General features: G+C 42.7%; 1 protein-coding gene across 1 annotated transcript; it reads right to left on the bottom strand.

Annotated features, from left to right (window-relative positions):
* Window positions 1-17,886: 17,886 nt before the first annotated feature.
* On the bottom strand, window positions 17,887-76,838 carry LOC140516293 (uncharacterized). Its single transcript, XM_072627300.1, has 11 exons — window positions 76,763-76,838; window positions 75,356-75,684; window positions 67,206-67,280; window positions 64,875-65,001; window positions 56,328-56,432; window positions 52,902-53,847; window positions 34,829-35,039; window positions 31,299-31,376; window positions 30,806-30,932; window positions 28,750-28,860; window positions 17,887-22,213 (listed from the first exon to the last, which is right to left on the bottom strand). The coding sequence occupies exons 3-11, from the start codon at window positions 67,236-67,238 to the stop codon at window positions 20,673-20,675; spliced, it is 3,279 nt and encodes a 1,092-aa protein (XP_072483401.1). The 5' UTR covers window positions 67,239-67,280; window positions 75,356-75,684; window positions 76,763-76,838; the 3' UTR covers window positions 17,887-20,672.
* Between the last annotated feature and the right edge of the window lie 45,058 nt (window positions 76,839-121,896).

Here is a 121,896-nt window from a genome sequence, read left to right as displayed (position 1 = left end):
AAGGCAAAAAATATTTCTAGCTCTTAAGGAATTCACAGTTTAACAGGAAAGACATCATGCACATAATTATGTAGAAACAAGTCATATATAGTGTGAATTGGAGCCAGTCTCAGAGTTAAGGCACTAGCATTAAGGGAATATGCAAAAGGCTTCTCATAGAAGGTGGGACTTTAGCTGGGACTGAAGGGAAGCCAGAGAAACTAGGAAACAGATTTCCAGATAGGAGGAAAAGACAGTAAAAATTCCTGAAGTTGCAAGATGAAATATCTTACTAATTGCTAGCTGACATGATTTGACCTTTTGGGGAACAGCCAGTGTCACTGGATCATAGAAAATGTGGAGGGGAGTAAAGTGTAAGAAGACTGGAAAGGGGCCAAATTGTGAAGGGCTTTGAATGCCAAATAGATTTTATATTTGATCTTGGAGGCTATAGGATACCACTGAGAATTATCAAATAGGAGACTGACATGATCAGATCTGCACTTGGAAAATCAATTTGATGACTGAGTGAAGGATACACTGGAATGGGGAAAGATTTGAGGCAGAGAGACCAACCAGCAGGCTACTGCTATAGTCCAGATGTAGGTGATAATGGCTCACACTAGGGTGGTGGCAATGTTGGAGGAAAGAAGAGGGTATATATAAGCAGTATTACAAAAGTAGAATTGTCAGAACTTGGCAACAGAATGGATATGGGAGTGGAGAGTATGACGTCAAGGATAACACATGATTATCTTTGTAAGCCTGGGAAGATATCCTTAACAGGAATAGCCAACTTGGGAAGAAGGGAGGCTTTGGAAGAGAAGATAATGAATTCAATTTGGGACGTGCCGAGTTAAAGGTGTACATGGGACATTTACTTTGAGATGTCTAATAGGCAGATGGAAATACCAGAGTGGAGGTCAGCGAAGAGGATGAGGGCAAGACAGGAACATTTGAGAATCATCAGCACAGAGATAATTGAATCCTTGGGAACAGAGAAGACCACTGAGAGAAATAGGACATAAGGAAGAAAAAAGAGGCCCAGGACAAAGGCTTAGGAGAATCCATGGTTAGCAGGCAAGATCTGGACAGAGATCCAGAGAAGGAGACTGAGAAGGTGCAGTCAGATAGATGGGAGAAAGCAGGGAAGAGCAAGAAATATCCAGAAGAAGCTAACTGACTGTAGGAAAGGCTGCAAAGAAGTAGAGATGGATGAGGATGGAGGAAAGGCTGGTAGATTTGGTCATTAAGAGATAATTGATAACTTCAGAGAAAACAGTTATGATGGAATGATGAGAATGGAAGCCAGACTGTTCAGAAGTTCAGAAGACAGAGAGGGGAAAGGAAAGGGATGTACCTATTGTAGATGACCTTCTCAAGGAGCTTAGCTACTGGGGATAGCCAGATTAAGTGAGGATGTTTTGAGGATGAAGGAGACATGGGCATGGTTGTGGGTGACAAGGAATGAGCCAGGAGACAGGGAGAGACTGAAGATAAATGAGAGTGGGGATGCAGAAGGGGGAAAACTGATGAAAGAATCAGGATGGAATGGGATCACTTGTACACACAGAGGGGTTTGCAAGAAGGGTGAAGGAGACAGTAGGAAAGGTATCTGAATGACGTGAAATGAGTGAGAGGGGAGAAAAGGGAGTGCTCAAGGAGTAGACTCCATTTTTCCAGAGAAATAGGAAGAAAGGGTCTTAGTTGAGAGGATGGGGAGAGAGTAAACCATAGGAAAGTTCCCACTTCTTCCAAATCCCCTTTGGGACTTTTAGTTGTCAGACAAGAAGGGCCTTGCTGATGTTCTTTTGTTTAATTGAGTCAACACCTTTGTTGCCTTGATGTTCATACAAACACAGACCTAGAGCCAGAAAGAATATTAGATGTCATCGATTCCAAACCTCTTGTTTTACAGATAAGGAAATTGAGGCCTAGATGGGTGAAATGACTGCCCAGGGTCACACAGCTAGTAAATGTCTGAGGTCATGGCAATAACCACTATGTTGGACTTTTTCTTATCCTGAGTAACACTCATGATAAATTTCCCATGCAACTCTCCCCTCCTTCCCACCATCTTATCAGATGACAATGCATCTACTATTGTTTTGCCAATCCTATATAATATTTACATGGACTCAACCTACATACATTTACTAAGCAGCGACTATATACCAGGAATTGTAGAAATACTAGATGGATCTCTATCTGGTGATTAATTGACTCAGAATGTTACCATTGCTTCATATGTCAAATGTCCTCAACTGGTTTTGTCTCTCCAGAAATAGATCTAGATATGTCAAAAGATGCAAAAATGTGTATGAATATTTTAAAAAAAGATTACAGGATAAAATACAGGCATAGTCTGTCATGTACCCTATAATTTAGGTGACCAGACTTCAAAAGGGGCATAGAAAGGATTGGCTGATCCAAAGACCTAAATGTTGTTGGGCAAAATAGCCCAAAGGGATGAGAAACTCCCAAGGGAATCTGAAGACATAAGTAGAAATGGTTCTGATGGAGAAGGAAAAGGGGGTCTGCCTAAAGTTACTTGATGTGGAACTCATCAATTAGCTCAGTTTTTAAAGCCAAAGAGAAAATGGAAGCAAGGGCATTGATCTCTTAGTTGCCAAATCTGATGGCCTTTTCTTAATCTTGACCTTTTACCTCTTCTCCTTGATAGCTACTTCTCTCTAGGCTTCTGTGACCCTACTCTGGACTGGTGGTTCTTCTGCTACTTGTCTCCTTCTCAGTCTCCTTTGCTGGATCTTTGTCCAAGTCATGCCTGCTAATTGTGGGTATCCTCTAAGGCTCCCCTTCTTCTCTTGTCACTATATCCCACAGGTGTCAAACTCATGGCCCTTGGGCTACAAGCAACCTGCAAAATTAAAATGCACTTGGGAAATGCTTAACAAAATCCATAAAAATAGGATACAATATCATATTAATATGTGGTGTTACAAGATCCCTTTCTATTTGAGTTTGACCCCATTGATCTATTCTGTTTCACTTGGTGATTTATCTCATCTCTCATGAATTCAGTTATCATCTTTATGCTAATGAGTCTCCAATCTACTTGGCTGGTCATATAATCTCTCTACTGACTCCCAGTCTAGCATCTCCAACTGCCTATTAGACATCTCTTACACTGGATATGCTGTAGACATCTTAAATTCAACGTTTCGTTATCTTTCCCCTTAATCTTTTTCCTCTTTGTAAATTCCCTATTCCTGTTGAGGGTAACACCATCCTCCCATTCTCCCAGGCTGACGAGCTAGGTGTTATCGACTCATCACTCTCTCAATCCCCATAGCCAATCTGTTGTCAAAGCTTGTTGGTTTTACCTTCATAATATCTCTTCAATATTCGCCCTTCTCTTTGACACTATCATCACTCTGGTTCAGGCCTTCTTCACTTCAAACTTGGACCATTGCAATAGCCTGCTGGTTGGCCTCCTTGCCTCAAGTCTCTAGCTACTCCGGTCTCTTTTACTCAGCTGTCAAAGTGTTCTTTCTAAAACTTGTCTATTTTACCTGTGCCCTTCCCTCCCCAACACACACACACACACACACACACACACACACACACACACACACACACACACACACACTAAACTTCAGTGGCTCCCTATCATCTCCAGAATCAAGTAGAAAATCTTCTGGCATTCAAAGCCCTTTGTAACTTTCCTTCATTACCTTTCCCATCTTCTTATGCTTTGCATTACCTTCCCCATGTGCTCTGAGATACAGAGACCCTGGCCTCCTGACTCACACAAGATGTTCCATCTCCAGACTCTGGGCATTTTCACTGGCTATTCCCCATGCCCGGGGGGACATGTTCTCCCTCCTCATCTTGACTTCCTACCCTCTCTGTCTTCCTTCAAGTCCTAGTTAAAATCCCACCTTCTACAAGAAGCATTGCCCAATATCCCTTAAATCTAGTGTTTTCCTACTGTTGATTTTCTCTAATTGATCTTGTCTCCATCTTGTCTACATATAGCTGCTTACATGTTGTCTTCCCCATTAGACTGGGAGCTCCTTGAAGCCAGGGACTGTCTTTTGCCTTCTTTCCATTTCCAATGCTTAGCAAAGTCCCTGACACATAGTAGGAAGTGCTAAATAAATGCTTACTGACTGACTAAATGATGAACTGGCAAGTAATCAAGAAGGAATACACACTCTATAAAAATTATGTCAGAGGCATGAAAGCCCAGAATGCAATACAGCTGACATTTATACTAACATCATACATCTACAATGTTCAAGGTACTATGTTAGAGGCTGGAGCTATGAGGCTCAAAACAAAATAGCCCACAATCTCCAAGAGTTTACTAGGAAATGAACTGAGGCTAAGGATCAAATAAAAAGATGTTTTTAGCTCTGTTGAAGGTAAAAAGAAAGCCAAAATGAGGGTTCAAATGACAAGTTCAGGGTAGAGAGAATAATTAAAATGGCAAAAACTCTTATTTTGCTCTAGGGTCAGACTATTGAGCTCAATCCCATCATTTTAAGAAAAGGTAACTGAGGCCCAGAGAGAAGGCCTAAGGAACTAGTGATGGAAAAGACTTTAGGGGCTAGCTATTATTACCCCTTCACTGAAGAATTCAGGGACCAGAGAAATGAAGTGGTTTTGAGTCAAAGTCCTCAGATTCTAGAATCAGTACTCTTTCCACTGTACCACATTGTTTCCTTTCTTTGTCAAGGAGAATGATCTTTAGGGAAAGGTAGGACAAAATGTTTAGTTTAGTAGAAACCCGAGAAAAGTAAGACAGAATCTGACTGGCCTCAAATATCACAAGTCATTGGGTTCATACAGAGCAAATTGCTATGACTGATAAGTCCCTTTCAGTGATGTAGGAAGTGGTGCCTCAGGCCTGAAGAAGGGCACATTTGTTACAATTTTCAAAAAAAGAGAGGAGGGTGAATTCTATAAACTCTAGACTGGTGAGTTGGATTTCTAGTCGTGACAAAATTCGAAGACATATTAGTAAAGGAATATTTTGTGAGTATTTACGAAGCAGCAACCACTGAAATCCAGTTCATTAAGAATAGATTGTGCTGGACTAATGTCATATCTCTTTTTGATGATGGATTGTAAGCAGGAAATATTCAATGAAATAAATAAATAAATAATATAATCAAAGGGAAAAAACCCCTCATATGTCCATTTTGTGCAAGGTATTAGTCTAAGCTTCATTTCTACCAGACAGCTTTCTAGTTTTTCCATCAGTTTTTATCAAATAAGGAATGCTTTCCTGAGTAATTTGTTTTCTGGTTTATTGAATGCTAGATCATGAAGTTCCATCAGCTCTGATTCTCCCTTGTCTAGTTTGCTCCATTGATTTACTTCTCTATTTTAAAAACAATACTAAATGATTCTGACTACTGCTTTATAAAAGAATTTGAGGTCTGAAAGTGTTCTTCTCCCTTTCTCTATATTTGTCCCACAAAAGGAGTCTGATAGAGTTCTTTCTCAATTTTTGAGAATAATTTGTGTGTTACTGGTAACTTTTTTCTCTTTAAAAAAAGTGTCATAGAATTTTCCTGTGAATTCATCAGGACCAAGAAGTTTCTTCCCCTTTCTCTCTCCCTTGCAAGCTCCTTCCCTGTGTAGCTGTAATTCTTATGATACTAGACTGTTCAAGATCTCTTTTTGTTCTTCTGTTAGCTTAGGTATTTTATATTTTTGAAGGTATTCTCTTTTGTCTTTTGTGTTGTCAGTTTTGTCAGCATGTGACTGGGCATCGCAGGTTCAGATAATTTTTAAACTATCTTCTGGATTTATTGTGATTCCACCTTGATTGTTTGCTATTTTGTTGATTTGATTTTCTATCCTTTTCTTTTTAACTCTAAGGAGTTATCAATTTTATTAGTCTTTTCAAAGAACTAGCTTTTAATTTTGTTCATTGTTTCCAAAATCTTTTTGGTTTCCAGCTTAATTATTTCTCCCCTAATTTTTAATATCTCCTCTTTTGTGCTTATTTTAGGTTTATGTATTGGCTTTCTAATTTTTAAAAATACACATTAAGTTCATGCATCTTCTTCTTTTCTATTTTCTTTTTTTTGTTTTGTTTTTGTTTTTTTTATTTTTTAATTTTTATTTATTTTTTTAAATTATTTTTTAATGTTTAACAATCACTGCCATACAATTGAGATTTTATCCCCCCCACACCTACCCCCCACTACCCCCCTCCCTCTCCACGACTGCATACAATTCTGTATGGGTTCTACATATACTTTCCTACTGAGTATATTTTCACTATAGTCATGCTATGTAGTCAGACTAAAATAAATGAAAGAAATCATATAACAAATCAAAACATGATACACAAACACATACACATACACAAACATGATCTGCTACATTTTGCGAATGACTTCCATATTTCTTTCTCTGAGTGTGGAAGGCATTTTGCCTTGAGAACCACCATTGGGATTTTTTTTTTTTAAGAAGTTCTTGCATTATTACGAAATTCCAAGTCTACCAGAAAAAAACTCTCGCACACTGTGGTCGTTGCTGTGCACAAAGTTCTCCTGGTTCTGCTCCTTTCACTCAGCATCAGGTCATATAAGTCCTTCCAGGACTCTCTGAAGTCTTCTTGTTCCTCATTTCTTATGGCACAATAGTACTCCATTACATTCATATACCATAATTTATTCAGCCATTCCCCAATTGATGGACATCCCCTTGACTTCCAGTTTTTGGCAACTACAAAGAGTGCTGCTATAAATATTTTTGTACATGTGGGACCCTTTCCCATTTTTATGATCTCTTGGGGATACAGTCCTAGTAGCAATATTTCTGGGTCAAAGGGTATGCACATTTTTGTAGCCCTTTGGGCATAGTTCCAAATTGCTCTCCAGAATGGTTGGATGCGCTCGCAGCTCCACCAACAATGAATTAGTGTTCCAACTCTCCCACATCCTCTCCAGCATTTATCATTTTCTTGTTCTGTCATGTTTGCCAATCTTATAGGTGTGATGTGGTACCTCAAAGTTGTTTTGATTTGCATCTCTCTAATCAATAGTGATTTAGAGCATTTTTTCATATGATTATAGATATCTTTAATTTCTTCTTCTGAAAATTGCCTGTTCATATCCTTTGACCATTTATCAATTGGGGAATGACTTGTATGATTATACATTTGAGTCAGTTCTCTATATATTCTAGAAATGAGGCCTTTATCTCCAAGCTTAGCTGTAAAAATTCTTTCCCAATTTACTACATCCCTCTGGATTTTGGTTGCATTGGGTTTGGTTGTGCAAAAACTTCTCAGTTTAATGTAATCAAAGTTATCCATTTTGCACTTCATAATGCTTTCTATCTCTTCTTTAGTAAAAAATTCTTCCCTTCTCCATAAATCTGATAAATACTCTATTCCTTGCTTCTCCAGTTTATTCATGGTATCAATCTTTATACCTAAATCATGTACCCATTTGGACTTTATTCTTGTGTACGGTGTCAGGTATGGGTCTATGCCTAATTTCCGCCACACTGTTATCCAGTTTTCCCAGCAATTTTTGTCAAACAGTGAGTTCTTATCCCAGAAGCTGGGGTCCTTGGGTTTATCAAACAGAAGGTTGCTACATTCCTTGCCTACTGTGTCTTGAGTGCCAAGTCTATTCCACTTGTCTACCTCTCTGTTTCTTAGCCAATACCAAGTGGTTTTGATAATAGCTGCTTTATAGTACAGTTTGAGGTCTGGTAGCACTAGGCCACCTTCCCAAGCATTTCTTTTCATTAGTCCCTTTGATATTGTGGACCTTTTGTTTTTCCAAATGAATTTTGATATTATTTTATCCAGCTCTAGAAAATAATTGTCTGATAGTTTAATTGGTATGGCACTAAATAAATAAATTAATTTAGGTAGAATTGTCATTTTTATTATATTAGCACGGCCTACCCATGAGCAACTAATGTTTTTCCACTTACTTAAATCTGACTTTATTTGTGCAAAAAGTGTCTTGTAATTGTGTTCATATAATCCCTGGGTTTGTTTTGGCAGGTAAACTCCTAAGTATTTTATACTGTTTACCCTAGCTTTAAATGGGATTTCTCTTTCTATCTCTTGCTGTTGGACTTTGTTGCTAATACATAGGAATGCAGAAGATTTGTGTGGGTTTATTTTGTAACCTGCAACTTTGCCAAAGTTGTTTATTATTTCAAGTAATTTTGTACTTGAATCTCTGGGATTCTCTAAGTAGATCATCATATCATCTGCAAAGAGTGATGACTTAGTTTCTTCTTTGGCTATTCTTATTCCTTCAATATCTTTATCTTGTCTAATTGCTACAGCTAACATTTCTAGTACCATATTGAATAATAGTGGTGATAATGGACATCCTTGTTTCACCCCTGATCTTATTGGGGATGCATCTAGCTTATCCCCATTGCATATAATGCTTGCTGAAGGTTTTAGATAGATACTGCTTATTACTTTATGGAAAGTTCCCTTTATTCCTACGTTCTCCAGTGTTTTTAGTAGGAATGGGTGTTGTATTTTGTCAAAAGCTTTTTCTGCATCTATTGAGATAATCATGTGGTTTTTGTTAGCTTTGTTGTTGATGTGATCGATAATGCTAATAGTTTTCCTAATATTGAACCAGCCCTGTAATCCTGGTATGAATCCTACCTGATCATAATGTATTAATCTTGTGATAAGATGCCTATTTTCTTAATATATGTTTTTAGGAATAAATTTTTTCCCCTTAGGACTGCTCTGACTGCATCCCAGAAATTTTAGCATTTTGTTTCATCATTATCATTTTCTTTCACAGAATTATTGTTTCTATGATTTGTTTTTTTGATGCACTCGTTATTAAGAATTCCACTGTTAAGTCTCCATTAGGGTCTGTATTTTTTTTTTGTGCTCCCTGAATTGATTACCATTTTATTGTGTGATAGTCTAAAAAGGATGTATTTATTATTTTTGTCTCTTTAAGATTTACTTACAACATCTCTGTGTCCTGACACATGGTCAATTTTTGTAAAAGTTCCATGCAGTGCAGAGAATTATGCATATATTTTTTAGCAGTTTCTCCAGAAATTTGTTCAATTCTAAATTTATCTCCCTGTTAGATCTGTCTAAAATGGAGTAAAGGATATTGAAGTGTCCTGCTATTGCATTACTATTTCTTTGTGTAATTCAGTTAATTTTTCCTTTGTGAATTTAGATACTAAGGCATTTGGTATAACTCTAATTTTGATATTGGTTTGTAGTCTATGTTTCCCTTCAGCACAATATAGTTTCTTTACCTCTTTTTGTGCTGTGAATTTTTGTTTTTGCTTTTCTGATAGCATGGTTGTAATTTGTGCTTTTTGGATTCACCTGATGCTTAGTAAATTTTGCTTTAGCTCTTCAACTTTAGTCTATGTATGCCTTTGCTTTTAGATGTATTTCTTGCAAGCAATATATTGTGAGCTTTTGTTTTCTTTGCCAATCTGCCACTTTAAACATTTTGTTGGATTATTTAGTCCATTCATATTTAAAGTTAATATTTTCCTCCATCCATCTCTAATATTGTTTTCCCCCGAATTAGGAATTTTTTGGTCCCTCTGTAAAGATGGTATTTTTTTTTTCAGTTATTCTTGTTTAATCTACTACAAGGCAATCGTATTCCAAAAGGCTCTCTTCCCTTTCACTTTTAAACCTTCTTCCCTTGCTGTTTATTAGCCTTTCCCCTAGTTCTGATGTTTTGTATAACTTATCAATTCATCTGCCCTTTATCCAGTTATCTAATTCTTCTCTTGTTTTTCTGTTAGATAGTCAAATAAAATCTCCCCCTTCAACTTGTTTTACTAGTGGTTTTTTTTAATGTGCCTTTTTCTAGAAAAGATTCTTTCCCTCATTCTCTTCAATAATTTTCCTTCCTTTTTATTATAGACTTTTATCTTTTAAATTATGGTCCTTATACTTATTCATTCCTTTTGTTTATATTCCTCATGGAACCAAAGCTTCTAAGGTACCTATTTTGAGTTTCCTCTTCTAAATTTATTGCCTTGTAGATTTTGCTCCCATCTGTCTCTCTGTCTCTCTGTCTCTGTCTCTGTCTCTGTCTCTCTCTCTTTTTTACTTCCAAATATCAATTCCCCCCATTTAATGGAATCTCCTCTCTGGGTCCATGCTCCATACTCTTTTGGATGTCACCTGCCCCCAGGAGCTCTGATTCCCCTTCTCCTGAGGTAAGAAGAGTAGTCTATCTAAACATCAAATGCCAGTTAGATTATACCCATTGTAAGTTTCCCATCTCCCATTACAGAACTCCCTCCCATCCTCAAGGGTGCATTTCAGAGAGACCTCCTCATTCTGCTGTAGACCCTTTTCTTCCTGTGAGACTACAGGAGTTATTTTGCCTCCAGTTTACCACTGACTTGATTGGAGTGCGTCACATATTCCCTTCTGTATTATTCTGCCCCTCTCTCTTTTTATACACCTTTCCCTTTTGCAATTTAACCCCATTAAAAAAACAACATTCATTCCCCTGTAGGTAGGGTATCCATGATTTTTCAGGCCTGCTCCTGTACCATCAGTTCTTCCATTTAAGTTCTACTTTCAACCTTTTCTCCTTGTGTATGGTAGAAAGAAATCTCCACGTTCTGTCTGCTACTGTTGTTTTTCTTAACCACATAGGTATCTTTCTCTTTCCAGTTTTTTCTGTTTTTTTTTCTGGAATAATTTAATTATCTGTGCCTTCTTTGGTTGCTTTATTTGTTTACGTTTACAATTCTTATTTCTCTCTTAAACTGTTTGGGAACATCCTGCTGTGGTTCCACACTCTTGACGATCCACAGGGCCCTCTTCCTCTTCAGTGTTGATTAATTTTTCTTTGCTTTGCAATATTTGTTTGGATATTTGGGATTCATTAGGATAAATTGGAGGCCATATTCCTTCTTTCCATTTAGCTGCTTGTGCTCAAGGTTTTTAACTGTTTTTGTATTCCTCCTGAGACCTTTGGTACTTTGGTCTTTTTTCATTATATTTCCCTATTGACTGCTTTCTCATTTCTTGCCCTTTGATGGCTGATCCCCTAAGAGTTAGACCTCAAAATCATCACAACCTCCTCTCATACTGGGTAATTCATTTTTCACTGGCCTCAGTCTCTACCCTAAGTGACTTCTCAGGGGACAGAGTGGGCCTCAGTTGGATACCAATCCCCTTTCCTTCAGGCTCGGTGGAGCTTCTCTCCATCCCCAACACACATATTGGTACCCTGCCCCAGTCCCCTCTGTTCCTTAGTTCTCTCACTGAATACTACTGCAACACAACTGGGACACTACCACTTTAGGCTTTCCATTTCCTGTGTCTCCACCTCCACTGCACAGGTAGGCAGTTGAGCTCTATTGCTTGCTGCCTCAGAATGGTAGAATGAGGGCAGGCCTGGTGGGGCAAGTGCAAAGATGGCACCAGCAGTAGCTGCAGCAAGGAAATTGCTGAATGAATCCCAGTGGATTGGGGAAGGTGGGGACTGCTGGGGAAGGGAGTGCTGAATGAGCAAATTAGGGATTAAAGATTAGCTTTCTATGCTCTTAGTTCAACTATTACCTCATTAGGGTTCTTAATGTTTTAGACCAGAGATATCAAATAAGAGACCCACTGGTCCATGCAGCCAGCAATTCCTGAGTACTGACCAAACCAGAGTAAAATGTCATTGGAAAATATTTAACCAAATAAATAAAAATATAGTAGAACATAGATAATGTTACTATGTGGTTTTCTAAGTCAATGTACACCTGTAGGAATCCTTATTTATAGGATTAGTGGTCCTATTTCTATTTGAGTTTGATACCACTGTCTTAGATTGTGGAGACAACTGAAATTGTTTTACTTCTTGAGCATAATTCTTATTTTGGAGGGGTTTACAAGGTCATGAGGATAGAAGAACATACATATTCCTCCATCTTGTTTTCTTCTATATTCTTTTAAATAAAATAAAATAGAATGGGGTAGTTATGTGGTTTCAGATCTGGTTGAATGGCCAGATCAAAAAAACAGGGAGGTCTCTATTGGAGGGTCATAGGGTCGTTGACTCTGTGCTTGCTTGTCCCAATATTTTATCACTGACTTGGAAGAGAACATAGAAAGCATGCTTATAAAATGTACAAATAGCATGGAACTTGGAGGGGGAACTAAAATGTCAGATGAAAGGATCTGGCTCCAAAAAGATCTTGGCAGACTAGAATGATAGGTCACACTGAGTAAAATGAAATTTAATAGGAACAGATAAAAAGTGCTATATTTTGAGTTTTTTAAAAAACTAAAACTTCACAAGAAAAGATGGGGGAGATATCGTGAGATAAGAGTTCTGTTAAAAACAATCTAGGAATTTTAGTGGATTGCAAACTCAACACGAGTCCACAGCCTGACAGAATAACCAATGGGTAGTGAATGGTCCCCATTAGGTAGGACAACTAGTTGGTGCTGCAGTGGACAGAGAACTGGGCCTGAAGTCAGGCAGACCCTTCCTCCTAAATTCAAATCTGGCCTCAGTCATTTACTAGCTGCTGTGACCCTGGGCAAATCACTGCATGCTGTTTGCCTCAGTTCCTTATCTGTAAAATGAGCTAGAGAAGGAAACGGCAAACCATTCCAGTATATGGGCAAACCAATCCATATCTGAACTTGGGGAGATGAGTCTTCTGGACTTCAGGCCTGACACTCTATCCACTATGCCATCTAGCTGCCTCTTGGATGTCCCATAAGCATCACTAACTCAATATGTCAAAAACGGAATTCATTGTTCACCCCCGTCCCCAACCTACCCTTCATCAGAACTTCTCTGTTTCTAGCAAGGATATCATTATTCCTCCACTTACCTAGATTTACAACTTCAGTTTCATTCTCTCCCCTTAATCATCATTCATCCCACATATCCAATCAGTTGCCAAATCTTGTCTTTTACATAATATCTCTCAGATATGACCTTTTCTCTCTATTCCCATAGCTACAACCCTAGTTCAGGCCCTCACTACCTCTCAGCTGGACTATTGAAATAGCCTTCTAACTGTTCTTCAAGTTTTTCTCCACTGATTTATCCCCCACACAGCTATCAGTGATTTCCCTAAAATTCAGGTCTGAGCATGTCACTCCACACTAAACAGATTCCAATGGTCCCCTATCACCTCTCAGACCAAATAGAAACTCCTTTGCTTGGCATTTAAGGCTCTTCAAAATATGGTCCCTTCCCACCTTTGCAGTCCTCTTCCATTTTATTCTAAATAGTCTATGGTCATCTTTTTTGTGGATCAGTCATTTGCACTGCCTGCCCCCCAGGCCTGGAATGCTCTCTCTACTCATCTCTTCCTCTTGAGATCCCTGGGTTCTTTCAAGACTCAGCTAAAGTTATATATTCTTCATAAGGCCTTCCCTGGTCAGTTCAGCTGCTACTGTCTTTTCTACCTCTAAGGTTATCTTGTATTCAAGTTATGTGTACCTTATACATGTCCACTTTTCTGCTTGGTTTAGAATGTAATATCCTTGAGAGCAGACTATTTCACTTTTGTCTGTATCCCAGCACGTGAAACGGTGTCCTGACATAGTGTGCTTACTGAATTGATATACTTCATACTGAAAGGATCTGTGACTTCATTGTTGTTGCATACTCCTTTTATGAATATAAAGCACAGCCCCAATAAAGAATCTCAGAATTTGAGTAGGAAGGGACTTCAATGGCCATCAATTCCAATCCAAAGGAATCTCCAGCATCAGGTATAACAAATGGTCATCTAGCATCGGCTTGCAGACCTCTGACCAGGAGGATCTTTCCAGGTGGTCCATTCCACTTTGGAACAGCTCTACTTGTTAGGATGCTTTCCTTTGCATCAAACCTAAATCTGCCTGTGGCTTCTCCTTCAATTCCATTTCCTCTCCCACACTATAGCCCTTCAACTACTTGAAGACAGCTACCATGTCCCACTGCTTCCCTCTCACCCTCCTCAAGCTTCCCCTACCTCAGACTTAACATTCAGAGTTCCTTCACCTGATCTTCCTATAACATGAACTCAAAACTGTTCACCACCTTTGCTGATAAGCCACAGTGTCCAGAGGAGAGTCATAGTCTTAAACTATAGTGCCCAGATGTCACTGAACACAATATTCTATATGTCATCTGACCAGGGTAGTCAGAGTACAGACGGATTATTACCTCCTTATTCCTGGCAGTTCTGCCTCTTCTGATGAAACCTAAGATTTAATTAGTCTTTTTGGCAATCACATCACATTGGTGACCCACGCTGAGGTTGTTGTCCACTAAAACTCCCAGACCTTTATTCGATAAATGTCTCTCTCATATTGCCCCTGTGCCGGTGATTTTAAAAGTGGATTTCCAAGTGACAGTTGGCTCAGCAGTCATGCAGGTGCTTGAGTCTTAGAAGCCTAGACATACATAGCCGCACCTTTTCAATTCAATGAGTATTTATTATACATCTGCTCTCTGTAAAGAGCTGTGCTGGCTGCTGGGGAAGCAGAAAAACTGACTTAGGTTCTTAGGTTCTCCCGAGAGTAGGTGGGAGGAGAGATACAGTACAGATGTACCTCAAGTAAATATAATTTGGAGAAGGGTACTGAGCACCACAGGACATCAGGTAAAGCTTCACATATAAGTCTTGGATGATGCATGCAATTCTAAGAGGTGGAGCTAAGGAGGGAGTACATGCCAGGCATGGGGGGATAGTCTAAGGAGTGGAAGTTTTTAAAAGTGGAAGGCAGCATATTAAGTAACTCAGAGCCGTACTGCAAAGGGCTTTAAATGCCAAACTGAGAGCTCTTTTGGTGGTGGCAAAGAATCAGAAAGAGGTGCTGCCCATCAGTTAGAGAATGGCTGCTAAGTTGTGGTACATGAATGTGATTTTAATGTGCTAGAAGAAATGAGGAAGAGGATGATTTCAGAGAAACCTGGGAAAAATCAAAGGATGCAGAAGATAATGAGCAGAACCAGGAGAACAATTTCCAGGTTCTGAATCCAAACTGCACAGAACAAATCCCCTTAATAAAAGGATTTGTTCTGTAAAGCTTGGACTCAGGCAAAAGGGTGCACCCAAGGACCTAGAAGGCCACATGTGGCCTCAAGATTGCAAATTCCCCACCCTGATATAGTTATAAATATAAAGAAAAGCTATTCTGAAAGACTTAGGAACTCTGATCAATACAGCAGCACTGATTCCACAGGACTCAGGATGAAACATGTTACCCAACTGATAGAGAAATAATTAACTCAGAATGCAAATCGAGGATTTTAAAAAAAAATTGGGATATGGCCAATGCAGGAATGTTTTGCTTGACTGTATATTTGTACAGGGGTTTTCTTTTTCTTGCTTTCTCAATTGCTGGTGGGGGAGAGAGAATGCCTATCTGAAAATAATTTTCTTTAAAGAAAACAGCTGAGGCACTTGTATTTTATTTTAGAGGCCATTGAAGATTTTTGGAAGACTGCTTTGCCAGGCATGTGAACAGACTGGGGAAGGGAGAACCTAGAGACAGGAAGATCAATTAGCAGTCTATCACAACAGTCAGGTGAGAGATGGTGAGGGCCCAAACTACACAGAAGCTATGTGAGTGGGGACAGGATGGATACGAGATGCTATAGAGGTAGACTTGCCAAGATGTAACTGTTTGAATATTGGGGTGGGGTGGGGGAGGTGAAAGAGAGGGCTGACTTAAGGATAACTCTAAGGCTACAAACTTGTAGAACCCGATGGTTGCAACCACAAGAAATGACAATTATATTTAATTTTGGGTATTTGAGAATAGAGTGTGCCTGGTTCACTGACTACCTCTCTCATCCTTTGAAGCTGAGGTCATAGGGAGGTCCCATCCCAGGCAATCAAAGTCACTTCTGTCTCTAGGCAGGAGCAATCGAGGGAGCCCTAAATGATTCATTCACTGCTCAGACCCCACTGAGCACTGCTGGTCCCAGGTCACAGGTTTCCTGAGTTTCCCTGACTGGGTTCCGATTTTGCTGTCCTGCGCTTAAGTCCACCCCTTGCAATCTATTTCTTCAGTTCATGTGATCAGGATCCTTCCTTCATGCCTATCCCTTCAGTCCCTTTGAATTTGTCCTTAAACCTGTGTTCCTGAGACTAATTACCTGGTATTTGTGTCCAGTCTCTTCAGTACTGACCATCTTGGCCCCTGAACTTCTGCTGACATCCCTGCTTTGATACACACTGGGGCCTTTCATTTCTACTACTCGCACCCTTCCTGTCTCTCTGCCCTGTAGATCAACAGCCCAGTCTTTTACATTTCTTAGCAGTACTATCTGTGTTCATTCTTAGAGTAACTAGCTCCCAGTCCTGTGAGCCCACTTAGATTTCAAATCCCACCCTGCCTGTCACCAGAGCCCCCATTACCGTATAACTATTAAGACAGCTAATCATAATCATTAAACACACACCATCTGAAAAGATACCAAGATAAAGGACCAGGGATAGGTGGCTCATTGGGGGCCTGGGAGATCCCTGAATGATGGTGGGACCCAAGGGGCAAAAAGAAAATGTGGTACAAGGATAGTACATCAAGAAAGATCAAGAAAATGGCCATCTAAACAGGTTTAGGGTCAGAAAGGTCTATTTATCTTTTTTGTCTCAATTTGGGGTATGTGCTTTTGTGCTCTGGCATGAAAGATTAACCCTACCCTCTATTGCTTTGAAAAAACTTCATCTGTGTGAAACTAGTTACCATCAGTTTCTCACGTGGGAAATGGCAACATCCTGGCAGCAGTAGATGTAATCATGGTTCAGCTACCAAGGGGTCAGAACTGATGGGTCACCATGAAACCAGACTACGCAGGCAACACCTGATTGCTGGTTGTATAGGGAGTATGTGTCTGCTTCAACAACTAGAGTCTTCACCAAAGACCCTGGAACCAGAGTTCAAGTCCCATTCAAGATGCACAGTATCTGTCAAGAACACTGCCCAATGTGTGTTCTGGATTACTTTGTGTCAAGGCCCCTCTCTGGCTATTGGCAGCTCTGTTTTTTCTCATGATCCTTAATACCGTTGGGTAATCAAAGGGAAGCCATTCATTTTCCTTTTGTTTTCTTACACATTCCCCACGAGGTCTGAGAAATGGGAAAAAACTTCGTTACCCTAACAGCAGCACTCATGGTTTCCATTTTCTCATGCCCCTCGTTTTCTAACTCCCTGTAATCTGGCTTTTTATGTCACCACTTAAATGAATTTGCTAGTGCTCTCGATTACTAAACTCAGTGCCTTTTCTCAATCTTTGGCCTTCTTGAACGCTAAAGCTTTTGACACTTGCTCATTCCCTCTTCTTGGATCCTCATCTCTGTGGGTTTCCCTCCCTTCTTAATCCTCCTCCTTTCTGACTGCTCCTTCTCACTCGCCTTGGATAGGGGATCATCCATGTCTAGTCCCTTATGGGAGGGTGTCTCCCAGGGCTCTGTCCCAAGCCTTCGTCTACTCTGTATATACTTTCTTGGTGACCTCACCGGATCGTAGCCTCAAGCTGGAAGGGACCTCGAAATCCACCCAGTCTTAGGGTCCATGATATTATGGTTTTAAAAAAACTATTTTGATAACTCTATTTCAAGATAATTGTTTTCTTTTGTAATCCATTTCATTTTTTTTGCATTTAAAAACATGATTCTGGTAAGAGTTCCACAGGCTTTCCCAGACTATCCCAAGGAGTCCAGGACCCAGAAAACTGAGGCTTAGGAAAAAGAACTGACTTGGTGAAGGGCATTCAGATAGTAAATATCAAAGGTAGGATTCCAACCTAGATTTTTTGAATCTTTGGTCGGCACACTTCCCTTTATATCATGCTGCTCACTGACTCTCACAGGTTCAATTTTCATCCAGTACGAATGCCATCTGGACATTGGTGGTTGTGTGTCTCAGACAAGCAGGCTTTTGAGGGGATGATCTAATGACAAAACTTCTGGCCAACAGCATTGGCATTAAACGTTTATTGTGCATCTGTGTGGGGGGCACAGTGCGACACTCTGGGGATACAGAGCGGGATAAGAGCAGATATTTTTGTACAGTCAAGTTGGAAAGACAATACAAATATCACCTTACATTTGGGTAGCAATTCACAGGTCACAAGATGTTTTTGCACAGATCCTCACAACGACCCAGTGACAGGCAGGGCAGGTAGCATTATCTCCATTTTACAGACAAGTAGATTGAGGATCAGAGAATATTTACCCAAGGTTACATGGCTAGTAAGCGGCAGGGCCAGGGCATATACATTAAAAAATCCAAATACAAGGTAGCATTATGTTAGGTGCCAAATAAATAATACAAACAATAGTAAAAATAGACTCTCACAACTGTAAGAGCCACTTCATACATGAACAGGAACCAACCCTACAACGTCCTTGATGAGCAGTCACCTAGCCTCGACCTGAAGACCTTCAGTGACAAGAGACTTACTGCTTATCTGCAGTAAGTGCCACAGGAGTTCAGAAGGATACTAAGCATGGGAGTAGTTGGGGCAGATTTAATGGAGGATGCACTAGCCCTTGAAGGGTCATATCTTAATAAGCTGAATAAAAGGGAAAAGGCATTTCAGGTAAGAGAAATGGTATGGGCAAAGGCACAGAGGCGGGAATTCAATTAGCTTCCATTTGTAGCGTGCTTTCAAGTTTACAAAGCATTTTCACATGCTCCAAAAAAATTCCTGATTAAGACAGGGCAGGTTCTTCTAATCCCTATTTTACAGATGAGGAAACTGAGGCTGAGAGGTGAAGTGAATTATCTAATGTTACAAAACTGGAAGGTGGATGAGATTTGAAACTAGGCCTTCGCCTCCAAGGCCGGTGCTCTTTCCACCACACCATAATGCAAGAAAGGTTGCTGAGGGAATCAAGTGGAGGCCAGCTTGGCAAAAGTCTACAGGAGTATCCCAGAAACAGGGAACTCAGAAGCCACTAGGCCAAAATGTAAATTGACAAGAATCCCCTCTGAAAAGGACTCCAATGAGGAGAATCCATCACCCGAAGGTGATGCCCTTCCACTGCTGGGAAGCTTTTTCCTTACATTAAGGCTAAATCTGCCTCTGCAATGTCTACCTGTTCCTCCCAGTTCTGTCCTTCAGGGCTGGGCAGAACAAGTGAAATCTCTCTTTCACAAGATAACCCTTCAAATACTTGAAAATAGCTATCCTGTCCCCCTTTAATTCCTCTTTTTCAGGCTAAATACCTGCACTCAGATAACACACTCCCTACTCTTCTCATCATCCTGGTCACCCTTTTCTAGACATACTCCTATGCGTAATAGCAGAAGAAAAGGTTTCAGAGGTAGACAAGGGCCAGATTATCAAAGGCATTTTATGACAGAGTATGATGTGTAGACTTAGTGAGTATGGAACCGAATAGTATCACACTGATCCATAAGTACAAAGACACAAAATTGGACTGGATAAGTGAGGAAATTAGAAGCACGAATTTTATCACAAAGAGCGCTAGCTACATTAATTACAGCCAGTAGCTACTGTAGTTCCAATTACTCAGCAAACCAGACAGGTTCAAATTCCAAGTTTCAGGGAGCACTCAATGGAAAGAATGTGAAAAGAAAAACCCTAGAACCACAGACTTCTCAATTTAGAAGTGGAAGAGGCCTTGGAAGCCATCTAGGCCAAGTAAAGCCCTGGAGCTGAAGGGATTTGTTAACTGCCAGGATTAGAACTCATGCTCCTGGACTTGAAATTCAGCTAAGTTTCCTATGGCACAGCTTAGAGTGGACATACAAGAGGGAAATATCCACCTGAGTCCACAGGCCAGTTTCCTAAACCTTAGTTCCTGTTGGTCCTCCTGGGCAGCCTACCCTCTAGTCTAGAACCCAAAAGAGGTGCTCAAGTCAAGAACTCTTTCAGAGCACAAAAAAGAGACTCAGACTTGACTCTTGCCTGACACTATCTACGTGACCAGAGAAAGTTACAAGTTCTCAGAGTCTGTTTCATTTATAAAACTGAGTTAATACCTCTAGAATCTACCTCACAGGACTGTTGTGAAATTCAAGAGATAATATGTGTAAAAGTGCTCAACGTATTATATCACTGGTGGCTGTTATTACTAGAGGAAAAGCCAGCTGTTGCTTTTCCCATCCTTGGATTTAAGCAAATTCAACATCCTCTTCTTTTCTGGTGCTTGATCTCCACTTTCTCTCAATACATTGTCTGTCTCTAAAAATACTCTTTGTCTCTTTAAAATACCCCTGGGCATCACCAGCTCAATAGACTTAACTAAGGCTTCTGCAGTCAGCCAGAGTGAAGCATCTGTATTTGGAAGTAACCAGAAATAAAGTTGGGTGGGCAGGGTCAGCTAGGTGGTGGCTTAGGCAATTGAGTGACAATGTGGGTTCTAGAAGACATGATCAAAGTGATGATTTAATTCAAAAGCCTTAGGCAGGAGATATTTTTCAAAAAAGAAGAGTACAGCCTAGTGCTTCTCGGAGGATGAGTTAATAGGTAATTGGTTGCAACAGATAGCCTCGGAGGGCCTCAACTATAGCAGGGCAGCAGCAGCAAGGCATGAATTGGAATTGACATGACTGAAGGTCAATCAGCAACGTTAACACTGGTTTTGGTGTAAAACAAAGCAAGTCATAGATCCACAAGCTCACCTTTAATACTTTTATAATACTATATGGAATCTAGCCATAGCGTGAATTTTCTGGGGCTTAAAAAGCTGCAAGAGTGACTGAAGCTTTGCTAACATTTATTAGAGCCAGAGTATTACTCTTTAGTGTGGATTTTCTCATGAGAAATAAGCTCTGAACTCTGTCTGAAGGCTTTCTGTTGTTCATCATATTTATACGGTTTCTCTCCAAAATGAATTCTTTTATGTAAAATGAGCTCGGAGCTCCATCTGAAGGCTTTTCCACATTCATTACATTTACAGGGTTTCTCTCCCCTATGAATCCTCTGATGAACAATTAGATTTGAGGTCTGACTGAAGGCTTTCCCACATTCATTGCATTCATAAGGTTTTTCTCCAGTATGAACTCTCTGATGGGTAATAAAATGTGAGCGCAGTCTGAATGCTTTCCCACATTCATTACACTTGTATGGTTTCTCTCCACTGTGAATTCCCTGATGTATGATAAGGTTTGAGATCTGAGTAAAAGCTTTCCCACATTCATTACATTCATAGGGCTTCTCTCCACTATGAATTCTCTGATGTTGAATAAGTTGGGTAGTACCCTTGAAGATTTTTCCACACTCATTACATTTATAGGGTTTCTCTCCACTATGAATTCTCTGATGAAGAATAAAGGTTGAAATCTTATTGAAGGCTTTGCCACAATCACTACACTTATAAGGTTCCTCTCCACTATGAATTCTCTGATGTCGAATGAGGTGTGAAGCACACCTAAAGTTCTTTTCACATTCATTGCATTTATAAGGTTTCTCTCCAGTATGAATTCTCTGATGCCCAATGAGGGATGAAATCTGACTGAAGGCTTTCCCACAGTCATTACATTTATAGGGTTTCTCTCCACTATGGATTCTCTGGTGCTGAATGAGGTGTGCGGTTTCTTTGAAGGCTTTCCCACATTCATTACATTTGTAGGGTTTCTCTCCACTATGGATTCTCTGGTGTTGCTTCAGGCCTGACCTTGCTGTGAAGGCTCTGCCACATTCGTTACACTCATAAGGTTTCTCTCCACTATGAATCCTCTGATGTACAATAAGGTTCGAGGTCTGACTGAAGGCTTTCCCACATTCGTTACATTTATATGGTTTCTCTCCACTATGAAATCTTTGATGCACAATAAGATATGAGGTCTTACTAAAGGCATTCCCACATTCATTACATTCATAACGCTTTACCCTACTGTGGATTCGCTGTCTTACAGACTCTGGATTCAGGCTAAAGTTGTGATTATATTCATCATGTCTCTGAGCTCTCCCTCCTGTGGGAGCTCCTTCATATGGAACAGGGAAATCCTGCACTGTCAGTCCCATATGTAAAGGGAAGTTCAGACTACAGTTTCTCCTATAATCGCTATATTCATGACCTCTCTGCTCTATAGAGACTTGGTTGGGGCTTATACCCATAATACTGAAACCTCTCTCCTGGGATAGGGTACAACTCCCTGGGTCACCTTGCTGCCTCTCTAACCTGTTTGCACATGTAGAGATATCACCAAAGTCAAACCCCTGAGGAATGGCCCATGGGAATCCTGCCAACAAAGTCCATTGTGATGAAACGTCTTCAGACATTTCCGGCTTTGAAATAGGCTCCTCCTCATTCTCAACCTTAATGCCATCACCTGAAATGATCAACAAAAAAGATAAATAAAAAATAAAGATTAAAAAAATAAAAAAGATAAATACGGAATGAATGCCACCTCTTCTGTATGCTAAAATAAAATTGCTATTCTAATCTCAATCAAAGGGAGAGTACAGGAATTTAAATTTAAAGATAGATGCTTACACAGATTTTAAAATTATTTTAAATACATATTTAAATTAAATATATGTATAATTTAAATTATAGCAAAAATGAAATCTCATTTAAAATGAGAGGAAAGAAGTGAGGGGAAGAAGACTGATTACTAGAAGGGGTAAGGTCCCTCCCACAGGATGGGAGCAGATAGAGAGCCAGACTTTGAATCAGGAAGCCCCTGGTTCAAGACGTGCCTCAGAAGTGTCTGAGCACGCATAAGTCATTTAACTTCGTAGTGCCCCAGGCACCTCTCTAAAATTATAAAATACAAATGAGATCTGCATTGGAGGAGTCCCTGTGCTGAGCTTCACCAACCAGTGAAATCACTGGCCCCCAAAACCAAAAAGGAACAATAAATAGTGAACATGGAGCTCCCATAGAAATGAGGAGAAAGGGTCTGAACTGACAGTGGAGGTGAGGTTAAACCCAAAATAACCAAGGTGTAGGGATCTTTCAGGTAACTGCTGCCTACCGTCTCCCCCTATAGTTTCCCTGCCTCCTACCCCACCCCTCAGGACCTATTTCCTTTTCCCAAGTTCACATATCTTTCCCTCCAATCAACCTGCAAAACAAGAGATTTGACATTTATACTAGCTACCTTACTGGATTATTGTAAGGAAAGCACTGTGTGAATTTTAAAGTGCCACTAAAGTCCTAGTTCGATGCCAGCCACAGGCTAGGTCTGCTGTCCAGAAACTAACTGAGCCAAGTATGGAGAGGTTCATCCTCAGTAAGATGGGTGATGAACTTCCTGGAAACCACCATCACAAATGAAAGCATAAATTGGTCACCACAACTGCGAAGCAGTGACAGTAGAAGAGTGGAAGAAAAGAGGGAAAAAGGTGCTAAGAACCATATTTTGGGGATTATAAACACTAAGTTAGCAGCTGGCACACTAAATGTACTCTAAAGAGAAAGATATTGATTCTGATGATTAGCATTTCCTACAGAAGTTTAAATAATACAAATAAGCTGCTACCAAGAGGCAAATTATCTCCATCAGCCAAGGCCATCACTGGTTTAGAATAAAAATAAAACACACACACGTGCGTGTGTGTGCACAAACATTGTAGAGGAGAATGGTGGAAGATTATGAGCAGTATCACTTCACAAAACAGAAAAAAGCAGAGTACAGTGGCTAATCAGCATGCAAGAATTTGACATGACAGCCAAGTCAGAGTCTTTGTTTCCTTCTATTTAAAACTAGGATGGGACGTGGAGGTGGGAGTTGAGATTTGGCCTCTATGTTCTTTTCTAGTTCTAAGCCTATCTATGATCCTATAAGAGGTATGGTTGCCACAGACACAGAGTTCAATGGAAGAGGGATTCTCTGTGTGTCCAAGTCTTCTGGATGCTCCTGTTTGTAGATGATGCTGTATTGACTCCTCAAAGCTCTAGAACATTTCAGCTTCTCTTAACTCAAGCCATTATCACTCAAAAGGATTCAGGCTTAATTATTAACAAAGGAAAACCCGAATTGATGGGGAATGACTCCTTTTTACTATGATGTGCAGTATGATGGACAGCTCAAAAAGCTAGTCCTGGAATTGAACAAGAGGAGGAAAGCAAGCTATATTGTCTTGGGGAAACAGTGATATTTTTAAGGAAAATCAGTTTCTCCCTAGAACAAAGGTCTATCTTTTTAACAACATTCTCCCAGGGCTACTGTATGGCTGAGTCATAGAACATAACCATCTCTAAAGTTGACCATCACCCACCGAGTGGTAGAGAGAGACATATGATCAGAATGAGTAGATAATAAATGCATTACCAATCAAGAATTATATGAGACGCAGCATAAAGGATGCCATCACAGAAATGCATGATCAGAAAAGGTGGGTTTGCCCTGTGTCAAAAGCAAGGCAACTACTGATTTCTTCTTGGTTTGTTCCATTGGTATCCATAAAATGAAAGGTGTCAGGTGCAGAATTTACAAGAGGGCATGGAGAAGTGGCATGGGATGGGGCACAATCTGCCACATTCATGGAGGAAGTGACTCCATTTTGATCAGCAATCAGATGTTCATCTAGTCAGTGTATCAGAGACCTATTTAAACACTTACGTAACACTGTTGCATTTTATTAAATAATACTTGAGTATTTCTGCTTCTACATTCATTAGGCAAACTGGTCTGTAATCATTCCAATATTACCTTTACCAGGTTTTAAGATCAATACCATATTGGTCTGACCAACAGTGTCAGGACAGCACCTCATCTTTCTCTGTATTTATGATTATTTCTTCTTAGACCATTTGAAACCGATCAGTTATGATTCTATCTGGGCCACGTGATTTTTGGTGAAGCAATTCTCAGACGGCTCCTTTTATTTCTTCTGCAGAAATTAATAATTGAAATGAGTAATTTCCTCTTGTAAGATCAATTTTGATACTGTGTATTTTCACAGATAATGATCTATTGCCTTTGAATTCCCTCATGTCAGAACATAACTACATGCAATATTCCCTAATAAAGTCCTTCATTTCTTTTTGTGTTCTTGCAACATCTCATCTCTTTTTCTTTGAAATTCTGTTTATTTGCATTTTCTCTCACCTTTTAAAAATGTAATTTGCTAATGGTTGCCAATTAAATGCTTTTTTAAAAAACTAACTGCTCAATTCAATCGTTGTTCTTCCTAAACTTCTTCTCAACTTCACAATCTCCTTATCCTCAGGTTTTTCCTGCATAGAAGTACTTGGCATACTGTGAGGCAGGTCAGGCCAATTATAAACACCAGTGGCTCCTCCCTATTGCCTCCAGGAACAAAGACTAAATGTTCTGTGGATCACTCAAAGCCTTTCATAACCCAGCCCCCTCCTACCTTTCCCATCTTCTTATACCTTACTCCCAGACTCTGCCATCCAGTGACACTGGCCTTCTGTCTGTTCTATAAACAAGTCAGACCATCTCTCGACTCCAAGTATTCTCTCTCGATTTCCCACCATACATACTCTCTCTCCTCCATTCCAACTACTGACCTCCCTGGCTTCAAGTCCCAAATAAAATCCCACCTTCTACAGGAAATTTTCTCTAACACCTCTTAATTCCAATGCCTTCTCCCAGTTAATTATCTATTTGGCTTGTCTGTATATATTTGTTTGTATGCTGTCTCTCTCATCAGACTGTAAGCTCCTTGAGAGTAAGGACTGTCTTTTGCCTCTTTTTGTATTCCCAGCACTTAGCACAGTGCCTGCCTGGTATATAGTAGTTGCTCCATCAATGTTTATTGAATTGAAATGAATTGGTTCCCAAACATACAGCAGATCCATGTTGGCTAAGGTATCAGATCCAAACTTGACTGATTGGCTTTCAAGAGTCTGCATGATTGGACACCAAGTGACCTATGCCCCTTCACTTGCCACTAATATCTCCTCAAGCCTATTTGTACTACCAGGCCAGTCTCACTATTGTCATTCCAACATGCCATGCTCATCCTCATTTTCTTTTTGCCTTACTGGACCCTCCCACCTGCAATACCTCATCCTTCTCCTTCCCTCTCCCCAATACAATTCTATCCAACCAAAAAAGTCAAATTCCTATCCCATTTCCTCATGAAGCCTTCTCTATGCTCTCTAGTGTTTTTGTCAAGAACTTTTTCTGTATCTATTGAGATAATCATATGGTTTGTCAGTTTTGTTATTGATATGGTCAGTTACGCTGATAGTTTTCCTAATATTGAACCAGCCCTGCATTCCTGGTATAAATCCTACCTGGTCATAGTGTATTATTCTTGCGATAAGCTGCTGTAATCTTTTTGCTAATATTTTAAAATTTTTGCATCTATATTCATTAGAGAAACTGGTCTATGATTTTCTTTCTCTGTTTTGACTCTTCCCGGTTTAGGTATCAGAATCATATTTGTATCATAAAAAGAATAAGGTAGGATTCCTTATTTGCGTATTTTCCTATAGTCTATATAGAATTGGAATTAATTGTTCTTGTAAATCCATCTGGCCTTGGAGATTTTTTCCTTGGCCTGCCATTAAAGGCCGTCTAAAATTGAGCACCAACCTCTCTTTGCCCCAGTCCACCATGCTGCTTCTCTCCAGGCAGCCCCAACTACGCCTCATGTCCAGGTTTCAAACTTGCTCCCTCCCTTAGCTCTAGTTCCTGAGACATCCCTAAAGGCTGAGCTTAGTGTCAAAAATCACAGAGGTGGGAATGACCATGGGGTGTATGGTTGACCAGGAAGAATGCCTGGACTGGTCGGGACAAACAGTTTAAGGGAAGAGCAGCAGAGAATGGTGGCAGGAAAATAGGGCCAGATCAGTGAGGGTCCTGAAAGGTAGGCCTCCAAGGGCTAAAACAACGTCAGTGATAAGCACAAGGACCACATTCATTAATGTATGCAGAGACCTTTATGGCTTCCAGCAAGCTTTCCAGGTCACACCATTTGCTCCACTCTGTAGTCTTATGAGGGAGGCAGTGCTAAGGAGAAATATGCCCTTTCTCTAGTTAAGGAAACCAAGGCTTGGAGAAGCTGGGTGACTAAGTTCACAAAACTAAGTAGTGACAGCAAGGATTTTGAAACCAGGTTTCCTGATACCATCTCCAGCGCTCTTTCCACTACATCCCAGCTGCCTCACCAAAAGATGTTCAATAAATGTTTGCTGAAATTGCATTTGAATGTACTTGTAATTCCCACCACGTATATGACATTTCATTGTTTTCTAACTCTATTTCATGGGTTCATTTCGGTCCCCTTTTGAGAGTGTTAAGTGCCCAGTGTGTTAGAGCTTATGGTCACAAAGTCAGGGGAATTCAGGACAAGGCCAGAAGAAGAGATTCCTAAGGGGAGCCTGGTCAGCTGCCAGGAGCCACAGGGCCAAAGACAACACTCGTCAATGTAATGACCAATCAGGGTATGCCCTCTTCCCTTGGTAAAGAAGTGGGGGACAAGGTGTGAAAAAGGAGTCATACATTTCTAGACACAACCAATGTGTTCATTTGTTTGGCTTGACCATACCTATTTGTTACAGGGGATGACAGGGTCAATTTTATGGGAAATTCTAGGCTCGGTGGATAGAATACTGCGTCTGGAATCACGAAGAGCCAAAATCAAATGCAACCTCCTCAGACTGCGTAACCTTCAGCAAGTAATGTTACCTGCCTGCCTCAGTTTCATCAACTAGACAATAGGGATAATAATGATACCTACTTCCTAGGATTGCTGTGAGGATCAAATCAGATAATTGTAAAGTGCTTAGCACAGGGACTGGCACAGAGTAAGTACTATTATTACTATGGTTGGCAAACATTTAGCAAGGGAAGCAATGATTTCAAAAAGCTGCCCTGACCTGACTTCATCAAGAACAGGTAATATCACTCTAATCTCATTTCCTTTTTGGACAGGATTATGAAATTAATAGATGAAGGGAATGTTGTGAATGCGGTTTTCCGAGATTTTAGTGAAGGTTTTTTAAAATAAAATATACTATTCTTATGAAGACAGAGAGGAGTGAACTAGACGCTAGCATAGTGAGCTGCATTCAGAAGTGGTTGGATGGCTGCACCCAAAGAAAGTCTGGTCGTTAATGGGTCACTGAAAACGTGGCAGGAGGTCTATTGCAGGGGTCCAGGGATCTATGCGGTTTAATGTTTTACTCAGTGATTAGGAGAAAGGCAATGGAAGGTAGAATCATCAACAGGAGGGACACAGAGCAGGGCTGAATTTAACAAGATGAAATTCAAGAGGGAAAATAAATAGGGCATCTTCTGCTTGGGTACAAAAACCCCAACTCCACCAGTACAAGATGGGGGAGGCATGGTTGGGGAGAATCTTGCCTGCCATCCTTCTGGGGGTAAGCTCAATGTGTCACTAGTGTGTTGGGACAGCCAAAAAAGATAACACCATCTGGGGCTGCCCTGAGAAGCTCAGAGTGTCTAGGAGAAGGGAGGTGATAGTACCTTCATCTGGAGTACTGAAATCTATGCTGGGCACAAGGCTGAAGAAGGTTACTGAGAAGCAGAGGGCAAGGGTGAAAGGCCTTGAGTACACACGGTATTCAATGGTTTGAGTGTTTGTTCAGTGTCTTGTGTCAAAACAAAACATCTCAATAAAAACATTTTTAAAAGTAAAATTCGACTTAATTTTAGAAACCACTTCATCTGAACTGACTGAAGTAATGGGGTAAGACACTATATATAGGTAGGCAATATGCTTTTGAGGAGGAAGGGAAGGATGATTAACAGGGAGAGAAAACTGTTGAGCTCAAGAGTGGAGAGATAACAAGCAGGGCTGGGGAAAAGGTCTCATGCTCTACCACCCAGAGCTGGGCAAGACCAAAGGGGAGAATGGAGAAAGTGCCCACACATGACCACACAGCTGCCTGCCATTCAGCTGGCAATGCTCCCTGACTCACCTGCCCAGGTGACCTGGTCCTCTCCATGATCCACACCTTGAAGGTCCGTGATCCATGGCATTGCCCCTTGTTCCAGCTTGGAGATCACATCAGGCTTGGAGATGGGAATCCCTGCTCAAAGGGAAAGTTAGAAAGACATGACGGTTTGGGCTCAGGACACAAAATTCTCCCTTCCCTCCAAAGAATCCCATGATGGGTAGGAGACAAAAGGGAAATAGCCGCTGACATTACAATGAAGGGCTGGGGAACCATGGCTGTGAGGTGAGAGTGGTAAAACTGAGAAGGAATCAGGACCATATTTGGAGGTTGGGCTGGGCACAGAACACTTATTGCATTTGCCTCTGACCTCCTCAAAGCAGGTAAATGAGCCAAGGATCAGCACTAGGGTACTGGACTGGGAGGTTGGGGACCATAATAGGGATAGTAATGATTTCAGCCCCTGCAAAGACCAGACTTGACACATCCTGTGCTCAACTGAGGTTAACTTGATGACTTTCCAGAGTCAAAAGGGATCAAGGAGAGAGGACAACTTATGCATGGTAAATCATCTTTGTCTGAAAGGTGAACACGGCAGCCCACTATTTCTGTGACACTTCAAAAGATCTGGGATTTTATCTAAATGGACACTCCTTCCACCCACACACAAAGTATCCCTTCCACACCTCAGGTTTTGGGAACTGCTATGGGCAAAACAGATTAACCACGGAGGAGCCAGCTTCCTCCAAATTTAGCTAGGCTGGCCTCCGAATGACAATCTGTCCCTGGGCCTGTACTCTGGTCTTTCCAGAGAACCTGGGTTACTTCTGTTCCATGAGGCAGCACTGGAATCGTGTTTTAATGAAGGCTGAAGAACAATATAATTTAGAAAATGACAAAGGGTACAGAGAACTAATATGGAAGGCTTCATTTTTAGCTGAAATCATAAACTTCCATTAAAAAGTTTAGAGATGGCAGAGTGGATAGAGCTGGACTTTGAGTCAGGAAGACTTGAGTTTGAACCCTAACATGAGCTGGGTGTGAACCTGAGCAAGTCACTTAATCTGACTGCCTCAGTCTTCTCACCTGTAAAATTCCTCCCCATACCTACCATACCTACCAGAGGATTGCTGTATGAGGACCAAAGGAAATACTATCATATAAAACACTTTGCAGACCTAAAAGAGTTATGGAAATATTAAATGCTTTCTTTCTTTTTATTCCAGATGCACTGCCTTTTGTTTTGAAAAAAAAGTTTTAATTTATATAATCAAATCCATCCATTTTTCCTCCTGACAGATTTATTTATTAAACTGCTAAAACTTTTCCTCTCTCTAATGAGTAAAGTAATATTACTTTTAGAATGTCAATGATTTTTGAAACTATTTAGATCACTGATCCATTTGGAAATGATTACAGCATATGGCACGAGAAGTCTGGCCGATGCCATTTGTTGCCACACTGTTTTCAGGTGTCATAGCTTTCAGTTTCTTCCCTGATGTTCTGTAATCTAAGATTTCTTAAACATGGGTTGATTGGACGCTTTAGGTTCTAATTCTGGATGATTCATTCTAAATAATCTTTTGGAAAAGCTCCACTACCAGCCAGCTTGCTAATTACTTCTTTACAGTATAACTGGTGGTAACTGACATTTACATGGTATTTTTTTTTTGCCAAGCACTTTACATATATTATGTCATTTGAGACTTATACCCACCCTAAGAAGTAGATTCTACAAGTATGATCTTCATTCTCTAGATGAGGAGAAGGTTCCAAAACGTCAAGTGATTTGTCCACATAGGGTTACATGGCTGGGGAGTGTCAGAGAAGACCAAATGCTTGCCCTGAGGATGTCCAGCAGTGCAGGGGCCCTACTCCGCTTCCTTTCTCAAGGCCCAGATAATGCCCTGGATACTCTTCCCAGTGGTTGCCTGTCTTTAAAATGCAGACAGTATTGGTCCTGCCAGAGCTTTGTAACATCTGATGGTATGAAAATGTAAACTGCCTACTTGTCTTCACAACTCTTAATCAATCTGGAAGCCCAGGATAGTTTCTGAGTCAGGAAAGAGACCGCCCTTACCGAGTGAGGTGACATTCACATAATTCTCCAGCATCACATCCCGGTAGAGAGTCCTCTGAACAGGATGTAATCGATCCCATTCCTCCTCAGTGAAATACACTGCTACGTCCTCAAATGTCACCACCTCCTAAAACATCAAAGACAACCCCATAGAAAGGGCAAAGGCATTAGCGACCAGAGAGGGACATGCAGCTGAGTGTATGGATTGCAGCATTAAGCCGTGCCAGAAACTGCAACAAAGACAGGAGGCCCCCTAGCCATTCTCTGTCAGGTCTCTACTGCACAGTCTCAGTCAAGCAATTCAACCTGCCTGGATCTCATGTGGAAAATGGGGATAACCACTGGTAAAGGCACATTCCCCAAATAATGGAAATCAATGGTATTACTTTGTCCAAGCTGCTGGGAGAGGGGACTGGGGCTCAGGCCCCTACAAGGGATGAGAGATTGAGGCAAACTGGAAAACTGAGGAAGGCCAGAGGAAGACACAATTCACCTGAGACCTGAGCGCCACGAATGAAGCTGCCATCACCTTTCCTCCAGGGCCCTCTTGGGCAGGGTGAGAAAACGAGAACTATGGGAAGACAAAAGAACCAAGAGTTAGATCAGTCCGGCCCTGTGATTCCCCTGGGGAGCCCTGGGTGCCAAAGGATTCTGGGAAACTAAGGAAGAGCCCCCTGCCAGCACCCCCTTACCTGTTCTGATAGGAGTTACTCCTGAATGCCTGGTGTGCCCATGACATTCTTCTAGTGGGGAACAAGGGAGCAGACAGGTACAGAGGACCACTGGAAGCTACCAGAAAGTGTGTCAAGTGTGCCTTTGCCAGGGGCTCAGGGATTGGCGAAGTTGTCCTTCCTCAACATCCAGCTCTGCAAAAGGAGCAATGGCCAGCCCCTGGCACATGCCTGCTTGTAGTATGTAGCTGAAGCTAACCCAGGGAGGCCTGTGCAACCTCCCTCAGACTTCTCTATGGGTGACGGATGTCAGCAGCAGGCTGGAGGAAGGAAAGAAGACCCAGAGCTGGGTCTTCACCAAACATCAGGTAGCCAGATGTTAGAGTCTCAGAAGAGAAATAATCAGCTGCCCCCATTCCTGGACAGGACAATGGAACAAGCCAGGTCACGGGACTCTGGTCTTTCCAGGCCCCATTTTCTGAAGTGAACAGGGGAAGTGGTAGGACTGGCCTTAGGCAAAAATTTGAGAGTAGCTAAAAAGTGGCCTTTCAGACCCTTCCATCTCTACCTTGTGGAAAGTGACAAGTGGACCCCGTTCCTGGATGGCAGAAACTAGCACTGACCAGAAACTGGGGATCACTGGATTGCAATGGCATTAAGTGCCTACCATGTGTTGGGCACTAGGGCCTGAGTGAGATGAAATAGTCTGTCCTACATTCTTGCAGGAATATGAAGTGTTCCCTGACCTCTGTTATATCCTCACTGGATCCTAGACCCAGAGCTGGAAGAGACCCCAAGGGCACACAGCTCCTTCATTTTATAGGTGAGGCTCAGGGAGGCAAAGGTAACAAAGTATCAGAGGTAGGATTTGAACCTGTGTCTTTTGACTTCTTTCCACTTAAGGTCAAACTAGTTTAATTATGAATAGTAATAGCCATGCACATTTACATGGCATTCGAGACCTACAAAGCACTTTGCAAATATAATCTCATCTGACTCTCACAACCACCATGGGAATCGGGTGCTGTTCCTCTCCACATTTTACACATAAGGAAAGCCAAGGAGACAGACATTAAGTCGCCTGACCAGGGTTGTTCACACAGCAGGTAATAAGTATCTAATACAGGATTTGAACTCAGGGCTTCCTCTCTCCATTTTATGTTCCTGAGAGAATGTAGGCTGAGGGCACATTATTTCATCTCTCTTTCAGTCCCTAGTGCCTAATACATAGTAGGCACTTAATGTCACTTCAATCCAGTCTGTCATCCAATAAAGGGGAGAGGAGACACCTCTCACTTCAGAGGTGAAGATATGATCCCTGTGTTATGCAGCTCTCCAGTGTCTGGTTAGTGCTAATTTCTAACATCCAGGAAATAGGGACACTTGTCAGCTTCTACTGTTGCTGTCTTGAGCAAGGTCTTCTGGGTAACATGGAGAATGAGGGCCCTGGGGGGCCTAAGCAGAAATCAGTTTATTTTGGAACATGCAGAAAGTGAAGAGACCCTCCCTAATAACTTGGCTTGGTGGTCTGGACTTAAGATCTCAGGTTGTTTTGTCAAAATCTAAACTTTTCCTCATTTCCTCAATATGTCAAGGTGGTGCTTACCTCTCTAACACTTGCTTCTTCAGTTCAATGTTATAAAGGGCTATCTGGCTCAACTTGATCAATTCTCTCATTTGGGATCATCTGAGACCAGGCTGAGTGGGCTCTTTTTCCTGTCATGACTATTACCTCCAGAATGTAAGATTTACTCAAAGTTAAAAAGGCTTGGCAAAGTCCCATGGGTCTATTTACCCTTTTTATTAAAAGAAAACTGAAAATGTGTATACAATACTTTCTATACTGTAGGTGGGATAAAGTTACTTTGCTGTAACTTTGATTATTTAAAAGATTGTTTGGTGTGCTTATTCAGACAATTTTAATGTGTTATGGTTTAAAATAGAGCCATAAGGTCAAGCCTTAAGCTATACGTTGGTTTATCTCTTAGTTTTCAGTAGTTCATGAGAACCAGGAACAAACCTGACTAGAAAAGGCTGTTGAGATCACAGCAAAATGTGGAATGCTGTTCCCAGCCCCCATCACCACACCCCAGGAGGGAATGGTTCTGAGTGAGGGAGGAATATAATGGGAGAGAAAAGGAATGTTAAAAAAAAGATTAATTTAAAAAAATTTTTTGAAAGGAAAAAGACTAGAATATTTAGAGTACATAGGGTCAAGATGGAAAAGAAATTGTTCAATTTGAGAAACAAAAAAAGAAGCAATAAGGCTGTAGGGGTGTGGGCAGCACTGGTACCCTGAAAGCTGCCTGACATTTTAATCAGTGGGGTATGTGAACTTGGGGCCCTACAAGGAAAGATAAGTAAATGACTTTGAAATATTAAACCAAACCAAACCAGACCCAACATCTGTTCTTTTAGATTAGGAATAGTTTCCTGTTTTCACAGAGACAAGGAGACTGGTTTCTTCTCTCTTTTCCCTACTTTTCCCTAAATCACCTCTGTTCCCAACCTTCATCAGGGAGCCTCAGGTATGAAAGACTTTTAACAAATACAGAAACATAGACCTTCATAACTGGAAGGGACCTCAGAGATCAGCTTAGTCTAATTCCCTCATTTTACAGAGGGGCAAACTGAGGCCGAGGGAGATTAAATCACTTGCCCAAGGTGACATATAGTATCATAGTTCTGGGGTTAGACAGGGACTATGAGGTCAGCTAGCAACTCCTTTATTTTACACAGGGGGGAAATTGAGGCTTAAGGTGAAGAGGTGACTTGCTCAAGGTCTCTAATGGGGTAACAGATCTAAAGGTGGAAGGGGTGACCTCAGAGACTATCTAGTCTAACCCTCTCATTTTACAGAGAAACAAACTAAGGCCCAGGGAAAGGAAGTGACTTGCCCAAGGTCACACCTAGGATCCTAGATCTAAAACCAGAAAGACCCTCACAGGTCACCTAGTCTAACCCCTTCATTTTACAGAGGGGGAAACTGAGGCCCAGGAAGGAGGAGTGATTTGCTCAAGGTCACACAGGGCATCGCTGGCAGAGTAAGGACTCGCACCCACACCTCGTGCCACCTGAGCCCAGTGCCAGCACACAGTAGGCGCCTGCTGACTGCCTGGGTGCCAGGGTGGGGCCATTACCAAGGCAAGGTATGGGACAAAAGGAGGGGGGCCGCTGGTGACGATTACATGGCCCCCGGCCGGAGAAAAGGAACAGGAAGAGTGGGAGGGAGGGAGGAAAAAAGGAAGGGGCGGGGAAGAGGGAAAGGAAGACGGGGGAGGAAGGAAGGAAGGAAGGAAAGAAAGAAAAAAAGAGGAAGGCAGAGGCAGCGAGCCCGCCCAGCCGCACTCACCTGCGACCGGCCGAGCGGACGGACGATGGCGGGGCCGGAAGTGCGGCCCCACCCCCCAGCGACCGCCCCCGTGGGCTGCGGAGGCCGGCCCGCCACTTCCGCTGCCTCTCTAGGACGCCTCGGAGGTCCCTGAGTCTCGGTCGTCGTTCCCCTCACACACCTGGCTGCCTGGAAGAGGAAGTGGGGGACCAGGGGTGCGGGAGGCTGCGTACTTGGCCGAGCGCGGGACAGCTGTTAGACTTTCTGCTCTGTCTCGGGACAGCCCTTTCTCTCCTGGTTCTCCTCCTACCTCTCTGACTGCTCCTTCTCTGTCTGCTTTGCTGAATCCTCCTCCAAATTGTGCCCTCTAACCCTAGGTTTCCTTCTGGATTCCATCCTGGGTCCTCTTCATTTGGTGATCTCATCAGCTCCTGTGAATTTGAGGAGCATCTCTATGCTGAGTATTCTCACATCTACCTGTTCTGCCCCCCAAACTCTGCTGACCTCCCGTCCCCCATCTCCAACTCCCTTTCAGACATCTCAAACTGGAAGTCCAATGAATATCTTAAACTCAGTATCTCATCATCGCATCCCATAAACCCAGCCCACCCTTCCGTGTTACTATAGAGACCAGCACCATCCTCCCAGTCCTCAGGTTCACAACGTAGGAGTCACCTTGGATTCCTCACTATCTCTCATTCTCCACACCCTCCCCCCTCCCCAAATCTGCTGCCAAAGTCTATCAATTTCACCTTTATAACATTTCTCGAATATTTTCCCTTTTCTCCTCTGACACTGCAATCCCTTGGGGAGGGGGTCAGGTCCTCATCCTGTCACATCTGCATTATCATAATAGCCTGATGGTGGGTCTGTCTGTCTCAAGTATTTTTCTATTCCAATCCATTCTCCAGTAAGCCACCAAAATGATTTTCCTAAAGTGCAGGTCTCATCATGTGATTCCTCTTCACAAAACTCCAGTGGCTTCCTATGGCCTCCAGGAGCAAATACAACATGCTCTGTTTGTTATTCGAAGCCCTTCCTCACCTATCCCCTTCCTACCTCTCCCAACTTCTTACACTCTCTACCATGGACTCTTGAATTGGTGACACTGTTCCCCTTCCTATTGTACAAACAAGACACTCCATCTCTTTCCTCTAGGCATTTTCTCTGGCTGTCCACCATAAGTAGAAAGGTCTCCCTTCTCTGCTTTGACTACTCACCTCCCTGGGATCCTTTAAATCCCAACTAAAATCCTACCTCCCACAGGAAGCCTTCCCCAGCCCCTCTTAATCTCTCTCGTTAATTATTTCCTATTTATCCTGTATATAGCTTGTTTGTATATTGTTTGTTGTCTCTTCCATTAGATTGTGAGCCCTTTGAGGGCAGGGATTGTCTTTTGCCTCTTTTTGTATCCTCAGTGCGTAGCATAGTGCCTGACACATAGTAGACATTTAATAAAAGTTTATTGATTGGTTGATTTTTGCATTTTCCTTTTACATCTTTGTTACAAGGGATGACTCTCTGAGTAGGACAGGAGAGGTATATATACATATATATGTGTATATATATATATATATATATATTTAAAAAAGGAATATGATGTAAAAGAAAAAAACACATTAAAAAAAAAACCAGAAAGAGTAAAAGGTAGGAGATCCTCTTTTTGCAGAGGTGGGAGACTATAGATATGGAATATTGAACACAGCTTTCATTTATTGATGGGCTTTCCCTCTTTCTTTGGTAGAAGGGACAACTTCTGGAAAAACCCAGCAAAGTCAGAGGTTTATCATTGTTAGCAATCTCTGCCAAGTTAATGGGAGTTAGGTGGTATGACAAGTTTCTCCTGTGTTGTATTTCTGATCATCAGATAGTTCAAACAATTTTTCAGGTGATTATTTATGATTCATTTCTTCTTTTGAAAACTGAGCATTCAAATCTTTTGACCTCTAAGGGAGAACTTCTTAGGGCAACATATTTCCCTCCCAGGATTCCTTTCTTTTCTGGGTGCATTAATTTTTGTTGCTCAAACCACTTTTATATTTACTAATCAAATTCATCTGTTTTGTCTCCTATAATTTCTTCTATTTGACAAGTAGATAAGACTTTCAGTTTTTGTGACATCAAAAGCTGTTGTGGTTCCAGTTGATTCATTTGGTATTCATTGTGGCATGTTGTGTGAGATGTCCTACATGCCACTTACTGACTTAAAAGGATGGCTGAAGACAAACTGAATGAGTGAAGAATGCCCAAGGTCCAGAATACAGCACACAGTTGGACCTACTACCCATGTGGTCTCTCCAGCAATACAGTAGATCTCAGATAGATACTACAAACGAACTGGGAGCTGGGCCCAGATTTGAAGAGCAGCACAGGCTGTACTGTCTTTGAGAAAGGGCAGAATGTTTTAATGATGCCAAGATTTGCCCTGCTCAAAGGGCCATCTTAAAAACTGATCAATAAAGTGACTTGTTCAAGGCAGCAAAGCAAAGAAATGCTGAATTTGGGACTTGAACTGGATTGAGAGGTGGAAGGGGCTTCAAAGGTCACCTAGTCCAACTCCCTCATTTTACAAAAAAAGACACTGAAGCCCAAGGAGGGGGAGTGACTGACCCAAGGTCACACAGGCAGGATTTGAACCCAGGCCCTCTGAGACCAGATCCGGCATTTTTTTTACCGTATTGTCCATATGTTTTTATTGTTTGTCTTCTGAGTCCAAGATCAGTGCTCTTTTTCTTCCTTTTTGTAAAAATATTTTATTGATGCTTTCTTTTTTTTTTCTTCCCCACATAGTCATTTCTTAACACCAACCCCCCAGAGTGGTATAGTAAATAGAATGCTGGACTTGGCAGTCAGGGAGTCCTGCATTCAAATCTTGCCTCTGCCATATACTAGCTATGTAAATCCTAGGTAAGTCACTTTGCTGCATTGGGCCTCAGTTTCCTCCTCTGTAAAAATGAAGCACAGTGCTTGGCACATAGTAGTCACTTAATACGTCTTGATGAATGACCTCTAAAGTTCTCTCCAACTTTAGATCTGGGATCCTATTGTGTGACCTTGGGCAAGTAATTTCACTTCCCTGGGCCTGAGTTTCCTCCTTTTTCTTCCTCTCATCCTCTTTTATTTCTTTCCTCCAAAAATTGGAGGATTGGACTAGATGACCTCCAAGGTCCCTTATGGCTGGAAATATTTAGAACAAAGTTGTAAATTAAGTAAAACCAGGCAGAACATTCCCAGCATTCCCTTCACTGCACACTTAGCCTCTGGTCCTTTGAATCAGGAAGTTTATGCATTCTAGGAGTGGTCATGGATGGACAGGTGCCAAAAGAGGGGGCAGGGACCTTCAAGGAAAAGGTGGAAGGTGTAAACCAAGGCACTCTGGTGGATGAGGAGGAATTTGTTCCAAATACCAAGCCAGCTCTGGGGAGTGACAGGGCCAAGCTGGATAAGGGGAAAGGTGAGAGGGGGAAAAAAGATGACTTCCAGGGCAGCCCTTTTGGATGGTGGTGATTGGGGAAGAGATTGAGAAATAAGGCCAGGGAGCAAATCAGCACAGAGTTAATGAAGTGTGTAGAATTAGTCTGAAGGGTTAGTGTTAGAGAAACATTAATCAAGTTTTGCTGGGATGTTCTAGAGCCAGCAACAAATTAGGGCTTGCTTTATTGTTTTGCTGATTGTCTAGATTTAAGAAAGTGATGGAGAAAAGTATGTTGGGAGTACCTTGTTGGGAGGAGAGCTGGTTACCCAACATATCATTGGTTTGATGCCATCATTATAGGGACCAGGTGAATTTACCCCAGGTGTTATAGGTTGGGTAATAAGGTTCCCATTGGGAAGAGGAGGCCTGTCAGATCGTGAGCCAGTGTCCCTGGATAAGGGACAGAAGAACATGGCACAGTGGAAAGAATGGTAGATTTATTAGCAAGAGAATCTGAGTTCAAATTCCTTCTCTGCTTACTTACTACATATATGACCTTGGGCACATAGTCTCTCTAGCCTGTAAAATGGGGAGATTGGACTTAGTCCCTTCTAGCTTTAAATCCGTGATTCTGGGTGCCCAGGCAAAGAATACATCTAAATAAAGTGCTATCAGAAATGTGGGAAGGGAGAGATTACTTTAGGGTGGGATGTAGTTAAGGAGGAGGTCTGCAGAGTCAGGGCCTGGTGGGTTTGGTTATCTTGAATGAAACGAAGGACTTCAGCCAATGAGATGCAGAAGTGAGTTGATTCCAGGCATGGGAGACAGTAAGAAAAAAAGAGGCTAGCAAGGGAACTATAAACAAAGTACAGAAAAGTTTAAAGGGGGAAAAAATCAAGCCTAGGTGACATCTAGGTTTTTATCCTTGAAGGAAAGGAGAGTTGGTGAATGGTACACAACTTCATAGAGAAATTGCATGAAGTATGTAGACAAATGACCAAGGAAAATGGGATCACGAATGCAGAAGCTAACAAAGAAAGGACACATTAAGAGGACAGCACTGAAGGGCAATTCTAAGAGTTTGAAAAAAAAATGGGCAGAACCAGTAATTTACAATTATTTTGCTGAAAAAGGCTCCTCAGATTTAGAAATCATTTGAATTCATGACCTTTGCAACTGTTTGCTCATTGTGAAAAATATCCTGCCCCAAGTGCTTTAAGCAAATCTCACTCTCTGTGGGAATTAGGAACAAGGGAAGCTGTTCCGAATTTCTGTCCCCAAACCACTGGAAAATTTTTATAGCCTGGATCATTCCGTCTACGAATTTTCAAAGAGAAAAGATTTGTTTTAAAGCAGATTAAGATTGTAGAAAGTGGAGGTGATGGCAAGTGGTGTTGATTTCAAGCCACCATCGTAATTCCTCTATCAAAATCTGGAAGTCAGGTTCAAATTTCAAAATCCCCAAGAATGAACTGGTTTCTTCAAAGGTAAGCTCTTTACAGAACTCTTTCCTCCGTTTCCACAAAATAAAAAAGAAAGGAAAGGAAACAAAAGGAAAGGAAAGGAAAGAGGAAAGGAAAGGAGAAAGGAAAGGAAAGAGGGAGAGAAGGAAGGAGGGAGGAAGGAAAGAAAGAAAAGAAAAAAAAAGAAACTGATAGATCAAGTCACTTTCCTTTCTAGACATCAGTTTCCCCATGTGTACTGCATTTCATACTATACATTTATGCATTCTAGGAGTGGTGATTGAGCCAGCCAAAACTGAGTCTAGTATCTGATGAAAGAATTAAGGTTTATTTAAATAAGGTTATGATCATCTTTGAAAATAAGTGCAGATACCGATCCGATTGGCACACATGGCAGAAAAGGAAAATGCCAAATGTTGGAGGGGAGCTGGAAAAATTGGGACACTAATTCACTATTGGTGGAGCTGCAAACTGGCCCAACCATTCTGGAAAACAACTTGTAACTATGCCCAAAGTGCTATAAAACTGTGGATTCCCTTTGACCCAGCAATACCACTACTAGGTCTGTATCCCAAAGAGATCAAAGAAAAGGTAAAAGGACTTATTTGTACAAAAATATTGTAGTAGCTCTTTTTGTGGTGGCAAAGAATTGGAAATTGAGGGGATGCCCAACAATTGGGGAATAGTTGAACAATTTGTGGTATATAAGTGGAATGGAATATGATTGTGCTATACCAAATTATGAGCAGGATGCTTTCAGAAAAACCTGGGAAGACGGTATATGAACTAATGTAAAGTGAAGTGAGGAGAACATTGTACACAGTAACAGCAATATTATATGATAGTCAACTGTGAATGACTTAGCTATTCTCAGCATTGCAATGATCTGACACAATCCCAAAGAACTCCTGATGAAAAATGCCATCCACCTCCAGAGACAGAACTGATTGTCTCTGAATGCAGATTGAAGCATACTATTTTCACTTTCTGTATTTTTTGTGTGTTTTTTTTCCCCTTTGGGTGTGTGTCTTCTTTCATAACATGACTAATATGGAAATGTAGGATCTTCAATTGTGAATAACTGAGCTATTCTCAGCAATCCATTGATCTAAGACAATTCCAAAGGATGCATGATGCAAAATCCTACCAACCTCCAGAGAAAGAAGTGATGAAGTCTGAATGTGCAACGAATCATACTTATTTTTAACTTCATTTTTTTTTGAGGGATGTGCATGTCTAATATGGAAATATGTTTTGTATAGTTTCACATGTATAATGGCTATCATACTGTTTGCTTTCTCAGTAGGAGAAGAGGGAATAAGAGAATTTGGAACTCAATTTTTTAAAAAAGAATGTTATAAATAAATAATAGTGGGGGGGGGTGGAACTACAGGAAAATAAAAAAAAACACCATGGGGCAATGTGGAAAGTGCTGGTTTTGGAATCAGAGGACCTAGTTTCAAATTTCAGTTCAGTTCTACCTTTGTGACCTTAGACAAGTCCCTTTTCCTCTCTGTGCCTCAGTTTCCTTCTCTGTAAAATGGAGTGGGGAATATATGGCCTCTCAGTTCCCTTCCAGCTCTTCATCTAGGATCCTGTGATCTCAGATGATAGCTTCCTGGCAGAAACCCAATCTAGAAACATCAATCATTGCTCCAAGAATTAGTCCAATAGCTTTGTTAGTTCACAATACTTAGTGTGATGACCATAAATATGACATTAAAGAAAACATAGGTGACTTTCAGATTTCTTCCTGTTTATTTTCATATATAAAAGTTAGGAAAACTGATGAAATTCTAAAAAGTTTTTTTTTTGGTTAAGAGCTGATTATGAAAAAAGGCCAAACCAATTGTGCTACATGAATGTAATGGAATGCTAGTGCACCATAAGAAATGATGAAATGGACAGGTTCTGAAGACACTAGCAAGACTCATGGAGAGTTAAGTCATTAGAACTCGGAGAACAATTCAGAGAATGGCATTGTAGAGAAAGTCAATTTTGAAAGACTTTCAAACTCCAAACAATGCAGTGACAAATTAGAACTCTGGAGGCCTGAGGATTAAAATGCAGAATGATAACCTACAATTTTGGACATGGAAAAGTGGGAATTTGATTTGTAAGTCTGCAGTTGTAATGACTTTCTTTTTAATTGTTTAATAGGGGACAGGGGAAAGAAGTAGGAAAGGAGAAAATAAATGCAAGTTTAAAGTAAAATAAATGAGTTAAATCCCCACCCCATGATATAGAATCAAACAACTGCTTATGTGAAATTAGGACTCTATAAAGAAATCCTTTGGTCCCATTCAAACTTAATTATTTGCTCCTAGTGGGGCAGCATACTAGAAAATGAAGTCAACTGGGCTTTAGGAAGCATTGCAAACAATAAGGCTAATGGAGGTGATGGAATTCCAGCTGAGCTATTTAGAACCCTAAAAGATGATGCTGTTAAAGGGCTGCACTCAATATGCCAGCAAGTTCGGAAAACTCAACAGTGGCCACAGCAGTGGAAAAGATCAGTTTACATCCCAATCCTAAAGAAGGGCAATGCCAAGGACTGTTCAAATTGCTTAACAGCTGTGCTCATTTCACACACTCTGCATGAGATTCTGCAAGCTCAGCTTCAGCAATATGTGAACCTAGAATTGCCAGAAGAGCAGTCTGGTTTTGAAGAGTCAGAGGAACTAGAGGCCAAATTGCCAACATTTGCTGGATTATGGAGAAAGCAAAAGAGCTCCAGAAAAACATCTACTTCTGCTTCATTGACTACACTAAAGTCCTTGACTCTGTGGATTACAACAAAATGTGGCAAGTCCTCAAAGAGATGGGAATACCAGATCATCTTACTTGTCTCCTGAGGAACCTGTACGTGGGCCAAGAAGCAACAGTTAGAACCAAACATGGAAGAACTGATTGGTTTAAGATTGGAAAAGGAGTATGACAAGGCTGTATATTGTTACCTTATTTATTTAACTCATCTGCAGAGTACATCATGTGAAATGCCAGGCTGGATGAATCAAAAGCCAAGATTAAGGCTGCTGGGAGAAATATCAACAATTCCAGATATGCAGATGATACCATTCTGATGTCAGAACATGAAAAGGAATTAAGAAACCTCTTGATGAGGGTGAAAGAGGACTGTTTAAAAGCCAGCTTGAAGTTTAACATCAAAAAGAAAAAAAGATCTTGGCAACTGGTCCCTCACTTCCTGGCAAATTGAAGGAGAAGAAACAGAAGCAGTGTCAGATTTTATATTCTTGGGTTCAAAGATCACTGTACACAACAACTGCAGCCATGAAATTAAAAGATACTTGTTCCTTGGAAAGAAAGCTATGGCTAATCTGGATAGCATACTAAAAAGCAGAGATATCATCGCCTTGTTCACAAAAGTCCACATAGTGAAAGCTATGGTTTTTCCAATAGCAGTGTGTGGCTGTGAGGAAAAGCTGAAGAATCGACACTTTCAAATTGTGGTGCTGGAAAAGACTTTTGGGAGTCCCTTGGATAGAAAGAAGGTCAAACCAGTTGATACTTAAATTAATTCAGCCTATTCGTGGGAGGTCAAATACTGAAGCTGAAGCTTAAATACTCTGGCCACATAATGAGAAGCCAGAATTCACTGGAAAAGATCTTGATGTTGGGGAAGATCAAAGGCAAAAGGAGAAGGGGACAGCAGAGGATGAGATGGATACCTAGTGTCATAGTAACAACGAACATGAACTTGGACAGACTTTGAGAGATAGTGGAGGATAGAAGGGCCTGGTATGCTATATGATTCATGGGTCACAAAGAGTTGAACTTGACTCAACCATTACAACAGAGTGGCGCAGCAGCACAAAGGATTAATACCATAGATGAGCAAGGACTTGAAGTTAATAAAGCTGATTTTTGAACAAAACTACTGGGAAGTGACATATCCAAACAAGTTTTGTTCCCTTCAGTAGCTTGGAATCTGATCTTTAGATCTGCTGCTGAAAACATTTTGAAAACTCAAGAGTTCAATGGCTGTGAGCTATTGTTTTGAACTTTCTCAATGGTGGCAAATCTTCATCCACTGAGAATCAAGTCCAGCACATGAGATGTGAAATTAACCTGGTCACTACCATTTATTTTTAAATTTTAAAAACACCTTTCCTTATTTTGTGCTCTCTCTCAAACCAGTTCTGTCAAGTTCCCCTAGAAGGTTTGAGGGGCAAGGCTGGACAAAGTGCATCAATACCTTATGGTGATTACTTTTAAGGGGCCAACCACAGTAGTAGAAATAGTAGTAGTGGTAGCAGTAGTGGTAGTAGTAGTGGCAGTGGTAGTAGTGGTAGTAGTAGTAGTAGTAGTAGTAGTAGTAGTAGTAGTAGTAGTAGTAGTAGTATTGTTACTACTATAGTACTTACTATTACTACTATATTACTATATACTACTAAATAAGAGGAAGAGGAGTAGGAGGAGAAGGGAAAGAGGAAAAAGAAAGAACACTAGTCAAAAAATCCAAGTTCTTGGCCCTGACAATGATTAGTTCTTTGGACCCTATTGGCAGGTAGCTGCTAGAGAACTGACCTCCAAGCCAGGAAGCCCTGGGTCAAAACCCAGCTTCTGAGACATACTACCTGTGTGTCCCTGGGCAAGTTAACTTCAATTGAGGGCTCTAGGCAACTCTATGAGACTCTAGGCTACAGAGAAAGGTCTCAACTTGCATTAGTAAAAGGAGTTTTCTCACCAGGAATTCCCTATATCAATGAAATCCCAAGTTCAATGCCAATCTCTATCTTGATAGATAAATCACTTACTCTCAGTTTACTCATCTATGAAATGGGGAAGATGCTATTTAACTCAGAGTTATTACAAGGAAAGCAATTTAAGACTAAATGTGAGGCATTAATAGATTACATGTTGTCTCTCTAAAAAACACACACATATATAGTTGGCCTTTGAATTTATCATACGGCTTTGTTTTGCAATAGATTTACCTTTCTGTTTATGTTTTTCTTAGGCTCATAATTCTTTCTCGAAACTTTCCGTAACTGTTTCAATTACAGCCTATCTTCTCAAAGTAACAAATAAGGTCAGAATTGTCCCAAAGTAGTTCTAGCTTTTTTTTTTCTAGGTTAAGCGGTTTTCCTATTTTAGCATATGGAGGGGACACATTTCACCATCTCTCCATCTGTTGACATGAACTTCTGGCAGGAAGACCATGGATTCTGTATGTAATACTCAGCATGACATGTATGCTTAACCCAAACAATCCACGAAGTGGTTTGGAGATTCTTTTCCTCTTGCTTTCGTGACTCCCTCTGAGACACATCCCCCAGGGACTGGGAAATGCCCAATATTTTCCAACCAGGAAGGACATAAAGTCCCTCAGGATTCAATTCTCACCTCTCTTATGGTACTTCCTTATTGTTGTCCCTGGCAGAGCTGAGACAGGCCCAGCTGCAAAGGGCCTATAGTGATAGAGGACATTGTTCCATGTAGCTTTCTCATGATGAGCTGAATTACCTGTTCTAGTCTCATTTTTGCCTTTCCTAGGGTTTCCTAAAATGTGCATTATTTGGGGGATGGCAGAAGTGGGTTCCACTGAATTCATATTTATTAAATGCCGAAGCTTTCTAGTTGGGGCTGTCTATTAGTGAAGGTCAGGCCTGGCTGGAAACAAGAGCCTGTGGGTGCCCAGAACTGCTGGTGAGGACTTGGTTTGCTTGAGTGAACTGACATCCTTTCCCCTCCCCCACACAAAACATAGTTAGTCTTTTACACAGATCTCATTTCATCCTCACAATCACCCAGGGAGCTTGGTACTGGGAAGGTATTACCCCTATTTGGAAGAAAACAAGCATATCCACGTCGACTGCCTATGGCCACGCAGGAAGGTGGATATGAACTCAGGCTTTCCTAAGTCTTGCCACTACAATTAGTTCTGACACTATGTTCTAGGTGCTGGAAAAGCAACTGAAACCAATTCTTTCTTGTAATAAGGGATATCTGCTGGTGTTTTCTATGCCAGAAGGGTTAAACTCAGCTATGCTTCATGAACCAGACTCAAAAGTAATTGGGAAATGTTTAACAAAAGAAATAAAATACAATGCAACATAGACAATATTGATTTGTGGTTTTCTAGGTCAATCTGTGGTCTTTGTGGATTGCCACAGCTCTATGCCACTAAAGGGAATCCATGGTGGTTATGATAACAGAGATGCACCCATGCCGATAAAGTCTAGTTCCAAGTTAGAAATTAGAACAAGGATCAAAGGAAGAAAGGTTACTAGACAGGAGGAAGAGATGGTGGAGGGCATTTGGGTTATTAACAAAGAAAAAGAAGTAATATTGCCATATTATATACTACAGACCTCCTAAATAGAAGGAGGACATGAGTGAATTTGGGAAAGAGATCACAAGCCCAGTACAAGGCAAGCTATAGAAGTGTTGTTCAGTCATTTTTTCAGTTGTGTCTGGCTCCTTGTGACCCCCATTTGGAGTTTTCTTGGCAGGGATATTAAAGTGGTTTGCCATTTCCTTCTCCAGCTTATTTTACAGATGAGGAAACTGAGGCAAAAACATTGAAGTGACTTGCCCAGAGTCACACTACTAGTAGATGTCCAAGGCCAGATTTAAACTCAGGAAGAAGAGTCCTGCTGGTTCCAAGTCCAGTGTTCTATCCACCCAGCTGCCATAGTTACAGAAGCAACGGGGGCCAATTTTCCAGACAGGCTGGAATTCTCTCTGAAAAGCAGGGTAAATAATGATTTCTTGACATGCCACAATGCTAATTCCATACCACAAAAGGTAGAAGAATCAACGAGGGAAACATCTCTTTTTGGACACAATTCTCACGGAAGAGTGTCTAGTTGCTAGGATGGGGCAGCGGAGTGGAGAGGGAAAGGTGGAATGACTGTCCTATCCTAGAATTTGTGACAGGCAAGAATTCCAGGCACAGACACGTACCCTACATTGGCACACACTGACATGTCCCTTCCAGGACTGGCTATTTCAGAGTATTCAGAGACAGGTTAAGTGAGATCCTATGACCTAACATGCTATATGGTAAATCAGCTCTCAAGAATGAGATTCTGATGACCCAAACAAAAACAACTGCAGTAAAGAAAAGGGGAACAATCTAAAGAGACCAGTGTGGACGCACAGATAAGCTGATCAACCAACAGATCTGTTAAAAGGTTGGGAAGATGCAAACAAAGGCAAATAGCGGAAGATAAATAAAAAAGCATGTCACCATCCTATAAGAAGAGAGGTCAGGGGTGGTTACTTTGAGGTCATTAAGAATAAAAAGGTTTGAGGCTTCTTTTTGATTTTTAATTTTAATCTTTATTGGGGAAAAGATGAACCAAGAAGGGACCGGAGAGATGCTCAGAGAGGATGGGCTAATGATATACAACAGGAAGAAGTCAGAGCTGCTTCATTCTTCATCTGTTTCTGAATTCTCTGGATTGAGGTCAGACCAAACATGGTTAGCAAGGAGTGCAAAGGAAAGCAAAGGACTGAGATAGTGAGTCTCTAGCTGCTCTTGGTAAGTCAGAAGCACATCCTCCCGGACTGAAAGACGAAATGCCTGAGGCACTGTCAATGACACCTGAATCATGATACAGAACAGGGCGGCTGCTGTAGAATTGAAGGATAAATGTCCTGACAAAAAGGGAAAGAGAACAGTTTGCCAACTGTAAGTCATGCTTGACTTTGACCCTGGGAAAAGGTATCATTATTAAAGGAATACTTCATGATAGAAGTAAGTCATCACAAAGAGCCAGGATGTTTTTCCCAAGAACAGGTCACAGGGCAGCTATGTGGCACAGTGAATAAAGCATTGGCCATGGAGTCAGGAGCAGCTGAGTTCAAATCTGGCCTCAGACACTTGACACTTAGAGCTGTGTGACCTTGGGCAAGTCACTTAACTCCAATTTCCTTGCCTTTCCCCTTCCCCCCAAAAAGAATACGTCATGCCAGACCAACCTCATGTCCTTTTTTTTTTTTTTTGTAAACAGGGTTGCTAGACTGGTTAATCGGGGAATACAATTTTCTGAGATTTTAGTGACTAGAATTCAGTTGATCATTTGACAATGTCTTTTGTGCTAACTGTGGAAAAGTAAGCTAGTTAGGTGCTAGTATAGATGGATCTGTTAACTGTATAGATGAGTCAGAGTAGTCAATTTGGAAAGATGTGTCTAGTGGAATGGCTCAAAGGTCTGTGGTGGGGTTTGGGATGCCTAACATTTTAATCTGTGTGTTCATCCTTCGTTGCCAAGGAAGATCATGCCATTAGAAAAATGATGACATGACTTGCACTTGACTTTGTTTTGAGTGAGGGAGGGCTGTGCAGGTCCCCAGCCTCACTTCTCCTCCAGAGCCATCTGAATCCAGTGACCAGATATTCATCAGGATGACTGAAGATGACCCAGGATGAGGCAATTGGGGCTAAGTGACTTGCCCAAGGTCACACAGCTAGTGAGTGTCAAGTGTCTGAGGTGAGATCTGAACTCAGGTCCTCCTGACTCCTGCACTGCTGCTCTATCCACTGCACCACCTACCTGCCCTAACATTTTGATCAACTATTAAGGAATAGATGGGCATGCTTATCAAATCTGCAAAGAACACAAAGCTGGGAGAAGAAATTAATACAACACAATGAAAGGCAAGTGCTAGGCTCCAATAAGGTCTCAACAGGTTAGATTATTGGGCTAAAATGAGTAAGATGAAACTACAAAGGGAGAAATGCAAAGTCATACTCTTGGATTCAAAAACTCAACATCCTAAGGACAAGATGGGGGAATAGCTAGACAGAGGTTCACCTGAAAGATCTGGGTGTTTAGCAAGCTACGTATGTGCTCAAAAGTATGATGTGGTGGCTGACAAAGCTAATGTGATCTTAAAGAGTGCATTAAGATTCAATAAGCATTATTAAGCTCCTGGTTTACATCAGGCACCAAGCCAAGAGCTAGGGATACAAAGACAGGCAAGGCAACGAAAAAGAAACTTCTATTCCAATGGAGAGCCCCAGTGTGCAGGACTAGGGAGGTCCCACTGTACTCTGTTCCCTGCTCAGACTACATCTGGAGGATTGTGGTTAGTTATGGGCACCACATTTTAGGAAGGACATGGATAAATATCCAAAAGAAGATCACCAAAGTGGTGAAGAGAGTAGAGTTTGTGCCATCTGACTGGCTAAAGGAAAACAAAAGCATGTCATGGCCTCCCTGTGGGTAGGTTAGCTCAAGAGAGCTAATGCACAGAATGGAAATATTTATCTTGAAGACTTAACCTAGATGTAGAGCTGGAAGGGGCCATTTTGGTATAACCTCTTCATTTTACAGAAAAGGAGACTGAGGCCCTCCCCAACTGAGGAAGTGAAAGGGACTCATGCAAGATCACACGTAAGATTCTAAAGATCCTCCCAACCTGGAGATGCTGTGAAACTATGGGACTCCCCCAACTCCAGTTACAGGTAGTTTCGTGGAAATAGGGTTTAGAGATCCAGCAAAGTTCAATCCTGACTAGATGTTTGGTTTGTCCAGGGCTTTTTGGCAAGGGTAACTCTAAAACTGCCTTCTGAACATATACTCTAACTCACTCCCAGGGCATGATTCAATAAGCACCTTATTCCTAAGTTATAATCTTAGTTGCCCTACTCACCTTGTCCCCAAAAATACTGCAATTATTTTTAATTTTCTTGCAGCTATGGTCTGAAAATATTGTGTGTACATGCACTTATATGTACACATCTATTCATACATACATATATAAAATTGTTTTAGACATTTAAACAAGACTTGGTGCCCAAATAAATGATCACTTTGTAAGAGTCTCATTTGAAACTTGAAAAAAATGTGTAAATAAGTAGTTTAGACCTGTGATTTCTTTATTCTAGATATGTGAGAACACATAATGGAGTACCAAAGTTGCCAATTATATCTTTCACTGGATTCTTCTTGTGTTGCTGATAATCTTTAAAAATTGACTTATTATTATTTATTATTTCTGTCTTCACTTTGTCTCTTGGTTCTTTTATATTGAAAAATTTTAAAAACAAATCCAGTTCTCTGATTTGGTAACTATGTTCCTTTCAGTATTACATAACATTCTTGCCTGTCTCAAGGTATTCTAACTGGAATTAAAATTTATTTTATAACCCCTGTTCCTGTTCTTGAACTTAAAGTTGCATAACATATTCTAGACTAAGATTCCAAATTTTAGTCTACTGCCATTTTTTTGCATTGCATTAGCTTGCATTGCAAGCTATGCATTTTTATATCCATTCTATAACGTTATCCCTTTTAATAGAAGTAAGATCTTTAACATTTAACACAATTAAATATTAAATTGAATTTGTCTCTGGCATTATTTTTTCTATTTTTCTTCTCAATGTCATCTAGAAGAAGTGATCTCTACTTATTTCTTTGTAACTACTTCTACTAAAATTCATGAATAAATCAATGTTTGTCTGTTAAACTACTTACTCTGTATAATTCCGTGACTTGATTCTCTTTATATTAAAAAAATGAGTTTTATTTTAAGAAGCACTGGTTCTTCTCCTTTTTCCTTCATTTCTTAGCAATATTAAATGACTTTTTCTTCCCCCCCAAAACAAAAACCCTAAACAGTTTAACTCTTCTCTTTTTCATTACATGTTTAAAAATGTCATATGGTTGCAACCAACTATGTGAAACCACAGATTTAAATTATCCTATACCAACCTATACCAACCACTTGTTTGGATTTTGCAATGGTAAACTTTTGCCACATTCTTTGAAATTATCCTGGTTGCTCAACATTATTTTTATGTCTTCAAATAAAATGTTCAAGTATATAGAGGTAGGAAATGTAATTCAATGCTATATGGTAAGTCAGCTCTCAAGAATGAGATTCTGACAACCCAAACAGAAACAACTGCAGTAAAGAAAAGGGGGACAATCTATTCCAAACCTATTCTTTTAACATTTTGCCATTTTCCCCTTGTCATGGCTGAGGAATTTTGAGATTTTGATCTGTGCTTGAAATATTTTTTTTCTGTGCCATTCTGAAATTTAATACATTACATGTCTTCTGGATGTGAACGTGGGATGTCTTCATGTTGGAGTTCCCATGTTCCACACAATTATACAGTGATGCTTGTGTCTATTCTATTAAGCGTTCTCCAATTATTTCATCACAAATGGAGTCTAGTTTTTCTTTTGTGATACCTTAACTACCTTTTGGACCTGTCCAGTTGTATCGGAAGGAATGTCTTGCAACTGTATTGGAAGACATCATGACCTCTGTATAGGAAAAAACACTTGACGATTTGCAGTTGGAAGACATGGCTTTGAGACCCTGTCACTTACTAGCTGTGCAACCTTAGGCAAGTCATTTGACTTCTAGGATCCTGTTCCTTCCTCTGTAAGATTGGACTAGGATTATATAGCCTATATAGTAAGAATAATGACAGCTAACATTCTTATGTCATTTTAAAGTTTGCAAATGTTATTTCCATAAGGTATCCATGTCATTTCATTTGATCCTCAATAGCATGAGGTAGATACTTGCAGATATTATCATTATATGAGAAGCTGAAACTCTGCAAGATCAGGGGAATTTGTCTGTGATCACTTAGCTAGTTGACTATTAGAAATAAGCTTTAATCGAGGTATCCAAAATTCAGTCCTTTTTACTGACTCATGCTACCTTGAAAGGTCTGTTGAGGATCAAAGGAGATCTGGGATATAAAATACGAGACAAATGTCAGCTATTATTATTCTTTGAACTCTACTCAGATAATTATTTTTGCTTCTATCATCATTTTAATTTTCTGTGTTACAGAGTGGCAGCATGTAGTAGCTGTAGTGGCTCTCAAAGCGTGATGGGGAATCTCTGAGTGTCCCTGAAACCATTTCAGGGTATACATGAGGCCAAAACTAGTTTCATAATAATATTAAGACATTTTAATTCCTAACACTGTCAGATTGGATAAATATAATCCACATAAAAGCTTTTCAGAGGGGAGGAGTCCTCAATAATTTTTAAAAGTGTAAAGGGGTCCTAAGACCAAAAAGTTTGAGAACCACTGGAGATACAGAGAGATGGTCTCAGGGCTCCTGAGATGTAGACTCAAATCCTACCTCTGACATCGAATAGCTCTGTGAGGCTGAACAAGTACTCTAGGCAAGTCTCTAAGACTTGAAGGTTCAGAGAGGGAATTTACCGATCCAACCTGCATTGGTAGAAGGAGTTTCCTGACCTATGCTAACAAAGTCACAAGGCTGGTCCTATCTTTGTTTTATATTTTCCCTCTATCTCTTCCTTGGGTTTTTTTGTGGCCAAATTAGAATCTTCCTTTAATGTGATCATCCAAGTTCTTTTCCCAGTATTTGTAGGACTGATTGTGCTGGCAATTCTGTATTCATTTTGTCCCTTGGTTCTTTTGTTTTGAAAAATTTAAAAATAAATTTGGTAACTATCTATTGGACAGTATTATCTTTCCCTTTGTTTATTTAATATTTTTTCCCACCTTGAATAGCTTGAGACTTAAGGTGACCCTCTTTCCTTCTCCTTCAGTGGGGGTCATTCCTGAAGGTGGGGTCAGAATGGAGGGAAGATCAATAGATTTGGAATAAAAGGACATGGGTTCCAATCCTAGCTTTGAGTAACCTTGGGAAAGTCCTTCAATTTCCTTGGAATCTCAATCTCCTCATCTGTAAAATGAGGGCAATTTTCTACTCCAACTCCAAGGTCTTTTCCAATTCCATCTATGATTATCTAATTCTAGCCCCAGCCCAGAGGTTGGGTACAGTAGTTGCTGTGAGATGCTACCAGCCTGTGATCTGCTGCTGCACAAAAGGGGATGCTTCCTTTCATTTTTCTCTTGCTTCTTGGCCTACCTACATGGCAGACCTGGGCAACAGCTCAATCTCCTTCTCAGACCTCTGGTCCTACTCCCAGGGTAACAGCTCCAGGCCTTGCTCCCTTCTCTACCTCCTTCCGGGTAGTGGTGGTGGCGGCAGTGACTTCAGGATTCCTCTTCTTATTTTGAGGGGTTAATATTGTTATATTCCTACAGCTTTTATTTAAGGAACTTGGGGGGAACCAGTTCCCTGAAAGTCTCTTGTTCAAGACAGTTAGGGTTTCTTTCCATGATGCGTGAGTTCTACCTGAAGGATTTTCAATGACAGACAGCATTTCTCTCCACTGAGAATAATGGGATACACTATAAAGTCTGCCAGCTGAGTGACAACCATCACTCCTGCATCAATCACAATCACAGAATTTCTCTCCACTGTGAACTTTCTGATGTCGAGTAAGATGTGAGTTCCTACTGAAGGCTTTTTCACATTCGTTACATTCATAGGGTTTCTCTCCACTATGGATTCTATGATGCCGAATCAGGTGTGATCTCCCTGCAAAGGCTTTCCCACACTCATTGCATTCATATGGTCTTTCTCCATTATGAATACTATGATGATCATTAAGAGCTGATCTCCACCTGAAAGTTTTCCCACATTCATTACACTCATATGGTTTCTCACCACTATGAATTCTCTGATGTCCGATAAGATATGAGCTCCTGCTGAATGCTTTCCCACATTCAGTACATTCATAGGGTTTCTCTCCACTATGAATTTTTTGATGTTGAATGAGGTGTGAACTCCAGATGAAGGCAATCCCACATTCATTACATTTATAGGGCTTCTCTCCGCTGTGAATTTTTTGATGTCCAATAAGAGATGATCTCTGACTGAAGGCTTTCCCACATTCACTGCACTCATAGGGCTTTTCTGCATTGTGAATACTCTGATGCCGAATGAGGTGTGAGCTCCTGCTGAAGGCTTTCCCACATTCATTACATTTGTAGGGTTTCTCAGTCCTATGATTTCTCCTGTGCCTCATACATTCTGAATTTTGCTTGAGGGTATGGTTATATGAATCATAACTCTGGGGCTGTTCCCTCTTCAGATCTTCCTCGTGGGTAATGGGTTGGTGGTTTAGCTCACAGCTCCACTCTTGTCCATGGGACTCATGGCTCTTCTCCTCTGTGACCCTCTTCCTGGGGGTAACAGTCATGATAAGACTGGTACTTGGGGGCGGCAAAGGGGAGTACCTCAGCCTCTTCTCTGCTGGACGTTGTTGGGGCTCCTCTAACCTGCTGAGATAGGCAGAGGGTTCTACAGGGTTGCTGTCTTGTTCCTTAGGGATCCCTGCCAACAAAATCCACCAAGATTCATTGTTAGGTGTTTCCTGAATATGAAAAGATTCCATGTTACCCTTCTCAGGCCAATCATATGAAATGAAAAGAACACAATACAAACGTCACCTGTTCTCTGTAGTGAGAGGGAGACTGTCTAGGGTTCAACAAGGCATTTGAGGGACTATGCCATGAAACGATCGTGGCCAACATGGAAACCAGGTGATAATGCTGTCAGGTGGATAAGGAGCCGGTGAAGTGACCAGGCCTGGAGGATGGTGACTACTGGACTGCTGCTAAATTGTCACATGATAATCTGGGCAGATGTCTCTATGTAATGCCACAGGGATCTAGCCTCTGCACGAGTCCGTTCAATACTTTTATCAGTGAATCTGATGAAAGTAGCAGATGGCAGGTTTGTGAAACTGGCAAATGACACAAAGCCAGAAGGCACAGCTATGTGGAATGAAAGACCCAGGGGCCAAAAAGCTCGACAGGTTAGAACAGTGAGCTCAATCTAAGATGAAGACTAAATAAGGATAAACGGGAAATACTTAACGTGAATTCAAAAAACTGCATGAGCAGAGGACGTGAGAAGCCTAGCTAGAAACAAATCTTACACAGATTAAATGTGCTGCTTTAGGAGGAGGGACGCATGTTACCGAAGGCCTTCCAGCAGATGGCAGGTGGGGATGCTGGGAGCCCAAAGCCACATTTGGGGTACAGGCCGGATCGGATAACCCTTCCCAAGATTCACTTCTGCTCTTTCTTCAAACCTCAACAAAAGCCTCTCTTCTTAAATTAGCTTTCTAAATATGGAATTATTACTGATCTTAGCAATTTCAAAGGCAAGAAACATTTTAGAGTCAAATTAAAGGACTATGAACACTCAGACAGCTCCACTTAAAAATTCACCAATTTGACTGTCAGCACTGAAGCAAACCTTAGCTTTTCTCACTTAGCCTGCTTTTCTTTTTTCTCCTAAGAAGCCTGCCTCCAGCTTCCTGACTTCTACCTCTGATTGCCCAAGTGAAAACTTCTTAGCTGCGTTCTGTTCATTCCAGGGACCAAACATCCGGGCATGACATTCCTTCAATTTCAAACAAGAAGCAGTTTTCTTCCTCCCCTGGTTTTCTCAAGTACCTTATGTTTTAGCACTTTGCTAGAAGGCAGAGTTTGGGGGGCTGGGGTGGGGTAGAGGGCTGGGGCAGCAAACTTGATGTTCCCTGGTAACAGCTTTAAGAGCCCCTCCTACATCCAGACTGATCAGTGTCTAAGTTATTTTGCATCCAATTCCTTAGGATTCACCACTGGCTCACCCAACACATGCCCTGCCCTCCACTGAAGGTCACTTTGTAAAGGGGCTGTCTCTGACTTTGTTCCAGCAGAACATTAAAAATATATTGGAAGAACACTGAAGCAGAGAACCTCAGTGGTTTTCTCTCAAAGCCGTGGTCTCTCAAGCCAGACAGAGAAGGGGGTGGGGGGGCGCAGCAGCAGAAAAACAGGGAAAGGTGATACAATAAAATAAGGTAATAGGTAAAGCTGGCACAAGCTTTCCTTCCTACCAAATAGTATGGACAGGAAGTCTGCTTAGGGATCGGGGACTGGGAATAAATACTTGGCATTATGAGTGGAAAGAAGAATGTCTACCTATAGGAGATGGGAAAAAACGGACCCTGTACAGTTTGGGAAGAGGTGTCTCTAAGAAAGGAGTTCCAGAGAGTTCCCCCATACCTATGGTCACCCTGCTGGTCTCTTGGGGTCCTAGCAGCTCACAGAGCTAGATTGGAGCCACTCTTTGAGACCCAACTGAAGCCCTATCTCCTCAACAGGCTCCCCTCAGGGGCTCTGGCCCACACACAGCTCTCCTTTTCAAATCCTTCTGGCTTTCATTATCTGTAGCATGTAACACATACCTTTGGACAAACTGTTCTGTTCTCTGACCGATGTTTCTCAACAATTTATATTATGTGATTTTTTTTTTTTTTGGCCCAGACCTATGATTTCCTCAGTGCAGGGAACCAAGTCCTCAGACAGGACAACCTCTTCTACCAGTGCTTGTGGAGAGATGAAAGACTGGCCCAGGGACACACAGCCAGGACAGGGCAGAGGAGGCCCTCAGACCCAGACCTTCCTGATTCTGACATCAGCTCTCCAGCCACTACATTAATGGTGCTTCTTATTATGGAAGTGAGAGAGAAATGATACTGTCTCAGACACTATTAGGGCCAAAAGCAACATGAGAAATCTGGTCCAACTGCCTTATTCTAAAGATGAAAAGAATGAGGCCCAGATTGGAAATGATTTCCCCAAGGTCACAGAGCTCCGTCCACCCACCACTCAATTTCACTTTCTTAATTAGATCTCAAAGCTCTCTGCTAGCTTGGGGCAAGTCTTAAGCTACCTTGATTTGTATGCCACACCACCTAGGACTGGCAAGCCTACGGGCACTCAATAATGGTAGGGGTGATTTATCACTTCGTCACTCACCAGGCCAGGTGGTCTGACCATCTTTTGTTCCCTGCAGATCTCGGACCCAGGGCATCTTTCCTTGCTCCAGCTGGGAGATCATTTCAGGCTTGCAAACAGAAAGACCTGCTCGTGTGGAAAGGAGAGAGCCATGAAAGCCTTCACCACCCACTTAAATGATCACCCTAGATCCTTCCTTCTATCACAGGGAAATTTCTGGAAAAGTAATGAAACATGTATTTCTTAAACACTTACTATGTCCTAGGCACCGTGTTAAGGGTGGGGGACACCAAGAAAGACAATCCCTCCCCACAATATCCTAATGGGAGAAGATCAGCCACCCACGGCCATATCCTGCCTAGATTTATGACATCCTCTTTCTCACCTCTCACTCATTTCTACCTCCTGCATTTTGGCTTACATTCCTACCACTCAAGCGAAATTGATCTCTCGAAGTCCCCGGTGTTGGTGGCTTTTATTGATAAGTCGAATGGCCTTTTCTTGAACCTCAACCTTCTTGGCCCTCTGACACTCTTGACTTCTCCATCCTGGATCCTCTATTCTCCCTGGGTCTGCATGGCATCGTATTGCTTACCTAGCAAATCAATCCTCAATCTTCTTTGCTGGCCCACCAACTGTAGTCTACTCTCTAGACGTGGGTGGACTCCAGGGCTCTGTCCTGGGCTTTTCCTCTTCTCTCTTGGAAATCTCATCAGCTCCCAAGGTTTCAATTATCATTTCTATGAAACTGACTCCCATACTCACACATCTAGCCCTAACCTGACTCCTGAGCCCTAGTTCTACATCTCCAATTGCCTGCTGGTCCCACATTCCCTTGTGCATCCAGAGGCGTCTCAAACCTAACATGTCCAGTACAGAACCCATGATCTTTCTTCTTAAAGCCACCCCTCCACTCCTGATTTCCCTATTTCTGTCAAAGGCATCATATTCTTCAAGTTGACAAGGCTCCCAGCCCCAGTGTGACCCTTGACTCTTCACTTGATCTTGCCCTCCTCCATCCCTATTCCCTGTCCCCCCGTCAATCAGTCGCTAAGTCTTATAGACTATACCTCACCATCTCTTGTGTCTATGCCCTTCTCTTTACTCATTACACAAGCATGTTCATTAGGGTCTCCATCACCTCTTGCCTGGACTATTGCCAACAGCATCCTAAGGCGCAGCCCCACATCTAGTCTCTCCCTTCTCTAGCCCAGCCTCCACTCATCTGCCAGTGTGATTTTCCTCATATTCCTGCCTGACCATGTCACCGCTCTGCTAAAGAGGCTCCAGGGGCTCCCCCATTTCAAGTGTCAGGAAAGAAACTGCTCTGTTTGGAACTCCAAGGCTTTCCCAGGCTGGCCACACTATGCCTTTATGGTCCAAACCCTGCCACGCTAGCCTGTTTGCTGCTCCCCATCTGTGACATTCCTCCTGCCATTACAGTGGCTACCTGGACAAAGTGGGCAGGCAGGACTGAGGGAGTTACTGAGAGACTGTCTCAAGGGGGCCTAAGTCTTCTTGGAGTAGACTATTAAAACTAAGATGAAAGAGGCAGCTGGGGGGGCATGCTGGGCAAAGAAAGCTAATGAGTTTGTCTGGCTCAGAGAATGGCAAAATCAAAGGGATGAGGAGAACTGTACCAGGAAGCTGGAAGAATTCCCTTCCAGGGAATGGGGCCAATGGGAAACATCAATCGATTGCCATTTCTAAATTGCCTATTAATGGTCCATTATGTGGCACTGTGCTAAGTGCCAAGGATAAAAAAAGAGGCAAAAGCCAGTCCCTGCCCTCAAGGGGCTTACAGAAGCTGACCCATTCTAATTCTGCATCACTCTGAGTTGTGAAAGGGTGAATGAGGTCTACACAGCATTCTCCCTACTGGGCCAGCTTCCCCTCTGACATATGTATTATCCAAGTCACCCAAATGAAACAAATTTAATAAACATTTATATTAAGAGAACACTATATATAGTGTACTACGCTTAGCAGTGATGGCTGAGTGACTGGGGAGGATGAGCTCACTTCTAGTTCATACTTGAACTCATTCTGAAGGAAGAAAAGGATTTTAAAAGTTGGAAACTCATGACACCTCCTTATCTCTGAACTAAATAGGTACAATAGCCTCCTAACTGGTCTCTCTGCCACAGGCCTCCCCAGACCAGTCTACCCTTCACACTGATGCCAAAGGGATTTTCCTTCAATGCAGTCAGTCAAGAAACATTTATCAAGTGCCTACTATGTGCCAGGCACTGCACTAAGTGCTGGATCATAGATCTGCCTGTGACTCCATTACTTAAGCAACTTCAGTGGCTCCCTATCACCTCCAGGATGAAATGGCAACTTCTCTGTTTAGCCTTTAAATCTCTTTACACACTGGCCCCAACCCACCTTCCCGACATCACCGGACATTATTCCCCTTCTACACACTGCTATGTGGCTATCCTGGGCATCTCTACAGTCCTCACGCACCACACTCCATCTCCTGTCTGCCACCTTCTTTTCCTGGGATGCCCTTCCTCCTCCCCCAACCCAGAGCTCCTCTTTCCTTCAAGACGCAGCTTTAACATCACCTTTCCTAGGAAACCTTCTTGGATTTCCCCCTCATCCCTACCTCCTGTGCCTGCCTTCCTTCCCTCTCTCCCTTTCAACCTACCTTCTATTTAAAGACTCTATATTTATTCTCTTTCCTTCTATGCACCATACACTTACAGACACATCTTGTCTCAAACAGCTCCTGAGTATGTAAGTTCCTGAGCTTTGGAATGGTTTCATTCTTTGTACTTGTATCCCCAGCACAATGCCTGGCACATAGTAGGTTAAAAATATTTTTATTACTTATTATGTTTTATTATTTAGACCTGCACATTAAATCACCCAGGCAGGGATGTGAATGATGACTGAGAGAGGAGAGACACTGGGTGCATGGAAAACAGTTGAGGTCATTATGCCAGGAGAAAGTTCATTAGAACCTGAAGGTGAATGAAGAGGAGAAGAAACATAGGAGAGAGACTCTGGTGGCAGAACTGATACTTGAGTCCTGACAACTGGTTAAATTAGGACAGAAAGGGTATGGTAGAGAGAGAAGAGTCAAAGACATTTTTCAGCCTGGATAACTGGGATAATGACTGTCACTGATAAAAACAGAGAAGTTAAGAAGGGTGGGTTTTGGGGGAAGATGTACAGTTAAGTTTTGAACATGCTATGTGAGACACAATGAGACATCCAAGTGAAAACATTCAGGAGGCAGTTAGAAATGCAGGATCGGTACTTGGGGAACAGGGTGCAATGGGGTTCTGAATCTGAGTCATTAGGATAAAGATAATCATGAAAGCTATTGGAGCAGATGAAATCAACAAAGGAGAGCACAGAAGAGGGCAAAGGACAGAGCTGAAGCCAACATTTAGGTCTTGGGAGGAAGAAGAGTTCAGAGTTGGAAGGGATCTATAATACCATCTTGTCCAATCCATACCAGAAAAAGAACCCCCTGTCTCACAGATGTGATCAGTGGTCATCTGAGCTCTGCTTAGATATCTCCTGTGAAGAAGACCCACTGCTTCCTAACAAGAAGGAAGTGGTCATCCACAATGTCAAATGCAGCAGAAAAGTCCAGGAAGTTAAGAACAGAGAAAAGGCCAGTGGATTTGGTTGTCCTGTAATTGTGGAGAGGAATGTGCACAACAGAGTAGGATTTAAAAAAACCAGAACAAAATAGAGTTGAGATTAAATGCCTGACAAGATGGCAGTGTAACTGCTTGTAGCAACCCCAAGTAAAGCAAATAAACCACAAGAAAAGGAACGACGCATCAAATAGAGAGAAACCAATACTGAGTCCACAAGATAATCAAGTATAAAAATCAAGAGCATGGTGAGCACAAGCAAACTTGAAGACGTGATTCAGGGAAAAAAAAACCAGCTAGGGTCAGGCCTGTTCCCCTGGAGTTTATCCTGGGCAGTGACCCAGGCCCAGACAACCTTCATACCCAACAGCATATCCACCAGCCTTAGTGGTCCGGTCTGGGCAACACTGGAAGGCAAGTGCAAAAGGTCCAGAGAAAAAGGCTGAATAAAAACTCACTTATAAGTGGCTAAATCGACAGAGAGGGTCATAAATGTCAGGGGGAAAGTGAGGATTAATTCAAGTGTGCCAGAACACTAGGCACAAGTGCGGTAGAACTGAAGGAAAATGATCCCAAATTACCCAATGAAAAGGAATCCTGTGGACGCCCAAGAGATCATGGAACCAATAGCAAGAAATTCCAGAATGGTCCAAAAGAAAAAGAACATTTTTAAAATAAGAAATTAGGAACAGATTTAGGTTACAAATCAGAGCTCTCAGCAAAAAAAAAAATTAAAAACACAAACAGCAGAATAGGAAAAACTGGTTATGTTACGGAGAACCTCTCTAAAGAAAGAGAGGCTCAAAGAGAAAGAAAAACAGATTTGTAACACAAAAATACTTAACAGGAGGAAAACTGGCAGAAGGAAAAGTCACAATATTAGAAGAACACAGGAACCGGACATTAGCCAAAGTGACTGCCCTGTATCTTTCTTTTTAAAAAATGTATCATTTATTTGAAACACTTTTTAAAAAAATGTTGAGTTCCAAACTCTCCCCATCCCTGCCGTCAACTCCCATTTTCAGATAAAACCTACAGAGATAAGGTAAGAATTGTGGGCATCCCAGAAAGAAAAACAAAAAGAGCAGAATGTTATTTTACAGGATACAATAGAAAAAGTTCTGACCAGAACTTCCAAGTAGAAGTAACAAAGTATTAGTTGATCAAATCCAAAGATGAATGGGGATAAGGGAAAGGGATTTGGGGAGAACTCCTATTTCTAATTTCAGGGCACATAATGATTATATTTGACAGTTTCAATAACGAATATACTACTCAAACAGTCAGAAGAAAGATCTGGAAATATGAAGGAAAGGCCTTTTGGAGAAATCAGGATCATTCTGTCTGGAAGAGAATAAAAGATTATAAAAAGGGCCTCAGGCCACAGTCCAGGTGAACAGGCATTCCGACAAAGCAGCTGCACCACCTTCCAGAGGGGAGTGATGAGTCAACTTACCAACACTCCAAACCAAAGAAACACAAAAGAGTAAACAGAGATATATAATGATCAAGAAAAGACTAAGTACTGAAATCATTTTAATCAATGACAAGCTTTTGCTTAAAAAAACAAAAACTATGTGGGGTAAAAGAATGAACAAAGCCAAATCATCAAGGGCTCCCAAAGTAGACCTCAACACTGATGAAGGGGAACTTAAAAAATCAGAAGAGAAGGAAGAAAAGTTGAAATGATAATACTCCATAGACAAAATCCTCGAATTCTCTCAAAGTTAATCAATGCCTTTTATGGGAGGGAATAACTAAGTGAGAAGTTTTGGAATGAAGAAAGAGGAGATGAATGACCAGGGTAGAGGAAGGGGGAATGTAAATAACCAGGGGGAATGGGGATACACCCAACCAAATGCAGAGATCACCAGCTAAGAATTTCTTCCAGTCTTTTGATAGGAGTGGAGACTGTGAGAGAACAGGACCTAAGGAAGGGCAGGGCAGGACAGGGGAAAGGGATCCAAGGCAATTAAGACTAGGGAGGTGGGGGGAGGTGTTGAGACAGACATCTGATAATGGGTTCCACCTGGGAGAGATATGTACATTAGAAGGTGAACTTCTCTGAGGAAGGATTGTATCCATCCCTGGAGCACATTCTCCTCCAAGAGTGGAAACGTGTGATGCCTAAAGGATGGCCAGCACTGAGCAGAAAGGGAGAGAACGTGACCCTGGAAATGGAGATGGATATGAGCTTGGGAGGGTTAGGACTGTGTTTAATAATGAGATACCATGTAACTGGCACTCCATAACACTTCCTCCATCTGATATGCCTTTCTTCACCAACTGTTATTTTAGAGATTCCTTCCTCTATCTCGCTCTCTCTCACCCACATATCTAATCTGTTACCACTCTACCTTGGTAACATCTCTGGCATTTGTCGCTTCCTCTTCTCTGATACCACCCCCACCCTGGTGAAGGCCCTCATCACCTCATGTCCAAACTAGGGCCAAAGTTGCTGGTAGGTCTGCCTGCCTCAGTTTCCCCCCTATCCCAGACCACCCTCCACTCAGCTGCCAAAGTAATATTAAAGCTTAGGCCCCTGCTCAATGAACTCCAGTGGTTCCTTATTTTCTCCAGGATCAAATATAAAATTCTCTGCTTGGTGTTCAAAGCCCTTCCTGTGGTACACTCCCCCCCTTCCAGTCTTCTTCTACCTCCCTCCCTCCCTTTGCTCTGGGGTCTAGTAACAGTGGCCTCCTGGCTGATCCTCCAAGACAGTGCTCCCTATTTCATGCCAGGAATGCTTCCCGTCATCAACTCTGCCTCAGGGCTGCCTTCAGGTTCAGCCTAAAATCCTACCTTCTAGATGAAGCCTTTCCCCATCCCCCTTAATTCTAGCGCCTTCTCTCTTTCCACGTTATCCTGTGAACAGCTGGTTTGTACAAAGCTGCTTGTATGTACTGGCTCCCCTTGAGACCAAAGACTGTCCTTCTCCTTCTCTGTAGTCTCAGGACTTAACACAGTACCTGGCACATAGTAGGTACTTAATGTTTACTGGCTGACTGACTGGGTGATCATCTGCAAAAGGCTACAGTTGTGCTGCTTCTTCCCAGCTTATGTTCATTTCCTCAGTTTCTCTTTCTTGTCCTAAAGGTTTAAGACATGCTTACTGCCTGACTGAGCTAACACTGCTTCCTTTCCTCCTCAATAATCTGCTGTGTCTCTGGCACTGCAGAGTTCAGCCACCCTCTCTATGCCCTCTCTACTTGCCTATCACAAACACCTTCTGGACCTTCTCCTTCCCACCAACCAACAGGTGAGTTGCCCCTTTCTAGGAGGAAAAGCCTTAGGCAGCATCAGACACATCTCTCCTAGGCCCAAGATCATGGGACTCCTCCATGTCACAGACCTACAGAGTTCAATTCCATTGCCCTCACATTTATCATGCACCTCCCATGGGCCTGGTGTTGCTTTAGGCAAAGCACTCTCTGTATGAGTGACACCTCAGGAATAGCTCAGCTTTGCAAATGTGAATGCATTTTTCAACTTAATTCAATCCAGCAAGTCATTATTAAGTGTTTACTGTATGTGGGGTACTGGGTGCTAGGTACATGAAAACAAAGATTACTGAGCAGGATGCAGCATGCATGCCCAACACAGGGTATATATCCTGTAAAACCAAGAAAGGTGAAGAGTGAGAGAGAACATTTGGGAGAATCAGGAAAAACCCCTTGGAGGAGGCACTGCCTGAGCTGGGGATCCTAGGAGGTGGGATGGGGGAGTCCTCGTGACCTGGGGGACAGTGTGGGCACTATCTACCCACCCACCCTGGGAAGGCCTCTCTTTGCCATGAACAGGAGCACCACCTGTATGGAGAATGATGGGGGCCTCCAGATGCCCAGCTCCTGGGGGGAGAAGCAGAGTAGCTGGGTGTGAAGGCTGCAGCCTTCCTGGGACAAGCAGACACTTTCACACTAGGAAGCTGTGGCTCCTGTGGTGATGGCCAAGCTTGTCATCCCAACGTTTGGACTGGGGGCTTGGCCTCTAATGGACTGGACCATGATCAGGGATATGGCTGGGCCTAGGCCATAGGTATTGGGAAAGTATGCCATTAAGGAATTTGTCCAATTTTACCTTACTTTTCTACTTTTTCTACTATTATTGAGGTCTGGGGGCCAGAAGTGGCAGCAGGATTCCAAGTACAGATGCATCATGATTTGGGGTATGTGGATCGCTTTATAAACAGGAGAGAGAATGGATCTACCTGTGGTTTCCCTAGTTTAAGAAACTTCTGTGTGAGGAAACTCCTCCCCCAATGCAGGTCAGCACCTTCTCTGCAGTGTGAAATCTTAGGGAGTGGCCTGGCGAGCAGGGGGAGGGGCAGTGACTTGCTCAGGGGCCATCAATCAATGCAGAGGCGGTGCTCAATAGCCACTATACCTTGCCTACTCTAGTAGAAGACAATTCTAATTCAATTCAGTTCAGTGTTAGCTTGACTTTTAAATAAGGAAACACCATCTGGAGCGCACTCAACTTACGGTCAGGTGAATTGGGTGCAAATTCTGGTTCATCCACCTTTGTGACATTGGCTAAGCCACTCTCTCTTTCTCAGAATCATTAGTCAGCCCCAAATCCATGATCCCAGAGGTTATATCTAACATCTTCCATTGGAATCTGATTCCAATGTCTCATCTAAGTGAGGCAGGGACCAGGGGGCTGAAAAGCTGTCCCTGCCCAATGGCAAGAAGAACAAGTCCTACACTGAGCTAGAAAGAATTCAAGTTAGGGAGCAGGCAACAGACTGTGTGTGTGTGTGTGTGTGTGTGTGTGTGTGTGTGTGTGTGTGTGTGTGTGTGTGTGTGTGTGTGTGTATGTGCACGTGCACACACACATACGTGCGCCCTGAGCAGGCCCAGCCCACGGGACACAGCTTAACTCCCTATGTTTAAGAAGCAGGGATTGATTCTGAGACCTAGTGTGAGAAGTGTTTGAGGGGCAAAGTCCTTACCGAGTGAAACCACATTCCCATAATTCTCTAGCATCACGTCTTTGTAGAGGGTTCTCTGAGAAAGGTCCAGCTGGCCCCATTCCTCCTTGGAGAGATAGACCGCCACATCGTTGAATGTCACCAGTTCCTAGAATAACAGGTGCCTGCTGATCCAAAGGCAATTCCATAACTTTACCTCAGGATGAGGACAGAGCCTGCAGATGTCAGAGAGCAGAGGGAGGAACCTCGGGCAGTTAGAAACTCTGACAATGGTGGCTAGTGGGCAGGAGAGATAGCGAAGGAGAAGCCTCCCCACGTCCTAGAAAGAGGTAGTGCTGTCACCAGCAGGAGTCAGCAGACTATCTTCTAGCCTTGCCTCTGCCATGAACTTGATGTGTAAACTGAGGCAAGTCATTTAACCTCAAGTGGCCAGCCTCAGTAGAAAGAATAGCAGTGAAAAAAAAGTGAAGTTAAAAATCACAAGTTTGGATTGTCAATCCAGATTTGTCATCAATGAACTCTGTGGTCTTAGGTAGGTCTGTTCTTGTTTCCTCACTATAAAATGGGGGTCAGGGAGAGGAGAACATAATAATAGGTTATATTTCAATAGTGATTTAGATATGTTACAGCATCTAGGCCTCCTGATAATCATGCACAAGAAGGACTGTGATGCCCATTATACAGATGAAAAAATGGGCTCGGAGGAAGGAAAAAAACTTGTCCAAGGACACATGGCTGTTTCCAAGCCTGGAGTTTTTTCCCTATGGCCAGGCTGCCTCTCCAGAACAGCCATTCTGTATCTCTTGAATTACACGTGAGAAGACTATTGCTGTGGAAGCAAGGCACCAGGTAGGGAACAGGACAGGCACTGGCGATGGAAGCTGCTAGAAAGAGAAGCTCAATGATGTTTCTCTAATAAAGGAACTGATTCAAATGTATAGGATTAAGAGCTATTCTCCAACAGATAAGTGATCAAAGGTTATGAGGTGATAGTTATTAAAGGAAGAAATTCAAGCTATCAGTAGTCACACAAAAAAATATTACAAATGACTAACTCTGAGGTTCCACTTCACTTTTATCAAATTGGCTAACATGACAGGAAGGGAAAATGATAAATGTTGAAAGAGATGTGAAAAAGAAGGCACACTAATGAACTGTTGGTGGAGTTGTGAACTAGACCAACCATTCTGGAGAGCAATTTGGAACTATACCAAAGGGCTATAAAACTGGGCACACCCTTTGATGCAGCAATACCACTACTAGGTCTGTATTCCAAAGAGATCCAAGGAAAAAGAAAAGGACTTATAAGTATAAAAATATTTATAGCAGCTCTTTTTGTTGTGGCAAAGAATTAAAAACTAAGGGGATACCCATCAATTGGGGAATGGCTGAACAAGTTGTGGTATATGATTGTGATGGAATGCTTTTGTGCTATAAGAAATGATAAGCAGGATGCTTTTAGAGAAACCTGGGAAGCCTTACATGAACTGATGCAAAGTAAAGTGAGCAGAACTAGGAGAACAATTTACACAGTAGCAACAATGTTGTGGAAAGGAATAATTTTGAAAAGAAATTAGGGCTCTGATCAATTGGTTGCAGAGGCCTAATGAGGAAGTCAGCAGGTCACCTCTTGAGACAGAGACAAGGGAAACATATTCAAAATGAGACATGGCCAAAGTAGGAATCTGTTTTGCTTGACTATGTCATTTGTTGCAATGGTTGGTTTTGGTTTTTTCTTTTGGCAGGTGGTAGGAGAAAATAAATGCTTGTTAAAAGAGGGGGAGGGCAGGAAGAAAGGAAGGAGAGAGAAAGAGAAGAAGACAAAAGAGAGAGCAGGAAAGAAAGAGGGGAGAGAGGGAGAAAGATGAAGGGGGAGGGAGAGAGACAGAGAGAAAGAGAAGGGGATGGGGGTGGTGAGGAAGAAACACAGGGCAGGGAGGGAGAGAAAAGGAATGAACAAACTGCTGAGGTAACCTTAGATGCCTCTGCAGTGCAGTGAAACCTATGGGCTCCTCAGAATGTGTCTTAAATGTATAAAATTAAAAAAAAACAACAGGATTATAAAGAAAATCAAGTTATTTGAAATACAGTTATCAAAATATATTTTTTAAAAAAGTTCACAGACTCCAGGTTAAAAACCCCTGTCTTCAAGTGATTGAAAAGATGAGTTAAAGCTTTATGGGCTAAATGTCATTGATCAAAAATATAAATAATTGTAAGGAAAGTATAAGTAGTTTGCTGATACTCAGTATAAGTTCTAATAACTCATTTTTAAAAGAAAAAGAGAAGTTGAGAGGGAAGATGAGCCTGTAGGGCCATGAGCTTGGGGAGAATGAGAGAACCATGTCTTACCTGGGGCACAGCCATCAGAAGGGGAGCTGCCATCTGCTAGTCTCCTGTGGGCCCTTAAGGGAGAAGTACAGGAACCTGGAGAGCAAACAGAAGATTGCAGAGTTCAGATTTTTTTCCTCAGATTGGCTCACTCACCAAAAACCACAGGGTACCCACTGTCCCCAACTCATTCAGAAGCAACAGAGCCTGAAACTGAGAAATCCTCCTCAACAAGCAGTAGGAAGCTCACATGCCTGCAAGGGTTCATTTCTTTAAGGAAGGAGTCCCATAGACTCTCTATTTTTGGGATGGAGGTGAGGTGAAATTTCCTTAGGCAAACTGTCTTAGTCAGGCAAGTTTGATTCTGACCATCTCCTGATCCTCCCATCTTTTTCTTCCTCTTCCTATGGTCCTCCTACTGGTAAAAGCTTACTCTGAGTTATCCCCTCAGCTACAGTGATCCAATCTGTGCCCTGGAGTGAGGGGATATAGGAGTTTCCCTGAAAAGGAGAACAAGCAGCCTTGTATGAGATTGGCAGCCCTGGGGCCTGAGTTTCTACCCTGTTCTAGTTTACACATTTATACTGTATGCCCCTTGCATCACACACCTGGGGTCTTCAGGAGGAAATTCAGGCCAGCCTGTGGCCCTTATGCCCACTCAGAAGAGCACAGCAATACTGTCCTGATCCTTGCTGCTGCAGGCTTTCTGCTGCCTCCCCAAGCCTGGCCCTCATCCCAAACCCTCCCTTCTTCTTAACTTCTTTATTCCTGTTGAGGGTACCACCACCTTCCCAGCCCCCCAGGCTCACAACCCAGGAGTCATCCTCACCTCCTTCCTATCTCTTTCCCCAGATCCAATCTGATGCCAAGACCTGTTGATTTTCCCTCTGAAACATCTATGGCACCGTCCCTCCTCTGGTGCAGGCCTTCATCACTCCACATCTAGACTCATTGGTCTTTCTGCTTCAAGTCTTTCCCCATGGAAGGCCATCCCCTATGCAGCACATGTGACTCCCACTCTCCCTTCCCCCTACCCCATCAACTCCAGGGGTGGCTTCCCAACTCCTCCGAGATCAAACCCCTAATCCTTGGTCTGGAGTTCAAAGCCCTTCATAACCTGGTCCCTCCTCCTTTCCATCTTCTCATACCTTACCCAGAGACTGCCATCCAGCAAGTGGGGCCTCCTGGCTGCCCCACCCCACCCCACTCCATCTCCTGACTCCAGCATTCCAAATGCCTGCCTGAAATTCTCTTCCTCCTCAACTTTGTTTCTAGCTCCCTTCAAATCCCAACCCAAATCTCCCATTCTGCTGGCAGTCTTTCCCGATCCCCTAGTGTTGGTACCTTCCCTCCACTAATCAGTTCTAGTTTATCCCATCTATATAGCTTGCTTTGCATATATTTGTTTGCAAGTTGTCACTTGAGGGCAGGGGATGACTTTGGCCTCTTTTTCTATGCCTAGCATTTCCTAAGGTTCCTGACACACAGTAGGTATGGCCTGGTGGCACAAGTACCCATGTGGCCCATGTCTGAAGTCCATTTGGAGCAATCCACTCCACTTTGGGGGAGGTAGAATTGCTGGCGAGCTGAAACAGACCCCCACAACTTGTAAGTGCTCTTGTTTCTTTTCTCAGGGACCAATCAGAACAAATTTAATACCTCCTCCAGTGACAGCCCTTCAAACACCTGATCAATGGGGTTATAACCCCATTGAGTCTTTTCTTCTGCAGGCTAACCCCACTCCCCAGCTCCTTCAATCAATGCTCATTCGACATGAACCTAAGTCCCTTCCTCCAGACCCTCTTCAGCTTATCAACGACCATCTTAAGTCATGTGCCCAGAGGTGGGACTCAAGAAGTGGTCTGCTGAGGGCACAGGACAGAGGTTCTCACCTTCTCATTCCTGGCAATTATATCTCAATGGGTGGCCCCATCATACTGTTGACCGAGAGTGACCTTGAGGTCTCCAGAAAGGCCCTGGAATCCTTTTCACACAAACCACCTGAGCTCTAACCTTAGCCTGTCCTTGGGAGGTTGCCTTTTGGTCCTCCAGTGTAAGATGTTACATGTATCTTTACTGAGCATCCTCAGCCCAATGTACTAATCTATCAGGACCTTATTGGATGCCACCTCTTGTCATCCAATGTATTGGCTATCCTCGCCAGCTCTGGGTCATCAGCACCCTTAAGCAGTACTCCCCATCAAGTCTCTTGGTCCCAGCAACTAGCACAGTGCCTCACATACATGCTTGGTGATGGATTCTTCTCTGTAGAGTTGAAACTCCTTGGCTAACTTTTGGCCCATTCTCTGGGTCTACAAGTGGCTGCTCAGAGTGAGGGTGGTGGAAGCTGGGACAGGAGCCTCCTCTATAAAAATCATGGGGGGCAGGGCAGTTGAAGGACCCGGAGATTAGTCTCTTGGGAAATGAGCTCAGATGAGCAGAACTGCTGAGGGGCATGGTAGTAAAGTGGGATAGGTGGGGAAAGGAAACAAAAAGTTCAAGAACTTCTATATTGACTTTCCTTATACGTAGCCAAAATTTGCCTCTTGGCTACACTGTACCTAGTCCTATCCTTTGGGGTCAAGCCAAGTGAGTCAAAACTCTTCCATACGATGGTGCTTCACACACTTGAAAATACTACCAGGGCCTGTTAAGTTTCTTCTGCTCATCTGAATGATCCCCATCGAATTTCAAGTCCCATCAATATCCTGTTTGCTGTGTGCTACAGCTCACCAATACTCTGAATGTGGCACTCAGGGCAAGACAAACGATTCTAGATGTGGTCTGTCCAGAATAGAAAAGACTAGGGAGCATCACTTCCCTTCTTCTGGCCACTGGCTCCTCCAGCAATCCAACCCAAGGGTGCATGAGCCATTGGAGCCCCATTATCACCTTGCTAACTTCAAGTGAATCTCTGTGAGGGCCACTAACACACCTTTGCATTGCTACTGCTCACCCTCCCACTGCTTTTCTCCTCATTGAATCCCATTTCATCAGATTCAGTCCCTCATTCCAGCCTGTCAAGGTCCTTTCTGGAATGCCTTCAGTTATCAGTGCCTTCCTTGCTTCTTGTCACCTGTAAATTGGCTAAGCATACCATTTACACCTTCATCCAAGTCAATGATAACATTGGTGAATAGTACACCTCACCTTCTAATCAACCCTTTTCAAATTCACCTATGATCTACCCCAGATGTCTTCATTTTGAACCCAGAAGATCTTAGATTTAGAGCTGGATAGAACCTTTAGAGATCATCGAGGGCCTAAGGTTTAGGGGTGGGGAATCTGCGGCCTCCAGGCCACATGTGGCCCTCTGGTGTGGCCTTTTGACTGAATCTAAACTTCACAGAACTGGATTCAGTCAAAAGGCCTAGAGGCCACAGGTCCCCACTCTTGGCCTAGGCCAACCCCTTCCTTTTCTAGATGATGAAAATGATGCCCAGAGTGGTTCAAAGATTTACCCAAGGTCCCTATGACTGGTAAGTGACAGTGCTGGTCTTCTGATTCCAAATTTAGCACTCTTTCCAGTATTATTATCAATAGGGAAGTGTTATGGTACCCATCCTTGGGCTTCAGTGAAAAGTGGACACACCTGCTTACTCATCATTTTAGGGGGTGGAGGGAGTGTCCTATAACTTTATTAGGCAATTCCCTTTACCCATGTGGATCTGCAGCTTCTAGTCTTAGAGTTGCCTGGGGAGCTAAGAGATCAAGAGATGTACAGACTGTTACGAGCCAAGTGCTGCAGGAGGGACCTGCCCTCAGGTCTTCTGATTCCCAGGACAGCTCTGTACTCACTAACAGTCACCATCTCCCTTGCTCACTGTTATCACTTATACAACTGGTCACCAAGCTGAGGGTGGGGGCAGTTGTCACTGTTGCTTCTAAACCACTTTCTCTGCTACTGCCCTGTCCATATTTTGGGAGCTGGGTGGTAAGAAATGATAACTACGCGGGAACCTCAAGGTACACAGGAAGACACTTATGAGCTAAAGTGAGTGAAAGAAGTAGAACCAGGAGAACAATGATACCCAGTCACCCCCCACAATGCAGATGAAAGGATCGTGTCTTAGTAGAACTGAAGTCTGAGCGACTGGAAAGCCAAAGATGGTCACCCAGACCAGAGAAGGAACCATGATGCCCTCCTCCTTAGGAGCTAGGCAAGGGGCCCCTAATCTGGAGAACGACACATAGACCGTCAAATGAGGTCACTATAGCAGTTGGTTTTCTTTGTTACAAGAGACAATAGGAAAGAGTATATCCAGAAAAGATCATAATAGAAAAACAGAAAGATATCAATAAGACTTGTTTTAAAAAGAAAGGAAGAATGAGAAAGATCATGTCCAAGGGTGCGATGAACTTATATCCAGAAGATCTGGGTCCAAGAAGAACAACGCTTTGGAGAGGGAGCCAAAAAGGCAGAGCTGCTCCATTTACTTTGCTGATTTTCCCAGCCAAGGAGAACGATCTTTGGGATGGTAAAGACAGAACGAAAACTTTCTATAGGGAGCTGACACCCAAGATAATTAAGGACACAATAAGAAAGCACTTTTAACTCTCTAGACGAATTTGAGTCACTTGGCCCAGGGCACTGAAACCAGTTGGCCGATGTAGCTGCTGAGCCACGCTGAGAAATCATGACCCTTCTCCCATTCTCCACGGGATCCGAGAAGGGCAAATAGCTCAATTTTGAAAAAAAAAAGGGGCTGAACAGGGTTTATAAGAAGGGAAGAGCAGACTCCCCAGTGGGCTTGACTTCAGTTCCTGGCAAAATTCTAGAACATACTATTAAAGGAATGCTTAGTGAACGTTTGAAAAAGGAAGTAGGAATCACAAAGCCAGCTTGGCTTCACGAAAACCAGTCCGTGCCAGACCAATCTTATTTTCTCTTTGAAACAAGGTACAAGATTGGTAGAATTCAAGCAATGCTGTTGGTACAGGTGAACATGATTTTTAAAAGCATTTGACAAAGTCTCTCATGTCATTATCTTGGACAAACTGGAAAGATGTGACCTAGATGATAGTATTATGCTTCAGCAGAACTGGAACTGGGGCAATGATGGCCAAATCCAGACAAAGATTTGCTGGTCTGGAGTCAGCTCAGAAGGAGGTCTCTAGGGCAGGACCCAGGGATCTGTGTTTGACCCTGTGTTGCTCAGCGTGGTTGTCAATGACTTTAGAAAGGACCTGATATGCTTATCAAATTTGTGGATGACACAAAGCTGTGAGGGATAGTTAACATGCTAAATGAGAGTAAGAATTCAAGATGATCTCAGCAGGGTAGGGACTAAATGATATTGTGCAAATAATGCTGGGTAAGGTGTCAGGGCACCTGGGTTCAAATCCCAGCTTGGTGCTTAATATCAGTGAGACCTTGGCCAAGAAGCTGGTCTAGATGATATCTGTCATTCCAGCTCCAAATCCGAGGAACACTGGGGCAAACATATTTAGATGAAATTTGCCAGGGATAAACATAAAGTCTGAGTTTGTTGTTCAGTCGTTTCAGTTGTATCTGACTATCTGTGACCCCATTTGGGGTCTTCTTGGCCAAGAGATTGGAGTGGCTTGCCATTTTTTTCTCCAGCTCATTTTACACATGAAGAAACTGAGGCAAACAGAGTGAAGTGACTTGCCCAGGGTCACACAGCTACTAAGCGTCTGAGGCTGGATTTTTGAACTCAGGTCTTCCTGACTCCAGGTCCAGTGCTCTATCCACTATGGCAACACTTAACTGCCATATAAGATACCTGGACTCAAAAAAGCAAATTTTAAATTTCAAGATAGGTAACTTACGAGAGTTCTGGGTACCACATTTTAGGAGAGGCATATATAAACTAGAGCTCCCAGAGCATGGTGACTGAGATGGTCAAAGAACTGGAGAATCTGAAGGTCAAATAGTATCTGGCACACGTATCCTCCTCCCTCTTCTCCCCAATGTATATAGATGCTGTTACACTTAATAAAATGCCAATTCAATTCAAAGCATTACTGAACTCAGAACAGCTTTTTTTGTCACGTATTTTCTCAATGACCAGACGTTAAGAGTCCAACTACAATCACAGACACTGTGACAAAGGACCTTAGAGATTCCTTAATGCATTCCCTCACGTGACAAATGAAGAAACTGAAGCCAAGAGAGAGAGGTTCAGTGACTTATCCAAGGTCATGCAGGTTGTAAATAGCGGTACTGGGCTTTGAACCCAGACCTTCTGGCTCCAAATACAACACTAGATCACACTGTTCCTCTTTCTGGGAGATCCTTCCAGTTGCTCTAAATCAAATATCAACTCTATCTACACTGGTGGTTCCTAGTTTCCTAGTAGATCATCACTTCGTTGTAGGAAGGGACTGTCTAAACTTTCCCTAGCACGGTTGACATTTAGTAAATGTTTGTGGTTATTAGTGCCTTAGATTACTTAGTTACTTTAGGCCTGTGGGCTTGAAGTGAGAGAAAAATCACCAAGATGTCAGGAGTAGAATGGCCTTAGAAGGCATCTCTTCCAAATGACTCTTAAAAGATAAGCAAACAGGTTGAGAGTTTCGTGGCTGGACTCCTGTAGCATGGATAGAATCTCCTCCAATATCTGGGGTTCTCACTTCCTATGAACTCTTTCTTTCCCTCTCTTCCTCTTCCCTCCCTCCTTTCTTTCCTTCCTTCCCTCTGACCCATTCTGGCTGTGTGACCTTGTACAAGTCCCTCAACTTCTCAGTGCCTCAGCCAGGTCTCTAAAAATATGAGGTGAACAGCTGCTGCAGATTGGTGTGGATTAAGGAAATTTCCTCATGGGGAACACTACATACCCCTTGAAATCATAGGGCTTTTCTAAAAGCATTTTTTCGTTGCTGAAGAGATGGCTCCCCTCTTCACCAGGTCCAACCGCTCTACATGTGCCCTTTATCAAATTCCATTTCCTTCCAACTCCTCCAGGTTTCCACAACTGTCCTCTCCTACTTTAATCTTTGTTTCTTCCCTGCTACCTACAAACAAATCTCCATCTTTGAGAAACTTTCATTAGATCCTGTCTTCTGAGCCAATTATCATCCTCTATTTCCCTTCCTTTCCTCATCCAAACTATGTGCCTCAACTTCCTATCCTCTTATGCAGTCTGGCTTCCAATCTTATTATTCAATTGATCATTATCCAAAGTTACCCATGATCCCCTCATTGTCAAATCGAATGCTCACCCTTGATCTCTCTGCTGCATTTGGCACTGCTCACCTCTCCTCCTGGATAATCTCATCTCTCTGGGTTTTTAGGACACTATTCTCATTCCTTTCTCCTTTGACCCCTGTGGCTGCTCTGTCTCAGACTCCTTTAAGGATTCATCATCCATATCATGCTTAATAACTATGCGTGTATTCCAAGGCTTTGTCCTGGGCCCTCCTTTCATTTTCTCTGTACACTCTCTCTGGGCAACCTTATCAGCTCCCATGGATTCAATGACCTTCTATACACTTAACTCTAAGACCTACATTTCCAGTCTTTGTCTCTCTGGAGCTCTAGTCCATAACTAGCTATTTACTGGATATTTCCACCTGGATGTTCCATAGGTATTACAAAGGCAACATGACCAAAATCAGAACTCCCTCCCCCAAACCCACACCCCTCTCAAACTTTCCTGTTATTGTCAAGGGCACCATCTTCCTTCCAGTCACCCAGGTTTGTAAACTTGGTATCATCATCAACTCTGCACTCATCCTGCACACCCAATCAATGGCCAAATCTTGTCCTTTCTATCTCCACAAGATTTCCTCCATAGTCCCCTTCTAGGGGAACAGCCACAACCCCAGTTAAGGCCAGTTGTGGACAGATAGGACAGCTGTGGCAATTGGCCTGGACTACTCTCATAGCCTACTAGGTCTCTCTGTCTCAATCCTCTCTCCACTCCAGATCATCATGCCAAAGTTATTTTCCTAAAGCACAAGTTTGATCAAGTGACTCTCCCCCTGCCCCTACTTCAACAAATTCCTGTCATTTTGAGGATAAAGTATAAACTTCTCTGTTTAACATATAAATCTCCTCCCAGTCTGGTTCCTTCTTCCTTTTCCAGTCTTCTTATACCTTACTCCCCTTTTTCAACTCTGTGGTCCAGCCATGCTGGCTTATGGGGTGTTCTGTATATACAATCCTGCATCTGTCATTTGTATACCAATAATACATTTCTCCTCACCTCCTTCCCTTTGAATCCTTTGGTTTCCTGCCTTCAAGAGCCAGTTCAAGGGTCAACTTCTTCCTGGGCTTCACAGTTGCTAAGAGTACCCTGGTCCCCAAACTACCTGGTGTTCATTTTGTGTGTATTCTGCATATATTATGTGTACACGACATTCTGTCCCTTAGAATGTATGTCCTTCAGAACAGGGACTGTTTCACTTTTGTCCAGTGATGAGCACAGTGCCAAGTACGTAGTCAGCATTTAATAAATGCTTGCTGATTTGACTGTTGATGGGCTGACCTCTGGTTTTTACATCATCTTCATTTCTAATATCCTGGGAAGCATCCCTTATGAAAAAAATGCAAAAAAAGAGAGAAAAATCTTCAGTAATATCAAGGAACATATCTAGAGTGTCTGAAGGCATAAGCAGTATGTCCATAGTCCCCCACCTCAATAACCTCAGGAGTGAAGTATATTTTCTCTAGGACCAAGCAACCCACATGACTGCTTGTTCTTTATGTTGGCCTCTGTGGTAGAAGGAACCAGAAAGGGGCACTCATGGGATAGTGGAAAGAGAGGTATATTTGGGGACAGCAGGTTTCGGAGCAAATTTCATCTCTGCTATTTACTACATGTGTGATATTGGGCAAGTCTCTCCCCTCCCAGGGTTGCGTTGGGAAACAAAGAGGTCTCCCTACCTGTAAAATAATAGCAAATAATAAGATGTAACACTTCTGAGGCACCTACTATGTGCCAGGCACTGGGCTAAGTGTTGTTTTTTTTTTGGTAGTGAGAGAAAGCACAAGATTTGGTCACTGACTGGATATGTGAGATGCGTGGACATGTGAGATTATCTCATTTGATCCTCACAACAACCCTGGGAGGAAGGTACTGTTGTTGCCCCCATTTTACAGATGAGGAAGCTGAGGCAGATTGGGATGAAGTGACTTGCCCAGGGTCACACAGCTGGTAAGCGTCTGAGGATGCATTTCCAGGCCCAGCGCTCTATCCACTGAACCACCTCACAGGAAACAAAGGCTTCCTTATTTGTAAAATAAAGGTACTGCACTAGCTGGCCTAGGTCAGGGATCCTCTAAGAATGAAAGACCTCGCCGGATCCCCTTTGGTCCGTTATCCTCAGACCATCCCACACTAGCACTACTCCTCTGTTTCAGGTGGATCTTTGTTTCCCCAGAACCCAGCGCGCCCCCGGAACCCCCAGCCGGTGTCGGATGAACACCTGCTGGATGAGGGCACGTTCAGTGAATACAGTGGCTTCCTCTAAGCTTTCCTCAGGGCCCGAGAACAATCCGACGCCAGAAGCAGAAGCCGCCAAAGAAAACCTAGCTGTGGTCCAACGCTCCGCCCCACTCCCGCCCCTAAAAATGAAACAAACAAGTAAACAAACTCCCTTTCTCTTCTTACCGGCCATCAAAACCCGGCAAAGGCACCAAGGTTCCTGCCGGAATTCAAAGGAAACTAACAAAAGCCTGACAGGAAGTACTAGCGAGACTTCCGGGCGGAACCGCGCTCCGGGGGAGGGTGCGCACGGCGCGTCTTCCTCTCTAGGCTAACTCGGAGGAATGCTCGTCTCGTTTGCTTAGCTAGCGTTTGGCGCATGCGTCATTCCCCTTGTCAATGTCAACACTGGAAATGGGAAATTCCGAAGGCAGATTAAAAATCTCATGTATCGACCATGGCGTTTCGGTTTTGAAAGTCTTCAGTACAGGCCCCACCTTTAATTGCCGCGGGCTGGGTGCCCTTGTGCTTGTCATTTCCCCTCGAGACCTCACTTTCTTCGTCTTTAAAACGAAGGCGTTTGATTTAATAGCCCCTAAGGTGCCTTCCAGCCCCAGAACTGGGACTGTATTCTTATTTTATCAGCTAATCGATCAACATTTATTAAGCACCTACTAAGTGCCAGGCACCTTACTGAGCACTGGGAATACGAAAGGAGGAAAGAGACAGGCCCTGCCCTCAAGCAGTTTATAATCTCTGTAATAATAGATCTTCATGCAAACAAATATACTGTATACCTAGCAAGCTCTATACAGGATGAACTGGAGACAAATAATAGAGGGAAGGCCCTGGAATTAAAAGGTCTTGGGGGAGGCTTCCTGTTGAAGGTGGAATTTTAGTTGTGTGTTCGCTCTGCGTTGCAGAAGAAGACCATGCCATCAGAGAAATGATGACATGACTTGCACTTGACTTTGTTTTGAGTGAGGGAGGGCTGTGCAGGTCACCAGCCTCACTTCTCCTTCAGAGCCATCTGAATCCAGTGACCACATATTCATCAGGATGACTGGAGAGGACCCAGGATGAGGCAATTGGGGTTAAGTGACTTGCCCAAGGTCACACAGCTAGTGAGTGTCAAATGTCTGAGGTGAGATTTGAACTCAGATCCTCCTGACTCCTGCACTGGTGCTCTATCCACTGGAATATAAAGGAGGTCAGGGAAGTCAGTAGTCAGTGGAGGAAGGAGAGCATTCCAGGCATAGGGGACAGACAGAGAGCATGCTGGGAAGCAAGAGATGGAGAGTCTTGTTCCTGGAACAGCCAAGAGCTTGATATCTCTGGATCACAGAGATAATGGACTGGTGGTAGGTATATAGAGTGATAATATTTAATATAAATTTTGGACTTTAATAAGAGCCAAAGTTTGAATTTAGAAGAGCCTGGACCTAATAGTCTCCTTTGTTAAACTCAGAAAATGCCTTTTGGTGTCAAGCAAGCAAATGGGACTTCCTTACCAGACCATTCCCCTGTCATCTTAGTGATAAGGAAAAACACAGATGTTCTGGGTTGTAATTTCAACTTTGTCAAATCTGTTAAGATATACCCTTTCTTGTGTCCACAGCTTCAAGGGCCTGTTTAGGACAGGATGTCTGTCACCAGAGTAATGGGATTTTCTCCTTATCTTATATCACAGAGACATATGCTACAGAAAGGAGATTCAAACAGCTTGGGATGATAAAACTTAATTGACATTGCTTTGTTAATTGTCTTGTCTTACTAAGTTTATGATTTGTTCAGCTAAGAGAGTTCCTTTTTCAAGGAAAAATGTATAAAAACCAGAAGACTTCTGTACCAGATAGCCAGATTTGATTCTGGCTCCATAGCACTATGTTACTGTTATCTTTATGGGGATTTGTTTAATTAATTAAATCATAAAATAAATGCATTTAGCCTGTTGCGTTTTCTCTAACCAAGTTTTCAGGTCAACAAGAGATGAGGTGTAAGAAAACTAGAAGGGGAGTGAGGGAGATAGATCTTAAAGGGCTTTGAACTTCAAACAGAGGGTTTTATATTTAATCCTGGAAGTGACAGTGAGTCACTGGAGTTTGTTGGGCAGGGAGTTTACTCTCCAAGGAATTACATATACAAATGAAAAAACTGCAAGCATTTACATAACATTTTTAGGGTTTACTATGTGTTTTATGGATCTTGTCTTGCTGAATCCTCAGAACAATCCTGGGAAGAAGGTGTTCTTATTATCCCCATTTTGCAGATGAGAAAACAAAGGCTAACAGAGGTTAAATGACTTGTCCAGGGATGCAAAGCTAGTAAGGGTCTGAGGGCAGCTTTGAACTGAAGACTTTATGGTTCCCAGTCTACATTTTATTTATTGTAGTGCTTAGATGCCAATGAAACCATGGGTAGATCCATTCTCTCTCCTGTTTATAATGCGATCCTCGTACCCCAAATCATGACGCATCTGTACTTGGAATCCTGCTGCCACTTCTGGCCCCCAGACCTCAGTAATACAGCTGAGGCTCAGTGCTTGTTAACTGTGAGACCTAGGGCCTCTTCTGTTCAGGTGGGCCTTGTTTTCATTGGCTGTGACATTAAGATATTTGCTGAACCTAAAGAGATGGGCTTGTCAGGCTCCTTGACTTCCCCAGTGGAGTGTCCTCAGCTACTGCGAAGCTTTTACAGGCTCCTGCAGCCTTAGGGTGTCCAAATACACGATCTCCTAGGTGTTCTGATTTTCTTCCTCAAGGGACCAAACCATTTGACTGTCAGTTCCATGCCTCCTGCATGTTCACTGTGGAAACGGACAGTTTCTCTAACATGGAAAAGCGAGATAAAATTGAGAAATTTCATGGAACGTAGAAGGAAGGTTGGCGCATGCCTAAACCAAGTAATCGGCCTCTTGCATGCGGAAGCTGCCAGAGGAAGTGCTTCTGGGATGCTGGAGGACTGGAGCATGCGCAGACGTTGGGCTACCACGTGGTAAGTTGCTGCCATTTTTCATTGGCTGTGTAGCTGGAAATGTCGGCTCTTGAAAACTTCCTGACTGAGCGTGCCCGGGCTTTTCCTGCCTTCTCCTCGGAGGGTGAAGGATGTGGATCTCGGTGCAAAGTTGGAATGACCTGAGGTCGGCCTCCCACGCTCCTCTGCCCCATTTAGTCCACGTAGCCCTGAGAAGTAGGCCCCGAGTGTGGGCCTTTCCGGCACTAGATACCGGAAGTAGAGTCTCCAGTCCGAGAGCCGGAGCCCCGGGGACCAGAATTCTGGGAAGGCATCGTGGCCAGCCAGGCAGGGAAGCCCTGAGGGGCAAGGGCTCCACGGTGGCTAGCGCAGGGGAGCCGTGGACGGAGCTTGGTGGGGCCAAGGCACGAATCTGAGCCTGGAGCCTCATCCCCTTGCCCTTCCCAGGGACTCCGGTGGTCCGCTGGGCGCAGTTATGTCCTAGACATGCTGGAGGAAAGGCGGAAGTGTTTGTTCTAGTGGTCGCTTTGACGTCAGTGTCGCTGTGTAAAAGTCATAGGACGTGGGGGCGGGTTACCTGTCATAGGGCCAAGAAAAGTGGGAACACATAATCGATGGGGGCCCAGGCCAGTGCCACAGAGGAGAGATCCCCCCATCACGTGGGATCCTGGGGAGCTCTGGGGGATCTCACACATAGCAGGCCCAGTCCTTAGAAGGTGAGGCCAGAGGCCGTGCCTGTTACAGCAGCCAACTTTCCCGATTACAGGCCAGGCCCCCAGTCCAAATGTTGGGATGACAAGCTTGGCCATCACCACAGGAGCCACAGCTTCCTGCTGTGAAAGTGTCTGCTTGTCCCAGGAAGGCTGCAACCTTCACACCCAGCTGCTCTGCTGCTCCCCGCAGGAGCTGGGCATCTGGGGGTCCCACCGACTCCCCATACAGATAGTGCCCCTGTTCATGGCAGAGGTGAGTGGGTAGATTGTGCCCATGCTGTCCCCCAGGCCACGAGGACTCCCCCATCCCACCTGCTAGGATCCCCAGCTCAGGCAGTGCCTCCTCCAAGGATCTTTTCCTGATTCTCCCAAATGTTCTCTGTCACTCTCCACCTTTCTTGGTTTTACAGTATATATACCCTGTGTTACTTATACATGCTGCATCCTGCCAGTAAAATGTAGCTCCCTGAGGCATGGGTCTCTTTCATCTTTGTTTTCATGTACCTAGCACCCAGTACCCCACATACAGTAAGCACTTAATAATGACTTGCTGGATTGAATTAAGTTGAAAAATGCATTCACATTTGCAAAGCTGAACTATTCCTGAGGTGTCACTCATACAGAGAGTGCTTTGCCTAAAGCAACACCAGGCCCATGGGAGGTGCATGATAAATGTGAGGGCAATGGAATTGAACTCTGTAGGTCTGTGACATGGAGGAGTCCCATGATCTTGGGCCTAGAAGAGATGTGTCTGATGCTGCCTAAGGCTTTTCCTCCTAGAAAGAGGCAACTCATCTGTTGGTTGGTGGGAAGAAGGTCCAGAAGATGTTTGTGATAGGCAAGTAGAGAGGGCATAGAGAGGGAGGCTGAACTCTGCAGTGCCAGAGACACAGCAGATCATTGAGGAGGAAAGGAAGCAGTGCTAGCTCAGTCAGACAGTAAGCATGTCTTAAGGCTTTAGGACAAGAAAGAGAAACTGAGGAAATGAACATAAGCTGAGAAAAAGCAGCACAGTTATAGTCTATTTTGATATCTCCAGAGTCATGTAAAATCAATCAAAATAATAACTTCAGTCAAGTTGAGCAAAAATGACCAAAGAGGAAAATGATGGATGTTGGTGAGGATGGTGAGATGGTGAGATGTTGGACTGTTTGGACTATGCTCAAAAAATTCCTAAACCGTAAGTGACCCAGCTATACCGTTAGTAGAGCTATACCAGAAAGAAATCAAAGAAAGAGGAAAAAGATCTACATGTATTAGAATCTAGTAGGTCTTTTTTATGGTAACTAGGAATTGTTAACTAAGGTGGCTCTCCTATTGGGAGGTGGAGAAAGAAATTGTCAATATGATGGAATATTGTTGTGCCATAAGAAATGATGAAATGGAAACTTTCAGAGGAAACAGAGAAAACCTCTGTGAAATGATGCTAAATGAAGAGAGCAGAACCAGGAGAACATTGTGTACACAGGAGAACAATGATACAAACATGATCAAGAAAAAACTCATTTGAAAGACGTTAGAATTTTGGTAAACACATCAGAGAACCATCAATTGAAAAGAAGCAGCACCCTCACTTTCTACCAGAGACTTGACAAACTTAAAATGCAGAAAGAAACATACATTTGTGTACCTGTGTTTGGATGGTTGTTTTTTTTAAAATAATTTACTCAGTGGGGAGAGTGGGTGGAACAGATTAATAAAAAAAACACATAACTTGTTACTTGAAAAACAAAAATAGACATATAAAAATTTTTTAAATAAACAAATAAATTTAAAAATAGACATATAAATGACGAAAAAGGTCACTTTTCCTCTGTGCCAGGCACTATGCCAAGTGCTAAAGATATAGAGAAAGGGAAAAACACCGTTTCTGCCCTCAAAGAGTTCACAGTCTAATTGGGGAGAAAACATATAAGTGAAAAGTGTGCAGGTTATATACTGAGTAGAGTAGAGGTCATCTTTGAGGGGAAGTGACTAGCAGTGGAATGTGGGAGACCAGGAAAGGCCTCCTGCAGAAGGTGATGCTTGAGCTGAGTAGCCAGGAAGATGGGGATGAGGAAGGAGCATTTCAGGCATGGGGATCAGGCAATGCAAAGGCATGGAGATGAGAGATGGAGGGGAGTATAGGAAGAAAGGCATGTAGTGAGGAGGGGGTGACATAAGGAAATCTCTACTAAAGGAAAATCAGATTGATGGAGGCTAGATTGGAGAGGGAGAGATTTGGGGCAGGAAGACCAACCAGAGGGCCATTGTAATACTCTAGTTATGAGGTTGTGAAGGTGAGATGGTGAGATGGCGAGATGTTGGACTGTTTGGACTATGCTATACACTGTGCTATACACACTGTACCAGTGTGTGAGGAGACAGAAGGGACAAAAGGGAAAAATGTTGGGGAGCCCCAAATGATAGGATTTGGTAGCAGATTGGATATGTTGAGTAAATGTGAGTGAGGATTTGAATGTGGCACTTGAACCAGGTTGGCTTTGAGGATGATCATACCCTTGACAGTAATTGGGAAGTTGAGATATGCAGAGGTTTGGGGTTGGGGAGAGAAAGACATTTACTTGTGTTTTGGACATGTTGAGTTTGAGGTGAATACACAACATCACTTCAAGATGTCTGATAAGCACTTGGTACTATGAGATGGGAGGTCAGGAAAGTGTTTAGGGCTGGATAAATAGACCTGAAAATCACGTACATAGAAATGGTCCTGGAACCCTGAGAGCTGGGTAACAGATCAGCAACAGTGAAATCTGTCATAGTGAAGAGAGTACCAACCTCACAATCAGGAAGACCAGGGTTCAAGTTCTGTATCTGATCTATACTGCCTCCTGACCCAGAGGGATTCAATTGCCCTCTCTCACTTCTCAGTCTAAGCAACTCTCTGACACTGAGGTACAGAGCAAGCGCTTGTCTGCCCTGGTAGAGTTTTATTTTCTGGAGATCCCTGTGTATCTAATCTTCCCCCCTTTCCCTTGCCCTTACCTGGTGGGAAGGTTGACCAACCACCAAGAAAGTGGTTGACACAAAGGCAGATAGTAAGGTTTTTCCACTCCACTGTAGCAAGGAAAGGTAAGAAAGAACAGAAAAGAAGGAGAAAGAAGGGGAACTGATAGAGGAGGAAGTGAATCTCTAGATGAGGAGGATAACCATTGGATCACTGGGAGAGACCAAGGAGGCCAGATGGAGAGTAATAGTTACCAAAGAGGAGAAAATGAAACAGAGAGAAGAGGAGGCTATGGAGAGGAGTTGGAGAAGGAGGTGTTAAAAAAGGACTCTAGAAAGACGGGAAATTCTTTCAGTACAAAGGTGAATGGTACCAAAATGCAGACTGGTACATGCTCTGCCATATTCTCTCCTACTTTGTCCCATTGTATGAGAATTAGTTGAAAAAAAGGGGCCGGTTAACCTGGTTAAGAGAAGGCCTAGGGTTGGAGTCATGATGGGCTTATATGATGACTTATGCCATAGAAGAGAGCTCATTCTGATCATTTCAGAGGGCCACCCTAGTAAATTAGGAAAAAGAAAATGTGAGTTTGATGTAAGGAAAAACTTCCTAACAAAGCTAACTCTAAGTGGAATTGCCTGCTTCCAGAGGTAGTAGTGGTTCCTTCCTCCTTGGAGGGCCTCCAGCAAACATACTCGAAACGTACAAACATGGCTAGCTCCATGGTATGTTGTACAGGAGGTACTTGTTGAGGTGACATTAAAAGATGTCTAAGGTCCCTTCCAACCTTGAGGAGAGTCTTTAGCTCTTTTGAGTAGTGAGAGCTAAGGAAGAAGTCAAATGGAAGTAAAAGGAGATAGAGGGGATAAAAAAGAAATGACAGGAGATAAAAGGTCTATGAAATAGGATGGAGGCGGTAGAGATAGAGAGGAAGTGTTGCTGAGTCATTGAGTGATAGATAGGACATTAAAAAAAAGAGTGGGTGAAAGAGAGGAGATGAAAATACATGAGGAGGTATGAAGCATCATTTTTCCATTTAACTCATTCTAGCCTTTCCAGAACTTTGTTTTCAAAAAAAAAGCAACTATGTCATCTTTTCTAGGTTTACATTATCTGCAGACTTGATAAGCATACAGTCTCTGCCTTTTTATCCAAGTCACTGATAACAATGTTAAACAATAAAGATGCCCAGAACCTAGAATCTCCAGTCCTCCTTCCAAGTCACATGGAATAAGAATGACTACCCTTTTTTTTAGATGGTTCAATCAGCTCTGACTCCATCTTGGTTTACCATTTAGTCCCCATCCCTCCATTTCCCTCACATGAATAGTATGAGGCACTCTGTCAAATGCTTTGCTAAAATGTAGACAAACTCCATTAACAGCATCCTCTTAATATATAGAGGTAGGATTCCTTTCAAAAAAAAAGAAATTGGGTTAGTCTGGCATGGCTTACTCTGGAGTGGGGAATCTATGGCCTGAAGGCCACATGTGGCCTTCTAGGTCCTCAAGTGTGGCCCTTTGAATCCAAACTTCACAAAACAAATCCTCTTCATAAAAGAATTTATTCTGTAAAACTTGGACTCAGTCAAAACGCTGCATCCAAGGACCTAGGAGACCACATGTGGCCTTGAGGCCACAGGTTCCTCACCCCCTGGTTTATCTTTTCATCAAATGTTTTATCAGTTATTCTTCTTTTTCCTTTCAGAGTCACTTCTCAATAATCCACCAGCTCAGCAATCCATCCCCATAGAACCTTTAGGGAGGGCATGGAAATACAACTAAGCAAAACAAACTGAAACACTGACCATGTACAAAGTATGCCTCATTTGGTAACCTTAACCCTCTTAGTCAAGAGGGGGATGGTATGTTTCATTATGAGTCTTTTAGAATAAAGATTGATTTCCCCAGTTGATAAATGGTCAAAGAATTTGAACAGGCAGATTTCAAAGGAAGAAAGTAAAGCTCTATAGTCAAATGAAAAAATGCTCTAAATCACTCTTGATTAGAGAGATACAAATCAAAACAACTCTGAGATACCACATCACACCTATCAGATTGGCGAACATGACGAAACAGGAAGATGATAAATTGAGTTGATCCAACCATTTGGAGAGCAGTTTGGAACTATGGGCTACAAAAATGTGCATACCCTTTGACCCAGCAATATCACTTCTAGGACTGTATCCCAAAGAGATCATAAAAATGGGAAAGAGTCCCACATGTACAAAAATATTTATAGCATCTCTTTTTGTGGTGGCCAAGAACTGGAAATTGAGGGGATGCCCATCAACTGAGGAATGACTGAATAAATTGTGGTATATGAATGTAATGGAATACTGTTGTGCTATAAGAAATGATGGACAGGAAGACTTCAGAGAGGCCTGGAAAGACTTATATGAACTGATGCTGAGTGAAAGGAGCAGAACCAGGAGAACTTTGTGCACAGCAACAACCACAGTGTGTGAAATTTTTTTCTGGTAGACTTAGAACTTCATTGCAATGCAAGGACTTAAAAAATTCCCAATGGTCTCTAGAGGCAAAATGCCTTCCACATCCAGGAAAGAACTATGGAATTTGATCGCAGAATGAAGCAGATCATTTTCTTTTGTATTATGTTTTGTTTTGTGATTTCTCTCATTCATTTTAATTCTTCTGTGCAACATGGCTGAGGTGAACATGTATTTAATAGAAATGTATGTGTAGAACCTATATAAGATTGTATGCCATCTCAGGGAGGGAGTGGGGAGGAAGGGAAGAAGGAGGGGAAGAGGGGAAAAAAATCTAAGATATATGGAAGTGATTGTAGAACACTGAAAACAAAATAATTTTAAAAAAGAATAAAGATTGATCTCATTGATCTCATTTTTGGTATCTTTTACTGTTCTTTTCTTTCAAATTATTGGGCTTATTGTATTTATTATTCTGGTTCTACTTACTACATTCTGCATTAGTTCAGAGATCTTCCCAAGTTCTCTGAATTCCTCATATTCTATATCTTTTCTTCTTTTCCACAAGAATTATACAAGAGACTTCAGCAAATGCTATATTAAAATCCACATAAGCCCTATTGCAGCATTCCTGAAATCTACCAGTTAAGGAACCATGCCAATAATGGAAATGAGGCTGGTCCGCCATGATTTGTCTTTACTGTTGCCATGCTGACTGCCTCCTGATGATCATTGATACTTTTTTCTTACTGTTCAATAACCATCCTTTCACTTATATTTTCTAGAATTTTTGCCAGTAATCAATGACAAACTTATTCCTCTTCACTTTGCAGTCCCCATTCTTTTCCTTTTTTAGAAAATTGAGGAAATTGGGAAATTTAGGAAATTTTGCCTTCTCTGCTCCGACAGCACTTTTCCATTCTCCACTAGACTTCAAAGTAGGTTTAAGGTTTTGAGAGAGGACAGGAGAGAGGAGAGGAGAGGAGGCCTCTTTAATGACCTCATTAAAGGGGCCATGCCTTGGTTACTTCTTAAGCAGGTCTATTCAATAAATGGGCATTTCCTCACCCTAAGTGAGTACCTGCAAAGACCTTGGCCTAAAGGTCTCCCAGTGCATCCTGGGCCATCTCCAGTCATTCTGAGGAATATCAGGTCACTGGATTCAGATGGCTCTGGAGGAGAAGTGAGGCTGGTGACCTGCATAGCCCTCCTTCACTCAAAACAAAGTCAAGTGCAAGTCATGTCATCATTTCTCTGATGGCATGGTCTTCGGCAACGAAGGATGAACATGAGACTTCAAAGATCAACAGTCACCTCTGCTATTTCTCAGTAGTCTAGTATGTAGTTTATTTGGACAAAGTTACCCTTGGATTCATTGAAGGTGTCTTGGTGCTTACTTGTTATATCCTTACTTATTTTGGGTATCAACTCCCACTTAGTTATTTTGGTTCCATGTTCTGAAATTTAAAATCATTATCCTTGACCAGAAGCTATATAAGAACTGGTGACTAAACCCCTAGCAGTTATCATTGAAAGATCTAGGAAACTCTCCTGTTCTCCCAGGACCATAGAAGAGCAAATATCCCAATTTTTAAGAAGAGAAGAGGTTAGAGTCTGCCAGCTATAGTCTAGTGAGCTGGACTTCAAATTCTGGCAAGGTTCTAGAACATATTAATAAGAAGATGGTTAGTGAACATCTTGAAAAGGAAGCTATGATTAAATGTTGGAGGTGCTATGAGAAGAAAAGAATGCTACCATGAATGCCATGTAGTTATGATGTCTAAACTTGATCCCAGGAAAGAGATGAGGAAATGTATCTCTCTCTTCTTGTTGGGGTATGCTACCTGCAAACACTGTCAAAAACAGTTGACACATTGATGTATCCATTGGTTTTGCTAAATATTTTTCTCTGTTACAAGAGTAGACTCACTGGGAGGAGGGAGAGGGGAAGAAAGAGGCTGGAAATAATAATGATGTAAAAAGCAAATGGCATTAAGAAAACTTTTTAAAAAGGAAAAGAAAGTGGGGATCACAAGGAGCCAGCATGACTTCATGAACAGGTAGAGCCAGACTAACCTTTTTACCTTTTGTGAAAGGGTTACTAAACTGGTATATCACAGAAATGCTCTAGATGTTGCTTACCTTGATTTTAGCTAAGCATCTGACACAAGTTTCTCTTGATGTATTCATGGAAAATTTAAAGAGTTAGGGGCCAGATGATATATGAATTCAGAACTGGTTGAATGGCCAAACCCCAAAAGTAGTCATTAGTGGTTCCATGTCAACTTGGAAGGAGGTCACCAGTGGAGGTCCTCAGTGATCTGGGTTTGGCCTGGTGCTATTTAACATTTTTATGGGTTAAAGGGTTAAATGACACACTCATCAGTCAACAAGCATTTATTAAGATCTTAATATGTGCCAGATGACTAGATTTTTCTAGGAAAGATAATGTTGTTGGGATCTCAAAGAATCTAAACTGATTAGAACATTGGGATTAGTTGATCAAGCTGAAATTGAATAGAAATAAACGTAAACTCTTACATTTTGGTTTAAAAAATCAACTTCACATTATAATGGTTAACAATGGAAAAAATTAAGTGGGGAAAAAGTTTAAGAGGGGTAGAGGGCAGGATTCTTAACCTCTCTGAGTTTATATATCCCGTGGAAGGGAGGCTAAGTAAACATCCTAATCACAAATGGTTGAATGACAGCTGGAAGTTTGGACAGAGGGGTAAATCACGGACACATCTGGAACATGTATAATCTCCTAGGCCAGGGGTAGGGAACCTGTGGCCTCAAGGTTCTAGATCCTTGGGTGCAGCCTTTTGACTGAGTCCAAGTTTTACAAAACAAATCCTTTAAATAAGGGGATTTGTTCTGTGAAGTGTAGATTCCGTCAAAGTGCTGCACTTGAGGACCTAGAGAGCCACAGGTGACTCTGAGGCCACAAGTTCCCCACCCCTGTCCTAGGCTTAGATAGTGCATGGCAAGTTTCCTCCTTTTTCTACCCCTCATAATAGCTTACCTATGCCTAGGGCAAGATGGCTTCCCTGTTTTTGACCCATGTCCCCACCTGTGCAGGATACTTCCTAAAGAATGGCTTATTCCTGGATTCAGGATACTCCAGGGCAAAGGTAACTAGGCAAGTTCTATCTCTCCCCTTGTATGCATATCCTCATGTATGTGTATCTTTTTTTCTTATGTTTGTGTATCTTTTAATAGAACTTCAGTAAAACAGCTAGGTGGCTCAGTGGATAGAGTGGAGGCTCTGGAGTCAGGATGACCTCAGACACTTCCTAGCTGTGTGACCTTGGGCAAGTCATTTAACCTCTGACTACCTTGGTAAAATGGAGATCTTAATAGCACCTAGCTCTTAAGGTTTTTCGGAGGAGCAAATGACATAACACTTGTGAAATGTTTAGCACATAGTAGATACTGTGTTAATGTTAGCTATTATTAAATGAGAACAAAACTGCAGTGTTGGAATATTTCATAGTATTTCAAGTATCCTTTGACCCAAATCATTCCAAACTGTTTCTTCACTTCAAGACATCTCGGTGCATCAGTCATGTCCTTAATATTACTGATACTAGAGTATGGTTCATTCTAACTAAGGTTACAATATGGAATTTTTACAGGAGTGCCTCAGGAACTGCAGTAGATTTCATAAGGAATTGTATCTTGTGTGTGCGTGGACACCTTATCTCCTGGTTTCTGATATTCTGTAGACAAACATGCCCCATATCCAGTCCTCTACCCCAGCCCTTTTGTAAAAGTAAAACGAAATGAAACAAAGCAGTCTTCACAGGGGCCTATGAACTATCTGCTTTTTTGTGTGTTTCTTTTTCACAGCGAAAGTCCTAGATGAAGCTATCTAAGCTTGTCGCCTCCCTTTCTTCTCCTTCACCTTTTAACTTTTTGTAATCTGTTTTCTTTCTCCACGATTTATCTGAAAATGCTCTCTCCAAAGTTACATTGTTCTCTCTTTTGTCAAATGCACTGGTCTTTTCTCAGTTCTGACACTTCCTGAACTTGCCACAGGGTCTGTTCACTTCCTTGATACTATCTCTTTCCCAAGTTTTGGAGACTTCACTCTTTAATGACTCATCTTCCCACCTGTCTGATTAATTCTTCTCAGTTTCCTTCACAGAATCATGATCCATGTTCCACCCCCTATACATGGATGTAGCTCAGGGCTTGTCCAGGACCCTTTCCTCTCTTTACTCTAGTGCACTGATCTCATGATCTCCCAGGGATTTGACTATCACCTCTGGGTAGATGATTCCCCAGTCTGCAAGGCCAGCCTGCCCTCATTTCTCTCCTGTGCTCCAGCTTCATATTTCACATCTCATTTCCATCGTGATGGTCCATATATATATCTCAAACTCAGCATTATCTTCACCCACAAAGCCTACCCACCAAAACTTCCCTATTTCTGTCAAGGGTACTGCCATCCTCCCAGTCACCCAGGGTTACAACATCACAGTCAAAGGCAAGGAAATGGATTGCTGTTGCTGTTTGGTCCTGTCCAACTCCACGTGATCCCATGAACTTTGTCCATGGAGTCTTCTTGGCATTCTTGTCATTTCCTTCTCCAGTGTGTTCCCATTTTACAGAGTGGGAAGTGAGGCAAATAGAGGTTAAGTGACTTGCTCAGGGTCACACAGCTGATAAGCGTCTGAGGCTGGATTTGGAATCAGATCTTCCCCACTCCAGTCCAGTGGTCTATCTACTGCAGAGTCACCTAGTTGCTCCAATGTCACAGTCATATTTGATCATTCACCTTTATTTAACCTCCATCAAATTTGTCACTTCTCACATCCATCCCATTCTCCGCACTTGCACAGCCACCACCCTAGCTGAGACCCTTGTCAGCTCCTATCTGCATTATTGCAATAGTTCCTTCATTACCTGTCTCTGCATGCACACTCTCCCTTCTCCAATGCATCCCACAGGCTCCAGGCAAAGAGACATTTCTAAAGTGCAAGTCTGACCATATTATTCTGGTCAAGAAATCTCAATGGTTTCCTTTGCCTCCAGGGCAGAATACAAGCTTCTCCAACTCTGGCCTATTGGTCTAGGCTGATTTCCCATTACATCCCCTCAAACAAGCTATACTCCAGCCTAATTGGTTTACTCATAAACGTGAGAGATGCACCATCTCTGGCTCTGCCCCCAACTCTTCTCCTTGCTTCTTGCTACTGCATTCACCACGCATTTGTAACTCAGTGGCCCAGAGGTGCTTTTGGTTAGAGCTGGTCCGTCAGGAGTATATCCCTGGCAATTGTTTCATTGAAATTGGAAAAAAAAATGATAACTGAAAAGAGGGTGGGTTGGCCCATTTGACCAGAAGTTTTGTGCCAGCAGTTGCTTGAACTGAAGTGAAATATGGGATACCTATGTGATAGACACACAAACTACTCTATGCTCTGAGGGTTAAGAATCAGCCTCCTGAGAGATTGTAACAGTAGTTATAACTGATTGAATCCTCTTTTGTCACTCTTTCAATGCCCACCACTACTCTTTTGTGTCTTTTAGAATTAAATACCTTCCCATACCTGATTCACACTGTTTTCTACTTCAAATATTTATTAAGGACCTACTATGTGCTAGGCACATGCTAAGTACTTTGCAAGTATTATCTCAATTGAGCCTTGCAACAACCCTGCCATGTAGGTACTAGTAGTATCCCCATTTTATAAGTTGAGGAAACTGAGGTTGAGTGATTTGCCCAGGAACACATAGTAAGTGTGTGAACCTAGATTTGAACTTGGATCTTCCCTGACTCCAAGTTCTAACCTCTGCACCACCTAGCTGCCTCTAGTAGAGAAACATGAGCCACAATCAAAGCTATAAACAATTTGTCCCTGGGGAGGTAATGAACCAAATTGTTGTGTTCATCCTTTGTTGCCGAAGAAGACCAGGCCATCAGAAAAATGATGACATGACTTGTACTTGACTTTGTTTTGAGGGAGGGAGGGCTGTGCAGGTCCCCAGCCTCACTTCTTTGATTGGGACAGAAAAAATTGGCCAGTCAAGAGAACCAGTTGAAAAGTCAGGCATATCAAGACATTGACCTTTTCTTCTCTTTCCCTTTTTATTTGGAAGTTAACAAATACCATCTCAAATGACCATGTCCATAGACACTAGACAGGGGACTGCACTTGAAAACTGCAAGTCTCAAATTATGTACAACTTGCTTTTCTTTATAAGTATGTAATAAATCAGTATGCAATTTTTCAAGCTATCCTGATTGTCTGGGATTCCCTCCTGGCCTTCTTTCTGTTGTCATTTGTTCTGTTTTCTTTGGGAACCATATCCTCAAGACATTAAATTGCAGAGCAGAGGTGGTTTTGTGAAAATGTGCCCCACTTCTGCCCCCTAGAGTGAAATACAGTGCCAGGGGTTTGGAAACTAGAATCCCCTTTTGACTCTTGGTCAGCATTTTAATTACGTGACTTCCCCTGGGGATTTGTTATTTTCTGCGGTCATGACCCTTAGAAGGAAATACCCATCAGTCTTGTAATTGATTCACAAGTTGGGGAAACCTTTGGACTGGGAAACCCTGTGCCTGCTCCTAATAGATCATGAGGGCCCCAGATAGGGTACTATTAAGCCACTCCCCTCAAGAAAGCAAGGGAAAGCTACCTGCTGGGTTTCAGCCTGACGCTGAGTCCAGGGAAGTTAAAGATTTCTGAAGCAGAATAATCCAAACATTTAGAAAGCAAAGGACAAATTTAAAGAAAATAACCCTATTTATACCAGGAATGCAAAGCTGGCTCAATGTTAGGAAGAGAATCCCAATAACAGAAACAACAAAAGAATCATATGTTTATCTCAAAAGAGGCAGAAAAAGCTCTTGACAAAGTATTACATTCATTCCTATGAAAAGCACTGCAGGAATAAGTGGAGTTTTCCTTAAAATGAGAAGTAGTATCTATCTAAAACCATCGGTAAGCATTATCTATAATGGGAAAAAGTTAGAAGCCTTCCCAATAAGGTCAGGGATGAAGCAAGGATGTCTATTATCACCACTGTTATTCAATGTTGTACTAGATATGTTAGTGTTAGCAATAAGGAAAGAAAAAGAAATTGAAGGAATTAGGCAATGGGGAAACAAAACTGTCACTCTTTGCAGATGATACGATGTTATACTTAGAGAATCCTAGAGAATCAACTAAAAAACTAGTTGAAATAACAATTTTAGCAAAGTTGTAAAATATAAAATAAACCCACAAGCATCACATTAGCATTTCTATATATTACCAAAAAATCTAGTAAGAAGAGATAGAGAAATTCCGTTTAAAATAACTGTAGACAAGATAAAATACTTGGGAGTCTACCTGACAAGCCAAATCCAGGAATTATATGAACACAGTTACAAAACACTTTTCACATAAAGTCAGATCTAAACAATTGGAGAAATATTAATTTCCCATGTGTAAGCTGAACCAATATATTAAGAATGACAATGCTACCTTATATGAACTCTTATAAAGTGAATTGAGTAGAACCAGGAGAACATTGTACACAGTAACAGCCATATCGTATGATGATCAACTCTGATAGACTTAGCTATTCTGATCAATACAGTGATCCAAGACAATTCCAAAGGACCTTTGATGAAAATGACATTTACTTCCAGAGAAAGAATTGATGGGGTCTGAGTGCAGGTTGAAGCATAATTTTTCACTTTTTTTGCCTTTTTTGGCAACATGGCTAGTATGGAAATATGTTTTGTGTAACTTCACATGTATAATTGATATCACATTTCTTGCCTTCTCAATGGGTGGCAAAGGGGCAAGACGGAGGGAGAGAATTTGGAACTCAAAACATTTTTTTAATGAATGCTAAAAATAAATAATAAAATTGAAAAAATATAAATAAATTAAAAAAAGATAATAGCCCTTTTTGCTTCTACCTTTGTCTCCTATTTCCTATGGTAAAGGAGTAGAGGACCTGGTATGGATCCGATTAAGTTTAGCTAAATGATGGGTAGGAGTTGGTATTTGCATACATGAGAGAAAGTATCAGCAGGGTATCTGTTCAAGAACTTTTATTTAAATATTTTCCCATCTTTGGTGAGAAGAAGAAATAGCTCCCAATAAAACTGGACTCATGAAGCAAAGGGATGTTTTGATGATTGTAGGCAAGGTTGAGCAGTTTTGGTTAATTTTGGTTAATTTTGCTTTTTTTGTCCTAGTCTGGACAATCAAGAGAGAAAAGGAACGAAGGTTCTCTTTTGCTTCTGAGATTCACCATAATGAAGGAGAGGATAGACTCGAAGCAGGCTAAGAACATTCTTATACACAGGGACCTGGGCATTAGGCTTGGTCTTTTTAAATATGAATTTGATGGGCTGGTGCAAATTTTAATGGGAGAACACCTGAGTTTAACTGTGACTGTTTCATGCACTGAATTTCATGATGAGGTTCCATGGATTATGCTTGCTTCGCTCTGGATTGTTAAATTGGGGGGTTGAGATAATGATCACTTTAAATTGCACCCAAAAATGATTTCTTGAGTGCTAGCTTTTCTCTGTCTTTCTGTCTTGGAAAGGGACAAAGGCATGAGTATCTTCTATCACAGATTGGGGGTTAGGGTTCTGCCGTTGTCCCAGACAAGAAGATTGGCCTAGAGCAGCGGTCCTCAAACTTTTTGGTCTCAGGATCCTTTTATAAGTCTTCAAAATTATTGAGGATCCCCAAAGAGCTTTTGTTTATCTGAGTTATATCTATTATCATTTATGGTATTAGAAATTAAAATGTTCATCTTGATCACAGATTTTGAATTGGAAGGACCTTTGAGAATGAAGTTGCTTATTTTAAAGAGGAGGAAATGGAAACTCCAAAGAGCTCTCTATCACACACTGTCAGCGTTTGAGTCTGGGTCTTCCAATTCCAAATTCCATGACATTCCTGATGGACTCTCAGAGAATCTGCATTCTAATGCTGGATCCTAGACGTTGAATTTGGAGGTGATTTATTTAGGATTAAGCCACCACGGACTGGAAGATTGAGGACCAAGTCAGTGAACAATCTGTCAGCATCTAGGAACCACCTCTGGAACATAGCAAAGGTTTAAGAAATGCTTGCTGACTGACTTTTGCACCTAGAATGTAATGGAATTCATTGAAGGATAAATAAAAGACTCCTGAGTTATCCTCTCCAGCATGGTGGGGGGAAGAGGAGTGAAGAACTCTCTGCTTGCTGGAGGATTTATCCTTTAATATACTGACTGGGTTCATCCAAAGACAGGTAAATGGGGGGAGCTAACAGGGGGACCAAGGAGACAACATAATGTGGTTGGAAGGAGCACTGCTGTTGTTATCCCCATTTTACAGTTGGGGAAACTGAGGCAGAGTTTAAGTGACTTGCCCAAGGTCACACAGCTAGTAAGTGTCTGAAGCTGAATTTGTATTTTCTTGATGCCAGATCAAGCATTTTCTGCACTATGGCGCCACCTCGTGGCCTAGGGTGGCAGATTCCTTTCCCTGAACTCTTTCTTTTCCCCACTCACTTCAATTTCAACCTCCCCAGTATCACAGGGAAAAGTACTTAAAACTTAGGTTTAGCTCATGTCTAGGGTATTCCCAAAGCAGAATGGGGGATAGGGAAGCATTCCAAGTATAATAGGAAAAGTAGAAATAGGACAGGTATTTATTTTTCACACTTGAAAAGCTCTCAAGGATGCACCGACAGAAAAATTTAAACAAGCAGTAGTATTGGAGACTTATTGAGTTATATTCTAAAACATCAGAACCGGAAGCAGTTTGGGACCCCTCCCTCATATCTGGAAAATTCTATGCTAATATAATGAGGGTAGTCACAAATGTCCCTAAACAATGCTGGTGGGAAGGGTGGGTGGAGGGGGTATATCTGCCACTGTTTTTCCAATGGTCTATGCTAGAAATGTCCAGTTTCTTTGTTGGATTGATGTGTCTTTACATGTGACCTCAGGGGTAAGGAACCAGTTAGACTCATTTAAGCAGGTCCCTCTTCTCTCCCTATTAAAACACATGAGTGGCCTTGGCCCCAGGGGGGCCTAAAGCTTGGCCCCAGGGGTCCCATGTCCTGGGAGCATCCTGTAGAAGTCTACTGGGGCCTGAATACCACTGGGCCAGAGGCTCCCAGGTAGTATCCCTGGCCCTTTCATAATCAGGGTGTAGACCCAGTGAGCGACATGAACTGCTCTAGTTTCGAGGAGTTAGTGGCCTCAGTGAGAAGTGTGTGTGTGAGTGTGCATGTGTATGTCTGTGCATGCACGTGCATGTGCACATGCATGTACATTGGTGAGAGCATGCGCACACATGTGTGCCCATGCATGTGTATGTGTGTGCACAAGTGTGCCTGAGTGTGTGCATGCGTGCATGTGTAGGGGCGTGGAGGCATTTCTGGACTCCTTGGAGATCATTTTCTTGGCCCTGTCTGCCTTGGGCGGCCCCAGTTAGTGGCCTTCCCTCAGACATACAAATGAAAGGCCCTTCTGTTTTCAACATTGCCTGGCATGCCTAATACCCTGGGAAGTCCCTGTTTGCTCCAACTGTTGACTCTGACAGAGAGGCACTGTGGGGTCATGAAGAATGGGGCTGGACTGGGAATCATGAAAACCTGGATTAACACTGTACTGCTAATATTTGATGTCTCAGCCTCAGTTTCTGCATCTGTAAAATGAGAATAGTAATACCTATGGTCTTTTCCTCACAGTTGTTGTGAAGGTCGAATAATAACTCATATGGCATTTACAAATATACACATACAAAAGGGCAGCTTTACAAATATTATCTCGTTGGATTCTCCCGATACACCTGGGAACTCTTAGGTGCTGTTATTGTTCCCATTTTACAGATGAGGCAACTGAGACTAAGAAATGGCATGTGACTTGCCCAGAATCCCATGACTGAGGCACCATCCGAACTAGTTCTTCCTGACTCCAGGTCTAGCCCTCTAGCCACTGTGCTACCTTTACGTTGGAGACCTTACAGGTCCACATTTAACTTTATGCATGTTTTATCCCCTGGCTGGATGGCAGAGTGGATAGAGCTCTGAACTTGGTGTTAAAAAGACCTGAGTTTGAATCCTGCCTCCAACCCTGGACAAGTCTCTTACACTCTCTCGGCCTCAGTTCCCTCAGCTATAAAGTGCAGATGATGACGGTAGCATCTACCTCACAGAGTTGGTGTGAGGATCAAATGAAATGTCATTTATAAAATGCTTTTCTAGCCTTAGAGCTCAATATCATTTCTAGTTGTTGTAGAAAGTAGGTTCCTTGAGGGATCAGACTCTTTTTCATTTGGTTGCTCATTTGGTCAGCCAACAAGTTGTTTTCAAAGAGGACCAATGACATCGGTGCTGTTATGACTTGTGGGACAATTGGATTTAAGTGAGGCAGAGATGCTCTAAATCATCGGCCTCCCTCTCTCTTCCAGAGCCACTGAAGTACAGTGGCCAGAGAAAAGTCAGGGTGACTGGTGATGGCCCAGGATGCAGGGGATCGCCTTGGCATCTTCCATGTCTGACTTAGTTTCAGCTATGTTCATACTGCTGGAACAAGGCCAGGGTGGAGGGACAGCTTTCGTGGTCCCCACTGCCTATAGATACAAATGGAGAATGGCCTGGTCAATAGGAAGACTGCTTGCAGAGTGACCGGTGGTGGGAGCTGATGGCATTGGCCCCCTGCTCCATGTTCAGTCTTCACTGGCCTCTGTGGGTATCTTTACCCATGGTAGGGTGGGTACACATCTAGTCCTTGCTCCTTTTACCTCTTTCATCCAGGAACTGCTGAGGTAAAATCCCCCTCCTCCTACTATATTTCCTCATTCTCTAGAGTCTCTACTCCATCTCTCCCTTCAATATTGTCTTTGGAACCCTCTCTCAATTATTTTCCAATTCTCCTTCAACCTAGATTGCTATATGCTGAAAGATGGGACATCCTCAAGGGCTCTGTCATAGGACTCCAGAGCTAGGGATATTTCAGAGACCCAACGTCTTCTTTTATAGATGAGTAAACTGAAGAACAGGAAAGGGAAATGACTTCTCCAAGGTCACACACTGTATTCCACAGCTGGAAGGGAGCATACAAATGTGAGGCACTCATTTTACAGGTAAGTGAAATGAGGCCCAGGGAAGGAAAAGGACTAGTCTAGGTACACACAGTGGATTCTACCCCTGAAAGGGAACATCCAAGTCTGCCACGCTCATTTTACAGATGAGTAAACTGAGGCCCAGAGAAGGGAAGGGATGAGTTGAAAGTCACACACTGGATTCTACATCTGGAAGGTGCTATAGAAATTGGACTCCCTCACTTTACAGATGAGCAAACTGAGGACCAGGGAAGGGAAATAATGCGTCTAAGGATTCTACAGCTGGAAGGGACCGTCCGCTTGGACATACTTGTTTTGCATATGAGTAAACTGAGTCCAGGGAAAGGAAACAACTAGTTCAAGGTCACACAGTGAATTCTACAGATCGAGGGATCATCCAAGTCTGACTCACTCATTTTACAGGGGAGTAAACTGAGGCCTAGGGTAGGGAAAAGACATATTCAAACTCACACAGTGGATTCCACATCTGGAAGGTGACATAGAAATCGGATTCCCTCAGTTTACAGATGAGTAAACTGAGGCCCTGGAAAGGGAAATGACATGCCCAAAGTAAAAAAGTGGATTGTACAGCTTGAAGAGACCATCCAAATTTCATTCAGTCATTTTACAGGTGAGTAACTAGAGGGTCATTTCCCTTCCCTGTACCTCATGGGTAAAATGAGTGATACAGACTTGGATGGTCCCCGCCAGCAGTAGAATCCACTGTTTGACCCTGGACAAGTCATTTCCCTACCCTGGGCATCAGTTGACTCATCTGTAAGATGAGTGTGGCAGATATGGATGGTCACTTCCAGCTGTAGAATTCACTATGTGAACTTGGATTAGTCATTTCCCTTCCCTGAACTGAGTTTACTCATCTGTAAAATGCATGTGTCAAAGTGAATGGTCACATCCAGCTGGAGAATCACTTGTGTGACCCTCAACAAGACGTTTCTCTTTCCTGGTCCTCAGTTTACTTATCTGGAAAATGGATGAGTCAGACATATACGCTCCCTTCCAGCTGTGGAATCCACAGTGTGACCTTCAAGAAGTCATTTCCCTTTCCTAGGCCTCAGTTTACTCATCAGTAAAATGAGAGAGTAAGACTTTGATGGTCCCTTCCAGCTGGAGCATCCACTGTGTGATGTTGAAGAAGTCTTTTGCAGTCACTGTGCCTCATTTTCTCATCTGTTAAATGGACATGTCAGATGTGGATGGTTCCTTCCAACTGCTCAATCCACTATGTGACTTTCGACAAGCCTTTTACTTTCCCTGGACTCAATTTACTCATATGTCAAATCTGGGATTCAGATGTGGATGGTCCATTTCTGCTGTAGAATAGACAGAGTGACCTTCACAAAGTCATTTCAGTTTCCAGAGCCTCAGTTTACTCATCTGTAAAATGAGTGTGGGAGACTTGGATGGTCACTTTGAGCTGTGAAATCCACAGTGTGACCTTCAAGAAGTAATTTTCCTTCTCTAGGTCTCAGCTTACTCGTCAGTAAAATTAGTAAATCAGACTTTGACCGTCCCTTCCAGCTGTAGCATCCACCGTGTGACCTTGAAAAAGTCAATTCCCTTCAATGGGCCTCATTTTTCTGTGTCAAATGCACATGTCAGATATGGATGGTTCCTTCCAGTTGTAGAATCCTCAGTGTGACCTTAGACAACTCATTTCCATTCTCTTGGCCCCAGCTTCCTCATTTTTAAAATGTGGCAGACTTGGGTGGTCTCTTTGAGCTGTCTTATCCACTGTGGGACTGGGACAATTCTTTTCCTTACCCTGGCCTCAGTTTACACATTTGCAAAATGAGTATGTCAAAGTGGATAGTCACATCCAGTTGTAGAATCTCCTATGTGACCTCTATAAGACTGTTGTCTTTCCTGGGCCTCAGTTTACTCATCTGTAAAATGGGTGATCCACACATGCATGATCCTGTCCAGCTGGAGAATTCACAGTGTAACCTTCAAGAAGACATTTCTCTTCCATTGGCCTCACATTACTTGCCTTTCAAGTGAGTCAGTCAGACTTGAAAAGTTCCTTCCAGCTGTAGAATACACTATGTGACTTTGGATTAGTCATTTTCCTTCCCTGGCCTCAGTTTACTCATCTGCAAAAGGCATGATTCAAAGTGAATGGTCAAATCCAGGGATAGAATCGCTTGTCTGACTCTCAAAAATACGTTTCTCTTTCTTGGTCCTCAGTATATTCATCTGTAAAATGGGTGCTTCAGGCATGGATGGTCTCTTCCAGCTGTGAATTTGACAGTGTGTCCTTCAAGAAGTCATTTCTCGTTCCTAGTCTTCAGTTTATTCCTCAGGAAAATGAGTAAGTCATACTTTGATTGTCCCTTCTAGCTGTGACATCCTTCATGTGACCTTGAAGATGTCAATTCCCTTCACTGAGCCTCATTTTTCTCATCTGTCAAATGGGCATATCAGCCGAGGATGGTTTCTTCCAGCTATAGAATCCTCTGTGTGATCTGAGACAACTAATTTCCCTTCCCGTGGCTTCAGATTACTCATCTGTAAAATGAGTGAGGCAGACTTGGATGGTCACTTCCAGTTGTAGAATGCCCTGTTTGACCACAACAAGATGTTTCTCTTTCCTTAGTTTATTCATCTGCAAAGTGGGTGATCCAGACATGCATGGTCCTGTTCAGCTGTGGAATCCACAGTGGGACCTTCAAGAAGTCATTTCCTTTACCTGGGCGTCAGTTTGCTCCTCAATAAATTGAGTGAGCCTGACTTTGATGGTCCCTTCCAGCTGCAGCATCCACCGTGTGACCTTGATGAAGTAATTTCATTCACTGGCACTCATTCCTCTCATTTGTCAAATGGACATGTAAGACGCGGATTGTTCCTTCCAGCTGTAGAATCCTATGTGTGACCGGAGACAACTCATTTCACTTCCCGTGGCATGCGATTATGAATCTGTACCATGAGTGTGGCAGACTTCAGTGGTCACTTCCAGCTGTCCAATAAACTGAGTCACCTCGAATAAGACTTTTGCTTACCTTGGACTCAATTTATTCATCTGTAAAATCAGGGATTCAGACATGGATGGTCCATTTCTCCTGTAGGATTGACAGTGTGACCTTCAAGAAGTCATTTCGGTTCCCTGAGTGTCAGTTTACTCATATATAAAGTGAGTGTGGCAGACTTGGATGGTCACTTTCAGGTGTATGATCCATTGTCTGACTGCAACAAGTCTTTTCCTTACCCTGGCCTCAGTTTAAACATCTGTAAAACGAGTCAGTCAAAGTGGAAGGTCACATTCAGCTACAGAATCCCCTGTGTGCCTTCAACAAGACCTCTTTCGTGGGCTTTACTGATTCAGACATGGATGGTCCCTTCCAGCTGTGGAATCCACAGTGTGACTTTCAGGGTCATTTCCCTTCCCTCGGCATCAGTTTACTCCTGTAAATTGAGTGAGTCAGATTTTGATGGTCCCTTCCAGCTGTAGCATCCACAGTGTGATCTTGCAGAAGTTATTTCCCTTCACTGGGGCTCATTTTTCTCATCTGTGAATTGGGCGTGTCAGATGAGGATTGCTCTTTCCAGCTGTCGAATCCTCGGTGAGACCTTAGACAACTTACTTCCCTTGCCGTGGTCTGTGATGATTCATCTGTCCACTGAGTCTCACTGACTTGAGTGGTTACTTCCGGCTGTCCAATCCACTGTGTGACCTTGGACATGCCTTTTCCTTACACTGACCTCAATATAGTCCTCCGTAAAATCAGGGATTCAGACACGGATGGTCCGTTTTTGCTGTAGAATAGACAGAGTGAACTTCACGAAGTCATTTTCTTGCCTGAGCCTCAGTTTACCCATGTGTACAATGGGTGATTCAGCCATGGATGAGCCCTTCCAGCAGTGAAACCCACAGTGTGACCTTCAAGAAGTCATGTCCCTTCCCTAACCCTCACTTCACTCACCAGGAAAATGAGGGAGCCATTCTTTCACGCTCCCTTCCAGGTGTGGCATCCTTTGTGTGACCTTGAAGAAGCAATTTCCCTTCACTGGGCCTTGTTTTTCTCATCTTGGAAATGGGCATGTCAGCCGAGGACGCTTCCTTCCAGCTGTAGAGTCCTCTGTGTGAACTCGGACAACTCATTTGCCTTCCGCTGGCCTGAGAATCCTCATTGGTAAAATGAGTGAGGAAGACATGGATGGTCACCTCCAGTTGTAGAAGTCATTTCTCTTTCCTGGACCTCAGTTTTCTCATCTGTAAAATGAATGGGGCAGACTTGGATGGTGACTTCTAGCTGTCTAAACCAGGGTGTTTCTGGGACAAGTCCTTTCCTTACCTGGGCCTCAATTTCCTCATTCATAAAATGAGTTTGTGAAAGTGGATAGTCACACCCATTTGAAGAATCCCCTGTGTGACCTCAATAAGGCAGTTCTCTTTCGTGGGCCTCAGTTTACTCATGTGTAAAATGGGCGATCCAGATATGCATGGTCTTGTCCAGCTGTCGAGTCCACAGTGTGACCTTCAAGACATCATTCCCCTTCACTTTACTCACCTTTCAAATGAGTCAGTCAGAGTTGGATCGTTCCTTCCAGCTGTAAAATTCTCTGTGTGATCTGAGACAAGGAATTTCCCTTCCCTTGGCCTCAGTTTACTCATCTGTGAAATCAGGGTCTCAGATTTGCATGGTAACTTCCAGTCATAAGATCCACTGTGTGACCCTGGGCAAGTCATTTCCCTGCACTGGGCATCAGTTGACTCATCTGTCAGGTGAGTGTGGCAGACTTGGCTTGACCCTTCTAGAAGTAGTCTTCATGGTGTGCCCTTGGCCTAGTCATTTCACTTCCCTGGCCTCAGTTTACTTATCTGCAAAAGGCGTGATTGAAAGTGTATGATCACATCCAGGTGTAGAATGACTCGTGTGAGACTGAAAAAGATATTTCTCTTTCCTTATTCCTCAGTTTACTCATCTGGAAAATGGGTGCTTCAGACATGGATGGTCCCTTCCAGCTGTGGATTCCAGAGTGTGACCGGCAGGAAGTCATCTCCCTTCAGCGGTCCTCAGTTCACTCGTCAGGAAAATGGGTGAGTCAGGGTTGGATGGTCCCGTGCAGCTGTGGCATGCTTCATGTGACCTTGAAGAAGTCATTTCCCTTCACTGTCAAGTGGGCATGTCACACGAGGATGGTTCCTTCCAGCTGTAGAATTCTCTTTGGGACCTTCGACAACTCATGTCACTTCTTGTGGACTGCGATTACTCATCTGTAAAATGAGTGGGGGGCAGACTTGGATGATAACTTCCAGCAGTCTCATCCAGTGTGTTTCTGGGGCAAGCCTTTCCTTCCCCTGGCCTCAGTTTCCTCATTTGTGAAATGAGTATGTCTGCCAGGCCTAGAGGCCTGAGGGCTACCCGAGTCTTCCCTTACCTCTATCGGAGGTCTTCGGCTGGCCAAACCGGATGCTCATATGAGAGAAAGGACGTTCCAGAGTCGAACAAGGGTTGAGCTTTATTTCAGGGTCTAGTTACAAGTGCAGGGGAATTCTTCCTTAGGAGGGAGCGAAGAATCTCCCAAGGAGGCAAAGATCTTACAATAAGAGATTGGAAGTAGAAGTGTAAGTGGGGAGAGAGGGGGAGGGGAGAGAGGAGAGAGGAAAAGCGGAGCCTTGTGTCCTCACACGTGGCCCCTCCACCCAAGAGAGCTTTCAGGCTTTCCTGATCCTACTTAAGCTCTCCAGCCGCATAGTTTGCATCTGAATACCGTGCTGTTAGGTGTGCCCAGATCCGGGACAATCTCGAGGGCGGGGAGAGCTCTCTCCCATCACGTTTCTCATGGGAAGAGGCGGAAATACACGAGATAGCTCGGTTCACCTCGATTCCCAGTCGTTTCCTGGGGGGTCTCATGAGAACTCTAAGATTTAGAAGTTCCCACCTTTACCCGCCCGAGACTGTCCACATGGAATTGAGCTTCCATCCCCAGCATATGTCAAAGTGGATAGTCACATCCAGTTGTAGAATCCCCTGTGTGAAATCAGTAAGAGGATTCTTTTTCCTGGGTCTCAGTTTACTAATCTGTAAAACGGGTGATCCACACAAGCATGGTCTTGCCCAGCTGTTGAGTCCACATTGTGACCTTCAAGAAGTCATTTCCCTTCCCTTGGCCTCACTTTACTCACCTTTCAAATGAGTCAATGGGAGTTGGACTGTTCCTTCCACCTGTAAAATTCTCTGTGTGATCTGAGACAAGGAATTTCCCTTCCCTTGGCCTCAGTTTACTCATCTGTGAAATCAGGATCTCAGATTTGCACAGTAACTTCCAGTCATAAGATCCACTGTGTGACCCTGGGCAAGTCATTTCCCTGCACTGGGCATCAGTTGACTCATCTGTCAGGTGAGTGTGGCAGACTTGGCTTGACTCTTCCAGCAGTAGTCTTCACGATGTGACCTTGGCTTAGTCATTTCACTTCCCTGGCCTCAGTTTACTTATCTGCAAAAGGCGTGATTGAAAGTGTATGATCACATCCAGGTGTAGAATGACTCGTGTGAGACTGAAAAAGATGTTTCTCTTTCCTGATCCTCAGTTTACTCATCTGGAAAATGGGTGCTTCAGACATGGATGGTCCCTTCCAGCTGTGGATTCCAGAGTGTGACCTGCAGGAAGTCATCTCCCTTCAGTGGTCCTCAGTTCACTCATCAGGAAAATGGGTGAGTCAGGGTTGGATGGTCCTGTGCAGCTGCATTCTTCATGTGATCTTGAAGAAGTCATTTCCCTTCACTGTGCCTCATTTTTGTCATCTGTGAAAAGTGCATGTAGGTAAACGATGGTATCTTCCAGCTGTAGAATCGTCAGTGTCCCTGTAGACACCTCATTTTCCTTGTCGTGGTCTCTGATGACTCATCTGTACAGCGAGTCTTAGAGCTGAATGGTAATTTTCTGCTGTCCAATCCACTTTGTGACCTTGTGCAAATCTTATTCTTACTCTGGCCTCAATATACTCACCTGTAAAATCAGAGATTGAGAGATGGATGGTCCATTTCTCCTGTAAAATAGACAGAGTGAACTTCCCGAAATCAGTTCGATTACCTGAGCCTCAGTTTACTCATCTGTAAAATGAATGTCTCAGACTTGTATGGTCAATTCCAGCTGTACAATGTATTGTGTGAGTGTGAGAATTCTTTTTCTTATCCTGGCCTTCGTTTACTCGTTGATAAAATGAATGTGGTTGGTTTGAATGGTTACTTCCACTTGTAGATGTCATTTTCGTTCCTGGAACTCGATTTTCTCATCTGTAAAATGAATGAGGCAGACTTGGATTGCCCCTTCCTGCAGTGGCATCCTTCGTGTGACCTTGAAAATGTCATTTCCCTTCACTCGTCCTTTTTTTTTCTAATTCTCGAAATCAGCATGTCCGAGGAGGATTGTTCCTTCCAGCTGCAAAATCCTCTGTGTGACCTTAGACTACTCATTTCTCTTTCCCTGGCCTCGGGTTACTTATATGTAAAATGAGTGGAGCAGACTTTAATGGTCACTTCCAGCTGTCTGATCCACTGAGTTTCTGGAACACGTCTTTTCTTAACCCTGGCCTCAGTTTCCTCATTTGTAAAATGATTATGTCTAAGTGGATTGTCACATCCAGTTGTTAAATCTGTGACCTTAGACAACTAATACCCCTTCCCTTGGCCTCACTTTACTCACCTGTGACATCAGGGTCCCAGATTTTGATGGTTACTTCCAACAGTACAATCCACTCTTTGAGTATCGACAAGTCATTTCCCTACCCTGGGTACCAGTTGAGTCATCTGTCAGATGAGTGTGGCAGACTTGGATGGTCCCTTTTAGTTGTAGTGTACATGGTATGACCTTGTATTAGTCATTTCCCTTCCATGGCCTCAGTTTACTTATCTGAAAAAGGCGTGATTCAAAGTGCATGATCACCATTGAGGTGTAGAATCACTTGTGTGATATTCAAGAAGACATTTCTCTTTCCTGGTGCTCAGTTTACTCAACTGGAAAATGGTTGATTCAGACAACAATGGTCCTTTCTACCTGTGGAATTTACAGTGTGACCTGAGTATATCAAAGTGGATAGTCACATACAGTTGTAGAATCCCCTGTGTGACATCAGTAAGAGGATTCTTTTCCCTGTGTCTCAGTTTACTCCTCTGTAAAACGGGTGATCCACACATGCATGGTCTTGCCCAGCTGTTGAGTGCACAGTGTGACCTTCAGTAAGTCATTCCCCTTCCCTTGGCTTCAGTTTACTCATCTTTCAAATGAGTAAGTCCGAGCTGAACCGTTCTTTCCAGCTGTAGAATCATCTGTGTGATCTCAGACAACTAATTTCCCTTCCCTTAGCCTCAGTTTACTCATCTGTGAAATCTGGTTCACACATTTGGATGGTCACTTCCAGCAGTGCAATCCACTGTTTGACCCTGGAGGAGGTATTTCCATACCCTGCGCATCAGTTGATTCATTTGTCAGAGGAGTGTGGCAGACTTGGATTGTCCCTTCCAGTTGTCATATTCATGATGTGACCTTGGATTAGTCATTTCACTTCCCTGATCTCAGTTTACTTCTCTACAAACGCATGATTCAAAATGTATGGTTACATCCAGGTGTGGAATCAGTTGTGTGATACTCAAAAAGGCATTTCTTTTTCCTGGTCCCCATTTTACTGAGCTGGAAAATGGTGATTCAGAAATGGATGGTGCCTTCCAGCTGTGGATTCCACAGTGTGACCTGTAGGAAATCATCTCCCTTCACCCATCCTCAGTTTACTCATCAAGAAATTGGGTGAATCAGGATTTGGTGGTTCTTTCCTGCTGTACCATCCATGGTGTGACCTTGCAGAAGTCATTTCCCTTCACTGGGCCTAATTTTTCTCATCTGTGAAATGGGAATATCAGATGAGGATTGTTACTTCCAGGTGTAGAATCCTCTGTGAGACCTTGGACAACTCATTTCCCTTACTGTGGTCTGTTATGATTCATCTATACAGTGAGTCTCACAGACTTGAATGGTCACTTCCGGCTGTACAATCCACTGTGACCTTGGACATGCCTTTTCCTTACCCTGGCCTCAATATAGTCCTCTGTAAAATCAGGTATTCAGACATGGATGATCCATTTCTGCTGCAGAACAGACAGGGTGTACTTCACGAAGTCATTTTGCTTCCCTGAGCCTCAGTTTACTCATCTGTAGAATGAGTGATTCAGCCATGAATGAGCCCTTCCAACAGTGAAATCCACAGTGTGACCTTCAAGAAGTCATTTCCCTTACCTCGGCTTCAGTTTGCTAGTCAGTAAAATGAGTGATTCAGAGTCTGATCATCCCTTCCAGCTGTTGCATCCACAGTGTGAGCTTCCAGAAGTCATTTTCATTCACTGGGCCTAATTTTTCTCATGTGTCAAATGGGCATTTCAGACCAGGATGGTTCCTTCCAGCTGTCACATCCTCTTTGTTACCTTAGAGAACTAATTCACGTTCCTGTGACCTCGTATTCCTCATCTGTACAATGAGTTTGGCAGACATGGGTGGTCATTTCCAGCTGTCCAATCCACTGTGTGACCTTGGACAAGTCTTTTGCTTACCCTGATCTCAATATACTCATGTGTAAAATCAGGGATTGATTTTAGGTGGATGGTCCACTTCTGCTGTAGAATTGACAGAGTGACCTTCAAAAAGTCATTTTGATTCCCTGGGTCTCAGTTTTCTCATCAGAAAAAGGAGTGTGGTAGAATTGGATTGTGGTAGAATTGGATGGTCACATCCAGCTGTCCAATTCATTGTGTGACTGTATTTTCCTTGCTCTTGCCTTAGTTTACCCATTTGTAAATTGAGTGAGTCAAAGTGGATGGTCACATCCAACCGTAGAATCCCCAGGGGGTCCTCAAAAAGATGTTTCTCTTTCCTGGGTCTCAGTTTACTTATCTGGATAATGGGTGAATCATACATGGATGTTCCCTTCTGGCAGTGGAATCCACAGTGTGACCTTCAAGAATTCATTTCAACATACTCATCAGTATGTTGAGTGTATCACAATTTGATGGTCCTTTCCAGCTGTCACATCCAGCGTGTGACATTGCAGAAGTCATTTCCCTTCACTGGGCTTCATTTTTCTCATCTGTGAAATGTGCATGTCAGTAGAGGATGGTATCTGTCAGTTGTAGAATCATCTGTGTGACCTTAGACACCTCATTTTTCATACCGTGGTCTCTGATGACTCATCTGTACAGTGAATCTCGAGGACTTGGATGGTCACTTGCAGCTGTCTAATCCACTGTATGACCTTGGACAGGCCTTTTCCTTACCCTGGCCTCAATATACTCATCTGTAAAATGAGTGAGCCAATATGGATTGTCGCTTCATGCTGTAGTGTCCCCTGTGTAACCTCAAGCAGTCGTGTCTCTCTCCTGGTTCTCAATTTACTCATCTGGAAAATGGCTGATTCAGACATGGGTGATCCCCTCCAGCTCTAGAATCCATAGAGTCTCCTTCAAGAAGTCATTTTGGTTCCCTGAGTCTCAGTTTGCTCATCAGAAAAAGGAGTGAGTCAAACTTTGGTGGTCCTTTCCAGCTGTGGCATGCTTCGTGTGACCTTGAAGATGTAATTTCCCTTCATTGGGTCTCATTTTTCTCATCTGTCAAGTGGGCGTGTCAGATGAAGATGGTTCGTTTCTGCTGTAGAATCCTCTTTGTGGACTTAGACAACTCATTTACCTTCCTGTGACCTCGGATTACTCATCTGTACAGTGAGTTTGGCAGATTTCGATGGTCATTTCCAGCTGTCCAATCCACTGTGTGATCTTGGACAAGTCGTTTGCTTACCCTGGTTTCAATATACTCATCTGTACAATCAGGGATTCCAACATGAATGGTCCATTTCTGCTGTAGAATTGACAGAGTGACGTTCAAGAAGTCATTTTGGTTCCCTGGGTCTCAGTTTACTCCTCAGAAAAAGGAGTGTGGCAGACTTGGGTGGCCACATCCAGTTGTCCAATCCTTTGTGTTACTGGGACAAGTATTTTCCTTACCCTTGCCTCAGTTACCCACTTGTAAAATGAGTGAGTCAAAGTGGATTGTCACATCCAGTTGTAGAATCCCCTATGTGACCTCAGTAAGACGGTTCTGTTTTTTGGGCCTCAGTGTACTCATCTGTAAAATGGATGATCCAGACATGTATGGTCGAGTCCACATTGTAACCATCAAGACTTCATTTTCTGTCTATTGGCTTCATTTTACTCACCTTTCTAATGAGTCAATCCGAGTTGGGCCGTTCCTTCCAGTTGTAGAATCCTCTGTGTGACCTTAGACAACTAATTTCCGTTACCTTGGCCTCAGTTTACTCATCTGTGAAATCAGGGTCTCAGATTTGGATGGTCACCTCCAGCAGTATAATGCACTGTTTGAGCCTCAACAAGTCATTTCCTTGCCCTGGGCATCAGTTGATTCATCTGTCAGATGAGTGTGGCAGACTTGGTTGGTCCCTTCCAGCTGCAATATTCGGGGTGTGACACTGGATTAGTCATTTCACTTCCCTGGTCTCAGTTTACATATCTGCAAAAGGCATGATTCAAAGTGTATGGTCACATGAAGGTTTAGAATCACTTGTGTGATACTCAAGAAGACGTTTCTTTTTCCTGGTCCTCAGTTTACTCAACTGGAAAATGTTTGATTCAGGCATGGATGGTCCCTTCCAGCTGTGGAATCCACAGTGTGACCTGCAGGAAATCATTTCCCATCCCTGGTCCTCAGTTTACTCATGAGGAAAATGAGTGAGTCAGACTTTGATTGTCCTTTCCAGCTGTGGCATGCTTCGTGTGACCTTGAAGATGTCATTTTCCTTCACTGGGTCTCATTTTTCTCATCTGTCAAATGGGCATGTCAGATGAGGACGGTTCCTTTCAGTTGTGGAATCCTCTCTGCGACCTTAGACAACTCATTTACCTTATGGTGGCTTCCGATTACTCATCCATACAATGAGTGTGGCAGACTTGGATGCTCACTTCCAGCTGTTCAATCCACTGTGTGGCCTTGGACAAGCCTTTTTCTTACCCTGGCCTCAGTTTATCCATTAGTAAAATGAGTGAGTCAAAGTGGATGGTCACATCCAACTGTAGAATCCCCTGTGTTTTCTCAGTAAGATGTTTCTCTTTCCTGGTCCTCAGTTTGCTTATCTGAATAATGGGTGATTCAGACAAGCTGTAGAATCTGCTGTGTTTCCTTGGGTTAGTCGTTTCCCTTGACTAGCATCAGTTTTCTCACCTGTAAAATGCATGAGTTTAAGTGCACGGTCACATCCAAATGCAGAATCACATACGTGACCCCCAACAAGATATTTCTCTTTCTTGGTCCTCAGTTTGCCCATCTGGAAAATGGGTGATTCAAATATGAATGGTCCCTTCTAGTTGTGGACTCCACAGAGTCCATTTCCCTTCCCTAGGCCTCAGTTTACTCATCAGGAAAATGAGTGAGTCAGAATTTGATGGTCCCTTCCAAATCTGACATGCAGTGTGTAACCTTGCAGAAGTCAATTCCCTTCACTGGCCCTCATTTTTTTCATCTGTCAAATGGAAGTGCCAGCCTTGTTTTGCTCCTTACAACTGTAGAATCCTCTATGTGACCTCACACAAATCATTTCCCTTCCCGTGGCTTAAGATTGCTTATCTGTACAACCGGTGTGGCCAACTTGCATGGTCACTTGGAGGTGTCTAACCTGCTGTGTGACTGGGCCTTATCCTGGCCTCTGTTTACTCATTCGTAAAAAGAGTGAGTCAAAGTGGATGGTCACATGCAGCTGTAGAGTTGCTTGTGTGATCGCAAATAGATGTTTCTTTTTTTCCTGGGACTCAGTTTACACATCTGTGAAGTGGGTGATCCAGACATTCATGTTCCTGTGTAGCTGTAGAATTCACAGTGTGACAGTCAGGCAGTCATTTCCCTTCTCTGGACGCCAGTTTACTCATTTGTAAAATGTGGCAGTCTGACTTGAAGGATTCCTCCTTGCTGTTGAAACCACTGGGTGATGATGGACAGCTCCTAACCCTTCCGTTGGGCTCAGTTTATTCATCTTTAAAATGGGGGATCCTGTCTTCTAATGTGCCATCCAGGTGTAGAATCGACTGTGTGACCCTGGACAAGTTTTCCCTATGATGTTCCTCAGTTTATTTACCTCTAGAATGAGTGAGTGAGGTTTGAATGGTCCCTTCGTGCTGTTTGACCAAGGGCAGGTGGTTTACTTTTTGGAGACCTAAGTTTATTTATCTTTAAAATGATTGAGTCAGATTTTGATGGTCCCTTCCAGCTATAGCATCCATTATGTGACCTTGAAGAACTCATTTGCCTTCACTGGGCCTCATTTTACTCATCTTTCAAATGAAAGTCAGGCTTGGATAGTTTGTTCCAGCTGTTGAATCCTCTGTGTGACTTTAAACAACTAATTTCCCTTCCCATGGCCTCAGTTTACTCATCTGTGAAATGAGGGTCGCAGACTTGGATGGTCACTGTCAGCAGTACAATCCACTGTTTGACCCTGGAGAAATCATTTCCCTACCCTGGGCATCAGTTGACTTATCTGAAAGATGAGTGTGGCAGACGTGGATTGTCGGTTCCAGTTGTAGAATCCACCGTGTGACCATGGATTAGTCATTTTCCTTCTCTGGACGCAGTTTACTCACTTGTAAAGCACCTGTGTCAAAGTGAATGGTCACATTCAGCTGTAGAATCACTTGTGTGACCCTCAACAAGACGTTTCTCTTTCCTGGTCCTCAGTTTACTTATCTGGAAAATGGATGAGTCAGACATATACGCTCCCTTCCAGCTGTGGAATCTACAGTGTGACCTTCAAGAAGTCATTTCCTTTTCCCAGGCCTCAGTTTACTCATCAGTGAAATGAATAAGTCAGATTTGATGGTCACTTCCAGTTGTAACATCCACCGTGTGACCTTGAAGAAGTACCTTGCTGTTACTGGGTCTCAATTTTCTCATCTGTCAAATGATCATGTCAGACAAAGATAGTTCCTTCCAATTGCAGAGCCCAATGTGTGACCTTAGACCACTCATTTCCCTTCCTGGGGCTTCAGATTCCTCATCTGTACAATGAGTGTGGCAGACTTGAATGGTCATTTCCAGCTGTATAATCTACTGTGTGACTGAGACAAGTCTTTTCCTTACTCTGGCCTCAGTTTACTTATTTGTAAAAAGATTGTGTCAAAGTGGATGTTCACTTCCAGCTGTAGAATCTCCTATGTGATCACAGCAAAATGTTTCTCTTTCCTGGGGCTCAGTTTACTCATCTGTAAAATGGATGATGGAGACATGCATGGTCCTGTTCATCTGTAGAATCCACAGTTTGACCCTCAAGAAGTCATTTCCCTTCCCTAGACCTCAGTTTACTTATTTGTAAAATGTGCCAGTCTGACTCAGATGGTTCTTTCCAGCTGTTGAATCCACTGTGTGACCATGGACAGCTCATAACCTTGACCTCAGTTTACTCATCTGTAATATAGGAGACCCTTTCTTCTTTTACACCATCCAGGTATAGAATCCAATGTATTACCCTGGACAAGATTTTCCTACCCTATTCCTCAGTTTACTCACCTCTAAAACGAGTGAGTGAGGATTGAATGGTCCTGTCGAGCTGTAGAATCCACTGTTTTACCTAGGGCACGTGGTTTCCCTTTTGGAGACCTCAGTTTAGTTACCTATAAAATGATTAAGACTTTGATGGCCCCTTCCAGCTGTAGCATCCACTGTGTGACCTTGAAGAGGTCAATTCCCTTCACTGGGCCTCATTTTTCTCATCTGTCATGTGGGCATGTCAGAAATGGATGGTTCCTTCCAACTGTAGGATCCTCTGTGTGACCCTAGACAACTCATTTCACTTCCGTGGTGTCAGATTACTCACCTGTAAAATTAGAGTGACAGGCTTGGATGGTCACTTCCAGTTGTCTAATCCACTTTGTTTATGGGACATGTCTTTTCATTAACCTGACCTCAGTTTACTCATTTGTAAAGTGAGTGAGTCAAAATGGATAGTCACATCCAGTTGTAGAATCCCCTGTGTGACCTCAATAAGAGGGTTCTCTTTCCTGGGCCTCTGTTTACTCATCTGTAAAATGTGTGATCCAGACATGCATGGACCTCTCCAGCTGTAGAATCCACAGTGTGACCCTGAAGAGGTCATTTCCCTTCCCTAGGCCTCAGTTTTATCATCTGTCAAATGAGTGCATCAAACTTTGATGTTCCCTTCCAGCTGTGGCATCCACTGTGTGACCTTGAATTTCAATTCAGTGGGCTTCATTTTACTCAGTGTTCAAATGAGTCAGTCCGAGTTGGACCATTCCTTCAAGCTGAAGAATTCTCTGTGTGACCTTAGACAACTAATTTCCTTTCCCCTGGCTTCAGTTTACTCATTTGTGAATTGAGGGTCAAAGATTTGGATGGTCACTTCCAGCAGTACAATCCACAGTTTGACCTTGGACAAGTCATTTCCCTATCCTGGGAATCAGTTGACTCATCTGTCAGGTGAGTGTGGCAGACTTGAGTGATCCCTTCCAGCTGTAGTATTCACGGTGTGACCTTGGATTAGTCATTTCCCTTCCCTGGCCTCAGTTTACTCATCTGCAAAATGCGTGATACAAAGTGGATGGTCACCTCCAGTCGTAGAATCACTTGTGTGACCCACAAAAAGGTATTTCTCTTTCCTGGGCCTCAATTTGCTCTTCTGGAAAATAGGTGATTCAAACATGGATGGTCCCTTCCAGCACTGGAATCAACAGTGTTACCATCAAGAAGTTATTTCCTTTTTCTAGGCCTCAGTTTTATCATCTGTCAAATGAGTGCATCAGACTTTGAAGGTCCCTTCCAGCTGTGGCATCCACTGTGTGACCTTGAAGAAGCCAATTCCCTTCACTGGGCCTTATTTTACTCACCTTTCAAATGAGACAGTAAGGCTAGCAAAGTTCTTTTCTTCTGTAGAATCCTCTGTGTGACCTTAGACAACTAATTTCCCTTCCCTTGGCCTCAGTTTACTCATCTGTGAAATCAGGGTCAAAGATCTGGATGGTCACCTCCAGCAGTACAATCCACTATTTGATCCTGGTCAAGTCATTTCCCTTCTCTGACCTCAGTTTACTCTTCTGTAAAATGCTTGAGTCAAAATGGATGGGAATATCGAGCTGTAGAATCACTTGTGTGACCCTCAACAAAATGTTTCTCTTTCTTGGTCCTCAGTTTACTTATCTGGAAAATGGGTGATTCAGAAATGAATGGCACCTTCCCACTGTGGACTCCACAGGGTTATCTCCAAGAAATTATTTCCCTTTTGTAGCCCACAGTTTATTCATCTGTAAAGTGAATGAATCAGACTTTGGTCGTCCCTTCTCGTGTGACCTTGAAGAAGTCAATTCCCTTCACTGGACCTCATTTTTCTTATCTGTTAAATGGGCATGTCAGACGTGGATGGTTTCTTCCAGCTGTAGAATCCTCTGTATGAATTTAGAAAACTAATTTCCCTTCCTTTGGTCTCACTTTACTTCTCTGTGAAATCTGGGTCACAGATTGTGATGGTCACTTCCAACAGTACAATTCACTGCTTGATTTTGGGCAAGTCATTTAGCTGCCCTGGGCATCACTTGACTCATCTGTCAGATGAGATGTCAGTGTGGCAGAGGTGGATAGTCCCTTTCAGCTGTAGTATTCACAGTGTGACCTTGGATTAGTCATTTCACTTCCCTGGCCTCAGTTTACTGATCTGCAAAAGGCGTGTCTCAAAATGGATGGTCACATCCAGGTGTAGAAACACTTGTGTGATACTCAAAAAGACGTTTTTTCTTTCCCGGTCCTCAGTGTACTCACCTGGAAAATGGGTGATTCAGACATGGATGGTCCATTTCTGCTGTATAGTTGACAGAGTGATCTTTAAGAAATCATTTTGATTCCCTGGGCCTCAGTTTACTCATCTGAAAAAATTGTGGGACATACTTGGAAGGTCACATCCAGCTCTCCTATCCATTGTATGACTGGAACAAGTCTTTTCCTTACTCTGGCCTCACTTCACTCATTTGTAAAATGAGTGAGCCAAAGTACATTCAACTGTAGAATTTCCAGTGTGTCCTCAAACAAAACGTTTCTCTTTCCTGGTCCTCAGTTTACTTATCTGGAAAATGGGTGATTCAGGCAAGGACTGTACCTTTCAACTGTGGAATCCACAGTGTGACCTTCAAGAAGTCACTTCCCTTCCCTAGTCCTAGTTTACTCATTAGGAAAATGAGTGAGTCAGACTTTGATGGTCCCTTCCAGCTGTGGCATCCTTCATGTGACCTTGAAAAAGTCAATTCCCTTCACTGGACCTCATTTTTCTCATCTGTCAAATGGGCATGTCAGATGAAGATGGCTCCTTCCAGCTGTAGAATCCTCTTTGTGACCTTAGATAATTCTTTTACCTTACAGTGGCCTCCGGTTACTCATCTGTACAATGACTGTGGCAGACTTGAATGATCATCTCCAGTTGTCTAATCCACTCTGTGACCTTGGACAAATCTTTTGCTTACCCTGGCCTCAATATATTCATCTGTAAAAGCGGGGATTCAGATGTGGTTGGTTCATTTCTGCAGTAGAATTGACAGAGTGACCTTCAAGTCATCATTTTGGTTCCCTGAGTCTCACTTTACTCATATGTAAATTGAGTGTGGCAGTCTTCAATGATCACTTCCAGCCGTACAATCCATTGTGTGACTGGGACAAATAATTTCCTTAGCCTGGCCTTAGTTTACTCATCTGTAAAATGAGCCAAAGTAGAAGGTCACATCCGGGGATAGAATTCCCTGTGTGCCCTCAACAAGTCGTTTGTCTCTCCTGGTCCTCAGTTTACTTAAAGGGAAAATGGGTGATTCAGACATGAACAATACTGTCCAGCTGTGGAATCCACAGTAGACCTTCAAGAAGTGATTTTCCTTCCCAAGGCATCAGTTTACTCATCAATAAATTGAATGACTCAGACTTTGGTGGTCCCTTCCAGGTGTAGCATCCACCGTGTGACCTTGCAGAAGTCATTTCCCTTCGCTGGGCCTAATTTTCCCATCAGTGAAATGGGCATGTCAGACAAGGATGGTTCTTTCTAATTGTAGAATCCTCTGTATGACCCTAGACAACTCATTTCCCTTACCTTGGTGTCTGATGGCTCATCTATGCAGTGAGTCTCATAGACTTGGATGGTCACTTCCAGCTTTCCAATCCACTATGCAACCTTTGACAAGCCTTTTCCTTATGCTGATCTCAGTATATTCATCTGTAAAATGAGTGAGTCAAAGTGGATTGTCACATCCAGCTGTATAATGCCCTGGGTGACCTCAGCAATCCATTTCTTTTTCCTGGACCTCAGTTTACTCATCTGGAAAGTGGGTAATTCAGACATGGATGGTCCCTTCCAGCTGTGGAATCACAGAGGTTCCTTCAAGAAGTCATTTCCATTCCCTAGGCCTCAGTTTACTTATCAGTAAAATGATTGAATCAGAGTATGATAGTTCCCTGCCAGCTGTAGCATCCACCATGTGACCTTGAAGAAGCAATTTCCCTTCACTGGACCTCATTCTTCTCCTCTGTCAAATGGGCATGTCACACGAGGATGGTTCCTTCCAGCGTAGAATCCTCTGTGTGATCATTGACAACTCATTTCCATTCCTGTGGCCTGCAATTTCTCATCTGTACAATGAATGTGGTAGACTTGGATGGTCACTTTCAGCTGTCTAATCCACTGAGTCACCCTCGACAAATCATTTGCTTACCCTGACCTCAATTTACTCATCTGCAAAATCAGAGATTCAGCCTTGGATTGTCCATTTCTGTTGTAGAATTGACATAGTGACCTTCTAGAAGTCATTCCAGTTCCCTCAGCCTCAGTTTACTCATCTGTTAAATGTGTGTCATAGACTTGGATGGTCACTTCCAGTTGTGGAACCTACAATATGACTTTGAAGAAGTCATTTCCCTTCCCTAATCCGCAGTTTGCTCATCAGGAAAATGGGTGAGTCAGACTTTAATGGTCCCTTCCAGCTGTGGCATCCTTCATGTGGCCTGGGAGAAGTCATTTCCCTTCACTGGGCCTCATTTTTCTTATCTTTCAATTAGGCTTCTCAGAGGAGGATGGTTTCTTCCAGCTTTAGAATCCTCCATGTAACCTTAGACTCATTTCCCTTCCCCTGACTTCAGATTACTCATCAGTAAAATGAGTGTGTCAGACTTGGATGGTTACTTCCAGTTGTAGGAGTCATTTTCTGTTCCCTGGTCCTCACTTTCCTCATCTGTAAAGTGAGTGGGGCAGACTTGAATGGTCACTTTGAGCTGTTTAATACATTGTGTTTCTGGGACAAGTCTTTTCCTTATCCTTGCCTCAGTTTACTCATTTTTAAAATGAGTATGTCAAAGTGGATAGTCACAGCCAGCTGTAGAAGCCCCTGTGTGACTTCAATAAGATGGTTCTCTTTCCTGGGCCTCAGTTTACTCATCTGTAAAATGGGTGATCCAGGCATGCATGGTCTTGTCCACCTATCAAGTCTACATTGTGATCTTCAAGACGTCATTCCCCTTCCCTTGGACTCATTTTACTCACCTTTCAAATGAATCAATTGGAATTGGATTGTTCCTTCCAGCTGTAGAAACCTCCGTGTGATCTTAAACAACTCATTTCCCTTCCCGTGGCTTCAGATTACTCATCTGTAAAATGAATTGTGGCAGACTTGAATGGTCACTTCCAGCTGCAGGAAGACTTTCTGTTCCCTGGTCCTCAGTTTAATCATTTGGAGTATGGGTGATTCAGCCATGAATAATCCCTTAGAGTGGCAGATTCGACAGTGTGACCTTCAAGAAGTTACTTCCCTTTTCTAGGCCTCAGTTTCCTCCTCATTAAAATAAGTGAATCAGATTTTGATCGTCCCTTCCAGCTGTAGCATCCACCATATTACATAGAGGAAGACAATTCCCTTCCCTGGGCCTCATTTTTTTTCATCTGTCAAGTGGGCATGTCAGACGTGGATGGTTTCTTCCAGGTGAAAAATCCTCTGTGTGACCTTTGACAACTCCTTTCCCTTCCTGTGGGTTCAGATTGCTCATCTGTGTAATGAATGTGGCAGATTTGGATGGTCACTTGAGTTGTCTAATCCACTGTGTGACTGAGACAAGTCTCTTTCTTACCCTGGCCTCAGGTTGCTCATTTGTAAAAAGAGTAAGTCAAAGTGGATGGTCACATCCAGCTGTAGAATCCCCTGTGACCACAACATGATGTTTCTCTTTTCTGGGCCTCAGTTTACTCATCTGTAAAATGCTGATCCAGACATGCATGCTCCTGTCCAGCTGTAGAATCCACAGTGTGACCTTCAAGAAGTCATTTCCCTTTCCTGGGGGTCAGTTTACTCATTTGTAAAATGTGTCAGTCTGACTTGGATGGTTCCTTCCAGCTGTTGAATCCATGGTGTGCCCATTGACAGCTCTTAACCCTTCCCTTGACTTCAGTTTACTTATCTGTAAAATGAGGGACCCTTTCTTTGTGGGCGCTTTCCAGGTGTAGAATCCAGTGTGTGACCCTGCACAAGTTTTTCCCTACCCTTTTCCTCAGTTTACTCACCTCTAAAATGAAGGAGTGAAGATTGAATGGTCCTGTCGAACTGCAGAATCCACTGTTTGACCTAGGGCATATGGTTTGCCTTTCAGAGGCCTCAGTTTATTCACCAGTAACACAGTGAGTCAGACTGTGATGGTCCCTTCCAGCTGTAGTTCCAACATATGACCTTGAAGAAGCCAATTCCCTTCACTGGGCTTCATTTTTCTCATCTGTTAAATGGGTATGTCTGATGAAGATGGTTCCTTTCAACTGCAGAACCCTTTGTGTGACCTTAGACAACTCATTTCCCTTACTGTGACCTCTGATTACTCATCTGTACAATGAATCTGATAGACTTGCATGGTCATTTTGAGATGTCCAATCAACTGTGTGACCTTGGACAAATCTTTTGCTTCCCTTGCCTCGATTTCTTCATCTGTAAATGCAAGAATTCATTGGTGGATGGTCCTTTTCTTTTCTTTTCTTTTCTTTTGTGAAGCAGAATGCCAATTTTATTAAATTTTCTTTTTTCTTCTTCTTTTTTTCTTTTTTTCCCCTTCTTTCTTTCTTTCTTTATTTAACTTTTAACATTCATTTTCACAAAATTTTGGTTTCCAAATTTTCTCCCCTTATGTCCCCTCCTCCCACCCCAAAACACCGAGCATTCTAATTGCCGCTGTCTGCCAATCTGCCCTCTCTTCTATCATCCCTCTCTGCCCTTGTCTCCATCTTATACCCCTTTACCTGTATTTCTTATTTCCTAGTGGCAAGAACAGTACTCGACAGCTGTTCCTAAAACTTTGAGTTCCAACTTCTCTTCCTCCCTCCCTCCCCACCCCTTCCCTTTGGTAGGCAAGCAATTCAATATAGGCCAAATCTGTGTAGTTTTGCAAATGACTTCCATAATAGTAGTGTTGTGTAAGAACTAATTATATTTCCCTCCATCCTATCCTGTCCTCCATTACTTCTGTTCTCCCTTTTGATCCTGTCCCTCCCCATGAGTGTCGACCTCAAATTGCTCCCTCCTCCCCATGCCCTCCCTTCCATCACCCCCCCCCCCCCACCCTGCTTATCCCCTTATCCCCCACTTTCCTGTATTGTAAGATAGGTTTTCATACCAAAATGAGTGTGCATTTTATTCCTTCCTTTAGTGGAATGTGATGAGTAAACTTCATGTTTTTCTCTCCCCTCCCCTCTTTATCCCTCCATTAATAAGTCTTTTGCTTGCCTCTTTTATGAGAGATAATTTGCCCCATTCCATTTCTCCCTTTCTCCTCCCAATATATTTCTCTCTCACTGCTTGATTTCATTTTTTTAAGATATGATCCCATCCTCTTCAATTCACTCTGTCTCTATGTGTGTGTGTGTGTGTGTGTGTGCGCGTGTGCGTGTGCATGTGTGTGTGTGTAATCCCACCCAGTACCCAGATACTGAATAGTTTCAAGAGTTACAAATATTGTCTTTCCATGTAGGAATGTAAACAGTTCAACTTTAGTAAAGTCCCTTATGACTTCTCTTTGCTATTTACTTTTTCATGCTTCTCTTCAATCTTGTGTTTGAAAGTCAGATTTTCTTTTCAGCTCTGGTCTTTTCATCAAGAATGCTTGAAAGTCCTCTATTTCATTGAAAGACCAATTTTTCCCCTGAAGTATTATACTCAGTTTTGCTGGGTAGGTGATTCTTGGTTTTAGTCCTAGTTCCTTTGAATTCTGGAATATCCTATTCCACGCCCTTTGATCCCTTAATCTAGAAGCTGCTAGATCTTGTGTTATCCTGATTGTATTTCCACAATACTTGAATTGTTGCCTTCTAGCTGCTTGCAATATTTTCTCCTTGACCTGCGAACTCTGGAATTGGGCCACAATGTTCCTAGGAGTTTCTCTTTTTGGATCTCTTTCAGGTGGTGATCTGTGGATTCCTTGAATACTTATTTTGCCCTCTGGTTCTAGAATCTCAGGGCAATTTTCCTTGATAATTTCATGAAAGATGATGTCTAGGCTCTTTTTTTGATCATGGCTTTCAGGTAGGCCCATAATTTTTAAATTGTCTCTCCTGGATCTATTCTCCAGGTCAGTTGTTTTTCCAATGAGATATTTCACCTTATCTTCCATTTTTTCATTCTTTTGGTTTTGTTTTGTGATTTCTTGGTTTCTCATAAAGTCATTAGCCTCCATCTGTTCCATTCTAATTTTGAAAGAACTATTTTCTTCAGTGAGCTTTTGAATCTCCTTTTCCATTTGGCTAATTCTGCTTTTGAAAGCATTCTTCTCCTCATTGGCTTTTGGAACCTCTTTTGCCAATTGAGTTAGCCTATTTTTCAAGGTGTTATTTTCTTCAGCATTTTTTTGGGTCTCCTTTAGCATGCTTTGCTTGCATGTCACTCATTTCTCTTCGCAGTTTTTCCTTCACCTCTCTAACTTGATTTTCAAAATCCTTTTTGAGCTCTTCCATGGCCTGAGCCCATTGAGTGGGCTGGGATACAGAAGCCTTGACTTCTGTGTCTTTCCCTGATGGTAAGCATTGTTCTTCCTCATCAGAAAGGAAGGGAGGAAATGCCTGTTCACCAAGAAAGTAACCTTCTATAGTCTTATTTTTTTCCCTTTTCTAGGCATGTTCCCAGCCAGTGACGACTTCTGAGTGTCCTCTCCACCCCCACCTTGCCTCCAGATCCTCCCAGCCAGCACTTGGGGTCTGAGATTCAAATGCTGCTTCCCAGCCTCAAGGCTTTGGGCAGGGGCAGGGCTGCTATTCAGTGTGAGATTAAGTTCAGGTGCTCAGATCAGGGCAGGGCCACCTCATGGGCTCAGTTCCCTCATGGGGTTTATGCAGAGACCTTCAACAATGGATCCATGCTCCTGCCTGCTTGGGGAGCCCAGGTCTGCTCCTGCCTCCGCTGCTGCCTCCCGAGGGGGCCTGAGTTATGGGGGCACCCCACACCCCTCTCGACCCGCCAAAGAGACCCTCTCACCGACCCTTGTCACCTGTGGGTGGGGGGACCCATGCAGCTGTTGGAGATTCCGTCCCTGAAGCCTGCTCGGATCCTCTCTTTTTCCGCGCCACACCACCGAGGCAGGGTTCTGCTCTGCTCTGGGTCTGGGGTGCGAGGGACCTTTTGCGAGAGGTTTTCAGGCTCTCTGGAGCAGAAATCTCCTCCGCTCGGTTGTTCTGTGGCTTCTGCTGCTCCAGAATTCACCGGTGGTTCTTTTTTCACAGATATTTTATGGGCAGTGGGTTCGGAGGTAGCATATGTACGTCTTTCTACTCTGCCGTCTTTGGATGGTCCTTTTCTGCTGTAGAATTGACAATGTGACCTTCAAGAAGGCATTTCTGTTGCCTGGGTCTCAGATAACTTATCCGTAAAATGATTGTGGCAGACTTGGATAGTCACTTCCAGTTGTAGAATAAACTCTGTGACCTTGGATTAGTGATTTCCCTTTCCAGGACTCAGTTTACTCATCTGTAAAATGCGTGTGTCAAAGTCAATAATCACATCCTGCTCTAGAATCACTTGTATGACACTCAAAAAGACGTTTCTCTTTCCTGGTCCTCAGTTTACTTATCTGGAAAATGGGTGCTTCAGACATGGATTG

This window comes from Notamacropus eugenii, chromosome X, assembly GCF_028372415.1.
Source record: "Notamacropus eugenii isolate mMacEug1 chromosome X, mMacEug1.pri_v2, whole genome shotgun sequence".
Classification (NCBI taxonomy): Eukaryota; Metazoa; Chordata; class Mammalia; order Diprotodontia; family Macropodidae; genus Notamacropus; species Notamacropus eugenii.
This window is presented reverse-complemented; position numbering and strand designations above follow the sequence as displayed.

Coding starts and splice junctions, on each gene's coding strand:
- LOC140516293 (XM_072627300.1), bottom strand. CDS start 67,238: ATGGCAGCTCCCCTTCTGATGGCTGTGCCCCAG. Junction 31,377..34,828: donor GTCCGCTCGGCCGGTCGCAG/GTGAGTGCGGCT, acceptor GTCTTCCCATAG/TTCTCGTTTTCTCACCCTGC. Junction 22,214..28,749: donor GGACCAGGTCACCTGGGCAG/GTGAGTCAGGGA, acceptor TGATCATTTCAG/GTGATGGCATTAAGGTTGAG.